Genomic DNA, 144179 nt, shown 5'->3' with positions numbered 1-144179 from the left:
CTCCGGTGCGTAGTGTCTACCAACCCTATGACCTGGACCTCCTTCCTCCCCTGGGACGAGTACGCCCATAACTCATTGGTGAGTTCGTTCACTGATGTCTCCCCATTCCAGGCCTCCCTCGGGTACCAGCCTCCACTATTTCTGTCGGAGGAGAAGGATCTGGAGGTTCCCTCTGTCCAGCACCACCTTCAGCGCTGCCGCAGGGTGTGGACGAAGACGAGGGCCACTCTCCTTCAGGCAGGCAGACGCATCAAGGCGGCAGCGGATCAGCGCCGCGTCCCAGCACCCGCATACCAACCCGGCCAAATGGTGTGGCTATTGTCCAAGACCATCCCCCTGAAAACTGATTCCCGCAAGCTGTCCCCCCGTTTTCTTGGTCCGTTCAAGATCACTAAGGTCATCAACCCGTCCAGTTGTCACTGCCCCCGTCTCTCCGTATCCACCCGACCTTCCACGTCTCTCAGGTCAAGCCCGTCCATACCAGTGACCTGTGCCCTCCGGCCGATCCCCCACCGCCTGTCCGGGTCATGGACGGTCACCCAGCCTTCACCGTCCGCCGCCTCATCGACGTCCGTCGTCGCGGAAGGGGCCTCCAATATCTGGTGGACTGGGAGGGGTACGGTCTGGAGGAGCGCTCATGGGTGCCAAGGGCACGTATCTTGGAAGCCCGACTTGGTGAGAGAATTGCACCGCGCCCATCCTGACAAGCCGGAGGGTCCACCAGGAGGTGGCCCTTAGGGAGGGGGTACTGTCATGAGGCACGTATTATCTGCCTCTCTTGTGTCTCCCTGTGTGTTCTCCCCCTCCCGCACCTGCCTGAGTCCGGAGCGGAGTTGCTGGCTCCTCCTGCGCGCACCTGGAGCACATCAGCGCAATCACCTCCACCTGCTGCGGAGCTTAAGATGGATGAGCTTCAGACACTCGGTGACCAGACCGTCTACGTGTCAACGTATATGCCTCAGTCTAGCTTTGTATTGGTGTTGCCTGTCCGCCCGTTACTTACCGGATTTCTGCTACCTTCCAGATTCCTGCTCTCGCTCGTCCCTGCTCCTGCCTCCGCGCTCCAGCCCCGTTACAGTCCTCCTCACTGCCTTCCTCCTGCCCCGCCTTGGTCTCCGGCTTGCTTCCCGTCTCCGGCCCTGTCTCCCGCTCTCTGGACTATCCCTGCTGGATCTTCCCTGGCCTGCTCCTGGTCCCGTCGTGCTCCGGCCCTGGCTGTCTTCGTGCCCGCTCTGGACATCTCTGCCTGGCGTGCTCTGGTATCACCCTGAACCTGTCCTCGTCTCGGTCCTGGTTTCACGTCCCTGCTCGGCACCACTCCCGTCTGGTTCGCCTCCCGCTCCCCGCTCCTTGTGTGTGTTACATGAACTATTAAGACTGAACCTTTCACTAACTGTAAATAAAACACTGTAAACCTGTCCCGAGTCCTGCACATCTTTGGTACGCTACACCACACGTTACGACATACAGATGCTTTTATTGCTACAATATGAATTCTCGCTGTGAGAATGTAATTTGGCATTGAGTGAGTTGTGTGACTTAAAGTTGCACTCCACTGAGAATGGAACTTGGCTTCACCTGCTTGTCCCTATGGAAATAGATAAGTTTAAAGTCATTTTGTGGAATAATTCCAGGTAAAGCAATAACATTTCTCTCGAGATAAGCAGGTTGCAGAACCTTTACCAGAAAAGTTACGCAGTGCACTTTTAAGTCATAAATCTCACTGACTCTTGTATATAATTTTTGAAAACATTTTTGTTGTCAGGATCTGAACCAGCCCAGAACCACCTGTATCCTCTATGACGTCACTCCTGGAACCTACAGCATCGAGGTACAATTCTCCCAGGCAACTCTACCAGAAAATTTTGTGCCACGATTATCATGGGCAAAATAATTGTAATTAATGACAATATCACAATATTTATCTATTGAATTGATTAAAATTTCTCACAGTTTAAAGTGTTATGGATATTAATTATTATCTGTTCATTATAGTTAAAAACTATTAGTAAAGAATTGTGCTTGTTGTTGTTTTGACTTATAACAATCTAAAGGGTAACATCAATCTGGTTTATTGTGCCAGTTATCTTTGTGGCCGATTATCACAACATAAAATGTATTGATGTATGATTATTTGTCTCATTCTAACCTCTACAGAGTGAACTGGGTTTAAAATAATATTCTGTTATTTTTATTTGCTTTAATTCATGTTCCTGGTTTTGTTTTTCAGCTCAGAGACGACAGCAATGTGACAAGGAGACAGACACAATTCCATGTCAGTCAAGGTAATTAAAAAATATGGTACTTCAGAGATGAGACCAACTGAAACATTAAATCTCCTCTATCTTTGTAAAACACCCAAAGCCTGGACATTTCACACTGTATTTTCCTCTTTTTTTTATTCATAATTTTTATTGCATTTTAACATTTTATTTAGCCCTCCCACCCCTCCTCCCTGGTTACCGGGTAAACACAGGAGCAGATGCACATACATCTCAATGTATATGTTTATGCATGTGTGTGTGTGTGTGTGTATATATATATATATATAAGTACCAAGTATGGTAACCATAATAAGTGATGCTACTAATGAAAATCAATATTACGGGCATAAAAGTTGACCAGAAAACAAAACACACCGAGTATGCAAAAAAGGATAGAATAAATAAATAAATAAGAAAATAAAATAAAACTAACAATAGAAAAAAATTTTAAGAAAATAATAATTGATTTGCATCCTTCCTTTGGTTCTCTGATGGTCACCATCTGCCCCCTCTCCAACATACAATCATCAATAATATTACCTGAAAGCAGGTCACATTCCAGCTCAATGCTATTTATGACTCTACTACCATTATAAACTTCTGTTCTAGTAGTTAATGATATATAGTTAATGATATATATTTTTATATATATATATATATATATATATATATATATATTATATATATATATATATATATATATATATATATATATATATAAAATAAGATAATAATTAATTATTATCAGTTTATAAAATGTATATATAATAATAATTGTTATGGTCTTCACATACATAACTTTAATATTACATTGATTTCTAGTCTGGAGTTTGACCTGTGGTAAACATTTGAAAGGTCAGCGGTCAATAAGGCACCCCTATAAATCATTGTATAGGTCTGTCCTATGTTTTAATGCATACGTTTGATACTCTAAATGAGAGATATCAAGTAGAAGCTGTCTAAATATTCCAAATGTAGGAGGATTTTCTGTATTCCAATTTAATAGAATACATTTTTTTGATAAGTATGATATGATACCCAGTTGTTTCTGTAGTATTGGATTCATTTCTATATCATATTCTACGCCAAACAGACTCCTAATAGGGGGATATCTTAAGGGATTTTTTAGCAATTTTAACAGTAAAGTCGTGTATTAAATTCCAGAACTCTCTTAAATGATTACACTCCCAAAACATGTGAAAATAAGAACCTGTATGAGATTTACATCTGTTACATTTAGGAGACAGGCTAGAATACATTTTACTCATCCTGAGTGGGGTCAGATATACTTTATTCAAAAATGTATAGTTTTGTTTTAATATTCTGTTGCTTGACATCTTCAGAAAGACACCATTAGTAATTTTACTCCACTGCTCGTCAACACCCAGATCTTTTGCCATATATATCTTAGAGAAGGAAGAGCTGACTCCTCTTGTTAGCTAGAAATGTATAGACCCTAGGTCCCTTCAAAGATTTGAAATTTAATAGCATATTCTCTAACTCTGAAACCTCCATTGCCAAACGTTTTGATTAATCAACGTAGTAATACAATGACACATTTGTAAAAACTTATAAAAATCATGCTTTAGTATTCCAAATTCTTCAGTTAAATCATAAACGTTTTTAAGAGTGTTATTTTAAATAACTGATGAACTGCATTAATCCAGATTTTCTCCAGTTTGCCAGCAACGATTTTCCAATCGAGCTTGGGAGGTCAGAGATTGAGGATAGTGGGGCTAACGTTGATATAAATGTTGAGAGTCCACAGTGTTTTTTAACGTCTTGCCAAGCACACAAAATGTCATACACAACATAAATTCTCCCTATAGGAGATAGCATTTTAATATTATTAATAAATGGTAATGACGCCAATGAAACAGGAGAGCAAAGTTCTCTCTCGATGAATGTCCAGTGGGGAGCACTTTGAGTATCAAGCCAGCCTAACATAGCTTTTACTTGACATGACCAGTAATACAGTTGGAAGTCTGGAAGCTCCAATCCCCTTTTATCTTTGGATTTGGATAGTGTTTTGTAAGCAATTCTAGGTGTACCTTTTTTCCAGATAAATTGAGTTATATGTTTATTCAGCGATTTAAAGAATGGTTTATCAATATACCGTAAATTTCGGATTATAAGCCGCTACTTTTTTTCCACGCTTTGAACCCTGCGGCTTTTACAGCAGTGCGGCTTATATATGGAATTTTACTGGATAACGGCCCCTGGGGGGCGCTCTCTAGCTGTAAACATAAAAGTGAGGACAGACGTGGGGAAAGATTCTGCTCTGAAGAATTCACTAGTTTTGATTTTGAACGATCATTTTGCGCATCATGAAATGGATATGATGCAGTTTTTAAGATAAAGAAACAGAAAGGAAACAGAGCAGGGGTCGGCCTTTAACACGCAAAGAGCCATTTGGACCCACTTTCCACGTAAAATAAAACACTGGGAGCCGCAAATACTTTTTGACATCTAAAATGAAGATAACACTGTATAATAACAATAATGTAACGGAATAATGTAGGTTTTACTTTCACGGACAAGCCTTCTACACGTGGCAGATAAATATGGCAAAAACAACTTAAGTGCATTAAAAAAATACAACTCACCAAACCGCTGCATCATGCATCGCGCTGATTATGTGATTATGTCTACTCTACTCCGCAGTTTCTTTAAAAAAACAACAACAAAAAAACTCGTAGCGTATCGTTTAATCCCAGGTGCTTATTCTCCATGTGCCAAAGCAGTTTTGAAGGTTTCATTGCCTTATTTGCTTTTCCCGTATGTTACGCAGAGCGGACTCTGTGCGTGAGAGTCACCTGTAGCGACAAACCCAGATTTTAAGTAGGCATTGTCTGTTAAATTTATCTTTCTTTTTCTTGGAGGTCGTAGTCTCCTCTTCTGGCTCCTCAGTTGTCCTTTTCCCCTTTGTTAAAAGCTCTCCAAAGACTTTTGTTTGGCTCATTTTCACTCGCTTGTGGCTCTACTTTTGTGCGTCGCGTCTGATGTGTTATACGTGATACGTCACCGCGGAGACAAGAGCAGATAATAAACTTATCACTACATCAAATAGATTTCTGTGGCGATTTCCAGCAGGATTTTCATGATACATCTACGGACGAGCTTATTAGTGTGTCATTAGGGACGGGCCAAAGTTGCTCCTGACCCCTGTGCGCACAACGTCTGAAAATCAGGGCTCTTTACGCAGGACTGTGAGCTGTGTCAGTGTCAGTTCCCAAGCCACGCAGAGCCGCAGTATAAGGCTGAAAGAGGCGCATACGGCTCCGGAGCCGCGAGTTGCCGACCCCTGAAATAGAGCCACTGCACGTAAGCTCGACATCAATGAATCCAACTTGGTCAATGTAAAAAGACGACAAAAGTTTTCAGAGGAAATAAAAGCAGATTTTCCGTGTTGGTGCAGCTTTATTTTCTAAACCTGCAGATGTGTTCATCCCGTGTTGTTGTCGTGTTGGTGCCAATTTTCAGGCACAGTTTAAAAAAAAGCGTGTCGGTGCAGCGTCTTTCTGTGTAAATATCTCATGTTACAATATGAAAACCTGCGGCTTTTATTCAGGTGCGGCTTATATATGTACAAAATTGATTTTCTCTTCAAATTTAGCTGGTGCGGCTTATATCAAGGTGCGCTCTGTAGTCCGAAATTTACGGTAGCATGGTAATGATTGATACAGGTACTGTATATAAAATGAGGTAATATATTCATCTTAATTACATCAATCCTACCAAGGAGTGAAATGGGAAGGAGTAGTGGCATGTAGTTTGTCTCAAAGAGTTCCTTTAGATTAGATGTTATATTTACCCCTAAGTATTTAAAGCCGTATGTGTCCAGGAAAAAGGGACAATTCTTTAAGTTGCCTTGTTAGATTTGTATTAAGAAGTAAAGCATGTGTTTTTTATGTTAACCCTGTAGCCTGACACAGCTCCAAAATTCTCAATAGCTTCTATTATTAACGGATAATTATGAATGGATTTTTGAGGTTCTGTAGCATATAGAACAATGTCGTCTGCGTATAATGAAATCTTATTTTCCACCTTTCAAACTGTGATTCTGGGAATCTCATTGTTATATCTTATCGACTCTGCGAAGGGTTCAATTGCCAGGTTAAACAAAATGGGAGACAAAGGGCATCCTTGGCGGCAACCCCTGGTCAGACCAAAACAGTCTGTGAGAGTTCCATTAATAGAGATTCTAGCTTTTGGCTCACTATATAATGATTTAATCCAGTTAATGCAATTATCCCCAAGGTTACATTTTTTTAATACTTGTAAAAGGTAGGACCATTCGACCCTATGAAACGCCTTTTCTGCATCTAAAGATAAAATTAATGCTTGTTTTTTTGATAGGGTTGAGTGGTCAATAATGTTTAGAAGTCTCCTGATATTGTCAGATGCATATGTAGCTTTAGTAAAACCTGATTGATCAGAGTTGATAAGTTTTTTAAATCTTTTTTGTAATCTTCCTGCAATAATTTTGAAATAATTTTAAACTCAACTGGTAATAAGGAGATTGGGCGGTAGGATGAGTACTCAGAAGAGTCTTTACCTTCTTTGTGAATAAGGGATAGAATTGCTGTGTCCATTGATCGGGAGAGTATACCTTTTTCACAGAAGTTATGGAGCATAGGCATGAACAGAGGGACTAATTCGGGACAGAAAGTTTTATAGAATTCAATTGTATATCCGTCTTTGCCTGGTGACTTTCCAGAAGGCAATAACAAAATGGCTTCCAGGACTTCATCTGCTGTAAATGGAGAATCTAATTGTTTTTTATCTTGGTCAGATAGAGTAGGGAGAGATATTTTTTCCAGATAATTAGTTATCTCAGTTTCTGGTGGATTTTCTGTTGAACATAATTGCATATAAAAGTTTTGAAAGTTATGTTTGATTGACTCAATGACATATTTGAGCTTTCCCTTGGAAGATCGTATGCATTTAATCATGCAATCACCTTGTTCTTTTTTCAGTTGGTATGCCAATAATCTGGTTGGTTTATTTCCAAATTCATAGTGTCTTTTTCGAGTGAAGAGTAGCATCTTCTTGATTTGTTCTGTTTGTATCTGATTGAGTTTGGTTTTTATTTAATTTCCTCATATTTTCTGGTGTTGGCGATTGTTTGTGATTATGCTCTGCAACTTGTAATTTTCCTGCAGCTCTTCTGCTTTTCTATTTGCTTCTTTTTTCCCTGCTGATGTATAGGAAATTAGATGATCTCTAATGACGGCTTTCGCTGCATCCCATATTGTGGCAGGGCTCACGGATGTGTCAACATTTTCTTTAGTATATTGTTGGATCCATTTCCTAATGTTGTCACAAGTTTCTGCACAGCTAAAAAATGAAAAATTAAATTTACAAAATTTATTTTGAGATCTGTGATTTGATAATGTAAGAGAAAGGTATAGAAATTAGAATTGGTCCAATTGTGCATGAAGTTACTGATGAGAGAAGGTTATAAGGTAAAAAGAAATAATCCAGTCTAGAGTAGCTATTGTGTCTTGCTGAATAAAAGTAATAAGTATAATCTTTTATTGTGGGGTTAAAGTGCCTCCACACATCAGTGAGGTCTGTCTTTTTGGTTGCCTCCTCTAAAGCTTGTAATGTTTTTGGATTGCCCAAGCCTGATGAGCTTCTGTCCAAATTGTTATCCATACAGCAGTTGAAGTCCCCACCAATAAGCCCTAATTTGTTGTTGTATTGACAATACAATGTTATAATTTCTATCATAAATTGTGGTCTATCTTCATTTTGGGCATAGATATTTAAAATAGTAATTCCATTTCCTGAAACTGTTCCTTTAATTATAATATATCTGCCCCCTGGGTCGTCCTGTTGTGATTTAAGTAAGAAGGGTGTATTTTTATTAATTAGAATAGCAACTCCCCATTTATTTTGGTTATAACTTGAATAATATACTTGTCCAACCCAATCTCTATGGAGTGCTTTGTGTTCCCCACTGGACAAATGAGTTTCCTGTTGTAATGCAATATCAACCTTTTGTTTTTTTCAAAAATGCCATGACTCGTTTACATTTAGTAGGGTGCCTTAGACCTCTGACATTAAACGTGACCACTTTTAATGCACTTGCCATATGATCTGTTAGTCACACAAGTAAGTAACATAGAGAAAATGAATTGTAAAACGCAAACTGAATATTTAATCCAATGCTCACCCGATGCCCCCTCCCCCCTCCCAAACCCACTTCATCTGTTACTCCCATACGTCCCTCCCCTTCCCGTTCATCCCCGCTCGTCTCCCCCTTACCTCCCTGCCACCCTTATGTCTAATCTCTACTTGATTAGACATCCCCCACCTACCTAATAGTGTCCCAGTCAAGTATGACTCCATAAGTGTTTCCTAGTTCACCACACACCTTTAAATACATCTACAGATAACAGATCCACTTGATACGAGCGGACTGTGAGCGTGGTCTCATTAAATTATCACAGTATTTTCCTCTGTGACCCTTGTATCTCTAAGGGTGGCCTTTGCGCTCCATATAAAACTCTGTTGACTTGTAGATTTGAGTCTGCAGGGTTTAGATATAATCAGGGCTAAAAAACTGAAACAGATGAGCTGCAGCAATTAATCAGGGTAGTAATGAATCGTTATTTGGAAAATACAGTAATCTTTTTTTTTTACACAAACACTGCAATATTATTAAATCAAAATACCCAAAACAAGTGATCTTCGTTAATAATACACTTCACTTACTAGGAAATATTTCCAAATAAGCTTAATTATGAAATAATGTGTACAACCAGAGACCTGCTAATCACACGTACTACAGTTTGAAAGCCAGTGGTGTGATATCTGTGATCCTAAATGTGTCTTTATTTTTCAGTCCACTCTCCGTGGGCCGGTCCAATCAGAGCCATGGCCATTACCGTCCCTCTGGTCATCCTCTCCGCCTTTGCCACCCTCTTCACTGTCATGTGCCGCAAGAAACAACAAGGTCTGAGTCTAATACATGCTCTTTGTTTATGAATTGAAATGGATTTAAAAGCAACAATTTGAATTTACACAAAAGCTGAAAAAAGTCTCTCAGAGCACCAATTACACTGATGTATATTTGGTTATCCTCTGTGTTTTCACAGAGGACATTCTAATTATACGAAAATATGAGCTTGTGAATTGGACATTATTCAATTGCTTTTAGTCATAATGAATTGAACAAAAAAAACAAAACACCAAAACAAGTTAATTCATATGAGACTGTAATTATGCTTTGTGGAAACACTAAAGGGGTATTTTTCTTTTCTTTTTCTTTTTTTTTTTAGCTCTTTCTACCATGTTATACTATTGTTCCCTCATGAAAAACATGCCGGAAGTGGTTTTAGATGTCATCCATACATGTTTGAGTATTTTAGTGATCTCGCCTGAGCCCTATTTGAACTCTCCTTGCCTTAAACTGTAAAATTATGTCCAGTGCTCCACCCACAAGCCTGTCATCCATGCTCCCACATAATAATTCTCTATAAATATACAAAAGCATGATACAAAACTGTACAGTACAACTTGATAAACCTGATGCAATGTGCTGTAGTTTCACTAGTGGGATGCACTCTGATTGTGTTGTGATAATACCTGATAGAAGTAAATTACCCCCTCTTTAAACTTGTGAATGCTGCATAACAACCAGATAAAAGGTCAAACTTATCTAAATTATTTCTCAATTATCCAGTGGAAATTAAAACATTAAGGGACATTCATGTGCAGTTTCTCATAAGACATGGAAATGCAATTTAACTTTAAAACTAGCAGCTTTTTTGCCGTGTTTGCTTTGTATGCTTTGAGATAAGAAAATTATCCCCTTTCTATCTTCCTTGCAGAAAACATCTACAGTCACCTGGATGAGGAGAGCAGTGAATCCTCCAATCAGAGCGCAGCATTGATCTCAGAGCGTCCTTGGCCCCGCCCCAAGGTGTTCCTGTGTTACTCAAACAGGGACTGTCCTAAACACAACAGTGTGGTGCAGGCCTTCGCTTACTTCCTGCAAGACTTCTGTGGATGTGAGGTACAGCGCTGAAAATCAACAAGAAATATTTATTTAAAAGCATTATGTAACTTTTCTGTTAGAAGTTATGTCACCTTCCCATCTCCATGTAGATATTAATGTTGCTTGGTCTGGAATATTCTACAGTATTGCATTAAAGCTATCTCTTTTGGTTTTTCATCATGTAAAGGTATTTTTTTTCTTTCCTAAAAAAAAGCAAAACAAAACAGCTCTCAGTTTACCTAGTGACACCACCATGGAGATACATAAGATTAAAGCCATACTGTGGAGCATTCCCGGAAACAATAACATCTTCATGCAGACGAGCAGAAAAGCTATATAGTGCACCTTTAACTACCAGTATTTTTAATGGAAGAGAAGGGAACAGATAGGAGGCTTTTGATGTCAGATGTGTACTAATTAAAATGACTTGGGCTGTTCAAATTAGGCCATACATAAAAATAGGCCTCTCCCAAACAGCAACACCATTGGTGTTGAGTTTGTAGAAACATTTGAACATGCATTGTTTTATCGTACTGTCCCTAAACACCTCATGTTGTGTTCAGGTTGTGTTGGACCTGTGGGAGCATTTGGATATGTGCAGAGAGGGACAGATGTCGTGGTTGAGTCGACAGTTGGATGAAGCAGATTTCATCATGACAATCTGCTCCAAAGGACTTCGGTGAGACTCAGAATTAAACTATCCATCCATCCATCCATCCATCCATTTTCTTCCGCTTATCCGGGGCCGGGTCGCGGGGGCAGCAGTCTAAGCAGGGACTCCCAGACTTCCCTCACCCCGGACACGTCCTCCAGCTCCTCCGGTGGGACCCCAAGGCGTTCCCAGGCCAGCCGAGAGACATAGTCCCTCCAGCGTGTCCTGGGTCTTCCCCGGGGCCTCCTCCTGGTGGGACATGCCCAGAACACCTCCCTAGGGAGGCGTCCAGGAAGCATCCTGAGCAGATGCCCGAGCCACCTCAACTGGTTCCTCTCAACGTGTAGGAGCAGCGGCTCTACTCTGAGCTCCTCCTGTGTGACCGAGCTCCTCACCTTATCCCTAAGGGTGCGCCCACTCTGCGGAGGAAACCCATTTCAGCCGCTTGTATCCGCGACCTTGTCCTTTCGGTCATTACTCAGAGCTCATGACCATAGGTGAGGGTAGGAACGTAGATTGACCGGTAAATCGAGAGCTTTGCCTTTGGGCTCAGCTCCTTCTTCACCACAACGGACCGATACAGCGACCGCATCACTGCAGACGCTGCATCGATCCGCCTGTCAATCTCACGCTCCATCCTTCCCTCACTCGTGAACAAGACCCCGAGATACTTGAACTCCTCCACTTGGGGCAGAGACTCACCACCCACCCGGAGAGGGCAAGCCACCTTTTTCCGGTCGAGAACCATGGCCTCGGATTTGGAGGAGCTGATTCTCATCCCAGCCGCTTCACACTTGGCTGCAAACCGCCCCAGTGCCTGCTGCAGGTCCTGGCTCGAAGAAGCCATCAGGACAACATCATCTGCAAACAGCAGAGATGAAATCCTGTGGTTCCCAAACCAGACCCCCTCCGGCCCCTGGCTGCACCTAGAAATTCTGTCCATAAATATAATGAACAGAACCGGTGACAAAGGGCAGCCCTGGCGGAGTCCAACATGCACCGGGAACAGGTCTGACTTACTGCCGGCAATGCGAACACAGCTCCTGCTCCGGTCATACAGGGACCGGACAGCCCTTAGCAAAGAGCCCCGGACCCCATACTCCCAGAGCACCCCCCCAAAGGACACCAGGAGGGACACGGTCGAATGCCTTCTCCAGATCCACAAAACACATGTGGACTGGTTGGGCATACTCCCATGAGCCCTCGAGGATCTGATGGAGAGTATAGAGCTGGTCCAGTGTTCCACGACCAGGTCGACTATCGGTCGGATTCTCCTCTCCAGTACCCTGGAATAGACCTTACCGGGAAGGCTGAGGAGTGTGATTCCCCTGTAATTGGAACACACCCTCCGGTCCCCCTTCTTATACAGAGGGACCACCACCCCGGTCTGCCATTCCACAGGTACTGTCCCCGACCGCCACGCGATGTTGCAGAGACGTGTCAGCCAAGACAGCCCCACAACATCCAGAGACTTGAGGTACTCAGGACGGATCTCGTCCACCCCCGGAGCCTTGCCACCGAGGAGCTTGCCAACCACCTCAGTGACTTCAGCCAGGGTGATGGACGAGTCCGCCTTTGGGTCCCCAGTTTCTGCTTCCTCCTTGGAAGACGTGACAGTGGGATTGAGGAGATCCTCAAAGTATTCCTTCCACCGCCCGACAACATCCCCAGTCGAGGTCAGCAGCTCTCCACCCGCACTGTAAACAGTGTTGGTGAAGCACTGCTTCCCCCTCCTGAGGTGTCGGACGGTTTGCCAGAATCTCTTTGAGGCCGTCCGATAGTCCTCCTCCATGGCCTCCCCGAACTCCTCCCAACCCCAAAATTTTGCCTCTGTGACTGCCCGAGCCGCGGCACGCTTGGCCCGCCGGTACTCATCAGCTGCCTCAGGAGTCCCATGAGCCAACAATGCTCGATAGGACTCCTTCAGCTGGACGGCATCCCTTACTTCCGGTGTCCACCACCGGGTTCGGGGATTGCCGCCACGACAAGCACCACAGACCTTACGACCACAGCTACGAGCAGCCGCATCGACAATAGAGGTGGAGAACATGGCCCACTCGGAGTCCATGTCTCCAACCTCCCCCGGGATCAGGGAGAAGCTCTCCCGGAGGTGGGAGTTGAAGATCCCCCTGACAGAGGGCTCCGCCAGACGTTCCCAGCAGACCCTCACAATGCGCTTGGGCCTGCCAGGTCTGTCCGGCTTCCTCCTCCGCCAGCGGATCCAACTCACCACCAGGTGGTGATCAGTTGACAGCTCAGCCCCTCTCTTCACCCGAGTGTCCAAGACATGCGGTCAGAGGTCAGATGACACAACAACAAAGTCGATCATCGACCTCCGACCTAGAGTGTCCTGGTGCCACGTGCACCGATGGACACCCTTGTGCTCGAACATGGTGTTCGTTATGGACAAACTGTGACTAGCACAGAAGTCCAATAACAAAACACCGCTCGGGTTCAGATCAGGGAGGGCCGTTCCTCCCAATCACGCCCCTCCAAGTGTCACTGTCGTTACCCACATGGGCGTTGAAGTCCCCCAGGAGACCAACGGAGTCCCCGGTTGGTGCACTGTCTAGTACCCCTCCCAGGGACTCCAAGAAAGCCGGGTACTCCGCACTGCTGCTTGGCCCGTAGGCCGACACAACAGTGAGAGACCTGTCCCTGACCCGTCTGACATTCCATGTCCCCAGAGCTAGTCGACATGGGTGAATTTAAATAAGTCTGCTGCATACTATCTGTTCCTAATTTGTAAGCATTTTATTGTCTGATAATCAGCAAATGCACATTAGCATAATAAGATGTTAGTTTTACCGTGATTTAAAAACTCCTCTCTAGTCTTTAAGTACTCTAGTTAATGTTTTGATCTAAAAAAACAAATATAAATAAGTATTATGACAGGTTTGCAGTACATGAAAACTCACAGCAGGTGTCAGTATTTTTAAATTTCAGTTTGTTGATTCAGGAGGATTCAGAGTGGCAACAATACTTTATAATGTATAACAGGAAAGTAATGTAATCTAATTGGCTATTTTTGTCAATTTAATTGATCTATTTCCAAATGTTGAGACAGTTATTTTGTTGAGAGGAAGAGTCGCCGTGGAAAAACTCCAATTGGACGCCGTGGCAACAGCAGCTCCTCCCCCAAAGACAGTGGGCCACTCAGCAGCAGTGAACGTGGCACCTCCAAGGACAGCGGACCAATCGGCAGCAGCAGTGGGGGTGACTTGTTCCTGGTTACTGTAGCGATGATCTCAGAGCAGCTGCGATTGGCCAAACAGAGTGAGAAAGAGCTGAGCCGCTTCATGGCTGTTTATTTTGATTACTCCACAGAGAATGACATCCCTACAGCGCTCACCCTGGCCCCAAGGTGAGTTTGATCTACTATTAAGACACTGTTTAATTCAAATGGTACTAATTTAGAAGAGGTTTTACAATTCTTTATAACAGGGCCATAACTGCATCCAAATAACATACTGTGATATCCACATCAAATTACTTAATTGCATATTAATCTATGTATGTTGTATCTGTCCCTATTCAAATAAACAATACATAAATAATTATTATTAATTACTGGTTGGGAACAGCTAAAATGAATATTGTTACATTTTATTTAAAAGTCCTTTATTATGCAAATTGCCTATTGTGAGGTTTAGGACATGTTTGAATGTTGTTACCTCCTCAAAAACATACCTGGAATTGTTTTGTTTCATTCACACATGTTTGAGTAATCCTTTATTATTAGTTTGTCAACATCGCCAAAGGTCAAAATACCCTGTTCACCTTGTGATGTCATGACGATTAAGCTTTCAAATTAACAGCTAGCTTTTACCTTTTGTTCAGCAGTGATAGGCAATTCCAGGGCTGAAATTATCCAAATGATTTTAATGGTGTATGGAGTTTAAAAACACAGTGGAGCACCTGTAGTACCACATGATACCACACGGTGCAACAGAGTGTTTTCTGTTTGAGAGAAGAACAGCCAAAATATGCATAGTTTGTGTATTAACAGGCCTGTCTACAGAAATTTAGGGGTCTGGGGCAAGAAGCCTCCTCCTCAAATATAAATTAATAGAAGGGTCCAGTTCTGGGGCCCAGAACAGCAGACACCTTTGTCCCCCCCTCGTTGACTCACCTGTGTGTTAAACATGTGTCATCGAAATGAAACAAAACCAGGTATCTTTTTGATGACGAAACAATGTTATAACATAGATCAGATTAAAAATGAATGGGTCTCGTCAGTAATAGAAATCCTCAGGTTAATCATTTGGGAATTTACCTTTAGGACATTTTATGTACTGAAGTGTAATCAATAGGGAAACCTGGAAACCATCAATACCAAAATTATTTTTAATTCTGGTCTTTGTTGGCTCTTAAACATGCAGTTGGAGTGACTCACAATAAGTGAGGATTTATGGACTTAAAGCTGGACCTATGGAACTTTTTAAGGAAAAAATAAATAAATAAATAAATAAAATGAAAGCATGTTTTTTTTTTCCATTTAGGTTATTATTGCACTAAAAATGAAATGTAAAACATGCATCTTTACTGTGAGTGCTTGTGTCTCCACAAACCTGACTCTTCTTTGGCCTGGGGGAGGGCCTCTTGCTTGTTTCCATGGAAATGTTTTTCTTTTGGCTATAATATTCTACTATATGGCAAAACTTATCCATCTCCATGGAGAATGTTCGGAGGTATGGTTTTACCTTTCTGTTTCCATGGATTCATGCATGTGAGATGTCACCTCCAGAAAGTTACACACTGTAAATTTAAAAACTAAACAGGAGATTTGTGTATTCAAATAGATGGCTATTTGGGGAAAATTGAAACTGAGTGCTTCCTGAGTTTGCATCAGATTGAGTAAATGCTCATAATTACGTGCCTTTTACTATTATAATTGAGTAGCAAAATAATTGTTAGGGGGAGCGCTAGTGTAGTACTTTGAGAAGCTTTTCAAATTAAGTCGTACAAAGACAGTATTATTATTACAAAAACTTAGGACTCATTATTAGTATAAGCTGAAGGTTTTTCTGCTCTAAAGAATATGTATTTTTATTTATTTATTTATTTATTTGACATAACACACAATAGAAGATTGGATTATTGCGCAAATATCATATTTTCAAACATATTTTTTTCTTTTTTCAGGCTGAAGTTGATGGACCAGTTGCCACAGCTCTTTTCTCGTCTGCACTCGTCGCACTCCTCCCTGTGGGATGGAGCACCCCCTAACATCTCACGGAGGAACTACTTCAGGAGCAAATCTGGTCGCTCTCTGTATGTCTCCATCTGTAACATGCACCAGTTCATCTCGCAGAACCCCGACTGGTTCGACCAACAACTGCATTCGCAAACAGGAAGTTCCGCCCCCAGCTCACTTCCTGTATCCTGCGAGGCCACACCCACATCAGCCCCACAGTCCAGTTTAGTCCTGAATGAAGTTGCAGTGAAAACTCTAGACTCAGCACCAAAGAGGAACCTGGTCTTGTTGGCGCCAGGATCCGGCCCGGGCTCAGTGACAAGTCTAAGTCCGAGTTATAGTCCTGGTTATGATCCGGGTCCACGTTGCTCTCAGTCCTTGCCTAGAGCCTCCTCCAGGTAAAACTCCAGTAAACTCAAAACATGTCCATACCTTTAGACCAGTGGTTCAAACTTTACACACAAAGTGTCACCTAAGAAAATATTTAGCATTCTGTGTACCACCAGATCTATAACAGGATTAAACTAGGGCTAAAGCCAGGTCTGAAACGGGACCAATTATAGTAATTATTGAAGACTACTACTGAAGAGGAGTCTGCATACCACCAGAACAAGTTTGCATACCACAGTTTTTAGACTATTGAGTATGTTGTCTATAATAAAGAACTATTTAAGACACAGTGAAAATTGCTGATTAAAAATGTATCAGACTTGAACCTCAACCAAGCCATTTACAGGTACATCTTTGCACATTCCTGATTGCTACAGTGTTGTCTTATAATTGTCTTGGAGAGTGACAAAAATGACAGTTGCAAGGGCTATTGAGTGATGAAAATCCATTGCAATAAACAAGTTCTCAAAAGAGACCCGTAAACAGAAAGTTGAGTATGTGGGTTACATGATATAGACCCTAGTATTGCATGTTTGAATGTCCCTGAATCAGAAAAAAATTCCATATTAATATTAGCGATGTGCCAAAGAGTGAATGAGGACTACGTAAGCAAGTTAGATACATTTAAAAAACTCTTCCTTCCGTGGTTTGAAAATTGGGTTACATTATGCAGCTCTAATTGTGGTATTTTGTTGCTTTCTTTTGGTCTCACAAACTTATCACTGTTTTATGTTGTGCAGGTGCAGCTCCAGTGTACCTGCCACCTCCTCCTCTGCTGTGTCCTCTGTAATTGTCCCATATGTGAAGACTCCACCAGCTGTGGACCAGCTGAGACCGGTTCAGGACCAAGACTCGGGCCCTGTCCAGGGTCTAGACCAGGGACCAGACCCTTCCCCCCCTGAACCTCCCCCACGGGATTCTGGAATATATGACTCCTCTATGCCATCATCTGAGCTTTCCATACCACTCATGGATGGGCTGTCACATGACCATGTAGACTCCTCCTCATTGGCTGACAGCGAGTCATCTTCCTCTGGACTTGGTACGAAATGCTACTTTTGAGATTAGGGCAGCAAGATTAATTGAATCAAAATCACAATTTGTGATTTGCTAATTGCGTCCATTCAGATTTCAAAGGCTGCAATTTTTGAAGTACCATAAATTCATCCACAAACAACAAAATGCCCTGTCCATGTACAAACATGTTCTGAAATACAATTCTTGTATTTTATTATTTATTTATGTATTTGAACAATGCAATAGTTACAAAACTACTAGTACTACTTTGTCAGTTCACATTTTAGTCTTTTTGACATGTGTAAAATGTGAACTTTGAACAGAACCCTATTATTAAACATTATGTATATGTATATATATATATATATATATATATATATATATATATATATATATATATATATATATATATATATATATATATATATATATATATGTGTGTGTGTGTGTGTGTGTGCATGAATATATACATACATACATATGTAAGTAATGTTAATTGTATCATAAGCATGTTTTAAATGCATTTTTTAAATGTAATTTCTAACAAAGCACCATGTCTCTCTGTTCAGGGGATGAGGAGCCGCCCACTGTTTCCTCTCTCCACTGCAGTGCCACCACTGTTTGTAAGGCAGAACTGCACCGACAGGACACCCCAGTGATGTCACTGTGAACAACCAATGAGAGCAAAGGACTCTAGTAACGTCATCAGACAGACTTTTTATGAATGGAAAAAAGGGAGTTACGGAACATTTGTAACCACTTATTTGAAGGACTCAATTGGACCATTTTGAGCCTTTTCTTGTTTTGACTTATTTTAACATAAATATTTACTGTTAATAAGATTACATGGCACTTTGACGCAGAAATACAGGAAGCCACACAACACAAATTGTTCAATCCTTACCGTTTCTCCAATCATATTGCAGCAGTTTGATCACATGGTACATGATAGACAGGCTTTATGCCTTATTTCTACTTGTATTTAGAGCTCAAAAGCTTAATGCAATAACTCAGTTTTATTTTACATTTTTATTCTGAAACTGCATTCGTTTTTACTCTTTATTTTTCAAATGTCTAATGGAAAAATGGAAGTTTTACTTCAGTACTTTATGAAGATGTGAGTCTGGTCACTGGTGAGTCTCGCTGAGTTCAAATGTGCATGATTGACAGGTGGATTAGTCAATCAGGGGCGTGCATGGTTCGACTGTATTAAAACAAAAATGAAAAAGGAAAAAAATATCAGAAGAGACTGAAAAACAGCATGGATTTCTGTCAACAGAGATGCAATTTGCTTGGGCATTTTTTATTTAAAAGTGTGTCTTTTTTATATATACCTTTTTAACAGTAAATGAAAAACTTTATTTCTGTGGAGAATCGGTTACATTTTACAAATCCTCTATAAAACCTGTACTTGTTTAACTATTTCACAATTCATCAAAGGGATGTTTTTTGTGTTAGGACTTTTATTCTGAAGGGAAAAGTCAGCATTTCCTGTTTGTACAGATTTTATTTTGGAAATGTCTGATGTTTTTAAATGTTTTTATTGCTGTTTATTAATAATAATTTCCATATTGTTCTACATTTTATAGAGTTGTACTGTTTTATAGTACTGTCCTGTAGGAATAAATCATTTAATATGATCTGTTATTATTTGATTGATTGAGTTTTTATAAAGGCAATATCAAAATGCCGGCAATGGTATTCAACAGTGACTGAGGACCTGTTTAATTTAACCCACAAGGGGGCAGTAAAGATCCTCCAAGTTTAGACCCAGGTGGTGATGTAATTGCAGGGCAAAAGATACAAAACTTTGAAACTTGCAATTAAAACAGATTTGTAGGCACATTGTTGCAGTTGTACCTCAAGTACTATAAACCTGAACAGATTCTCTCTGAACTGACTCTTCAATGGCTGTAATGGTCTATAATCAGTTTAGACAGGTAGTAATGCTTTGGTTCAGTCAGCTCTGGTGTAGTCCTTGTCCTGTTTTTTTAGAGAAGACAGCAGTTTGAAGAACATTTTATAAATTCTTCTGTACTTTATTTTGGTTTAAAAGGAGGGGTTTATTTGTTTAGGAGCAGAAGCTGAAAGATTTGAATGCATTTTTACAGTCATCATAAATCCATAGGCGTCTCCACTCCGATGATTCAGATAATGTTGTTTTTTTCATATAAAACATGTTGTTAAAGTTGATAAGAAGCTTAAACTGTCAGAGGCTTGTGTCTGGGAGAGATTTACAGCCGTGAAACTGGTTCAACAAAGTCAGTGAAGCAGAGACGAAAGGATTTAGGCTTAAAACAGCACAAAACGGACAGAAAAAGGGCCCTTCACAATAAAAGCACAGGATATAAAAGAGACTGAACAGAAATGAAAATGGTAGCACTCATTAAACAGACAGAACTGAGAGATGGAAAAATTTTACATTTTATTTTTAATTAATTGAAAAATAATTTAATTGATAAATTAATTAATTAAACATATATTATTAATCCCTCTACATTTTGATATACCTTTCCATGTACATTTGAAGTTTCCTGCATTTATCTGAATTCAGTCTGCACTTAAATATATATATATATATATATATATATATATATATATATATATATATATATATATATATATATATATATATATATATATATATATATATATATATATATATATATATATATATATATATATATATATATATATATATATATATCCATCCATCCATCCATCCATTTTCTTCTGCTTATCCAGGGCAGGGTCGCGGGGGCAGCAGTCTAAGCAGGGACTCCCAGACTTCCCTCACCCCAGACACGTCCTCCAGCTCCTCCGGTAGGATCCCAAGGCGTTCCCAGGCCAGTCGAGAGACATAGTCCCTCCAGCGTGTCCTGGGTCTTTCCCAGGGCCTCCTCCCGGTAGGACATGCCCAGAATACCTCCCTAGGGAGGCGTCCAGGAGGCATCCTGAGCAGATGCCCGAGCCACCTCAGCTAGCTCCTCTCAACGTGTAGGAGCAGCGGCTCTACTCCGAGCTCCTCCCATGTGACTGAGCTCCTCACCCTATCCCTAAGGGTGCGCCCGGCCACTCTGCGGAGGAAATCCATTTTGGCCGCTTGTATCCGCGATCTTGTCCTTTCGGTCATTACCCAGAGCTCATGACCATAGGTGAGGGTAGGAACGTAGATTGACCGGTAAATCGAGAGCTTTGCCTTTGGACTCAGCTCCTTCTTTACCACAACGGACCGATGCAGCGTCCGCATCACTGCAGACGCTGCGCCGATCCGCCTGTCAATCTCACACTCCATCCTTCCCTCACTCGTGAACAAGACTCCGAGATACTTGAACTCCTCCACTTGGGGCAGAGACTCACCACCCACCCAGAGAGGGCAAACCACCTTTTTCCGGTCGAGAACCATGGCCTCGGATTTAGAGGAGCTGATTCTCATCCCAGCTGCTTCACACTCGGCTGCAAACCGCCCCAGTGCCTGCTGCAGGTCCTGGCTTGATGAAGCCATCAGGACAACATCATCCGCAAACAGCAGAGATGAAATCCTGTGGTTCCCAAACCAGACCCCCTCCGGCCCCTGGCTGCGTCTAGAAATTCTGTCCATAAATATAATGAACAGAACCGGTGACAAAGGGCGGCCCTGGCGGAGTCCAACATGCACTGGGAACAGGTCTGACTTACTGCCGGCAATGTGAACACGACTCCTGCTCCAGTCATACAGGGACCGGACAGCCCTTAGCAAAGAGCCCCGGACCCCATACTCCCGGAGCACCCCCCAAAGGACACCACGAGGGGCACGGTCGAATGCCTTCTCCAGGTCCACAAAACACATGTGGACTGGTTGGGCAAACTCCCATGAACCCTCGAGGACCCGATGGAGAGTATAAAGCTGGTCCAGTGTTCCATGACCGGGACGAAAACCACACTGCTCCTCCTGAATCCGAGGTTCGACTATCGGTCGGATTCTCCTCTCCAGTACCCTGGAGTAGACCTTACCGGGAAGGCTGAGGAGTGTTATTCCCCTGTAATTGGAGCACACCCTCCGGTCCCCCTTCTTATACAGAGGGACCACCACCCCGGTTTGCCACTCCAGTGGTACTGTCCCCGACCGCCACGCGATGTTGCAGAGACGTGTCAGCCAAGACAGTCCCACAACATCCAGAGACTTGAGGTACTTGGGACGGATCTCGTCCACCCCCGGAGCCTTGCCAACGAGGAGCTTGCCAACCACCTCGGTAACTTCAGCCAGGGTGATGGACGAGTCCGCCTCCGGGTCCCCAGTCTCTGCTTCCTCCTCGGAAGACATGACGGGGGATTGAGGAGATCCTCAAAGTATTCCTTCCACAGCCCGACAACATCCCCAGTCTAGGTCAGCAGCTCTCCACCAGCACTGTAAACAGTGTTTACAGTGCGCCTGAGGCGTCTGACGGTTTGCCAGAATTTCTTTGAGGCCGTCCGATAGTCCTCCTCCATGGCCTCCCCGAACTCCTCCCAACCCCGGGTTTTTGCCTCTGTGACCGCACGAGCCGCGGCGTGCTTGGCCCGCCGGTACTCATCGGCTGCCTCAGGAGTCCCACGTGCCAACAAGGCTCGATAGGACTCCTTCTTCAGCTTGACGGCATCCCTTACTTCCGGTGTCCACCACCGGGTTCGGGGATTGCTGCCGCGACAAGCACCACAGACCTTACGACCACAGCTACGAGCGGCCGCATTGACAATAGAGGTGGAGAACATGGCCCACTCGGAGTCCATGTCTCCAACCTCCCCTGGGATCAGGGAGAAGTTCTCCTGGAGGTGTGAGTTGAAGACCCCTCTGACAGAGGGCTCTGCCAGGCGTTCCCAACAGACCCTTACAATACGCTTGGGCCTGCCAGGTCTGTCCGGCTTCCTCCTCCGCCAGCGGATCCAACTCACCACCAGGTGGTGATTGGTTGACAGCTCAGCCACTCTCTTCACCCGAGTGTCCAAGACACGTGGTCGGAGGTCAGATGACACGACAACAAAGTCGATCATCAACCTCCAACCTAGAGTGTCCTGGTGCCACGTGCACCGATGGACACCCTTGTGCTCGAACATGGTGTTTGTTATGGACAAACTGCGATTAGCACAGAAGTCCAATAACAAAACACCACTCGGGTTCAGATCAGGGAGGCCGTTCTTCCCAATCACGCCCCTCCAAGTGTCACTGTCGTTACCCACATGGGCGTTGAAGTCCCCCAGGAAACCAACGGAGTCCCCGGTTGGTGCACTGTCTAGTACCCCTCCCAGGGACTCCAAGAAGGCCGGGTACTCCGCACTGCTGTTTGGCCCGTAGGCCGACACAACAGTGAGAGACCTGTCCCTGACCCGAAGGCGCAGGGACGCGACCCTCTCGTTCACTGGAGTGAACCCCAACACGAAGCGGCTGAGCTGTGGGGCAATGAGCAAGCCCACACCAGCTCACCGCCTCTCCCCGCGGGCAACGCCAGAGAAATGGAGAGTCCAGCCCTTCTCAAGAAGTTGGGTTCCAGAGCCCAAACTGTGCGTGGAGGTGAGGCCGACTATATCTAGTCGGTTACGCTCAACCTCCCGCACAAGCTCCGGCTCCTTCCCCCCCAGCGAGGTGACATTCCATGTCCCCAGAGCCAGTCTCCATGTCCAGAGATCCGGTCGTCGAGGCCCCCGCCTTCGACCTCCGCCCAGATCTTCAAGCACCGGCCCCTTACGGATCTTCTTGCGGGTGGTGGGTCCACATGAGGACGGCCACACGTCACTCCTTCGGGCTGAGCCCGGCCGGGCCCCGTGGGGAAAGGCCCGGCCACCAGGCGCTCGCTGTCGAGCACCCACCCCAGGACTGGCTCCAGGGTGGGGTCCCGGTAACGCCGGTCCGGGTGACGTAAATGGCCTTGTTTTTGCACTTGTCATAAGAGGCTTCTGAACCACTCTTCGTCTGACCCGTCCCTCTGGACCTGTTTGCCATGGGTGACCCTACCAGGGGCATGAAGCCCCCGACAACATAGCTCCCAGGATCATTCGGGCACTCAAACCCCTCCACCACGTTAAGGTGGCGGTTCAGGGAGGGATGGAAAAATTTTAGATTTTATTTTTAATTAATTGAAAAATAATTTAATTGATAAATTAATTAATTAAACATATATTATTAATCCTTCTACATTTTGATACCTTTCCATGTACATTTGAAGTTTCCTGCATTTATCTGAATTCAGTCTGCACTTTATATATATATATATATATATATATATATATATATATATATATATATATATATATATATATATATATATATATATATCAAGTCCCTAAATCCCATTTTTTGTGATTGTGAAAAAGAAATTGCAAATGCCCAATCTACTGTCTGTAAATCCATCCCTCCCAACAGCAACTTTACTCCTATTTATATTATCTAATATCTAAATTACTTTGTCTGTCTTGCTCAGATGATGGAAAGGAGTAGAATAATATTTACCAAATAAAAAAAAAAATCTATTATCTTGAGGGGACAAGATATTATCTTGAGGGATTGACATAATTATCTTGAGAGGACGAGATATTATCTTGAAGGAACAACATAATTATCTTGAGAGGACGAGATATTATCTTGAGGGAACAAGATATTATCTAGAGGGAACGGCATAATTATCTTGAGGGAACGAGATATTATCTTTAGGGGACGAGATATAATCTTGAGGGAACAAAATATTATCTTGAAGGAACATAATAATTTCTATACAGATATTTTCATGACTGCACAAGATATTTAACTTAAAAAATAATATCTCGTTCCCTCGTGATAATTAAGCTGTTTCTTCAAGGTAATATCATGTGGGAATGTGATATTATCTTGTGGCCATGCATTAATATTATATTTTGCAAATGTCCTATGCCGGGCTCTGTAGAAAATCAAGTTACAATTTATTTAAATAAATGCTCCATTTTTAAGTCTTATAAAGTTTCAGAAAAGGGCATAGTGCTCTCACTGAAATTACATTTGTACAGCACTTGATGACAAACAAGATTGTGTAGCTTTGTTTTGTAGTGTATTAGATTTGATGTAATCGATGATCTTTTAATCAAAACCCAGGCAGTAGTAGCTGATGGGTTTATCTCAAATTTATTTAGCTTTAAGGAAAGGAGTGCCTCAAGGTTAAATTTTGGGCCAGCTACTTTTTACTATATGTACTAAATCCATTGGTTGCGATTTAAAAGAACACTTCATACATTTATATGCAGATAATGCTGTTTTGTTTGCAGGAGCTACCTCTGCTGATCAGAAAATTTTAAAACTGCTGCAAAATTTGAATTAAATCCAAAATTCCTCCCAAAATCTTAAATTATTATTGATTGGAAAAAAATATATATATTTATATGATTTTTTCTAAAAACATTTAAGTGTTGTACAAGCAACAAATCTTTATACACTAAATGGTAAATTTTACAGTTTAAAATTAAAATTATCATTTTATTATAGAAACAAATCCCATTGAATTACAGAAAATAAATTGTTTAAGCAACCTTTCTTTCTGTACTAGATTATGGAGATGTAATTTATCTGCAGCCTCTACTTTGAAACCTTTAAATAGAAAAAGTAATTCGAAAAAAAAAAAAAAAAAAAAAAAAAATCCAAATGTGATTTTCCTCTGTGCGTAGCCTGTTCCCACTTATATTTAGAGTATCAGATCAAAACTACAGAGCCTCAGCTTCACAAAGAGCCCAGACATTTTTCTATGCTCCAAAGGGTTCAGTTTGAATTGAGGGAAATTTTAGTTAGGATTTAAGATCAGTTGGATTGATAAGAGGTTTGAGAGAAAAAGCAGTGAAAATACTAGACAGGTTTTCAAGTCTGTTTGAATTTTAACACCACTGCAGACAGAGCGTTAAAAGGGAAGAATTGTGTTTAATTTATTTTTTTTTTAATGAGAGGAGAGTCCTAAAGAGCATTAGGGATCAAGTAAATTAAAACACAAAAGATGTTTTTGTAATTAATTATTAAGTAAAGCAGGTACAAAAACTAACACATTAAACTTAAGGTAATGAAACCCTTCACAATAAAATCACAAAGAAAACTAGATATAACATTTGAATACAGACAGCAAGGTAGGATAGGATCACAATACAATGAGTCCTTCATAATACAAGCAGAGAAAAATATATAAATGATAACAATGGTGCTGGTAGAAAACTGGCGATAAGTTAATGTGACTTTTCTGCATTAGCCTAGGTTCTGGTTTAGTTCTGCATTAGCTCTGGTATACTCTTGGTTTAGTTCAGGTTTAGTCCTGCATTAGTACTGGTTTAGTCTTGGTTTAGTCCTGGTTCAGCTGTGTTTTAGTTATGCGTTTATCCGGTTTAGTTCTGGTTTAGTTCTTCCTTAGTCTTGGTTTAGTTCTAGTTTAGCTGGTTTAGCTCTGGTTTAGCTCTGGTTTAGCTCAGGCTTAGTTCTGGTTTGGTCCTGGTTTAGTCCTAGTTTAGTCCTGGTTTAGCCTTGGTTTAGTTTTGGTTTAGTTCTGATTTAGTTCTGGTTTAGTCCTGATTTGGTTATGGTTTAGTCCTGCATTAGTCCTGGTTTAGTCCTGCATTAGTCTCGCATTAGTTCTATTTTAGTTCTGGTTTAGTCCTGCATTAGTCCTAGTTAAGTCATGGTGTAGCCTTGGCTTAGTTCTTGTTTAGTCCTGGTTTTGCTCTGATTTAACTCTGGTTTAGTTCTGATTTAGTCCTGGTTTAGTCCTGGTTTAGTCCTGGTTTAGTCCTGGTTTAGCTCTGGTTTAGTTCTGATTTAGTTCTAGTTTAGTCCTGATTTGGTTATGGTTTAGTCCTTCATTAGTCCTGTTTTAGTCCTGCATTAGTCTTGCATTAGTTCTAGTTTAGTTCCGGTTTAGTCCTGCATTAGTCTTGCATTAGTTCTAGTTTAGTTCTTGTTTAGTCCTGCATTAGTCCTAGTTAAGTCATGGTTTAGCCTTGGTTTAGGTCTTGTTTAGTTCTGTTTTAGACCTGTATAAATTTAGTCCTGCATTAGTCCTAGTTAAGTCATGGTTTAGCCTTGGTTTAGGTCTTGTTTAGTTCTGTTTTAGACCTGTATAAATTTAGTCCTGATTTAGCCCTGGCTTAGTTCTGATGTAATTCTGGTTTAGACCTGTATACATTTAATCCTGGTTTAGCCCTGGATTTGCCCTGGTTTAATCCTGGTTTAGGCCTGGTTTAGTCCTGATTTAGATCCTGCTTTTTAATACTGTGTCCTCTTATGTGTCTTGTGCTTTTATTTTGAAGGCAAGACTTGTTTGTCCAGGACCAGCCTTGCCACACAATCTCTGCTCCTGTGTCTTTTGGATCTGATCAAACCTGCTCCAACTTCATTCAAAAGGACTTTTATTTTTGTTTATATTTTCATGATTTTGTGGATTACTTTAAAATCAGATGCAGAAAAATGACAGCTGTCCGAAAATATCCAGGTAAGTTTTTTTTAGTGTAAAGCCTGAACAATTGTAGCTGAATTCTTTGTTGACAGTTTAATCTTGGTTATGTCTAGACTTGGTTTGGTCCTGCTTTGATGGGGTAGCATTGCTTGTTTACTCTTGGTTAAGTCCTAGTTTATCCCTGAGTTAGTTCTGGGGTGTTCCTACTAGTTTAGTCCTGTTTAATTGACCTATAGTTTAGCTGTGTTGTGGTCACTGGTCTTAGTTAAGTTCTAGATAAGATCTAGTTAAAGTTATAGAAAAGTGAGTTGCTTTGGACTACGTTTAGTCTTGGTTAAATCCTGGTTTAGTGCTAGTGTAAATCCTATTTTGGCCCTGATCCTGTGTTGGTAATGAACCACATTAGTGACAAAAAAGTAAAAATGAGACATGTTTTTAACTGTTTATGGTAAAATAGGAGTGGTTGTCTTTGGGAGCAGCAGCAGCAATGACTCAGAGGGAGCAGTAGAAACGCATGACTGTCTGCTTTCAATAAACTGATTTTTACAACTCAACTCTGCAAGAAAAAAATGAGAAAAACACATTCAGGGAAAAAAGAGAATAACCTTTGACCAACATACAACAGTTTGCTTAACATGCATGCAGTTAATTGATCATTTGAAAGTAGAAATTTGTAGCATTTTAATTTAAAGATTCACTATGCCACCTTTCTTAACATTTAAGTTTTATGGTATGGCTCCAAAGTATGCTGTTGGCCTCAAAAGCTTGTTTTAGTCATGCATGTTTGAGTAATATATCCACCTCTTTAGAACCCAAAACACTTGGTCCTGGTTTGGTCCTGGTTTAGTCCAGACCTCAAAACACTATGTCTCATCAAATTGTCAAAATATATTATATTCTGTTCTTTATGCAACTGTCCCTAACCAACTTTGCTGCTAGGAGCTAATTCTTTTTTGCCCAGTTTAACCTGCTTCTATTTTTAATGCCTCAACAGGTGGAAATGTGCACCCTCTGCTGGATGTTGTTCAACTTTTTACATAAACTTTTTTTTTCTTAGCTTACGCTTATATATACATATAAATACATGAATAGGTGATACATAAACTAATAACTTTAAATGATGTCAGCAACGTAAAGGAGACAACACTTTTGTTTACGTGGACAATTTTCTATCAGAGGTCTATTGTCTACAGTCTATTGTCAGAACAGGTCTAAGTCCAAACTGAGATCCAACACATACAATCTTATCCAAACCAACAAATCAATAATATCTCCATGGAGACAAGAAAGACATTGCATACTCCCCATCAGAAAAGTTACATAATGCACCTTTAATGCAATATGAGATTTTTACATTTTGGTTTATACCAAGACCTGTAAATGAGTAAACCTTGATCAAAATGACCAAACCTTAAAATAGCTTCTAAATGTTTTTACTAATTTATAATATTGATTCAGCGTGACAAAACTGTATCTGAAAAATGTATGTTAATGAAATAAGCAAATAATTAGTACATGTTAAAGAAGATTTTACATTTTCATTAGTTGGGAATAGAAATAATTACTTTGTTTAATTATAAAAGGTGCAGGTGCCAAACCAGAAGAGCCACATTTCTCTGGTACAATAGAAACAGTGTGGTTTGAATGGGTCAAATTAATGAATGGGTTTGGCTAAATTCCTATTCGCTGTCTGCACCTGTAGGTTTATATTTCCACTTAAAGGAACTGTATGTAAGATGTAGATTTAAAATTTTCTATATATGACCGATCTCTTGTCCCCTAGATAGAAGGCAACATGTTAAATGCTAAATGCTAAACTGGGCAGTATCTGGAGGACTAAAGGGGAGAGTGAGGGGATAGGAGGGGCCGGGTCTGGGGGCATGAGGAGCAGTGTGATTGGTCTAACAGGTATCCACATTTAAACTATGCCCCTGTAGCCAGTTGTTTGTAATCAGAAACACTAGGCTCTAATCAGGGCAGTCTTTTGTGTTGTTACCAACTACTGGAAATTGTAGAGGCCACAAAAGGCAGCACACATTAAAATGTTGGCGTTTTTGGCCAGAAAGCTGCAAATTTACTTAGTTTGCACTAAAGTTGGCAAAAAATGACTAGGAATAGTAGATAATGCTATTAAAACACCATTGTTTAATAGCAGAAAAAAGTGGATTTAATGTTTAGTTAGAGATTTAATTAAAAACATTGGATATGATTGCCAATCGTTCTCACAATTATCCAATCTGAAAGCAGAATGAGTTTGGAAATAGATTGCCAGTTCCAATCCAGTGGTTTAAACATGTTGTTTTTTCCAGGTGGAAGCTGCAGAAAAGGCCCTCGACTTCACTGCAGCCTGAAGGAGCCTGGCCTATCAGAGGGGTAAGAAGGAAGTTTTATTACTGAATGTCTCTCCAACGCTTGATCCCCATTTCACATTTTGCATGGAATCACTTTCAGAATGCATACATTTAAATGGAAACATATTTACTTTTCCTGAACTGTACTTGATACTTTTCACACTTTTTAAAGGAGTGTGTTCACACCCTGTTTGCTGTGGTTTAGTCCTGGTTTGAGTTCTAACTTTGGTTTAGTCCTGGTCTAGTTGGGGTCTAATTAAGGTTTAGTCTAAGTTCATTCACAATTTTGATATGCGCTATTGATGGGTTTCAGCCATAGTATGTATATATAAATGGACATACCTAATGTGCTAATGTGCATGTTCCAAATAAAAAAGTGATCATGAGTGCACTATCAGCTTCATCGACTCGGCTCCAATTCACTTTACATTAGAAAACTGTCGCCCTACCTCATCATTTTGGTAGTAAAATGTTCATATTAACCCGCTCTACATGATCCTGGGTTTTTTATTTTGCTATTGTGTTCGTAAATCAAGATATGAACATTAATAACAAACAAATCAGTGCCTTCTTTTCCCGAGGTCGCTCCTGCTAGCGTTAGCGACAGGTTTAATTGACGACAGCTTCGCTCCAGATTGGCCCATTGGTTGCCTAATAGGTAACTTATGACGTCACACTCATTTAGCCAAATTCTTTATACAGTGTATCGTTTCAGTTTTCTATTCTAAGAAACGTTTGATGACTTTTTCATTCAAAAGATATAATATTTCGTTTTAAAATATTATCGGCCCTAGTTTTTATCATTCTGAAACTGGTGTTTTGGAGCCAGCCCCTCGTGGTGGTCGGTAAAACTGCACTTGGCTCCAGTATGTTTTTCCCGTTGATGCTAATATTAACATCACTACGTATCCCCCGACAACCGTCACTTCCTGTTTGTCCAACGGGAACTGCCTCAAACAATGGCCTTGCTCCCCGTCAGTGGGTCCAGCTATAGTCCACTTAGAGACAAGTTCAGGGAGACCCACCAGAGCTCAGGAGGAGGACTGTGTTAGACTTGGGCTAGTTCTGATTTAGTCGTGTTCAGACCTGGCTGGTGTTGATGCTCTCTAGGATGTAAAAATGGGCTGCTGTCTCTTTGTCTACTACCGGCGGGTGAGTCCTCTTTTATATTTTGGTTCTCAAATTTATACATATAATTTATAGTAATGCACTTGCCAAAGCCTCTCAACGTGCTATTCTGTAGACATTATTTAATCACTCCACAGCTACATAAGCCACAGCTGCCCTGGAGGAAACTGAAGGAAGCATGGCTGCCAATCTGTGCCATCGGCCCCTCCTACCATCACTGATCACTCACACATACACAAACACACACACACACACACCACTTTCATACTAGGCAATGTGGGTGAAGTGTGTTGGCTATGGACACAACCAGAACCACTGTTCCAACCTGAATCACTGCCTCCCCTTATTCTCTCTATCATGAGCAAATTTGATCTTGATGCTCAACATGCTTCCAAATCCAAATACACATTGGAACTAAACTGGACTAAACCCAGCACTATGTGAATACATCCTAAAGTTGTACAGAAACCAAGACTAAACATGGACTGAGCCAACTCAAAGCCCCACTGTATAACATATTTGCCAAAAATAGCCTATAATAAAAGCATGCATACTCAGAGTCTGAAGAGGCTTGCATCTAAACAAACCTGACTCTTATCCTGGAGGAGAGCCTTCTCCTGCTTGTTTTCATGAAAATATTATTCCTATGGCTCTAATAGACTACAAATTCTACATCAGAACTAAACCAGAACCAAACCAGGACTAAACCAGGTCTGTCTCCATGGTAACATTGTTGTATTGTATTTGGCCCTTATGTAACGTCCGCTCGGTCTCGATCAGTTTCCTCTCTTTGTCTCTTTGAGTTTTTTGTTTAAGAAGCTGTCCATCACATAGAAGCACATGTTTATCTCTTCACTGGGTCCACTGTGGGGTCTGGGTCAAATGCATTTTACAAAGTTAACTATATTTTTTGTGACTTTTTATATAGCACACCATAGACTAAAGGGTTACTTATGATGAATTATATGAAAAAACAACACAAAAAAACCCAACAAATTATAGCTTGATCTTTCATATCAGCTATGACCAAGTTGTCAAAAAATTATACCTATATACTCAGCTCTGCCAACTAGAGAAAACTTTAAGAATGAAGACATTCTGCCGCTCATCCAAGTGGCTTCTTCTGTTCAAAACTGTTGAATTGATTTTTGCTTTTGCCATGGATCATACCTGGATGACTCAGGGATGGCACATATACCTATATATTAATCAAAACTAAAATATAGAAATATGGCATTGTTGTTTTTTTTTTACCACGTGTTATTGATTGGAGCATTATCTGTAATACTGATTACAATTTGATTCACTGTATAGCCCTTTAGGAGCTGAAATGTTGAGTCATTTTAATTAATTGCATAAATATTGTGACTTACAGAACCTTGTATCCTTGGTCTAATAAATAACAGGCCAATTCGCTCTTTTATCTCTATGGCCCATTGCACTGGCTTTACCCTATTAAAAGCCAGCACAGACTATAGGCTTAAATGTTATTCTAAGTAAGTTACTACACTTTTAAGACTTTTTGAGACGTTCACCATATTCTTCCTGAGTGGGTTTACTCCAGGCACACTGGTTTTCCCCATCATTCCCAAACATGGACAGTAGGTCAAATCCTCCAGCTAAGTTAGTCCTGACCAAGACTAGCTCAAGATCTAGATATGGGTCCCCAAGCATGGGGTGCAGAGGCTGAATGAACTGAACTTTTCTTCATGGGCACTGATACATAAATAATACATCAAATCAATTTTAAACATTTTCAGAACAGGCATTGTAAATACTTAAATTTAAGGATATTTTAATTGTTTTAGCAGAGTATCTCATTAAACTCACTGACCTGACCACGTGTAGCTTCCTGTTGTTTTCAGGGTAAAAACAGGAAGTACTTATTTGTCCATTGTTTAGCATCTGGAAAAATACGCACACACACACACAAACTGACATACACACACATATGAGCTGTAGACTGAAAAATGTTTTTAATTTTTTTATTTGGGTTCAGTCTTATATTTGTGGAAGACTAAACATGATGTATTTTTAAATAAAAGTTAAAAAAAAAAAAAAAAAATGATAAATGTAAACAAATAAACATTGACATGATGACCATGTTTTTTTTTTCTTTTTATGCAAAAAATGTATGGCTTTTTGTGTTCAATAAACTACATAATCGTTGTGGCAAAGGAAAATGTAATTGTATGTGCTAATCTAGTTTTGTGTTGATGTTACAGAAGAAGAGGAAGCAGGAGAGCAGAGATGTGGACAACCTCAGTCTGTGCAGCCTCGACCTCAACGTGAGTAACTACATATTGAGCTCATTCTATACAAAAGAATACAAACAATAAATATACAATGATAGACAAAGGTTTAGCTATACAATGAATTTGTTTCAGCTACTTCCCATTATGACAGGATACATTAGCTCCTCCTGGGGGAATGAGGATTACAACAACAACAACAACAAACACACACACACACACACACACACACACACACACACACACACACACACACACACACACAGTCATGCCCCCTGAGTCTCTCCACTACTCCATTAGGGATGTGCTTGGTGAAAACTTTATTTTTATAATCTATTGTTCATCGTATTCATATACACAATAATTACTCATATATTCATCACATTGTCTTTTGCATTTACCGTTCTAATAAATAGTGCTCATTCAATTTGGAGAGTAGCTTCAATTCACTCTTCTGTCGGCCACAGCTGCCTTGGGGCAACTGAAGGAGAGGGGCCAGACACTTTACCCTCCATGTGTGGATCAAAGCAGAAAAAATAATTTCTTGGTGGGTCCGGGGATAGACCAAATGAACGTCACTCGTTTTTTGACACTGTCTGACATGAAATCAGACTAAACTGTTCCTGTTTTAGAAACAGGGTCATCAGGTCAATTAGGATTATCAAAGTTATGTATTTTTGTTAAATGCCAGAATAATGAGAAGAATTTATTTCAAACAATTTCTTCAAGGTTAGAAGTTTACATACGTTTCAATAGTATTTGGTAGCATTGCCTACCAACTGTATGAATTGGGTCAAATGTTTTGGATCTCCTTCCACAAGCTTCTCACAATAGTTGGCAGAAATTTTGTCCCATTCCTCCTGACAGAACCGGTGTAGGTGAGCCAAATTTGTAGGCCGCCTTACTCAGAAATGCCTTTTCAGCAATGTTCCCTCTAATTTTTCATGAGTCTGAGCAAACACACAAACTCCCTGAGCGGTCCCATGGACCACTGTGAGCAACATCAGACGTGCACACTGTAGTCATGCTGCATCGCATCCATTCAAGTTAAATGGTTTATTAAAAGAATCAAATTACCGTATTTACATTTCTGTTATAAGACTTTTAATTAAGTGCTTTAGCCCAATTATACAATAAAAATTACAAAAATCTTGCTCATGACCTGTGTAGTATGTTAATGCTATTGGAAGTATAAATATTAAATTTTAACTATGGCAAAACATGAGCTTCCAACCAAACCAAGCCAACTGTAATGTTCCAAAGCTCTGACTTGTATTATGAGTATAAGCCATTGTGTGAAGCTTTTGCTGTGCACTGAGTGAGATTGTCCTACTGTGGTCTGGGAGACAGTCCAGTAACTCTTTTACAGTATATGACACGATCATTTAATGTTTACAACTCATAAATTAGTGACAGTATTCAATGACCAATACACACTGAGAGGAATCTGTATCTGCACACCCAGCTGCTCTATTACTGTACATTTACATAACATATCAAAACACATTATATAATGTTTATTTGTATATAAAATATATTCAAAACGAGTGGTATGGGTCAAAATAAATCTATATTTACAAACCACACACTGCAAACAGTAGAAAAAAACACACACACACACACACTTCAAAATGTAAACAAACACACACTGGAAACTAAGAACACACTGTACATGATTGTACAGTGTGACAGTCATTCTGAAACAGTGGCTCAGTGGTTAGAGGTTGGAGGATCGAGTCCCGCTCGGACCAATTTCTGTCATTGCGTCCTTAGCCGTCGGAAGATTAAGGGGTTAAGCACTTACCATCATTAGCGAGTTTTCACTCCACATTGGCCACATCGGCTAAAACACTGATGTGTCCCAATTCGCCAAACTGGCCTTAGGATCACGATTGAAGTGTGCGTCGAAGGGCAGTTACTTAATTTCTGGCACGACAAGGGCTGTCCCATTTCAACCCACCCCTACTGTATGCCGCCCACAACCTGCCCTCCCCTTTCCACCGTTTTCCATGGAGATCGGACATGGCCGAAGTGTGCATCCATGCACACTTCAACGCACTTCTATATCCCATCATGCACCGCAACTACGCTAAAAAGAGAAGAAAATTGGAGTCCGCTGCAATACACATTCAAATGTTCGTACTGGTTTACCTCATCTACAAACAGTGTGACATGAAACTGTTAAAGCTGAATAAAGATAAGTACAGGCCGTGTGTTTGATGATTAAAAAGGAGGGGAGTTACATGGAATAAAGGAATGTGCAGTTATTGCTAGACAATAAGAAGACATTTTTATCATGAGGAATTATTATTGCAATAAGAATAATGTAAGAATATTCATTTCTATTGTAAGCGTCAAAGACCAAGAGACTGAAACATAAAGTCAGAAGGTTTAATAAGTTCCACACAGGTAATGTGAACAATGAAGCAACAGACTCTCCAGAAAGGACAGAAGAAAATCTTCATGTGTTCCGGTACATTCCATACGTCTGCGCACCTCGTGGGCACGTGTCATTTACCTTAGTGTTAGTAAGTCAAGATACTAGTTTGATGTAGCGCTGCAATGCTAGAAAATACCTTATAATAATAATATGAAAAGAACTGGCACAGCATAGAAGGGAAACAGCGCCCTCTACTGTTATTAAAGTGGTGTAGCAACTGGCCAAAATACCAAATGTTAAACTGCAATATCCCACTATATGTACAACTAATCAGTGTTCTCTGGTTTATAGACTATGAATGTAAAAATGATATTGTTACCTCTGTCTCTGTTATTACGTTTTCACAAGGTATATTTTGTTAAAGTTATGAAGTAGCTACAATTGAGAAAAAAAATCACCTTGAAACTTATATTTGCCTATTGATATTCAATCTAAACAAAAAGAAACGGCTGTGACGACGACATCTTGACTTTTCTTCTATTAAATAATAAATCATTAAAAATAACGTACGTAATGTACGTATCGTACGTTCAAAGACAGCGGTGGAAGTGCGGTCCCTGGTTTAGGCCTGTCCCACTTCAGCAAGATGGCGGCTACACTGAGGAGGACACACTCTCTACCGGAAGCTCGAAACCACACTTTGAGGAGTACCTCGAAGGGTCCCTTCAAAAGGTGCATTTGGCGAATTGAGACACGGCCAGCGGCGCATGAGGACGCCTGTCAATGACGTTGATAAGCTGCGCAAATATGTATGTGAATTACATAATTGGCTCGAGCAGCTCGTCCCCGGTCACACTCACTGACTCACATTGAAAAATAGCGCAGAATGAATTGTTGTTTGTTTATTTTATTTTCAACTCTGGTTTGATTTTTTAGTGCGCAGCACAGATTTTCTGTGCGCAGAGACCGTGTCAGCAGTGCGCAATTGCGCACACACGCAGCTTAGAGGGAACAGTGCTTTTCAGGTCTGCTTATAAATTTTCAATAGGAATGAGATCAGGGCTTTGTGATGACCACTCCGAAAACATTGACTTTGTTATCCTTAAGCCACTTTGTACCCACTTTGGCAGTATTCTTCAGGTCATTGTCCATTTGGAAGACCCATTTCCGCTTAAGCTTTAATTTCTTGGTTGATATCTTGAAATGTTGCTTCATTATTTCCACATAATATTCTTCCCTCATGATGCCATCTATTTTGTGAAATGCAACAGTCCCTTCTGCAGCAAAACAACACCACAACATGATGCTGGCATCCCTGTGTTTCACAGTTGAGATGATGTTCTCAGGCTTGCAAGCTTCTTCTCCAAACATAACAATCTTCATTATGGCCAAACAGTTCAATTTTTGTTTTGTCAGACCTTAGCATATTTCTCAAAAAAATCTGGTCTTTGTCCCTGTGTGCATTTGCAAACTGTAATCTGTCTTTTTTTATGCTTCTTTTGGAGTAATGACTTCTTCCTAGCAGAGTGGCCTTTTAGCCCATGTACAGTACTTGTTTCAGTGTGGATAATGAGGCACTCCTACCAGCTTCAGTCAGCATCTTCACAAGGTCTTTTGCTTTTGACCAGAGCATGTTCATCTCTGGGACACAGAACGTCTCCTTCTTGAGTGGTATGATGACTGGACATTCCTATGGTGTTTTTACTTGCATATAATTGTTTGAACAGATGAATATGGCACGTTCAGGCATCTGGAAATTGCATCCAAGGACAAACTAGACTTGTTCAAGACCACAGTTCTCTTCCTGATCTTGGCTGATTTCTCTTAGCTTTCCCATGATGTTACATGGAGAAGCAATGTGTTTCAAATGCGCCTTCAAATACAGCCACAGGTGTGTTTTTAATTAACTCAGATGTTGTCAATAAACCTATTAGAAGATTCCAAAGACATGACATCATCATCATCTGCGTTTTTCCAAATTGTTTAAATGCATAGTAATCTTACTGTATATAAACTACTGACTTTGAAGAAAGTAATGAAAAAATTGATGAATAAATCTTTCTCTCATTATTGTGGCATTTAGCAAATAGAATAATTTCAGACATCCTAATTAACCTAAAACAGGAAAAAGTTTGGTCTGATTTCATGCCAGACAGTGAGAGAAAAAAAGTGTGTGGTCTTTTTATGTAGTGTATGTAAACTTCTGGTTTCAACTGTATGTACTGAGTCGGTCGTATAAGTGGCTGAATGGACAGTGATTCACAGTGAAGTGTTTCCTATCGACGCCTGTGTCAAACAGAATAATACATGGTGGCATAAAGCATAGGGCAAGTACTGGCCATTGTTCATTGTTGTATTGTACAGTTATAAGTATTTTTGTATCTTTGGCATTTACAGTCGTCATAGCGTTGATGTAATCCATCCCTGTTGAACCCTCAGACTGCAGTGATGTTTTCCAGTTATTTTTCACAGAAAAAGAAAAGTACATAAGGGCATGAGTCACATACTTTATTAGTAGTTTATGTACTATAACGTCACACCAGAGGACATTTTAAGATACTGAATACTACATTTAGTGGACATTCAAAGGTATTCTCACACTGTACAACAACAAACGTATTTATCAAGAGTGACCCACCGCTCTATAGTTTACTTTTATTTATCTCTCTGGACGTTATGCACTACTTGCAGAAAACATAGCAGATTTACGTTGGTAATGGTCATTTTTGGAGTTTTCATCCCAGCTCTTGTGACCGATACCAACATCGAGTTTTGACTTTAAGTTTTTTAAGTTTTGTGACGTTATAATACAAGTTAAATAATATGTATTGTTCTTAATTTTGTTTTAAGAAGTTTTGACCATTATGGATTTATTTAGATTGTAAAAATAAAAATAAATAAAGATTGTAATTTAATTGCTTAGTTAAAGCAACTTCTTCATCCATCCATCTTCATAAATTGAAAGCTATTTGAAATAAACAGAAAGTGAACATGTTTCACCCCTTCCTGAACCGCCACCTTAACGTGGTGGAGGGGTTTGAGTGCCCGAATGATCCTGGGAGCTATGTTGTCAGGGGCTTCATGCCCCTGGTAGGTCACCCATGGCAAACAGGTCCAGGGGGTCAGACTAAGAGCGGTTCAGAAGCCCCTTATGAAGAGAGTTAAATCAAGGCCAGCTACGTTGCCCGGACCAGCATTACCGGGGCCCCACCCTGGAGCCAGGCTTGGGATGGGTGCTCGACAGCGAGCGCCTGGTGGCTTGGCTTCACCTCACGGGGCCCAGCCGGGCTCAGCCCGAAGGAGTGACATGGGACCGTCCTCATGTGGACCCACCAACCTCAAGAGGGGCCAGGGCATGGAGATTTGGGCGGCAGTCGAAGGCGGGGGCCTCGATGACCGGATCTCTGGACATGGAGACTGGCTCTGGGGACATGGAATGTCACCTTGCTGGACTCTCCGCTCAACCGCTTTGTGCTGGGGTTCACCCCAGTGAATGAGAGGGTCGCGTCCCTTCAGGTTGGGGACAGGTCTCTCACTGTTGTGTTGGTCTACGGGCCAAAGAGCAGTGCAGAGTACCCGGCCTTCTTGGAGTCCCTGGGAGGGGTACTAGACAGTGCACTGACCGGGGACTCCGTTGTTCTCCTGGGAGACTTCAACGCCGATGTGGGTAACGACAGTGACACCTGGAGGGGCGTGATTGGGAAGAACGGCCTCCCTGATCTGAACTCGAGTGGTGTTCTGTTATTGGACTTCTGTGCTAATCACAGTTTGTCCATAACGAACACCATGTTCGAGCACAAGGGTGTCCATCAGTGCATGTGGCACCAGGACACCCTAGGTCGGAGGTCGATGATCGACTTTGTTGTCGTGTCATCTGACCTCCGCCCCCGTGTCTTGGACACTCGGGTGAAGAGAGGGGCTGAGCTGTCAACTGATCACCACCTGGTGGTGAGTTGGATCCGCTGGTGGAGGAGGAATCCGGACAGACCTGACAGGCCCAAGCGTATCGTAAGGTCTGTTGGGAACGCCCGGCAGAGCCTTCTATCAGGAGGGTCTTCAACTCACACCTTCCGGAGAACTTCTCCCTGATCCCGGGTGAGGCTGGGGACATGGAGTCCGAGTGGGCCATGTTCTCCACTTCTATTGTCGATGCGGCCTCTCGTAGCTGTGGTCGTAAGGTCTGCAGCTTGTTGCGGCAGCAATCCCTGAACCCAGTGCTGGACACCAGAAGTAGGGGATGCCGTCAAGCTGAAGAAGGAGTCCTATAGAGCCTTGTTGGCTCATGGAACTTCTGAGGCAGCCGATGAGCACAGGTGGGCCAAGCGTGCCGCGGCTCATGCGGTCACAGAGGCAAAAACTCGGGGTTGGGGGGAGTTTGGGGAGGCCATGGAGAAGGACTATCGGACTGCCTCAAAGAAATTCTGGCAAACCGTCCGACGCCTCAGGAGGGGGAAGCAGTGCTTCACCAACACTGTTTACAGTGCAGGTGGAGAGCTGCTGACCTCAACTGGGGATGTTGTCGGGCAGTGGAAGGAATACTTTGAGGATGTCCTCAATCCCCCCGTCTTTCGAGGAGGAAGCAGAGACTGGGGACTCGGAGGCGGACTCGACCATCACCCTGGCTGAAGTCACCGAGGTGGTTGGCAAGCTCCTCGGTGGCAAGGCTCCGGGGGTGGATGAGATCCATCCCAAGTACCTCAACTCTCTGGATGTTGTGGGACTGTCTTGGCTGACACGTCTCTGCAACATCGCGTGGAGGTCGGGGACAGTACCACTGGACTCGCAGACCGGGTGGTGGTCCCTCTGTATAAGAAGGGGGACCGGAGGGTGTGTTCCAATTACAGGGGAATCACACTCCTCAGCCTTCCCGGTAAGGTCTATTCCAGGGTACTGGAGAGGAGAATCCGACTAATAGTCAAACCTCGGATTCAGGAGGAGCAGTGTAGTTTTCGTCCCAGTTGTGGAACCCATCAGGTCCTTGAGGGTTCATGGGAGTTTGCCCAACCAGTCCACATGTGTTTTGTGGACCTGGAGAAGGCATTCGACCGTGTCCTTCGTGGTGTCCTTTGGGGGGTGCTCCGGGAGTATGGGATCCGGGGCTCTTTGCTAAGGGCTGTCCGCTCTCTGTATGACCGGAGCAGGAGCTGTGTTCGCATTGTCGGCAGTAAGTCAGACCTGTTCCCGGTGCATGTTGGACTCCGCCAGGGCTGCCCTTTGTCACCGGTTCTGTTCATTATATTTATGGACAGAATTTCTAGGCGCAGCCACGGGCCGGAGGGGGTCTGGTTCGGGAACCACAGGATCTCATCTCTGCTGTTTGTGGATGATGTTGTCCTCATGGCTTCTTTGAGCCAGGACCTGCAGCAGGCACTGGGGCGGTTTGCAGCCATGTGTGAAGCGGCTGGGATGAGAATCAGCTCCTCCAAATACGAGACCATGGTTCTCGACCGGAAAAAGGTGGCTTGCCCTCTCCGGGTGGGTGGAGAGTCTCTGCCTCAAGTGGAGGAGTTCAAGTATCTCGGGGTCTTGTTCACGAGTGAGGGAAGGATGGAGCGTGAGATTGACAGGCGGATCGGTGCAGCGTCTGCAGTAATGCGGTCGCTGTATCGGTCCGTTGTGGTGAAGAAGGAGCTGAGCCGGAAGGCGAAGCTCTCGATTTACAGGTCAGTCTATGTTCCTACACTCACCTATGGTCATGAGCTCTGGGTAATGACCAAAAGGACAAGATCGCAGATACAAGCGGCCGAAATGGGTTTCCTCCGCAGGGTGGCTGGGCGCACCCTTAGGGATAGGGTGAGGAGCTCAGTCACATGGGAGGAGCTCGGAGTAGAGCTGCTTCTCCTACACGTCGAGAGGAGCCAGTTGAGGTGGCTTGGGCATCTGCTCAGGATGCCTCCTGGCCTCCCTAGGGAGGTGTTCTGGGCATGTCCCACTAGGAGGAGGCCCCGGGGAAGACCCAGGACATGCTGGAGGGACTATGTCTCTCGGCTGGCCTGGGAACGCCTTGGGGTCCCACCGGTGGAGCTGGAGGACGTGTCTGGGGTGAGGGAAGTCTGGGAGTCCCTGCTTAGACTGCTGCCCCGGATAAGAAGAGAAGAAAATGGATGGATGGATGGTGAACATGTTTGGATGGATGGTGAACATGTTTCATCCACGTCAATGACAATGCTGTTGTGTCCCTTGGCAATACACTTTACCGGTTCACGCATTGAGAAGTATTTTTAGCGATAATAATAGCAATGATGAATGCGTCTCTGCTCAACTAGACTCATTTTCCGCTGTAAGAGAAAAAAAGTACATGGCTAAGGGCATTGTCCATGAGTCACATACTTACTATACTAGTTTATGAAGTACTCTGATAATGGACCTATTGTGCGGCACTGGGCGTGTGTAGCTTCTATTCAAATACAGTCAGACGCAATGATGTCACCGATCAGAGGTCAAGTTAGTCAACTAAAAATACACCCAAACTCAGATGGGAAGTGACTGCAGGCTGACAGAAGTGATGCGTGCAGACAGAGGGATCTCGGCTGTCACAGAAATTGAATGCATGGATTATCATAGGAGGCCTATACTGATGTGAAGCTTTTTGAGTTTAAATTATAGTGCAGATGGCTCACCACATCTTAGCTGCTTGTTGAAGGTGAATCGTGCAAAGATTATGCTTGAGATATCAGTGGACAAAGTAGTACCAAAATCAGCTTATAGTTTCTCCAAATTTAAGTATATAGAATGACTTTAATTAAACTAGAAATAATATAAAACTAGAAAAAAAATGAATAAATGACACTAGAGTTGTATCAAATAAAAGTAAACACAGCTTGACAGCTTGGACCCAGATTCCAGAGATCAATCATTTTGTTATGTCCTTAAGCAAGACACTTTACCCATCTCATCCTTAGTTTCTGAGTACATTGGCATGTGCAAGAATATGTGTGTGAATGGGTGGTTTTGAGATGCTAAGCGTTTTTGAGTGCCTTAAAAGTGCACTGCGTAACTTTTCTAGTGGACGGTCCGAGACACCTGCTTGTCCCCATGGAGATGTTATTGATTTCCTGGGTTAAATAGTACATCGTTAATAGGTCATGATAACACATTTTCCTGTACAATATATTGAAAAATCTAGACGATAAACAATAATATTTAAACTAAATTATGCTACACAATAATCCTTAAGTAGAATTATCACCAAAAATATTCTAAATAATATGTGTAATATGGTGAAAAAAATAAAAATAAAAAATGCAATAAATTAACAACAGAATTAAACACTTTAATAGGTAGCTTGTATCTGTAATGAGCCATACAAGTGAGTCCAAGAAAAATAGCAACAATTCCTCACTAGTACAAAGAAAAAGTACCCACGATAAATATCAATCCCCAAAAATTTGATGTTTTTGTTATCGTGACATGCAATGTTCCCTCTAATTTTTCACGAGTCTGAGCAAACACACAAACTCCCTGAGCGGTCCCATGGACCACTGTGAGTGACATCAGACGTGCGCACTGTGGTCATGCTGCATCACATCTGTCCAAGTTAAATGGTTTATTAAAAGAATCAAATTACCGCATTTACATTTCTGTTATAAGACTTTTAATTAAGTTCTTTAGCCACTTATACAATGAAAATGACAAAAATCTTGCTCCTGACCTGTGTAGTATGTTAATGCTATTGGAAGTATAAATATTAAATTTGAACTATGGCAAAACATGAGCTTCCAACCAAACCAAACTGTAAACTCCAATGTTGAAAACACACTTAACATTTTTATGATAAAGCTCTGACTTGTATTATGAGTATAAGCCATTGTGTGAAGCTTTTGCTTGATTTTTACAACTCATAAACTAGTGACAGTATTCAATGACCAATACACACCGAGAGGAATCTGTATCTGCACACCCAGCTGCTCTATTACTGTACATTTACATATCATATCAAAACACAATATATAATGTGTATTTGGATATAAAATATAGTCAAAATGAGTGGTATGGGTCAAAATAAATATAAATTTACAAACCACACACTGCAAACAGTGAACAAACACACACACACACATACTTCAAAATGTAAACAAACACACACTGGAAACTAAAAATACACTGTACATGATACGCATGATATATTTGACCCACAATTAAGTCAATAGCAGAATAAACCACGCTTACCGATCAGGAACAGCATCAAAACATAAGGTCCTCTACTCCTGAGTCCATCATGAGATCTTCACTCGGTTCCACCGCTCCGGCTCCAAGATCTAGTTTCACTTGTACAAACATCCACAGTGTCCTCGGTCGTGTACTTCCTTTGTTTTGTCCGTTTCGTCATGTTTAAAACGCAAAACTGCTACAAAACACCGCGTAACAGTGCGTCCGAGGGCGGGCCGTCGGAACGTTAAGGGGTTAAACACTTAGCATCATTAGGGAGTTTTCACTCCACGGCCGTGTCCCAATTCGCCAAATGCACCCTTTGAAGGGTCCCTTAAAAAGGAGTTACATGGAATAAAGGAATGTGGAGTTATTGCTAGGCAATAAGAAGACATTGCCTAGCAATAACTAAAACTCTGATAGCGGCCCATGAGGACGCCTGTCAATGACGTTGATAAGCTGCGCAAATACGTATACGTCACCGGTCACACTCACTGACTCACATTGAAAAATAGCGCAGAATGAATTGCTGTGTGTTTATTATTTTCAATTCCAGTTCGATTTTTTTTGTGCGCAGCACAGATTTTCTGTGCACGGAGACCGTGTCAGCAGTGCGCAATTGCGCACGCGCGCAGTTTAGAGGGAACAGTGGTGACATGCCTATACACATGTTTTTATTGCTCAAAAATACCTTGAGCCTAAGCTGTATCTTGGCCCAGTGGCAGCACCTGCTTGTATTCAAAAATGTGGAAAGTTCTAGGCATAATAATAATATATCCATGGAGACAAGCAGGTTATGCTTGCTCTGCACTAGAAAAGTTACACAGTGCATCTTTAAAAGCACTATATATATGTGACCTTTTACGATTTAGTATGTCTTATATATGCTGGTGGTTGATGGCGTACTGTACAGTGGATTATTCTGTATTTGAACCAATGGGACAATAGTGAATCCAGGACACGATCATCACCTCAGGGGTCCTCTCTGTAGTTTTTAATGAGGTTTAAATTAGTATTGATTTAAACAGTTCACACCATGATGTTTACAAGTAACACAACTGCACTGTTTGATTCAGAGCAGAGGACTGGGTTTCTACAATATTTACAGCAAAAACAAAACATACAACAATAAAGTACAGTGGTAACCACAGCTTTTAGTCAAGTAAGAGTACTGTTTCTTTAATAAAAATATTGCTTGAGTAGGAGTAAAAGTATGCTGCTAGAAAATTACTCGGAACGTAAATGTAACTGAGTTACACACCTCTGCAGATACTATATGTTTGAAAAAATTTTTCTGACAAGCACTGCAATTGTGATTTGATATTGATGTTTTAATAATAGGATTCAGTTCAAAGTTCACATATAATGCAACCAAAAACACTGAAATATGAACTGAGAAACTAATACAAGAATCACTTTTCAGAACATGTTTTATGCATAACATATAGTTATTGGGGAAAATTCAGATACTTAAAAAAAAAATACAGCCTTTGCGGTTTATCGAGTGCATTCAGGTAAATTGCTAAAACTAATATCAAAACTTGATACGGGCATTTGAACAAGTATCACTGAAACACTGAAACGATCACATAAGTTTGAAAAATGGTCCTTTCCTGAATAGTGTTAGAATGGTCTTGTTCTATATTGGGACTATTATAAAACCACATGGTAATATTAAAGGAACTGCTATTACACGTATTTTGTGTTGAAAACATCATTATATTGCCTAAAAATTGAAATGGTATCAAACTGGTGAGATTGAGTTTTTAGTATTGTGGCAACACTAGTTAAAAATTATTAAAAGTACTATTTTTTAAATGTATTTATTTATTTTAATATGGGGCAGTAGAATATTGAGGGAACAAACCATAATAAATCAAATTAGTAATGAAACTGTGTTGAAATGAAAACAATGAGGGCTCTGGCTCAGAGGAAGTGGTGACAGATGAGATATGCTAATAACTAAAGAATAAAGGGAAGAGAGAGAGAGGAGGGAGGAGAGAGAGAGAGAGAGAGAGAGAGAGAGGGGAAATGAGGAAGAAAAGGAGAAACTGAGATGAGGAGAGCGAGCTAGTTGGTAGAGGATAGAGGAAGAGGGAGGAAAAAGAGAGAGAGATGAAGAGAGAGAGAGTGCTGTGGTGGCCTACTCTGTGTTAGAACCATAAAGCGCCAGAGACACAGAAAGAGGCTGGATCTGACTGGGCCAGGACTGAACCAGGACTGAACCAAGACGAACTCAAATGGATTCAATCAAACTGGACCAAAATACTATTGCAATTCAGATACTGTTGTGAGGACTGGGATTAAAGAATTAAAAAACAACAACCTTGGATCTAAACGAAATAATGGAATATTTTTGGTTAGATTTGAGATTTTTTTTTTACAGTTTGAGCATCTATTCAACAACGTAAAATTCTTAATAGTTTTCAAGACACTTTTATGGGCCACAAATATATCAATACCTTGCGTATTTTAAACCAATTTTTCAATGTTTAAAATTACATTTTGTGTCACTAGAATAAAAAACTGTTCTGAAGAAAGTGGAAATAAACAAAGCTGAGCAGAAATTTGTGCAAGATGACATTTTGGACAACAAGCATTTCTGACCATTTTTGATGTTATTGGACTGTTTCTTTCTAGTTATACTGGAGCTAAATATTTTGTTTTGACCAAGGCTGTAAATAAATATATATATTTTTTAATTTTTTTTTTTATTTTTTTATTTTATTTTTTTAAATAGACTTTCAAAATGGTGGCAGGTGGAGAAAGCTCGGAGCTCAAAGTTGAGATTTTCAGGCCCAATGTGACAGAGGACACTATGAGAAAACACACTGAGGTAAGAAAGACATCTACAGTGTCTTAAAATATCAACATGGACAACCAATCAAAATGAAGATCTGTGTTGCTGAATTTTTTTTTTTTTTTTTTTGATAGAACAACAACTTTTAGTAACACTAAAAGGTGTCCTGCATAACTTTTCTGATTAATGGTATGCCACCTACTTGTCACTTGGATAAGGTATTGCTTTTACTACAATGTTCCACTGTACTTGGCATCAGTAGCTGTATCGATTGGAATGGAGAGAAGCAGGTCAGATCTGTGGAGAGGCAAGTTCTGCTCACAGTAAGAATTCATGTTTTTCAGTAGTAAAACACACTTAAATAGTTAAGTACTTCAGTTAAACAAGTGCTGGATATATTGTTTAATGCCATACTGTGAAACATTCTAGACAAAGCAATAACATTTTCAGGTAGCATACCATCCAGCAAAAAAAAAAAAAAAAAAAAAAAGTGTAAAAAGTCTGACAGCCCATTTTTATTTCCTAGTATACCTGGAGAAAATGGGTGTTAGAACCAAGTCTAAAGTCTAAACAAGGTCTGAACAGAATTAAACAAACACTAAATCTGGTCCAGCTAGCACTAAACTGAAGATGGGTTAGAACAAAGGCTAGGAAAAAAATTGAATAAAACCAGAACTAAGAACTAAACCAAAACTAACCCAGGACTAAAGAAGGGCATCTTAATTTGGTAAAATAGTATTGCAAACTTAATCCCAGCAGGTCTAAGCCACGCTCTCATTGGTTGATAGTTATTTAAAAGAAACAGCACATATTGATGTCTGTCACTGAGGATCATTTCTGCTTCACTTTACTTTGAACTAGTTGAAATCAGTCCAGTGGAAAATCCCACGTCATCTGAACTCACTGTTTTAATAGCAATGTGAATATGGGCTTATATAACTGTGGATATGTATTGGCAGGGTAAATCTGCTTGTGTAACTATATGTAGTCCATTAAAACATCTATGGTTGCGTTTTAAGGGACCAGTCACAAATGATAAGAACAAAGTAATCAATAGGTAAAACTGGCTCTCGTTCTCATTCTGAGAATATGACATAATCACATCCTATCTGAAAAATTATAATTTATGTTATCTACCTATGCCCAATATCATTAACTGATAATGATTGACAATAGCATTTATTTACACTTAACTTATTGCAAAATTTATCCAATTGTGTTATGTAACTGTAATGGTAACTGTAACTGTAATTGATTCTCCTTCTAACTATAGAAAAGCTTTATATAAATAGTCTTATTGCATACATTTATATAAAAAGACTCCTCAAGTCAATCATCATCTCCACTGTCTTCTGGGAGTTGAGCCTCAGGTTGTTGCCACAGTAACCTCCCAGCTGGTCCACCTCTGGTAGGAGACTCATGTCCGTCTGAGATGAGCCTGATGAGAATGGTGTCATCCACAAACTTGATCAGCTTCACGGAGTGGTGGCCGGGAGTGCAAAAGTTGGTATACAGGGAGAATAGCTGGGAAATACACAGCCGTGAAGAGATCCTGTGCTGAGTCCAAGACATTCTTCCCCAGCCACACTTGCTCTCTCTGGTTGGTAGAGAAATTGGTGATCCACTGACAGGTGTCGGGCAGAGCAGGGAGGATGTTCAGAGCAACAGGCCTGTAGTCATTAACCAGTGATCTGAGGCTTCTTGGGGACAGGAACAATGATGGACAACTTGAAACAGGCCGGGACATGGCTTGTCAAATGCCTGCCTCCTTGTCTCCTCTCTGTTTGTCTCCTTGTCCCTTACCTTCTTGTCTCCTAACTCCTCTGTCCTTGTTTTCTATAGGAGCCCAGTACGAAGCGCTCCAAACCAGTGTCCAGAGTCACGTCTTTGGTGAATCTTCTTCCTCCTGTGAAGACTGCACCACTGAAAAGGATCGGCCTCAGTCTACAGGTAAAACATGGACTAAAGCAGGACTAAAGCAGGACTAAAGCAGGACTAAAGCAGGACTAAAGCAGGACTAAAGCAGGACTAAAGCAGGACTAAACCAGGACTAAACCAGAAATAAAACAGAACTAAACCAGAACTAAACTAGGACTAAACCAGGACTAAATTAGGACTGAACTGGATGGGGACTACACCAAGACTAACCAACCTGTTTCTCCTCAGCGTTCCATCAGTTTACGCACAGACAGTCGGACTGACCATGCTCCAGTCTCTTCTTCTGCTCCCACGGTGAAAACTCGAGTTGTCGCGGCAACTGTATCCAGCCCCGGCTCCTCTGCAACCATCCCTCGTGTCTCCACGGGAGTAGCAGCATCATCGTCGTCAGGGTCTAAACGACGAGATAGCAAACTCTGGAGCGAGACTATTGATGTTAGGCTCTCACAAACTCTGAGTCCCAAAGAGATCAAGAGACAAGAGGTGAGACTAAACCAGGACTAAACCAGGACCAAACCAGGACTAAACCAGAACTAACAAAAGACTCACTGGAGTAAGCAGCACTAACACAGCACTAAACTTGGCCAATCAGAAGACTGAACCAGTCAACCAAGCCAACTAAATCAAGATCAGAAATAAAGCAGGACTAAATTAAACCAGTACTGAACTGAAACACGACTGACGCAGAAACTTAGGAGGGAATACACCTGGACCAGGACTAAATCAACAAGACGGATGCAGACTAAAGGTAGATAATAAAAAGAACAGCATCAGATAATGTGAGACAGATTCACTTTCATTTTGTTTCATTTTGTTAATTAAACTACATTAATTGATATGTTTGTGTCTGTTTAGGCAATTTTTGAGCTGCTCCAGGGAGAGCAGGACTTGGTGGAGGATCTGAAACTGGCCAAAAAGGTATGTATTATTTGGGTAATGTAATAAACTAAATATAAAATATAAATACACTTCTAATATGCAAATGATGAATCAAAACTGTTAGTCTATCATGTAATCTAATGTAATATCTTTTTACAAAGTCTTTTCACAAACATCTTACTCATAACTGGACTATTTGTGTAAAATATAGTCTAGTAATATAGTTTAATGTAATGTATGCTGTTGCTGTAGGCATACCACGATCCCATGAGAACTCTGTGCATAATGACCGAACAAGAACTCAACCAGATCTTTGGGACTCTGGACTCTCTCATCCCCCTGCATGAAGGTGGGTCCCAGTCAGACCTGAGATAGTCCTGGTTTAGTCCACCTGGTTTAGTCTCTTTCCTGCACCTGGGTCCTGGTTTAGTCTGTGTATACTAGGTTATGCAGATAACATCACAACATTACGAATTTTTAGAATGAGTGGCAACATTATAGGAGTGTCAATATAATGTTCAATTTGCCTTTTGCTATGGACCATAACTGGACGACTGAGGGATTACACACACTGGCAAGTAGTGACATTTTCTCCTGTAAGAGCTCAAAACACATCTAAAATGTGAAAAAGCTGCTACATTTTAATACAAAAATAAAAGTCTACAACTCTGCTAAATATTTAGTTTGTACTTGATATCTAAAACAAGAAAACCAAGTAAACTATAGTAGAAAACCAGTGAACAATAACAGGGGAACTGCGGACTACACACACACACACACACACACACACACACATTAATCACTGATACAGACTTTGGGATCACACAGATAAACTGAACCTTTCTAACCTTAAGTAAAATGTTTCTGAGTCCATGTGTTGAGGACATTAATTGTTGTGGGGCAAGTTGGAGTGTCCTTTATCTGCCCCAATCATTAGCTAACAATCTAGTTAAACTCTGCACACAGTAACAACATAGCAACAACTTTCGGTTTCTGTGTAATCCCTCAGTCGTCCAGGTCTGATCCATAGTAAAAGCCAAAACTACTTTTGGGTTTTGCTACTTTCAGTTTCCTTAGCTAATTTGAGCTATAAAAAGCTCCATGGTCAAAAATTAGGCCCAAAAAAATAAAGAAATACATTTTGTCTTTTGAGCTGCCCATAGTTTTGCCACTCAGTCTGAATGTTGAGGAGCATTTTTCAAATAAAATGATGTCAGTGCATAACCTCTATAAACTTTTACAAAACACTGGGTTTATTGTTAATTTAATTTCTAAATGTTTATCCTCAGACCTGTTGAATAGACTGAGAGATGAGAGGAAATCAGACGGATGCACTGAACACGTGGGGCACATCCTTACACAGTGGGTGAGTGACTGATTTAAAACAACTGTGATGGAGGCGACTTTTTTAGCCACATCTACCTTGGGCCAAACACAAATGTTTTGTTCATAACTGACACAATATTGGCTTGATCATGCAAACAGGTCAGTTGATTTATTATGATACAGGATTACTGAAACATACATGAGTCAATCAAAACCACATGGAAGTGAGCTCATGAAGAGGAAATACTGTTACAACATGGGTAAAAGCTCGTAAAAGTTGATTTTACATAATATGGCCCCTTCAAAAAGTCTGCTCTTGTTCATGAATCTAATTATTAAGTCATATATATTTGTTTTTCATAAGAAACCACAAATCAAATTGAAATTGGGATGGATAAATATGAGCAAAAGAATCTTGATCAACTTCTCCCAGCCCTACTATGCTTTTAAATGCCCCTCAACCTTAAGCATCTATCTTCTTTGTTTCATCCCTTTCACTCTATCCCTCTCCCCCTCCTTCTCTACCCCACCTTTCTCTTTCTTTCCCCTCCCTCCCCCCTCTCACTCTGTCTCTCTCCCTCTCTTTCCTCCCTCTCTTTCTCAGTTGCCCTGCCTGTCCGAGTACACCCCATACTGCAGTAACCAGGTGAAGGCCAAAGCACTGTTGGACCAGAAGAAGCAGGAGAGTCGGGTGCATGACTTTCTCCAGCGTTGCCTCCTCTCTCCCTTCAGCAGGAAACTGGAGCTCTGGAGCTTTCTGGACATTCCACGGAGCCGACTCGTAAAGTACCCACTGCTGCTGAGGGAGATCTTGCGGCACACGGACAACGAGCACCCTGACCGACAGCGGCTGGAGGAGGCTGTAAGTTAATACGGTAGTAGTGGTACAAGCCCGAGCTTACATTCATTGACAAGATTAAAGGTGTACTATGTAATTTTTCTAGTGGAGGATCTGCAACCTCCTCATGGTGATGTTATTACTGTTCCTGGGGTGTTTCATAATATAGGGTTAAACTTAATCTATCTCCATTGAAACAATTAGGAGTTACATAGTTGCATAGTAATGTGTAATGAGGATGCATGTTTTTCAGGTATTTTTGAACAATAAACAAAACTGTAATTTAATAAATGTAAAATGGCATCTTTATGAGAGTGGACAGTCTATCAGAAAAAGTTACATAGTACATCTTTAACAAACTTCTCAAAGCTATAGACTCGACCCATAATTAAAGGTAGGGTATGTACTATGTAGACATTTTATTTACAGTTGTGTAAACGGGACCCTTTTGTGTCCCCAAAATGCTGCAATGACGCACCACATTCATACATAACTTGCAGGTGAAGTGCCTTGCTCAAGGACAGAATAGTATGCACTGGTTGGAGCAGGGATAAAGCCTCTCATTCTCTGGACAATGCATAATGACCTGTTCATACTTATTCTGGAGAACCATCATAATAGTCTTAAGATATAATATAATGATACAAACATCCATGGACCATTTAACTTCATCACAGACCAGTGCTGGTTATGACTGTAAAAAATGTTGGGGGATTTTTTTCACCATCCCTCACTTTTTTCTGCAGATGGCAATGGTGCAGAGTGTGGTGGCAGACATTAACCGTCAGACCGGAGAGTCGGAGTGTGAGTTTTACAAAGAGAGACTGGTTTACACTGAGGAGGGACCGAGACATGAACTAATCGAACGCTCTCGAACTCTGAGTTGCCACGGAGAACTCAAGAACCACAGGGGCGTGGTGAGTTCATGATTTATACTACTAATACCACTACTACTACTGCTACTACTAATACCACTACTATTACTACTACTACTATTGCTAGTACTACTCCTACTACTACTGATAGTTACTACTACTGCGACTACTACTGCTACTGCTGCTGCTACTACTACCAGGCAAGGCAAGGCAAGTTTACTTGTATAGCACAATTCATAAACAAATTAATTCAAAGTGCTTTACAGAATAAGAAAGACATTCAAATCACAATACAATAAATCAAAACATAAATAATCACAAATAATAATCATAAAATAAACTAAATTAAAAGACCAGAGTGCAGACCTGTCAGTCATATGCACAGCAAAACAGAACAGTTTTGAGACTGGATTTAAACATTGCCAGGGTAGAGGCCTGTCTCACATCTTCAGGAAGACTCCAGGTTTTAGCTGCATTAAACTGAAACGCTGATTTCCCATGTGTAGTCCTGACTCTGGGCACCAGCAGGAGGCCGGTCCCTGAAGTCCTCAGAGTGTGAGATGGTTCGAATGGCACTAACATGTGGGAGATGTACTTTGGTGCTGGTTCATGGAGAGACTTATACACAAACACAGCTGCTTTTCTCTGAGTCACAGGAGCCAGTGCAGAGACCTGAGCACAGGACCGCTTGTACTTCCTAGTTCTAATCAGGATCCGAGCAGCAGCGTTCTGGATGTACTGCAGTCTTACAGTCACGTTTGGAGAGGCCAAGAGCAAGCCATTACCATAGTAATCTAACCTACTGAAGACAAAGGCATGGATACGTCTCCCCAAGTCTAGTTTTGACAGTATACCTTTCATTTTTCCTATGTTTTTAGATGGTTAAAAGATGCAAATGTTATTGATTGATGCGGCTGTTAAAGTTCAAGTCAGAGTCCATTATTACCCCTAGATTTTAGCATGATTTGAAGGTTTTAGAGAGAGATACTGGAGGTGACTGCTGACACTTTCTCTTTGTTTCTGTGGGCCAAAGACTATTACTTTAGTCTTGTCTGAGTTTAGTTGCAGAACGTTGTTTTACATCCACACACTGATCTGTTGGATGTAGTGCCAAGTGAATCCACTGGTCCATATTCACCTGCTCCCAGAGAGACTGAGATCTGTCATCTGCATAGTTGTGGTAGGACACATTGTTGCTGCGTATTAACTGGCCTAAGAGAAGCATGTAGAGATTGAACAACAGGGGTCCCAGGATTGACCCCTGGGACACCGCACAGGTCAGGGATTTTTTATTTGAGATATATTTTCCAATTTCAACAAAGCATTCCCTGTCTTCTAGATAGGACTTGAACCAGTTTAGTGCCGTACCAGAGATGCCCATTCAGTCCTCTAGTCTCTGTAAGAGGATCCCATTATCCCATGAAGGCAGCAGATCTAACAGGATCAAGACTGCTACTACTACTGCTACTGCTGCTACTACAACTACTTCTACTATTTCTACTACTACTAGTAGTACTACTACCACTACTGTTGCTATTTCTGCTACCCTAACGCAGAGTAACCCATTAATCCAGTGAGAAAAAAGTTGTGTTATTGGTCGAATAGGTGTAAATATTTCAAACTCCACCCCTACAGTTAGGTGTTTGTAACCAGAAACAACCGACTCTAATCAGGGCAGTCTTGTGTGATGCCATATAGTATTTGAAATTGCAGTGGCTACTGGAGACAGCACAGACTCAGACTGTTTCAAAGACAAAGGAACAGCACATAATATTATAACACCATGTACACAGTATAATCACAAAAAAGATTCACTTTTTAGTTCAACTTTAATCTCTTTTTTCTTCTCTTTCTTTTGTAGAAGCTACATGTTTTCCTCTTCCAGGATGTGTTGGTCATTACTCGCTCAGTGTCCACCTCTGAACAGCCAATCAGATACCAGCTCTGCCGTCAGCCAATTCCCATCGAACACCTGGAGCTGGAGGACCTATCAGATGGAGAGATGAGAGTGGGCGGGTCCATCCGAGGAGCCTTCAGCAACAACGAGAGAAGTCAGTACCAAATCAGTCACTAATATGTCAATATTTATAAACCGGCCAAAATGTCACATTGTCAGAAAATTTGAAATATTTTGGGCGTTATGAATGGTAATTTCTTGATTGTAGATGGAGAATCCAATATTGATCTCATAGCCAGTAATTTGCTAAATTAGAAAATAGAAATTTGAATTTTTCAGTTTTAGACCATACCTTGCCAGTACCAGACTGATAAAACTATAGCTCTCGGAACTAAGTTCTACACATCAATCTGAGATAAACGGTCATTAAAAGGCAGAAAGTCATGACAGACATTTAAAGCTGAACAAGCTGAGAAATTACCTTACCTTACACCAACCTGTCCACAAATGCACGAAGCTCTTCCCTCTGCATGTTTGACAAAAAATAGGTGTTGGCGGTCTGATTAATTGGGCACTTCACAAACTGTGTCTAATTGACCCATATTTTGTAGTAAAATAAATTAGAGAACTGAAGATGTATGGAAATTATATTATGTTTGGTAGAAATTTTCAGATTGCAAAGGCTGCAGTTATTTATGAAATATAATGGTTGCTGCACAAATCTAAAAGTAAATATACAGTGTTAAATATTTTCTTATCATTACTCAGTCTTTAAAATGTCTTCCGTTTATTTGCAGCCAAGAACTTCTTCAGAGTGTCGTGTAAAGTAGGAGGACAGAGCCACTGTTTTCAGGCCAGCGATGCCTTCAACAAACAACAATGGATCAACTGTATCCGACAAGCTAAAGCCACGCCCCTTCCTACGGCCACCCTGCCTCCAGAACCCGCCCGAGAAAAGACCGCGGACCAGGAGTTGGACAACGCACTGCTAAACGTCACCAAATTCAATGGACAAGATTTGGAAAAAGAAACTGCTAAAGATATGGAGGTAGAGGGAGATACAGAGGCTGGAATAGATGGGAAGACCATAACTGATGAAAGACTTGTGGAGAGTGGAGAGGAGGAGGAAAGATGTTTTGAGATTTCCACAGATGTACGAAACAAAATATTGGAAAACCAGGATGTAAACAGAGCAGAGATGGACTCTATACAAGAAACGGAGGAAGCAATGCAAGAGGAATCTTGACAACATATATATACATACACACACACACACACACACACGTATATATATGTTGATATGTTTACATGACATCACAACATTCAAGAATTTCTATAGTTTAAACTAAGCTGGAGGACAAGTCAGAATTCCATGGTAGAATTTGCTGTTTAACTGTCAGACTGCAGATTTATTAACCTGGTTTATGGTTAATATCTGTAATTACAGGGCCTACTCACATGGAACAAAAACTGTCATAAAGTTCAACATATTCTCAGTATAAATAAACAAGAACGATAGCCTCAGAAAGTGGTGCTCCTATTCAACTCCAAAAGTGTGACTGTTGTCAGTTGAAAGGACTTTAAGCCATAAGATTAATATGGCTAGTTTTTGGAGCCACTCCCAAACAAATAATGATCAGGTTCAACATTTGTGGATCATAAGTTTATATATTTCTTTCAAAAACAATGAAGAATTTTATAGGCCACTACTCACCATGTGGCATACCTTCCAACAGAAAAGTTACACAGTGCACCTTAAAGTAGTGCTGCCCAGAGAAAAAAAAATCTGTATTTGAGAAATGTGTTCAGAGGTATATTCAGAGGTGGGAAAAGTTACCAAAATGTGTACTCAAGTAAGGGTACTGTTAGTTCAAAACAAATAATAGGCCTATTCAAATAAAAATAGTGGTTTGATTTATAAATACAGTTTAGTAAATGGAAGGACATTTTCAAAGGATATACCACAACATTTTGAAAGTAAATTCATATCTGACAGGGCAACGGAAAGCATATATCATTTAATATTTTCAACATAAAGCATTTGTCACTTGTAGACTTACTCACAGGGGTAGAGTAACCGGCTTTTACTCAAATAAGTACTGTTAAACTGTAAAATAAATTAGTTGGACTGAAAGCCTTGAAATACAATTTTAGTCAAAAGTTTCTCAAGTTAATGTATTTGAATAATGCACTACCCAACTCATATTACATTGCATATTACACTAATTACATTAATACAAGAATGTATGTAAAAACATTTTATTTTACAACACATTTACATTTCATTGTTCTTCATGGCAAAAGACAGTTCAGTGTTTGGCTAACCTTTGGCCCACAAAGGTTATTAATGTACATGACCATTGTAATGTTATCTGAAACAGCTGTATGGCTCCTGTAAAAATGTGCAATATTTTAGGTGACTGTAAATCTAATAAGCAGGTCATAAATGTACATATAACGCACATATAGATAAATTGTTCAAATGTTTAAAATAAAATGCTGTTCATTATTTTCTTCAATCTTTTGTTCAAGTTTAATCTCATTCCTGCCACCTGTCCAGTCTGAGTTCGATGCTGGTTTTAGTACTTTGGCTCCCTCTAGTGTCTCAATACACATAAATACAAAATTACTTGCTGTATTGTAATTTATTATCGGGTAATTCTTAAAAAATCCACTGTCACTTTTTTGGTGAGAGGATGTGCTACCTTCTTGTCTCATTGGAGCTGTAGATGTTATTCATTTACCTGGAATGTACCCCAGTATGGCATTAAACCAATTTATCAATTTAATTACTGTACTTGCACTTTATTACCCTGGAAAACCATGAGCAGATTTGCCTCTCCACAGATCTGATTTGTAACTTGGCTTGCATGCGCCACTGGGTGAAGCAGACAAGCAGGTGGGCGACTCTCCACTGGAAAAGTTACATAGTGCACCTTTAAAGTCAAGTTAACGAAAAAAATGACACTCGAACTAATGTCATGCAAATCTGTTGCAACTACTAGAAATAAATGTACTGCTGAAACTATCCCTTTATTTAATATCTCCATAACAATGTTCAATTCTATTCATCAAAATCAATGCAGCTTTACTGATTCAAGACCTAAAAACCTTTGGCTCTTGAATCAAATGTCACTGTCATCCAAGTGCTCGTTTAACCTCATCAGTTTAACCACACAAGAGTGCATCCTCATATGTACTGTAAACGCTTGTATTGTGTCTGCTTTAGTTTTACAAATATGACAGTAAAACGCCCTTTTAATTTTGTGGCTTCTCACGTGCCACACGAAACTCTTCTTCTTATTAAACCCGAGTCCGCATTCTTTACAAATGAATGGTTTTGTTGCATTTTTAGGTGGATACCTATCCTCCTCTGTGTGCGAAGCAATGTGTCTTTTAACATTAGCATTTCTTGTGAACCTTTTGTAACAGATCGGACAGCTAAATGGTTTCTCTCCTGTGTGCGTTCTGACATGAAACCTTAGATTACTTCGATGCTTGAACTTTTTTTTGCAGACTGTACATTTGTAAGGTCTCTCTCCAGTATGGATTCTCACATGGGAATTGTATATTGACTGTTTTGAGAACCGCTTCTTGCAGATCTCACAGCAAAATGGCCGGTCAACATTGTGGATTTCCATGTGTCGATCTAACCACTCTTGTTCAGCGAAGTTGACTCCACACTCTTTGCACGAAAACGGTCTAGGTTTGACTCTTTTGTGATACTGCAAGTGAGCTCTCAAACTCTTCCTTGACGGTACTTCTTTTTGACAGAGCGGGCAACTGACTCCAGGCGTATCTGGTTTTGAAGAACTTGATTGTGTCTCTTCCCCAGTCTGTGTGTGAGTTTGTATGTGTCTTACATAGTCACTTTCATTGGCGTAATACTTTTCACACGTCGGACACCTGAATGGTTTTGTGCCAGTTAAAAGTGAGGGATCGATGTTCATTTGCGTATTTACACTAGAATTTTCTGCTGCATTCAGGTACTCAGTTTGAACCTCGGCTGGATTGTCAAAGTGTTTTCTACAGTGTAAGTCGTATGTATGTCTTGTATTAAACCCTCTTTTACAAACAGAACAGTAAAATGCTCTTTTAATCTTGTGAGTTCTCTCGTGATATGACAAACTTAGCTTTTTGGTGAATTCTGCTCCACAGACTCTACAACTAAACGGTTTTGACATTTCCTTGGACTGTATTTGACCCTCTTTTTTGTGTGTAGCAAAATGTCGACCTGCATTATTATTTGTAAATCTTTTATGACAGACTGGACAAGTAGTTAGTTTTGGAGTTCTGGCCTCTTTTTCGTGTGTGGCCAAATGTAATCTTAGGTTAGTGGCTCTTAAAAATGTTTTATAGCAGACTGGACAGCTGAAAGGTTTGACTCCCGTGTGCATTTTTTTGTGCCAGTATAAATTAGCTCTATGTTTAAACCCTTTGTGGCAGATTGCACATTTGTAAGGCCGCTCTTCAGTGTGGCTTCTCATGTGTGACCTTAATGTGTCTCTTGAGGTAAACCTTTTATTACAGAAACTGCAGCAGTGTGGCCTGTGTACACTATGAATTTCCATGTGCTGATCCAACCAGTGTTTTTCTCTAAATCTGGCACCACACTCTACACATTTAAATGGCATAGTTTGCACGTTCTTTGCATGATGACTCATATGATATGATAGATTTTTTTGAGTTGAAAATACTTTGTCACATAATGAACAGCCAAAAGTCTGCTTTTTTGGATAGTTCTGAATGACTTTTGATTTTGATCTGTTCTTTAGGGTGGAAGTCCGTTTCGTTTGGCTCTTTAAAAGTGAGGGATGACCCTTCATGTGTTTATTCAGATTTGTTTTTGATCTAAATGTGTTTTCACAAACTGAGCAACTGAATGGTTTCTCTCCTGTGTGTGTTCTTATATGATTATCTAAATTGTATTTTCGACCGAATTCCTTTTTACAATAAGGGCATACATGTGGTCCTTTAACGTCTTTCTCTCGCTTGACATCAGGTGTAATGGGAATACTGTCCTTAGGGGAATCCGAGGATTCAGAATTGTCATTCCAGTCTTCGGAATTGTCCGTTTCCGAAGAGTCCTCCTGTTTTTGTTCATGATTTGTGAAATGTGTCTGAGGAGCTAAGCTGCTGACAGGTTCTTCAGTTTCTTCAACTTTGCTGTGGTCTCCAATTTTCACAGCAACAATAGTGAACGGATAGTCCTCTTCCTCCTTTTTGATGGCGGTCCTTGGTCCTGGTTCATCTTTAATGACTAAATCATTTTCTGCATTTTCATCAATAATGACATAATCTGTAAGAAAGTGAAAATGTTGTAAATTCACAAATTAATGTTGATATGTAGCTTATAAACTCCACTTCTGACATTGCGCTGAAATAAAACTTTGTGGGAAAATAATCTTTGTTCAATACACCTTGATTTAAGAGGATGTAGTGTGCATGGTGAAAAATGGCAATTAAACAGTTAAAAAAGTATATTTTATAATTGTACAGATAACAAAAGCTTAATTACAAAAACATACATGGTGGACAAGTTAAAGTTATAATTTGAGGTTTTGGTTCTCCAGATGTTTATCCAATCACAAATCAGAATGAGTTTCACAAACACCTTACACTTGGGTTGCCAGTTCCTACAACTCAAACTAGTTGGAAATATTAAAACCTAAAAGGACCCTCTCTGATCTGAATCTTCACTACCTAAACCCCTGCACCTGCAGCTAATCATTAATGCTAGTGCAGCCTCTGCAGCTCAGTGAATGAATTCTGGAGGTTGTGAGCTGTCACAGGAGGCATGGCCTTTATTTAGTGAGAATACCTTGTACATGTCTTTCATACAGGTTAAGGCACAGGCAACCCATGTTTAGTTGTGACTGTAGTTACGTTTTAAAACAAGTAAAAGCGATTAAACATTCCGTACCTTCAAACTATAGTGGAGTTTGTTTAAAGCCTATCGTGTAAAGCTAGCTGCTAGCTCGCTGTAGATTGATTTCTATGGAGGAATGTAGCATGAGACTGATGGCTTACCCATATTTTCTTCTCCTCGGGATCCGTGCACTTCCCGAAAATCACATGTAATAAATAGACGTGTGCGTGTTTATTTCATAGGTAGAAAAGAACACAAAAAAAATCAAGGACCGTAGCATCCCAGCGCCTCTGCAGGGTATTGAGAGGGTCCTCCAACGTCAGAGCGTCTTGAAAACTGCCTGAACGTAAACGTCGCAGGCCGCTCAGTAACGTCATATGATCAACACTTAGAAATAAAAGAGGAAAGCGCTGTTTCCTAAATTTAATTCAAATGTAGTTAATTTTGGGGTACTTAACCCTAAAAGTGTTAAACTATGGCATAAGTACATCATGAATTTACAATTTGTATAAACTGAAACATTCATCTAAAACATCTTGATAACAGAAACGAGTCCACTGACTCCCGGTTTAAAATGAGATGCAATTGCAATAGTGGCACTTCACAATAGCAAGCAGATTTTTATTTACACATTTATATTGTTGAGAAAAGGCTATGTAAATTTTTAATATTTGAATTCAGTGCAAATCCATCTGCCTCAGTAGCAATTTATTAAATAGAACATATAGAGCAGTCATTCGACCGTGCATTCAGAGTATTTAATTACGGATGCAACAATCCAGCTTTTTCAGTTTCAATACTGATTTCGATACTATGGCTTTAAGTACCTGCTGATAATAGAGCAGAGACTAAAACAACATGCATTTCTTTTAAACTAAAATAAAATAAGACATAACTGATACAACCATGTTGTGTAGTCACAGTAACAGATACATAACAATTTTGTGTAAATAAAAATCCAAACATTATGAGACTTTCTAGGCAAACAGCGACCAGAAAATAGTTTTATTACATCAATTTATATGTCCAATCAGAATATCAGCTGAATCGATATTTGGAAGCTGATATCTGATCCAGCTAATTTTTCAGTATTGGTGCCGATATCTTATACCAGTATCGGATCGGTGCATCCCTATATCTAATTTCACTGTAGTCAGAGGTCTATGAAGCTCTACAGTTCCTCCCACCTTGGAATGTGCTCAGAATTCAAGTATTAAGAGTTTGGTTAATCAGATATGTAGTAACTATTGTTTCTGGTGTGATTATTTTAAGTCCAAAACAATAAAAATGTCAAATATGTTAGTTTTACAAAATTCCATATTGCTAATTAATCACTACGGCTCCTATATGGGTGGGTAAGCAAGGAAGTGGTGATGGGGGATGTGGTACTTATGAGAGGGCATCAGGACATCGCTGGCGTCAGACTTGACCCTTCACCTGACGTTTCTTCATCTTGAAACCTGGATGAAGTCTCACCTGTCTTTGTCCGATCCAAGTCTTCCAATTCGTACTTGTGTGGTCCCTGAACTAACCTATGTTTTTTGGGTTTGATGGGCATTTGGTTCACTGGTGATTCAGAGTTCATGTTCAAATCGTCTGAACAGTCTGTTTCCAAAGAGTTCACATTTTGTCCAGACTTCTTAAGGTGTCTTTGTGGATCCAAGGCCAAACTGAAGGCTGGTTCATCAGTTTCTTCAACCTCTCCATTTTCCCCAATTCTCACAGTGACAATGGTGCAGGGAAAGTCCTCTTCTTCTGATTTAATGAATCCTGCTTCCTCTTTGATGGGAATCTCATCTGGTTCATCTTTAATGCCAAATTCTGTAGAAAAATAAATGCATTAATGGGCATTATAACACAATATGTACTGTAGAACTACCTTCACTCCTATTATTGGTTTAACACAACACTACAGTTACTATTTAAAATAAAGACCAGTAATGAAGTCACAAACTACATTTACCAACTTCTTCTCATTGTTGACATGCCATAATCTTAGATCATTTGTAAGCTCAGAATGTATTAATTTTGCCAGTGTAAGATTTTTACATTTTTCAAATAGTTTTAGGATCTGCCAACCCAAAATGTGGCATGCATGCAGCTTTATGAGCTCAAAAGCTAAGCAAGGTTGGGCCTGGTCTGTACTTTGATGGTAGACCGCTAGGAATACCAGGTGCCCAGTGGGGCATCAGATGTTCTGGTGAATACTGTTGTTATATCTTTAGACAAAACACTGGAGCTAGTTAAAATCACCAAAATGGCATCATGGTGGTTGAAGTGTTTTGCCTAAAATAGATTTAAATTATTGAATTGAATAAAAGGAGCCTGATTATCCTCTAAAGATAGTTTTGAGACAGGAAATAATGTTCAGGAAATTTTTCTTACCATTATAAATCCAGCCTTAATGATTCAATTTTACAAGAAAAATATGTACATCCAGTTATATAAATTTAGTGTAAAACTGTTTCTGGACCATCTTATGTCTACATTTATATCTTAAATCCACCTTTAAGTTCAGATGTGTGTGATGTTTATGTTTATGAAACTAAACATTACACTACAAATTCCACTTATTCCCACCTTCAGCACTGTCAGCCTCTTCTGAAGTCACCTCTTTGACTTGGGACAGGTGCAATTTAGTGTAGTCTATGCTGGAACCATCGTCCACCTTCAAATAGAAAATCATTTAACACCTTAAAATTATATTATTTTACATAATTATGTTTAATCTAGTAGTGTTATTCCTAATTGCTTTATGCAATGTTTATATATGGATATTATATTTATGACTTATGATCTACACTGTAATCTTGACTCTTACAGTGCTGTGAAAAAGTTTCGCCCCCTTACCGATTTCTTACTTTTTCTGCCCCTTTGTCAGTGTTAGCCATTTCAGAGCAAGCAAACTTAAATATTAGACAAACATAACTCACAAGTAAACACGAAATGCAGTTTAAAGTGCTGATTTGATTTATTAAGGGAAAAAAGCCATCTGAACCTACATGGAGCATGTGAAAAAGTAATTGCCCCCTAAACCTAATAACTGGTTGAACCACTCTTATCAGCAACAACTACAGTCAAGCATTTGCGATAACTGGCAATGAGTCTTTCACATCGCTGTGGAGGAATTTTGGCCCATGCTTCTTTGCAGAATTATTTTTAAATCAGCCACATTGGAGGTTTTGTTATGTTCTTTTTTTTGTCAGCAGTGACTTTGGAACTCTGCCATGCATGCAATTTTTGCCTAGTCTCTTTCTTATGGTTGACTCATGAACACTAACCTTTACTGAGGCAAGTGCGGCCTGCAGTTGTTTAGATGTTCTGGGGTCCTTTGTGACCTCTTGGATCACTCGTTGCTGTGCTCTTGGGGTAATTTTTGTAGGCCGGCCACTCCTGGGAAGGTTCACCACTGTACCGTGCTTTTTCCATTTGTGGATAATGGCTCTCACCGTGGTTCGTTGGAGTCCCAAAGATTTAGAAATGGCTTTGTAGCCTTTTCCAGACTGAGACATGTCAATTACTTTTCTTCTTATCTGCTCCTGAATTTCTTTGGATCGCGGCATGATGTCTTGGGTTCAGTATGGCCTACTTCACCTTGTCAGACAGGTTCTATTTAAGTGATCTCTTGATTTGAAAGGTCTGGCAGCAATCAGACCTGGGAGTGGCTGTGAAACTGAACTCAGCTTTCCACAATAATATGATTAATCACAGTTACCTCATCATTTAATAGGGGGGGGATTACTTTTCACACAGGATCATGTAGGTTTGGATAGTATTTTTCTCCTAACAAATAAAATCATCACAGAAAAAAAAACTGTAAAAGCGATTAATAGATTCAAACTATAGTGGAGTTTGTTTAAAGCCTATGGTGTGAAGCTAGCTGCTAGCTCGCTGTAGATTGATTTCTATGGAGGAATGTAGCATGAGACTGATGTCTTACCCATATTTTCTTCTCCTCGGGATCCGTGCACTTCCCGAAAATCACATGTAATAAACAGACGTGTGCGTGTTTATTTGATAGGTAGAAAAGAAAACTGTGAAAAAAATCAAGGACCGTAGCATCCCAGCGCCTCTGCAGGGTATCGAGAGGGTCCTCCAACGTCAGAGCGTTCTGAAAACTGCCTGAACGTAAACGTCGCAGGCCGCTCAGTAACGTCATATGATCAACACTTAGAAATAAAAGAGGAAAGCGCTGTTTCCTAAATTTAATTCAAATGTAGTTAATTTTGGGGTACTTAACCCTAAAAGACTAAAACAATTCTAACTATATTTTTGGGACTAAAGCAGACAACATAATGCTTTCTCTCAATTATGTAGTATTAAACTATGGCATAAGTACATCATGAATTTACAATTTGTATAAACTGAGGCATTCATCTAAAACATCTTGATAATAGAAACAAGTCCACTGACTTTAAAATTGCTGAAATGAGACGCAATTGCAATAGTGGCATTTCACAGTAGCAAGCAGTAGTTTTTTATTTACACATTTATATTGTTGAGAAAAGGCTATGTAAATTTTACACATTTTAATTCAGTGCAAATCCATCTGCTTCAGTAACAATTTATTACATAAAGCATATAAATATAGAGCAGTCATCCGACTGTGCATTTAGGGTATTTAATGAGGGATGCAGTGATCCAGCTTTTTCAGTTTCAATACCGATTTTGATACTATGGCTTTAATTATCTGCTGATACCTGATATCAACTGATACCAGAGCAGAGACTAAAACAGCATTTATTATTTTTAAACTAAACTAAAATAAGACAAAACTGATACAAATATGTTCTGTAGTCACAGTAACAGATACATAACAATTTTGTGTAAATAAAAATCCAAACATTATGAGACTTTCTGGGCAAACAGCGACCAGTAAACAGTCTTATTACATCAATTTATATGCCCAATCAGAATATCAGCTGAATCGAAGCTGATATCTGACCCAGCAAATTTTTCAGTATTGAAGCCAATATTCCATACCAGTATCGGATCGGTGTATCCTTAAATCTACTTTCACTGCAGTCAGAGGTCTATGAAGCTCTACAGTTCCTCCCACCTTGGAATGGACTCAGAATTCAAGTATTAAGAGTTTGGTTAATCAGATATGTAGTAACTATTGTTTCTTTGTTTTTTTATATTTAGTCCAAAACAAAAAAATTTCAACAAATTAGTTTTGCAAAGTTCCATATTGCTAATTAATCACTACGGCGATCAGCCTCCTCCTCAAAAATAACAGTTATAAATGTTTACAAAAAGTGTATGGTACAGATGTGGGAATTTTACTCCCGAAACCTGAGAGGCGGGTGGGACTGTTGAGCTCCTATATGGGTGGGTAAGCAAGGAAGTGGTGATAGGGGATGTGATACTTATGAGAGGGCATCAGGACATCGCTGGCATCAGACTTGACCCTTCACCTGACGTTTCTCCATCTTGAAACCTGAATGAAGTCTCACCTGTCTTTGTCTGATCCAAGTCTTCCAATTCGTACTTGTGTGGTCCCTGAACTAACCTATGTTTTTTGGGTTTGATGGGCATTTGGTTCACTGGTGATTCAGAGTTCATGTTCAAATCGTCTAAACAGTCTGTTTCCAAAGAGTTCACATTTTGTCCAGACTTCTTAAGGTGTCTTTGTGGATCCAAGGCCAAACTGAAGGTTGGTACATCAGTTTCTTCAACCTCTCCATTTTCCCCAATTCTCACAGTGACAATAGTGCACGGAAAGTCCTCTTCTTCTGATTTAATGAATCCTGCTTCCTCTTTGATGTGAATCTCATCAGGTTCATCTTTAATGCCAAATTCTGTAGAAAAATAAATGCATTAATGGGCATTATAACACAATATGTACTGTAGAGCTACCTTCACTCCTATTATTGGTTCAAACACAACACTACAGTTACTATTTAAAAGAAAGACCAGTAATGAGGTCACAAACTACATTTACCAACTTCCTCTCATTGTTGACATGCCATAATCGTAGATCATTTGTAAGCTCAGAATGTATTAATTTTGACAGTATAAGATTTTTACATTTTTCAAATAGTTTTAGGATCTGTCAACCCAAAATATGGCATGCATGCAGCTTTATGAGCTCAAAAGCTAAGCAAGGTTGGGCCTGGTTTGTACTTTGATGGTAGACCGCTAGGAATACCAGGTGCCCAGTGGGGCATCAGATGTTCTGGTGAATACTGTTGTTGTCCCTTTAGACAAAACACTTGAAGTGTTAGTTCCAGGGTTTTGTCTAAAATAGTTTTAAATTGTTTAATTGAATAAAAGGGGCCTGGTCATCCTCTAAGGACAATTTAGAGACAGGAGATAATGTTCAGGGGATTATTCTTACCATTATAAATCCTGCCTTAATGACTCAATTTTACAAGAAAAATATGTACATCCAGTTATTTAATTTAGCATAAAACTGTTTCTGGGCCATCTTATATCTGCACTTATATCTTAAATCCACCTGTAAGTTCGGATATGTGTGATGTTTGTGTTTATGAAACTAAACATCAAGTTAAAAATTCCACTTATTCCCACCTTCAGCACTGTCAGTCTCTTCTGAAGACACCTCTTTGACTTGGGACAAGTGTGGTTTGGTGTAGTCTATGCTGGAACCATCGTCCACCTTCAAATAGAAAATCTCATTTAACACCTTAAAATTATATTATTTTACATAATTATGTTTAATTTAGCAGTGTTATTCCTAATTAATTTATCTAGTGTTTATATATGTCGTTATATGTGTTTATACAGTCATTATATTTATGACTTGACTCTTATGTCAAAGACACTACACGCTTTATGATTAACGTTAATTAATAGCAGCTCTGCTTGTGTATAAGTCTCTCCATGGCCGAGATCCAAAGTATATCTCCGACATGTTAGTGCCATATGAACCATCTTGCAATTTGAGGACTTCAGGGACCGGCCTCCTGCTGGTGCCCAGAGTCAGGACTAAACATGGGGAATCAGCGTTTCAGTTTTATGCAGCTTAAACTTGGAACAGTCTTCCTGAAGATGTGAGACAGGCCTCTACTTTGACAATATTTAAATCCAGGCTCAAAACGGTTCTGTTTAGCTGTGCATACGACTGAAAGGTTTTTATTCTGCACTCTTCTCCTTTAATGGTAATTTTATGATGACAAAAGAAACATGGACTGACGGACTTTTATTAGACATAGTAAAGTGACAGGAAAGTATTTGAGAAGTGACAGGAAAGTTTTTTGTAAAGTAATGAGAAAGTTCTTAAACTGAGCAAGACAGTGTTTAAAGAGTGCGAGAGAGAGTTTTTAAAGGGTGCAAACGAGTGGGTGAGAGAGTTGCAGATTGGGTGATTATTTATGTTTTGATTTGTGTGATTTTAATGTCTTTCTCATTCTGTAAAGCACTTTGAATTACCTTGTGTACGAATTGTGCTATACAAATAAACTTGCCTTGCCTTAATAAACCATTTAGATAGGACAACAATAGTTGATCGATTATGATATGTATGATATGATAATTTACTTGTCCAAATTTTTAAAAACTCACTTTGACTCCTTTTATGGCCATCATCTTTTTGATTTTCCTCCTCATAGCTGAAACACAGACATATCAGTTCAGTAAGACATCACATCTCAATGCCCTTCAATTTACTATGAACAGGCCACTTGGACTATAATCATTCAGAATTCTTCATCATTAGTCCCAAATCTCCCCTTCTCTTCTTCATCCTCTCCATACACAGCCACACAGCCACAAGCTACTCTTGCTAAGAGGAAGCTGAAGGCTGTCAGCTCCTGTCTGCAGTGTCTGGTCTCCTACTGTGAGACTCACCTCCAGCCACATCGTGATGTGGTGGTACTACAGAAACACCATGTGGTGGTCCCCTCTGACAAACTCCAGGAAAATCTTTCCTCTCAACACAATGAGGTGAAGAAGTTATTCTGCCGCACAGATCAGCAAATCATCTGCTTCCTCTGCTCTGTGGACCTAACAAGAGGCACAACACAGTGTCCTCTGCAGCAGAGAGGGCTCAGAAGGAGGCACAGCTGCATGCCAAAAAGTCCCTCCTGCCCCAGAGTCTCCAGCACAAAGAGAATGACCTGAAGAAGCTCCAACAGGATGCCCAGGACATCTGCTGCTTTGCCCAGACTGCAGTGCAGCAAAGTGGAGACATGTTTACTCAAATGGTCCTTCTCCTGGAGGAAAGGCGCTCTGAAGTGGAGCAGCAGATCCAGACAGAGCATGAGACCCAACTGAGCAGAGTCCAAAAGTGCCAAGTCCAACTGCAGCAGCAAATCTGTGAGCTGAAGAGGACCATCTCTGAGCTGGACACACTGTCCCTAATTCCAGATCACAACCAGTTTATACTGCACTGTTTCCCAGGGTCCACATTCAAAAAGGGGACAGAGTCCAGGCTCCGGACCAGACTGAAGGGGGACTTTGAGGACATGACCAGAGCTGTGTCAGAGCTGAGGAACAAACTGCAGCTCACTCTGAATGAGTTTAAAATGCCTAAACCTGAGCCATGCACCAGAGAGGACTTCATAATATATGCACAAGACATTACGATGGACCCAAACACCGCACACAAAAAACTGTCTCAGTCTCATGAAAACAGAAGAGTCATAGTTTGGATAAAGATCATGGATATCCTGATCACCCGGAGAGGTTTGTTGGGTGGTGGCAGGTCATGAGCAGAGAGAGTCTGACAGGCTGCTGTTACTGGGAGGTGGAGTCGAGTGGGGACTGTGATGTTCGTATATCAGTGTCCTTCAGGGACATTAAAAGACAAGGCACCTTCACTGAATGTGTATTTGGGAACAATATAAATAAAGATAAATCCTAGGCCTTACACTGCGAGAAAAGCAGATACATGTTTTTGTTCAATAAAGTTAAGTCTAAGGTCTCAGGTCCATTTTCCTCCAGAATTGGGGTTTACCTGGACCACAGTGCAGGGGCTCTATCCTTTTACAGTGTTAAAGGTCAGCGCATGAGCCTCCTCCACAAAGGCCACCTTCACCCAGCCTCTGTTTGCTGGACTCCGGTCCAATCATTTTGGAGACACTGTCTATTTCATTAAACTCAAATAAAATGTTTCTGTCTGTTCTGCTAAAGTTTGAGGTATATAGATATGTTTTTGAAGATAAATTAAAATTTTAAATATTATGTTTAATGATTATCATTTCTATCAAGTCTAATTCATCATGTCTTTACTTTTGAATGATTATTAACTACCACTGCTACTGTTAGCACAATATAATACTATAAATTGAGGAACAATATCTACAGTAGTTGTTTAGATTTCTGTGTTTTGACCAAGTTCCTCTGACTTGGCTCACCTGATCAGACTTTTGAACTACAGGAACATTCTCTGTCATAGAAACCATTATCAAAATGTTGAAGGATCCCGCTATCCGCCAGCGGAGGCCGCCAAAGGGTGCGTGAACGTGATATCACATTGTTTAATAATGCTTAAAGTAGCTAAAATGTTGTGCAGTAGATTGAATGCAAATTTATTTGCTAAACTTACTACTTGTTTATTTGCCAGATATTCATATCTGTCATCTTGATGATTTTACTTTCATTTTATATTTGATTTGCTTATGATGTTGCTGATTTGCTTATGATGCTACAGTAGTTAAAATACCATTAGGTAGTAGCTACAAAAGACTGATTTGCTGAATAAGATTGCTAAGTTAGTTAACTTGCTAAGGATACTTATTATTATTATTATTACTGTGATAGAAATTTAAGTATAGTCATGTTGTGTATTTAAAAAGCATTTGATCTGTGTCAGTCTGCCAGACCCAGACCAGACATTAACATGTGTGAAGCTCTGTCTCCATCCCACAGGAAACTCGCTGTTGTTCTACCTGTCTAAGTGTAAAAGTTCATTATCATATGGGTGTGAAACAAAAGTCACTCTGCTTTGAAATATATGTAGCATTGTCATTCTGGTAGAAAATAGTCAGAGCTCAGATGCTCAGGGTGGGTGGTTGGTTGGTTGAGACTTGGACTTAGAGGGAGAGGGGAAATGGGGGAGAGGCCGGGAGGGTACCAGTCTGTGGCCAGGGCAGGCCAGGGCCCTGTCCTGTCTGTATCTGCTGTAACAAACAATAAACCTTTTTTTCTGTATTTCAAAACTCACCAAGCTTCGCAAATGGATTCGTTTTCAACTAGAACTGTAATTTTTCCAAAACAATAATGGTGTCAGAAGTGGGATCCACGAGTGGTCGTGGGATTTTGTCTTCCTTTTGGTTTCTGTCCTGATGCACAGATCTTTCAAAGAAGAACATGGATGGACATTGGTTTCTGTCCTGGATCACCACCGCTGGATTCGAACAAGGTCTACTTGGTGAACTTTCCCAATACAGACTTCTTTCCATTTGAAAAGGAAATCTTCATCTACAAAGAGTGGTAAATCAAAGGAGAACGTATTTTGGAAATGCAAAATGCTTAACTAAACATACCCAGCAGCCATAGTTCTGATCCTATACCATTTTTAATTAATCTCACAACTTTTCAGTCTTTTTGGCTCCAAACTCTCATGTGTGTACCACCATGCTGCCCTAACAACGTGCTGCTAATACAATCCAAGCAACAATGGCCCTCCACCACTCCTGATTTCCTCACTTTTGGGACTACTGGAAGTTACGAGTGCTAAAACATCTAAAATGGGGAGCAAAACTTCAAAGGAGTATTCCCCTCCAGGACGCCCCATCGTTGATTTTATTAGAAGAAAACATGGAGATAAGAAGTCTTCAGAATTTGGTGCATTCAGTTTAAAAAATGTTCATGCATTGGAAAACAAATTATGTGAAATTGAAGTCGAAATGAGAGAAAAAATAACATTTTTGATTAAAAAAATTAGAAAACATTGAAAATTACAAGGAATGTTTAAAAATGTGGAAAGACGAAGCTGAAATCAAAATCAGAAAAACTATGCACAAGCCTCTTCTCTTTGAAGATGCAACTGAAATGCGTGAGCTGAAACTGCCCCACTCGCAGAACTCTTTGTCTCAACAGTTGACTGTACTAAAGTTTGACCCAGATCTGAACAACCCCCATCCAACCTGTCTGTCTGATCCTTCACCAAATAACTCTACAACGCAGGACAGTAATGGACACGTGAAAATACAGATGGAAACAAGCAAAGTGAGCCGAGCTGAAGAAGACACAATGTACACATTGCCAATGGTTGAAGTCTCTGGTCCACAAGGTTCAACATTAGTTTTCCGTCCATGGATTTCTTCTGAAATATCTGCAGCATCTCAACATCTCCCCAATCCTACAGCATCAGGTCAGACTTTTGCTAAAGAACTTATCACTTTTTGTCAAGATTTCAAACCTACTACGAGTGAACTAAGGAGAGTATATAACACCCACAGTGGATTTACAAGACCTGATCACATAGGTGTGACTCGTGATGTTTGGGAAACATATTTGTGTAATTATTTCATTAATGGACTAAAAACAGACATTTCTTCAGCTGTGAAGAAAACCTGCATTGGCTGGAAAGCTGCTCGCCTAACTGAACTAAAAAGACACGCCACACATGCATATAAACAGCTAAACAGAAAGAAAATAATGAAGCAAGAAAGAATTCAGAAAGAACTGCATATGGCAGCAGTGACTATGTACAATAAGACCCAAAAACATGAAAATCACCGAGTGAATTCATAATTACATAGACAACTACAGACTCATCAGCCAACACATAAGCAGAGCAAATATGGGAGGAGAACCCATCGAAAGAACAAGAGAAGATTTTCCAATGAACCTTGTTTCATCTGTCGTCAAGCTGGACATTGGAGACGGGAGTGCCCTCTACGCCATAAGCTCTCTGCATTTTAAAGGTGCACGGGCTTAGCTGTGCTACTTTTTGCTCTGTATAATATCTAGTATTGGGACATACTTGAATGTATTCTCCAGAGTGAGGTTTAGGAGTCATTACAGTTAACTATCAAACAGTCATGGGTGAAATTCCCCTCTAGTTGTAACTAGCTAATAAACAGTCAAACGGGTGAAAGTACCTGCTATTTAGAGAACAGTCACTAGGTGAAACTCCTATCTAGGGTTAGTAACTGGTAAAAGGCAAAAGGGTGAGAATCCCTGTGTAGTTGAGTGTGAGGACAGATGAACTTTTTTCATGAGGGAGAGTAAATTCAGAAGAATGAAGATATTAACTGTGATAACTGTGTGGTGTGAATTATGCGACATCAGAAAATATGTGTGCAACAGCTAAACCATTGTAAACCGTGTCAACAAAATGACAGGATGCAGTTTCAACTGATCCACTCATTTTCTACATTTCTTTATTTCTTTATATTTCCTTTTTGAAAAATGTTGTATTTATTTTGTGTTTTTTGCCTCATCATTGCAGTGAGTTTAATGACATGCATGTCCTAAGAAAAGTCCAGCTGATACCAAAAAACCCTCCTCAATTGTAATTAGAAAGAAGAAACCGAATTCTTCCACGAATTCCCAAAAATGTTAAAGAGCTCTCTTAAAACCAAAATGAAGGCCTAATCAAAGCAGGTAGTGATCACAAATCCAAACTGACTTGACTGACTTGACCATCCTTGACGACTAAGCGCCTGCGATTTCGTTAACTTTTTTTTTTTTGTTACAGGAAATGCGGATGCTGCATAATTTCTATTCTTTTTTTCTTTACATGTTCCTATGAACTAATCACACACTAACAACTAACCAATAACAGTTTTGGGCTTCACAAAATGTTTATTTCAGCAACAGTAATTTGACTGTTCTCTTGCAGCAGAAGACAACTAAGCCAAAATTGACACATGTATATATAGATATATAAATGTGTCAAAGGGGGGATATTACAAATTTAATTTTAGTTTTCAAAACTGGATTGTATGAAAAAAGGTGTTATCATTTAGAGAATGTTCCATTAACTATAAGACCTGTAACCTGACAACATCAGAAGCCAGGGATACGTTTCCACCTGGACCTGAAACAAAAACATCTCTTGAGGTAGAGGACACATGGTCTTCTCTTGAGCAGGAGGACACATGGTCTTCTCCTGGACTGAATCAGACCTACATTATTAAAACCATTCTTCTGTTTCAATGTCACCGGAGAAAAACTTCAGAAAAATTCAGCTATTCACTTCTTTTCATGTGACTCAGAAGAACTCGACTTGTTCCTCGTGTCCCCAACCACAGCCCTGAAATCGACACATGGGCTGAAGGACAACTTCAGAGACGAGCTGTGGCCAGAGAGACGCCAAGCTGCGTGCGGACGGACAGTACTGTTATGTGTGGTCAGAGGGAGGACAAAGGGACAGAGGACAGGTGATGGGAAAGATTTAACTGAACACCGCCACCATCATGTTAAAACAGCATTCACTGTCTGACTACAAATCATATTGGATAAGGACAGACTGAACTGAACACAACAATGAACTGTTGAATTTCCTTCCATCTCAGTCAACAATAATGGAACTGAATTCATCTCCAACAATGAATGTTTCTGTGCAATGATTGTTTTGTGAAGTATGATTAATGAATAATCAAAAGGGAGAAAGTGTGATAGAAATTTAAGTATAGTCATGTTGTGTATTTAAAAAGCATTTGATCTGTGTCAGTCTGCCAGACACAGACCAGACATTAACATGTGTGAAGCTCTGTCTCCATCCCACAGGAAACTCGCTGTTGTTCTACCTGTTTAAGTGTAAAAGTTCATTATCATATGGGCGTGAAACAAAAGTCACTCTGCTTTGAAATGTATGTAGCATTGTCATTCTGGTATAAAATAGTCAGAGCTCAGATGCTCAGGGTGGGTGGTTGGTTGGTTGAGACTTGGACTTAGAGGGAGAGGGGAAATGGGGGAGAGGCCGGGAGGGTACCAGTCTGTGGCCAGGGCAGGCCAGGGCCCTGTCCTGTCTGTATCTGCTGTAACAAACAATAAACCTTTTTTTTTCTGTATTTCAAAACTCACCAAGCTTCGCAAATGGATTACTTTTCAACTAGAACTGTAATTTTTCCACAACAATTATTATTTTGATGAATTTACCTTATTGTACCTTTAATTTTGCATTTATAGTTTGCCTTTGATTTAACAATGCTTATAGAAGCTAACTGAGTAAAGATTTAATTGCATATATATATACATGCATATTATCATATATTCATATTTGTCATTTCAATGACTTAGATGGTTTTAATTTCATATTTTATTTTCTCTACTTATGCTTGTAATAACAAGGAGACAATTGCAATACCACTATTTCATGTTTTATATCGTTCTAGTTGAGTTGCCTAAGTTCGAATTATATTAAATTGCATAAACAGGAACTGACCATATTTGGAAATCTGGAAAGTACCTGAAACCATATTTGCAATTGAGGGAGGTACTTTGTGATCATGCGATGACCATATTTGTAATTTGGAATGTCCCTTGAATTGAGAGAGTCCCTTGTAACTGTATATAAGCTGTGCCCTTTTAAGAGCAGCAGGAGATCTTTTTTGATGAGGGACGATAGCTACTCTCTCATTCACTGATATCTTCTGTTTTGCTTCAACCAGGGCTTGCAGGGCGCTCAATCTTTGACTAGCGGTATTGCATGACTGTCGGTCTCAAGTGTTCTGCTAGTCCCAGCGTGTGTACGGCCGGCAAATAGGAGCTTCCGTGCAACCTATATCTCGGTTAGGGAGTAAATTGCGGGTATTGCACTGGTGTCGCTTTGACGAGCAAACTTGGCAATTCATTCATGGTGCCTGCCTTTACACGCTAGCGCTTGGGCAAGGGTGTGAGATTTCTTTCATGTCGTGTCACTAGTTAAATTGACACTCCTGCATCGTAGTCCACGAGAGCAATAAACACCCAAAAAAGACATACTGACTGCATCTCATTTTTGTCCCATTACTTGATCTCCTAATCCTTAGTTATTTGCTAAAGCATTAATAGTTAATAGAACAACTCAGCAAAGGTCCGTCTTTGTAAGGTAAGTCCTCACACTTTCTTGCACTTTTGCAGCTGATCGTCATCGAACCTTTTGGGGAAAAAGGGTTTTTATAGGTTGGTATTACGGGTCAATTGGTGTCTCTCTCTCAGGTAAATCGCTGTGGCAATTCGACACTAAACTAAACTGAATAATAGTAGGAGCTCTCAGTATGTTGGATCTGTCGTTGCTGCTCTGATCTTCATTATCATATCACCCTCTCTTTTTTAGTTTTTTTACTTTTGGATTTTTTCCTCACCTTTATTTATGTGCCTGTCAAAGGACAACATTTTGTAAACTCTAAAAGCATTGGATCCTCTCTTAATTGTCTTGTTCTTCACCTCCACGATGTCCGGTAAACTGTTGAGGGCGCAACGGAAATTACTCTTCCACACTCTTGGGTTGGGACGCTCCTCTCCGGGACGATATTTACCTGGGCAATAGAAAAGATGACACAGGGACCATTATCTTACTGGAGGTCAATTAGTGTTTTGGAATTGTCAACAATCAGACACCTGCCCCTGGGACCCATTCGGAGTGCCATCTCCAGATTGTATCCAGGTAGCCCAACATCACCTATGGCTCTCTCCTATCCATAGTGCCTAAAAACTGTCACCCATATGCTAGAAGATTAATTTCCCATCTGGGACAATAAAGTCAAACCTAACCTACTGTCTGCTCCTCCAAGAAATCTCAAACATGCTGAGATTGACCAGTAAAATGCTAGCACCCAACTTCAAAGACAATCCGTCACACTTGTGAACTGGAAATTTATTATCACTTCTTGTTGTAATTAGCCTGTATTAGCCTGGCTCTGTATAGAATCATACCTGTGTGAATGGCCCATCTCATGAACAGGAGAGTGTCTTTCTCTAAATCCCAGTGTTGATGAGACCCATGAAGCCACGGAATCTGGAATATTCGCTCCTCCTAAAGAATACAAATAATAAATGAAGTGAAAGGTTACTTCATTTTGCTCACAGTGCATTTGATCCATCCTTCAATTCTTTTTCCAATTAATCAACAAGTTTAAGGATTATTTCAATTGTATATGTTTTTTAAAAATGCATATAACAGATAAAAATAAAAAATATAAAAATAAAACCTAAAAACTAAAAGTTGCCATGTTTCGAATATTTACAAATAAAATGCATAATTCATTGAAATCATTTTTTTTTTACATTTCGATTTAATATTGTAGCAGTCATCATTATAAAACTTCTTTTGCCAAGCATTTGAGTGCGTGTATAAACCAGATAACAACTAACGATTATTAAAATATTATTATTTATTATAAATTAGTTCTGATTATTTTGATGAATTGTTGTAGTCCTAAATAAAATTGAGAAAAATGTGTGACTGGAGCCTACAGATCTAGTGAAATCTATTTGTTTTGTTTAAACTGACTTTATTGACCCATTTGAGTCCAGGAATTTCACAGGAGTCAATCTGTTCTTCCAGCCATGGCCTCATCCGCAATCGGTCCATTGGCATTGTGTCCTGGCCAGAGACAAAACAGAAACACATAACATAAACAAAATCAAATAAACAAAATAAGTCTGATTAATTTAACTGACGGGTGCATACAAGGTCTAGGGCTGTACGGATTATTCAATTTTATTTGAAATAGTAAACAATTTGCTTAGTTTTTTTTTTTTTTTTTTATCAAGACGTCCACAGCGAATCCTCTGTCAGTAAAATCATGTGGTTTAGAGCAGGGTTCAGGCTTTGGAAGCATCATTTTCTAGTGTTAAGTGCCACTGATTAAAGGTCCTTTTGGTTTATGTTTAAAAAAAATGAAATAATGAAAGAAATAAAATTGATCAGTAGGGGGAAAATAATAATTGTGATATAATTTTTGTCATAAAGCCTAACCTAAGAGAGCGATATAATTAGTGGCTTTTAAGACACAAATTGCAAACCACTACAAATAAGGATGTAATGCTAATTTGAACTGCGTTTGTCTCCTCCATTGTTGTGTCACTGTCCCCTGTTGTGTTTTCACCTCCTCCGATATCGTGTCCGCTGGGTCATCATCAGCAGCTGCAAAGGATGTGTCCAGCAGCATGGCCCGTTTTCTGTGGTTATTGGAGCAGTTTTCACTAGTTACTCCCAGGTTTCCAGGTTCTGTGGGTGAAAATATTGTGGGCACAGCGCCACTTTTTAGCCTTCTTTTATATGAAGCCCCCGTGAGGTCTTTGAGGAGCTGTTGACGATATGAATCCTCAAATGAATCCTTGGCGAAATGAATGAATCCTTAGGCAGCTGTTATCTTCCACATGCGCTTTCCCAAACTTTTCTCAACTCTCCATCATAAGGAAAACTGTGCAGGCTCACGTCGCTTCCTTTGTTCCCTTTTGATTGGAAGTTGCATCCTATAGCTACGCAGTGTGGCATTTTTGACTTATTATTGATGAAAACTTCAGCTGTAAGGTAGTTTGCTTTGCTCTCAACTAGACTGCAACCATTTGACGTAATACTCCCAGTATGCACTGCACATCCTAAAACAACAGCTAAAATATGGCGACCCCAGTGTGTAGAAAACGTAGTAAACATCAACATACACCACGAACAGAAACTAAACTAACCCCTCAATCTGGGTACACTACGAAGTACGTAGGGTGGCTAAACTCGAATAATAAAACCCAGTATTTTCTGTATCACTTTTCAGCGTGGTTATATCACTATAGTAACAAAGATAGAGCTAACCTGTTCTAGAGAAAGAGTCAAAATGTCGATTTTATGCTTCGATTAGTTCTGCCGACAAAACTGCACGGTATTTGTCCGCGCTATATTTTAAGTGTTTGTGCAGTGGTTGTACGTTGCAATAAACCTTCTCAAATACATAATAACTTAGAAATACGAGCGTGTAGGCGAAGATTTGGACTCACCGATGCTCAAAGGTGCCGCTTTAACCAGAGTGGGGCGCACTTACACAGCTCTTCGGATGCAGTGTAAATACAGCTAAAGAATACTTGTATACCGCGGTTTGCTTTTCTTTTTCATGTTCCCATTAACGTTTTCGAAAGACCTCAAATCAGCATCTGAAGACACCTAAAAGGTGGCTTCTGAAGAAATATCAAGTTTGTCTGTTTCATGAGACTAAACCAACCAAAACAATCCATGTGCTAACACACTAGCCTCAAGGCTAAACGGGTCCTGCGGCGGCTTTCTACACCACTGCCTGAATAAAGTTTCAAAACCAATGCAAAATACAAACAGCACAGATTTAATAGAATCCACTATTAGCGATTTTCAAATAAACCTGAATAGTTATATGTAAATTTTTAGTTTGGTTTCATTTAACAATATTTATTTTATGTACGTACGTACGCACGTGCATATGTATGTATGTATATATGTATGTATGTATGTATGTATGTATGTATGTATGTATGTATGTATGTATGTATGTATGTATGTATGTATGTATGTATGTATTATTATTATTATTATTATTATTATTATTATTATTATTATTATTATTATTATTATTATTATTGTTGTTGTTGTTGTTGTTATTGTTATTGTTGTTGTTGTTGCTGTTGTTTTTGCTGTTATTGTTGTCATACTTTTATTACACTTGACACTAGGTACAGTACAAAATAAAATGTGTTGTGTTTTTTTTCTGTTTTTTTTTTTTTTTTCTTTTTTAGTACAAAGTGAAATGTACATATCATTTACTAATATTGCTCATTTGACTGTCTGGAAACTGCACGTAACCATAGAGACAGGACAGTTACCTTTTTTAGAATTCCACTGCTAGGCATAAAATTACAATATCAGCTATCTTTAATTCTTCGTTTTTCCTGTCATAGTTTATCATTTCTTTGTCTTAACTTTATCCATTTTGTTTTTGCAGATGTATTTTCCGTTCCACGTGATGGCGGTAACGTTACAGCAGTGGTTAAGTTTGTACCCGCCGCAGTCTAGACCATAAAAGAAGACTGTCCCACACGGAAGAGCCGCTGCAGGCGTGATGTTTTCCCCTAGATGATGTTTTTGTCAATTTTTATACATTTCAGCGGGAGCTACAACCGGCAGTGAACGTGCGGGCCGCGTAATTGCACGAGAAACATCCGGGAAACACTCCATCTTTGTCGGTCAGTGCAGTTAGCGGGCGATGGGGGACAGTCTAGCCCCGAGAGAAGCAGCCCGTCCGCGGAGAGAGTCCTACGGTGGTGGGGCTCAGTATAGCGGTCAAAACCAGCAGAGACATGACGAGGACTTGCAGTGGATTCGGACTTACCGGGAGAACCACGGAGCTCCGGAGAGGTTGGACGGAGAGGGTGCGAGGGTTGCGGAAAGGAGACTTTCCGTGCCTCCGCAGGTCGTCCACCAGCGCCACATGCCTGTAGGAACCCAGAAATTTCACATTCCGAGGAAAACTAAAGAGAAACTAGGTGAGTAGGTGACATACATCCTTCACATGTAATCTACTGTGTCTATTTTGTGTAGACATGTCCTGGGCTTTATGGTGTACTTACTGTGGAACATTTCGTATATATCGTTCAGTATACGAAAGCTGGAACAATATAGTTTGGAGCTCAACATTTATCGAGTGGGGAGATTTGGGGTATTTTTGTTGTAACACAATAACATTTGAGCTGCAGAAGTTTGAATAAGTGACTTCTGTGGCTAATTATTGCTTCATTCTGCTTTTTATTTCTTGAAGCTCAGGCCTCCTAATGATACTATCTATTTAAAAATGGGTTTAATGGGATTATCTTGCATTATTGTGGTGACAGTATATCTTATTATTATTATTATTATTATTATTATTATTATTATTATTATTATTAATATTATTAAGACAGGCCTAGTAGTAAACTTTTAAATTGTGAACAGAACAGTGACAATAAGAATTCCTACCCATGATTAGTTTTCCAGATAAATGTTTATGTTCACATTCACACCAAAATCAGATTATTACCTCATTATTACCACATTAGATTATCTCTTGATCAGAAAGAAATTTGATTATTTTTGCTGTTTATTAGAGCTGTAGTCATGGCAAAAGCTCTCAAATCTATTTCGTATATCTATATATATAAGAAAAAAACTATTTATGCAGAAAGAAGTACTAGAAAACAATGTGCTTATAGGCATGCAGGTTAAACTTGTAAATCATGAGTTTAATCTGCTTTTTTAAATATAAATACAAAAAAACAAAAAAACTACAGCCCTATTGTTTACATGTCATTTTAATAACATAGTAATTATAATTTAAAAAAATCTTATAATAATCAGATTTTGAGTGCACATGCAACCACAGCCAGTGTTTTAAAGGATAGTTTAAAAAATGCACTGACAAAACATCCAAATCCAATTTGTAGCCCTCTGATTGACAAATCATGTATCATATTTAATTAATTAGATTTAACATACACTACTTTTTACTTTAACCAGTAATTTGTATATGTGCCTTTTATAAAGCTCATGCACTTATTTGTTGATTCTTCTATTCTTGTGGTGCAGGTGTCGTGAAACGAGTCAAAAACTTGAATAACTTTGCAACAAGAATCTATCAGAGGGGACATTGTGTATTTGTAGGCCTGTTACGATAATTGCTAAATCAAACTTACTGCTCAATAAATGACAAATGGAACAATCGTTTTTGGGGGTTAATATTTATTGTGAGTATTTTTCTTTGCCCTAGTGCTAGTCCTAGTGTTTTCTGTTCTACAATAAGTTTTGAGCTGTTGATTAAATAACTTCTATGAATCATTAGAGATGCAACTTCTTTTTTTTTTATTTATTTATTTATTTTTATTCTGCTATTTATTAAATGAGACTCATGTTTTTAACAAAATTGCACATTTATTTTTTGGGGAGAATAGGGTTATTGTGTCAATTACATAGATTTGTTTTAATATCATTGTTTATCATTATTTTCTTCACCAAAATATTACACTTAATATGTGTTATTTTGACAGGTATTGGAATATCATTTTGAGAGGGTTAGTTTGACTCAGTATTGAACCCCCGAAAATTAGAGATATATGCTTTTGTTCACATATTGGCTATTGGCCTTAAAGCTCCAGCATATATTATATATGTACTTTGAGTCAAAAAACCTGACTAAAGGAGACCCATGGTGCTTTGTTTGAACAAAGATAGCACTGCACGAAATGTGATAACGGCTATCTTGAAAGTTTGTGGTGAGAAGGCTGTAGAGGTTTAAAAATCATCACTATAGAAATATATTTGTTTATTGTACTTTTATTACGTAGAGCAGCACATAACAGTAATGTAATTTAATTTATAGTTAGTTACTATATATCATGTAATTTTGGGGAAATGAGAAAGATCTGCCCTAAATATCAGCCTCAATATATTGGCAGAGCTTGACAGGCACTGGCTGTTTTTGATTCAAAAACATTGGTATCATCAATCACTACTGGAAATATTCTTTTGAGAGTTGAAATCTGTCTGTTCTTAACTTCAACTTTCCTCCAGAGGATAGATCCACCTGTAGTAGTTGCTCTCCTCCAGGCCCAGGGGACGAGGTTCATACAACACCCACAAAACCAAACCCTAAGATGGGACACTTAGTCCAAGGATAAGTTCAGTTTACAGGCCCACACAGGGGAAGAACGGAGAGATCAGCATTCCCATCTACACTGTGACAGAAAAAAAAAAATATTGATTGCTATTAAATAATATAAATGCTGGGGCTGCAACTAACAGTTATTTTAGTAGCCAACTAGCTGACTAACATTTATTTTTATTGTGCCTTAACTTTTTAAATACATTATCAACTAAATAAAAGTTGAAATATGCTTACTGGAAGTTTGTAGAAAATATTTGTAAATATTCTCTACAATTCCTAATGTATAATATTGATGAAAATCTGAAAATCACAATTGCGTCAAACATTTTTGCAAAGTCTTGCAAGCCTATTTCATTTCATTGGTCTCTGGTTATAGTGTCAAGAGTATTCATGATAACTGAAATTTAAGTTGTGATTGATTCTGTTAGAATATTTTGTGTTTTGTTTGTCCAGCCCTGTTTCAGCCACTGTCACATGAGTCCAGAGAGTATGAGGACATGCTCACGGTTCTGACCTCTGGGTACCTGGACTCTGCCTCTGCTGGCTCCTTCAACTACAGCCAACCGCGCCTAGTCCACAGCGAGACTCTGGAGAAGGAGGTACAGTCACCAGGCCAAGATAATTACTATATCTACTTGCACTTCAATGTGAAAGCTGGAACAATATATTTTGGGGCTCAATATTTATCATGTGTACAATTTCTTTGCAAAAGTGGGGAGATTTTTTACTATTTTTATGTAATAGGGTAAGATTTGCATTCTAGACAAGAGAATAAATAGATTCTATGGTTTATTATTGGTTAATTCTGCCATTTATTACAGGCTCAGGCTTTTTAGTGATACTAGGATTATCTTGCATTATTGTTATTGTGTCAATGTCTTAAAGTAGTTTCAATATTATATTTTATCACAGCACAGTTCTGTTTTCTTCATTTTTGGATTGGTTCTTCACATGCACTGCACATCATTCACCCCAAATGCTGCACTATGAGCCATGCGAGAGACCATCAGCTGACCGCCAAACGTATTTCCAGGACAATGAGCTCCAAGCAAACAGCAACAGAGAAAAGGCACACTCAGACAGACCCAGGCTTACCTGCACAGACAGAGGTAGCATGAGAAGTGTCACTGATATTATGGTTCAAGTGCTTTTTGATCATCCAATTCCAAGCACTTCTATTTTCACCATGGACTGTGCAGTGAAGACTTTATCCTTTGAACTAAACAATAATTCTCCTGTTGGACTGGAACTATTTAGGAAAACCATTACCAACTGCAGACATCATTCCACTATGAGAGGCTCAGATTAGGGCCATTGATTCTGCAAATATGTACATTTTTGTTTTAAATTTCTCTCTATTTCTTATTGTATCAGTTTGTGGAGAAGCGAAAAGAACTGAAGGCTGATGGTAGGACAGAGAAGGAGCTGGAGGAGAGCTACTGCTTCTTGCTGTGTGACTCCTTTAAGGTAAAACAACCAAGGACCTGTGTTGAAATGTCTTACAAGTGTGAAAAACAAGAGGCCACTATGTTCTGTACAGTGTGGTGAACTGAAGGTAATCATATATATATATATATATATATATATATATATATATATATATATAAATATTTTATATATAATATTTTATTTATATATATATATAAAATATTTTATTTATATATATAAAATATATATATATAAAATATTTTATTTATATATATATAAAATATATATATATAATATTATATATATATATATATATATATATATATATAAGTACAGTGATTCAGATTATTTTGGTCCCTATTGATCCAAGTCATTTTTTTTAAAGCATGAAATATTAAGATAGGATAAATGTTTATTTGTCCCAAAATGGGGAAATTACAGTGTTACAAAGCAGAGGTTAAGGACAGCAAAAAAAATGGGACCATTCAATCAAGATCAAGGTAAATTATACTATAGAGATTTACAATAGACATAAAAACTAAGAACACTGTGTTAGCAGAGTAAAGAATTCTCCCAAGTGTGATGTCATCAATTTGTTTTAGAACGCTCTACTTCCTGTAATTTGCTTGATTGGTGTAAAACTGTAATTTATATTTACAACACGTATTATCTTACCAACTTAGGTTTTGACGATTCTGCAATTTTTTACTTCTCATATACACATTAAAATTTCCTCTTATCTCTCAACGTGAAAGTTATGATTTAAAGGATTATTTGATATGTTTTAATATGAATCTACAGTTTTCAATTTCTCAACTGTATGTAGTATCTCTGTATGTATGTTAACCCTGTAAATGTCTTTTTTGTAGCTGCAGAGGCTGTGTGAGAAAGGCCTGTTTGTGGGTCAGAGCAAGATAACAGTCCTCGGAAACCCACAAAAAGGTACAATCTTCAAGAAATGATTTTTAAAGAAAACTGCTTATTAGGGCTAAATGATATGGGGATGTTTCATTGTGAAATTATGTTACTTGAATAATTGCAGCCTTTGCAGTTAAAATTATGCAGCTCTACTGTTTATCCTGAAGAGAAGAATTATTTCATGTCTTATTATTGGGATATATATCAAACTTTTCCCTATTCAATTCATAGTTACTTAAGATGGTTTATGTTTTAGTTATTCTACCATAAATTGAATAGCTTTGTGTATCGTTGGTCAGGAGTTTACCTATCCAGATGTTCAGACCTGCTGCAGCTCAGCCCATTCACCCCTGGAGCCAGTGGAGAAATACTCATCTTCAAAGTCATCAAGGTAAAGTCTCATAACATGCAGACATAATATCAAGTTCAGTATTTTATTTTTATTTTATATATTTCATATTCTTACCTTCTTTTACTTGCCAGGGACAAGTATGTTCCACGAGCTGGTGTCAACATTTTAGTTCGGACAAATTCTCAGTGTCCGTGCCTAGTTAGTTTTTTACATAAAACAAAACATTAGCAGAACACCATAAAAAGACAGAAACTGACAATACAATATGACACAAATGCATAGTAAATTTAAAACCAGGTTGGAAATGGTCACATTTTATCTGCAGTGTCTTGGTGTTAAACGGTGAATGGTGTATTTTCTCAGGGGAAGGTGAAGAGCATATATGAAAACATGAAGAACCTTCTGGACCCCACGCCACGTTTCGACTCCCATCTGTCCAAAAACATCAGTAAAATCACCTCTGTCATGTCGTACCGAGCCTTTGAACTAACACAGGTGAGTGTTTCCTCTGCTCTTACATCTGATCTTACATTTAGGTTTTATAGTTTAGGATAATGGATTGGGACCATATTAAATAGTACACTGGCCTTCTCTTTGTTATGGTTTAATTAGGCCCGAGCCTGGGACAACGTCCCGACGAGGGACTCATTAAAACCGCGTCCGGAGCATGGAAAATGGCAAAAATCAAGTAGTAAACACGCCCCGATATGGCAGTGAGTGGTGTCAAAAATTAGAACTCAACGAGCTCACAAAAGATCGCGAGAAAAAATAACGACAGACGACTCGGTAGCGCCACCTCAAACTTTGATTTTCATGGGGCCAATGGGAGCCCGACTCGGAAAAAAGTCAACGTAAAAATCCGAAACTCTCATCAAAAAATAGAACATGTCAGGACATGACAAAAATGATATTATGGCCCCCTCCTGAAATGTACAGGAAGTCGGCCATATTGGATCAAACCCGGGAATGACAAAAGTGCACACCCTCGCATTCAGGACATTTTCTCACACAGTTTTAATCACAAACACTTCAAATTTGGTCAAATCCCACTAAACCCGTGATTAAAGATTATCAATTACATTTTGCATATGACTTTGGGTGTGGTCAGGGTGAATTTTCAACAAAATCACAACTTTTTGAATAATAAAAAAAAATATTTCTCTTTCACACATTTTTTGTTGGGAAAACGCTAATACAGCGTTTATGCACATTTGTGAGCTGAACGCAATGATATGAAAATCGTGTCACTATTTCACAAAATGGCTCTCTAGCGCCCTCTTCAAATGTCATTTTCAAAAATTCGTAGCAGACAATCGATTTGTGGTAGACTTGTGAAAAAATTCACGGGCGCTTATTTGTGATGAGGCACAATGTGAGAAAGTCACATGACTTTAGCTGTTATGGTTTAGGAGAAAAATAATGGGTGGAAAATGTGTTTCCATTATTAGGCCCGAGCCTGGGACTACGTCCCGGCGAGGGACTCATTAAAACCGCGTCCGGAGCATGGAAAATGGCAAAAATCAAGTAGTAAACACGCCCCGACATGGCAGTGAGTGGTGTCAAAAATTAGAACTCGACGACCTGTAATTGTCACAAAAGACCCCGAGAAAAAAATAACGAAAGACGACTCGGTAGCGCCCCCTCAAACTTTGATTTTCATGAGGCCAATGGGAGCCCGACTCGGAAAAAAGTCAACGTAAAAATCTGAAACTCATATATTATGGCCCCACCCTAAAATGTACAGGAAGTCGGCCATATTGGATCAAACCCGGGAATGACAAAAGTGCACACCCTCGCATTCAGGACATTTTCTCCCACAGTTTTCATCACAAACACTTAAAATTTGGCCAAATCCCACTAAACCCATGTGTGCTTTAAGATTATCAATTACATTTTGATTATGACTTTGGGTGTGGTCAGGGTGAATTTTCAACAAAATCGCAATTTTTTGAATTTCAATAAAATATTTCTCTTTTACACATTTTTTGTTGGGAAAACGCTAATACAGCGTTTATGCACATTTGTGAGCTGAACGCAATGATATGCAAATCAAGGCACTCTCTCACAAAATGGCTCTCTAGCGCCCTCTTCAAATTTCATTTTCAAAAATTCGTAGAAGACAATCGATTTGCCGTGGACTTCAGGAAAAATTCACAGGAGCCTTATTTGTGATGGGCCACAATGTGAGAAAGTCACATGACTGTAGCTGTTATGATGCTAAGGAGAAAAATAATGGGTGAAAAATGCGTTTCCACTATTCTTCTTCTTCTTCTTATTTTGGTGGCCGCTTTAAAGCCACTTTTGACCCCCTGAACGTTAACGAAAAGTCAATTTTATTGGACCCAAAATTCAAGGTTGGTGAAAGATTTATTATTTTGATATTCAAAAAAATTAATGTTTCAAAAATAACTCAATAGCGCCACCTCAAAATTTGAAATACATTGCGGCAATGAGAGACCTTTTTCATCGTAGACAAATGACATTTGGTACAAACATAGAACATGCCAAGACAAGTAAAAAATTATATTATGACCCCACCCTAAACCCTACAGGAAGTCGGCCATTGTGGGCGGAACCCTATTTTTTCCAAGATTTTACCTCTCACATTTGGATTTTTTACACCATGGATTTTCATTCAAGAATCTTGCAAATTGGTCAAAATGAACTAGACACATGTGGGATTATAGGGAACTGTCTTGGATTTTTCTACATCATAAATTGTGGGTGTGGCCAGCAATCAAAGAAAAAAACAATATTTTGAAGTGTTAAAGTGCACATAACTCAAACATGCAGTGTCCTATTTCCCGGCATTAATATACATTTTTTCCGAAATGTGGATCTGAACACATACATATAGAATTTGCATATGCCAGACATTATATTGCTCCACAGGGCCCCCTTGAACTTTTGAATTGGACAAAAAATTACTTTGAAATAAACATTTGAAATTGAGCATGGACATTTGGCTTGGCAAACTGAACAAAAAAGTCAATAAGAACATACCTCTATTTGAAACCATGTAACCGTGGTAACATAATAAATGTGTCATTGAAATGAATGGGGTTCAGAGTACTGGACTTTGTTGTAGACTAAATAGATGCTCTACACTCATCAAACTATGGCCTAAAATTCAAGATCGGCAAAAAATGTGGTATTTTGATGTTCAAAAAAATTAACGTATCAAAATGACTCAATAGTGCCACCTCAAAATTTGAAATACATTACGGCAATGAGAGACCTTTTTCATCGTAGACAAATTAAATTTGGTATAGACATAGAACATGTCAAGACAAGTAAAAAATTATATTATGACCCCACCCTAAACCCTACAGGAAGTCGGCCATTGTGGGCGGAACCCTATTTTTTCCAAAATTTTACCTCTCACAATTGGATTTTTTGTGCCTAGGATTTTCATTCAAGAAACTTGCAAATTGGTCAAAATGAACTAGACACATGTGGGATTATAGGGAACTGTCTTGGATTTTTCTACATCATAAAATGTGGGTGTGGCCACCAATCAAAGAAAAAAGCAATATTTTGACGTGTTAAAGTGAGCATAACACACAGATGCAGTATTTTATTTCCCGGCATTAATATACATTTTGTTCAAAATCTTGATCTGAGTGAATAGATATGCAATTTACACATATCAAATATTACATTGCTCCACAGCGCCCCCTTGAAAATTTTAAATGGCATGTAAAAAAATTACTTTGTCACAAACAGTTGAAATTTGGCATGAACATCCCTATTCCTATACTGAACAAAAAAGTCAATAACACCATACCTCTATTTTGAAAGGTGTTGCCATGGCAACGTCTGACATTTCTCATTGAAATACATGGGCTGTGGTTAACTGATGAAAAATAATTACTTTGTCATAGACCATTGAAATTTGGTACACATATTCCGCTCATCATACTGAACAAAAAAGCCAATGAAGACATACCTCTATTTCCAACCATTCAGGCGTGACAATGTCATAAATGCTCTCATTGGAATGAATGGAGTAGTATTACTCAGTCGCTGATTTTGGGGGGAGGGGCGATGTAAGCGGGAACGAAAGGCAGGATCTTCACTGTGGCATGTACCCCCCGGTCGCAAGGGGTGGCGAGGGCCTTCATCACTGCTTGCAGTTTTAATTATTATTATTATTTTGGTGGCCGCTTTGAAGCCACTTTTGACCCCCTGAACGTTAACGAAAAGTCAATTTTATTGGACCAAAAATTCAAGGTTGGTGAAAAATTTATTATTTTGATGTTCAAAAAAATTAATGGGCGGAACCCCATTTTTTCAAAATTTTAACTGTAACATTTCGATTTTTTTATGCCGTGGATTTTCATTCAAGAAACTTGCAAAATGGTCACAATTTACTAGACCCATGTGGGATTATAGGGAACTCTTTTGGAATTTTCTAAGTTATAAAATATGGGTGTGGCCAGCCTGCAAAGAAAAAATAAGTTTTTTGAAGTTTTAAATGGCGCGTAGCTCAAACATGCATTTTCCTTTTTTCCGGCATTAATATACATTTTGTTCAAAATCTTCATCTGAGTGCATAGATATGCAATTTACACATATCAAATATTACATTGCTCCACAGCGCCCCCTTGAAATTTTTAAATGGCATGTAAAAAAATTACTTTGTCACAAACATTTGAAATTTGGCATGGACATCCCTATTCCAATACTGAACAAAAAAATCTATGACAACATACCTCTATTTTCAAAGGTTTTGCCATGGCAACGTCTGACATTTCTCTTTGAAATACATGGGTTTTGGTTAACTAGGATGAAAAATAAGTACTGTGTCATAGACCATTAAAATTTGGTACACAGAATCCTCTCATGATATTGAACAAAAAAGCCAATGAAGACATACCTCTATTTCCAACCGTGCAGGCGTGACAACATCATAAATGATCTCATTGGAATGAATGGAGTAGTATTACTCAGTCGCTGATTTTGGGGGGAGGGGCAATGTAAGTGGGAACTAAAGGTAGGATCTCCGCGGTGGCATTTACCCCGTGGTCGCAAGGGGTGGCGAGGGCCTTTATCACTGCTTGCAGTTTTAATTCTGTTTATTGTCATACATACTTGTCAAAGCCCGATTTAGTTAAATCTGTGAAACTAAGCAAGGCCTGGTTAGTACTTGGATGGGAGACCATTGGGAATATCAAGTGCTACCGTGGGGTACACGTGGCTCTAGTGGAAACTGTTGTGTCCTTAGGCAAGACACTTCACAACCTTGCCCAGTGTGAATATGATGTGTGTGGGAGAGTTGGTGGTAGTCAGATGTGCTGATAGTGTACATTGGCAGCCTCACTTCGGTCTGTCTGCCCCAGGTCAACAAGACAGTGTGCTATATAGGGTAAATGTAATGCTTTGAAAAGCACTTTTATTTATAAAGACTTTTTTTGGTCTCCATTAACATTACCATTACCAAGTATGGTGTGTATAAATGCTGACTTATCTACACCATAACAAAGAGAAGGCCAGTGTGCTTTTTAATTTAGAAAAGGTTACTGCTGATGTTTTTTGTTTTTAGCAATTAGCATTTTAATGTTCTTTTATTGTAGCACTCTGGGATTTTGTTTAATGAAGAGTGCATTATAAATAAAATTTATTATTATTTATTATTATTATTATTATTATTATTATTATTTTACATTATGGTATGTTTCTGACTGGTATTCGAAAATATCAAAAATCCATTATTAAAATTGCACACAAAGAACCCTGACAATTTCCACATTTTAATATTGGCTCTTAATACAATATTTATTTAACAGGCCGAGTGTTTATATTTTGTATGAAATTCAGATTAAATTTATTTTTCCTGTTTCAGCATTATTTCTACGAGTACTCCTTTGATGAGCTGCGGGAACGTCCTCGGCAGGTCTGTCCCTATGCTGTGGTCTCCTTCCAGTTCAAAGGCAAAGACACGCCCCTCACCAGCAAACCCATGGCTCCACTCAGGTATAAACGATTACACAAACATTTAAGTAATGCTGACATCAATTATAAAGACTGATGTAAGTTAGCTTGTTGTGATTAAAACCTATTTTTTTATTAAAACCCCTATTTTTCACAGGTTGAACAGCCAATCGTCAGACAAAAGCCAAGGTAAGCGTTTGTATGTGTATACTGTATTTACATTTTTATGAATATTAGAGATTGGTGATATATCGAAAAATAGATGGTATCGAAATTGATGTTTTGAAGATAAGCAAAATTAGAATATTGGGCAAATTCTATAATTATAGAAAATTAAAAAAAATTATAAAAAAGGCTGCCAAAATACATTTTCTCACAAAAAGGGTATACAGTGACATTTCTGGACTTACACACTTACATTTATTCACTTCCATCCTTTAATTTTCTTCCGCTTGTCCGGGGCCGGGTCATGGGGGCAGCAGTCTAAGCAGTGTAAGCTTGTCTCACCCCAGACACGTCCTCCAGCTCCTACGGTGGGACCTCAAGGCGTTCCCAGGCCAGCCGAGAGGCATAGTCCCTCCAGCATGTCCTGGGTCTTCCCTGGGGCCTCCCTCCGGTGGGACATGCCCGGAACACCTCCCTAGGGAGGCATCCAGAAGGCATCTGGAACAGATGCCCAAGCCATTTCAGCAGGCTTCTCTTGATGTGAAGGAGCAGTGGCTCTACTGCGAGCTCCTCCTATGTGACCGAGCTCCTCAGCTCCTCCTCTCTAAAGGGAGTGCCCAGCCACCCTGCGGGGAAACTCATTTCGGCCGCTAAAACAAAGTCTTGTCCTTTCGGTCATTATCAAAGGCTCCCAGCAACTACAGGACTGCTTCAATACAACAAATTGGGATATATTTGAACAACAGGACCTGGAAATGTTCACAGACAGTGTGCTGTGCTACATTAAGAACTGTATTGACATTGTCACAGTGGACAAATACATCCGGGTCTATCCCAACCAGAAGCCCTGGATGACCCGGGAGGTCCAGCGGCTGCTTAGGGACAGGAACATCGCTTTCAGGTCTGGCGATCGGACTTACTACAGCATAGCCCGAGCAAACCTGAAGAGAGGCATCAGAGAGGCCAAGTCGGATTACAGGAAGAGGATTGAAGACCACCTGGACAGTAATAACAGCAGGCTGGTGTGGCGGGGTGTTCAGGATCTCACTAATTTTAAGATCAATCAGAGAGCGGCCGATGGCGATGCCATGCTAGCAGAGGAGCTCAACATCTTCTTTGCACGCTTTGAAGTGGAGCCACCAGAGACAGCCAGGCAACGACCCCCGGCACACAGTATCCCAACTCTTACTTTTGAGGAGGGTGAGGTCAGGCGCACGCTGAAGTCCATCAACCCGAGGAAGGCTGCTGGACCTGACGGTATTCCTGGGCGGGTACTGAAAGAGTGTGCGGATCAGCTGGCTGGAATTTTTACCAAGATTTTCAACCAGTCCCTGGCCCTGTCCACTGTACCATCATGTCTGAAATCTTCCACTATAGTCCCCATTCCAAAGAAACCCCACATCTCCAGCTTGAGTGACTACCGACCTGTTGCACTCACACCAGTGGTGATGAAGTGTTTTGAAAAACTCGTACGGGGCTATATAACATCATTTTTGCCACCAAGTTTTGACCCCCACCAGTTTGCTTTCAGGGAAAATAGACCCACTGAGGATGCTGTGGCCATAGCTCTGCATGCCGCACTGTCCCACTTGGAGCAAGGGGAGAGTTACGCCCGTTTGCTCTTTGTGGATTTCACCTCGGCCTTTAACACCATCCTTCCTTATAAACTGGGAGAGAAATTGGAGTTTTTGGGGTTCCCACACTCCATCTGCATGTGGATAAACAGCTTCCTGGCAGACAGCAGCCAGAGGGTCAAAATAGGCCAACATACATCTAGGGCCCTCAGTCTCAGCACTGGCAACCCACAGGGCTGCGTGCTGAGTCCTCTGCTCTATACCCTATATACGTATGACTGTGTCCCTGCCCATGACAGTAACACCTTTGTGAAGTATGCGGATGACACCACAGTGGTGGGACTCATCACCGGGGGGGATGAATCAGCATACAGGGATGAGGTGCAGCGACTGTTGGGGTGGTGTAAGGAGAATAACCTGCTCCTTAACACCAAAAAAACAAAGGAGCTGATTATAGAAAACTGACATTTCTCCACTCTCCATCAGTGGGGACTGGGTGGAGAGGGTCACTGATTTCAGGTTTCTGGGAGTCCAGATCGAGGAAGGCCTGGCCTGGAGGAAAAACACCTCTGAGCTCCTGAAGAAGGCCCAGCAGAGACTCTTTTCCCTCAGGGTGCTGAGGAAAAATAACATTACACAGAGACTTATGTTGTCTTTCTACCGCTGCTGCATAGAGAGTATTTTGACCTATTGCATCGGCGTGTGGTTTACCAGCTGCACGGCGGCTCAGAGGAAAGCTGTCCAGAGGGTCATAAATGCAGCTCAGAAGACTATTGGCTGCCCTCTCAGGACACTGGCTGACTTACACACTTTCCACTGTCTTAAAAAGGGCCAACACATTCTCGGGGACACCTCACACCCCGGACACTCTCTGTTTGAACTATTACCATCGGGTCGGAGATATAGAGCAATCAGAGCAAAGACAAATAGGCTGAAGAATAGTTTTTATTCTACAATCATAACTATACTAAATAAACATTCCCGCGCTTACTAAATATATGTATATTTTTTATATATTTATTATTTGTATGTGATTGTGAAATGGGTGGGATGTATGTATGATGTATGTGTGAGGGGTTTTTGTTTCCTAAGCACCTTAAACTGCTCGACACTTTTAAATTTCGTTGTACATGTGGCATGTTGCAATGACAATAAAGATCTATTCTATTCTCATGACCATAGGTGAGTGTAGGAACATAAATTGATTGGTAACTCGAGAGCTTTCGACTCAGCTCCTTCTTTAACAGTCCAATAAAGCAATGGCATCACTGCGGACGCTGCACCGATCCGCCTGTCAGTCTCATGCTCCATTTTTTTCTTCACTCGTGAACAAGACCCCAAGATACATGAACTCTTCCACTTGAGGAGCCTGACAGCGCCTAGAAATTCTGTCCATAAATACAATGAACAGAACCGGTGACAAAGGGCAGCCCTGGCGGAGTCCATCATGCACTGGGAACAGGTCTGAACTACTGCTGGCAATGTGAACACAGCTCCTGCTCCGATCATAAAGGGACCAGACAGACCTGGACCCCATACTTCCGGAGCACCCCCCCAAAGGGCACCAAGAAGGACACGGTCGAATGGCTCCTGAAGATCCACAAAACGCATGCGGACTGGTTGGGCAAAGTCTCATGAACCCTCGAAGAACCGGTTCAGAGTATAGAGTTGGGCCGGAACGAAAACCGCACTTCCTCTCCTGAATCCGAGGATTGTCTATCGGTCAGATTCTCCCCTCCAGTACCCTGGAAAAGACCTTACCGGGAAGGCTGAGGAGTGTGATTCTCCTGTAATTGGAACACACCCTCCCCAGCCCCCCTTCTTAAATAGAGGGACCACCACCCCAGTCTGCCAGTTCAGCGGTACTGTCCCCGACTGCCACGCGCTGTTGCAGAGACTGACCCTCTCTTCACGTGAGTGTCGAAGACACGCAGCTGGAGGTCAGATGGCAGAACAACAAAGTCGATCATCAACCTCCGACCTAAGGTGTCCTGGTGCCACGTGCACTGGTGGACACCCTTGTGCTCGAACATGATGTTTGTTATGGACAAACTGTGGCTTGCGCAGAAGTCCAATAACAGAACACCGCTCAAGTTCAGATCAGGGAGGCCGTTCTTCCCATCACCCCCCTCCAGGTGTCACTGCCATTGCCCACATGGATGTTGAAGTCCCCCAGTAATACAACAGAGTCCCCAGTCGGCGCAATGTCCAAAAAGGCCGAGTACTCTGCACTGCTGCTGTTTGGCCTGTAGGCTAACACAACAGTGAGAGACCTGTCCCCAACCGGAAGACACAGGGATGCGACCCTCTCGTTCACTGGGGTGAACAACAACACGTAGTGGCTGAGCGGTGGGGCAATAAGCAAACACACACTAGCTCGTAACCTCTCCCTGCAGACTGCGCCAGAGAAATGGGCCCTGGAACCCAACTCCTTGAGAGGGGCTGGACTCTCCAAGCTGTGTGTGGAGGTGAGGCTGAATATATCTAGTTGGTAATGCTCAACCCCCCGCACAAGCTCAGGCTCCTTCCCTCCCAACGAGGTGACATGATTCCATGTCCCCAGAGCCAGTTTACATGTCCAGAGATCCTGTTGTCGAGGCCCCTGCCTTTAACTGCAGCCCAAATCTCTCTGCACCGGCCCCACACGGATATTCCCAGCCAGGCGACGTAGGTGGCCTTGTTTGTATGCTCATCATGAAGGCTTTTGAACTGCTCTTGGTCTGACCCATTCCCCAGGACCTGTTTGCCATGGGTGACCCTATCAGGGGCATGAAGTCCCAGACAACATAGCTCCCAGGATCATTCGGGTGCTCAAACCCCTCCTGTTAAGGTGGCGGTTCAAGGAGGGGCATTTAGTTAGTTGCATGGTCTATTCATGTTTTGCGCAGTCTCTTTAGAGACATATTCCTAATCCATTGTTGAAATGTCTGAATATTGTTATCAAGATAATGCAAAAAGGAAAAAAAGATTGATTTTTGTTAATATCGACGAACCATACTACCTACGTTTCTATTTAGATTTTATCATGATTCTTAGTAGAATTGCATTAAACAGAAAAGCACTTAATCACAATACAACAATCTCCTCACACTGACAGATTATCTCTGTGTCATTTAGAACCACATGGCAGAAAGACATTACAGTCATATTATATTATCGATGTCATCTTCACATCCTAAGCCTGTTGTGTCCTCTCTCACAGAGCACGCTCAGTTCACCGTTTGGAGCGGGGACCTGGTCAAAGACGACAAAGTGCTCTTCCAGATTTCACTGCAATCTTCGTCTCCTCCTTTTCTTCCTCATAAACTGTAAGTAAAGAAACCTTAACAACAATGGGAAAACTGTTCAGAAATACAAACCAACTGTAAAAGTCCAATTTTAAATGTAGTTGATGAAAATATTGCTTGTGTTCTTTGCTTTTTCTTTTATATATATATAAATATATATTTATATTCTATAGAGATGGTCCAATATGGATTTTTTTTTTGAGACGATATCAATATCTGATATTTGACTCGCTGAAAACAGAAATTTGTTAATACCAATATTAAGAGGCCCACAAATGTTTATTGAGTTCACAAATTTTCTTTTTAGGTTCTTTTTTTTTTCTCCTTTTATACAAATAAAAAAGTTTATATGGCAGATACATTTACATGAGCATTTGAACATACCATATTTTTGCCTGTTTGCTTGTTTATTTCCATTTTTACTGATGAGTCTGTACAAAAAGAAACTTGATGCACTAAGGACACACTCAGACTGGGGCAGTACAGAAAAATAATGGGGCCAAATATCTGCAAAATTTTAATGAGACAATTTTATCAGACTGATACTGATCACTTCGATATCACTGATAACTAATGACCAACATTTTTTTGTCCCAGACCTGAGCGGCTAGAGATGAAGTGGGCAATGAGATGGGACCAGGCCACAAGGCGTCTTCCTCAAAGTTTATTTTCCTACAACCTTTACAGCAGTGGTCAGGAAGGTGAGAGGAATTCTAACTATTGTCTGCGGAAAATATACAATCCATAGTGTTCTGCATATTGATCAATTGCAGTTTTTGATTTGATTTGGAGTTTATTTTAAATTATTTTATTTAAAATAAGTAAAAATGCAGTCACGCTGGAGGGGCTTGGAGTAGAGCCGCTGCTCCTCCACATCGAGAGGAGCCAGCTAAGGCGGCTCGGACAAATGCATTTCAATATTAATTTCATGAGCATAAACTAGACAGACTTACAATCATTGCTGTTTAACACTAAAGATGGTATGAACTCTGCTCCAAAATCGCTTTTTTGACATTGGTTGTAGAGTTCTCCATTAACCCCTTAGCATTCCGGGTGATTTTGGTGAAATTTTGTTCTGACCTCTCCAAATTAAAATAATCACCATTATTGAACCCTCAGTAGTAAATGCACAAGTTTGGGGTCTTTGTAAAGGTAACACCCTATAGTTTTACCCACAGGTGTCAGAATCACTGTAAGTTTGTCTGCTGAGCATTTGTACACTTTGGAACACACATAAAAAAAAAATTTTCTCATCCTCGCCAAAAAAAATGTGTTAAAATGAAGGTGTAGAAAGCTGCAGTAGGTAGCTGGGGACAAAAATACACAATACCTCAACTGACAAGATTGTTGACCACTTACATTTCAAATTTGAGGTCAATACCTATAAAAATGAGAGTTTTACAATCATTTTATCATGAGTAAGTCCAGGCCTCTCCAAACCTATCCGAATGAAGACATTTGGAGAATGTTTGGAAAAAGTGCAATAACTTTTGAATGTTTCAACCCACAGACATCAGTGAGGGCTCTACTGAAAACTCACACTGAGAGGAATCTGTATCTGCACACCCAGCTGCTCTATTACTGTACATTTATATATCATATTAAAACACAATATAAAATGTATATTTTTATATAAAATACAGTCAAAACAAGTGCTATGGGTCAAAATAAATATATATTTACAAACCACACACTGCAAACAATCAACAAACACACACACACACTTCAAAATGTAAACAAACACACACTGGAAACTAAGAACACACTGTACATGATTGTACAGTGAAACATTCTGCAACAGTGGCTCAGTGGTTAGAGCAGTTAGAGAAGGTTGGAGGATCGAGTCCCACTCAGACCAATTTCTGTCATTGTGTCCTTAGTTCTGTCATTGTGTCCTTAGGCAAGACACTTCACCCAAGTGGTGTGTGCGTGATGATTGGTGGTGGTCGGGGGGCGCAGATTGGCATTAGCTAATGCTAATGATTACACATGATACACATTTGACCCACAATTAAGTCAACAGCAGAATAAACCACGCTTACCGATCAGGAACAGCATCCAGTCCATCAAAACATAAGGTCCCTCTACTCCTGAGTCCACCATGAGATCTTCACTCGGTTCCACGAACCGCTCCGGGTCCGAGATGCCTCTAGTTTAACTTGTACAAACATCCACAATGTCCTCGGTCGCGCACTTCCTTTGTTTTGTCCGTTTCGTCATGTTTAAAATGCAAAACTGCTGCGTAAAATTACGCAACACGCGCGCGTAATTTTACGCGCGGATCTTTATATCCAGTCTTGCCTTTTTACGCGTGCAGCAAACTCTGTCTGTTTACAGTAAACCACTGCATGTCACGCATCAGCGTGTTCCGCAGTTCATGGGCTTTAAGAGGAAAACATCACTAAACGTGTGTAATGTAACAGCTTGATTCTACAAGGGGGAGAGTGGGGCGTACTCTTTCAGACATCTGTAGCAGTCATTCACTGTCCGCAGCTCCAGTAACCCACAGCCGTCAGAAGTTTATTATGCCTGAAACTGACAAGAAATGCAGAGAAGTGATGGAACAGATTTCACTTTCCTGCAGCAGATTGGACATGGAGGCTCTAACTTCCTTTGTGGACATAATTTCTTGACTGGATTATATTCTCTGGACCTTTTATGGAACGAATGAGACCAACTTTGTGTGAATATGTTGATGTTTGACAGAACCAGAGCGCTCAATGGTAAGTGAAGTCCAAATCCACATTTCTGACTTCTCTGTAAAAACGGCTTTCCTGTCAACACTGTGGTGATTAGAGGTGTAAATGGTTTACATATTCAGAAAGATGAATGTCGTAGCTTTCATTTGATGTGTAGATTGTTTGTGTGGGTGACGCAGAAATACACATACATTGCTGTAAATTTGTAACGTAAAAGCGCTAAGTGGTATTAAAAATTCAAATTGAAATGATTGGATATTTGTACAATTTGTTCTTTTAATTGCTTAGCCTACTTTACTACAATACGAGATTCACTCTTCACTCTTCATTCATTCACATTTTTCTTTGTCATTTAGAAGTGGAAGATATATCGAAAGGTGAAATAGCTGTTTTGGAGAAATGCAAAAATTGAAATGTCAGACGTCAGAAAGGGAAGGGAATGTGTTATTCCTTTGTTGCCAAACAAGGGTCTAGTGATATTTCTGCCTTTTTGTAGTTAATTTTATGGTCCATTTGCATTTTGTGCAAGACTTGAACTTCAACCTAGACATTTACCAGCACATGTACCGTATTTTTCGGACTATACGTCGCTCCGGAGTTTAAGTCGAATTAGCCAAAAAATGCATAATAAAGAAGAAAAAAACATGCATAAGTTGCACTGGACTATAAGTCGCATGTTTGGGGGAAATGTATTTAATAAAAATCAGGACCAAGAACAAACATTTCATCTTAAAACGGCAATTCATAATAAAAGCAATACAATAGAGAACAGGCGTATGGTATGCTAATGTAACACATTGATGGTAAACTGAATACGTGTCTGATATGTTAACGTAACATACCGTATGAACAGTCATTTAGATAACTATAGCATAAAGAACATGCTAACAGGTTTACCAGACTCTCCATCTCACTCCAAATCACTAAATCCATTGAACTCGTCATCCTCCGTGTCACTTCTGAACAACTCTGCTAACTCCGGAGGTAGACGAAGTGCCACTTCCTCTTCTGCATGACTGACGTCAGACTCTGCATCAGTTTCAATTATTCCGGCCTGAATCCCGCCAGGATGGTCTCTGTTGTCATTTTTGTTCAGTCCTTCTCAGTTGTCTTTATGTTGAAATTTTACATTTTCAGTGGTACAGGGGTAGCAGGTGCTGATTGACACGCATACAGTTCCCTCTTGCGGTTGTCAGTGTGAAAATAACAAACGTGAAATTATGTTCGTTATTATTATAACGAATATAAATATTATGTGTAAAAATTTCACATATAAGTCGATCTGGAGTATTAGTCGCCCCCCTGGCCAAACTATGAAAAAAAGTGCGACTTATAGTCGGGAAAATACGGTAATCTAAATATCGAAATATTTATTTTTGTCACTCCTCTCTATTCAATATTTATTCTATCTATATCTAATTTGTGTTTTGTTTCTGTCTCTGCAGTGGTAAAGGATGGATTTTACTGCAGTCTCTTGGAGGTGGTGGACAGGAATCGCTCGATGACCAGTATCACCAAACTGCTGCTGGAGCTGGAGACCAAAGCTGTGGTCTGTGATCAGTATAATGTCTCTGTGATAAATATAATGACGCACTAAAATATGTAATGAACCATAGATTAACTGTTCTAATGTGTATTTTATATTATTTAGGCTTTGGTGACTCCACTGACAGAGAGGGGCTTTCTATTCATACTCTCAAGTGTTCAGATGGCCACGGCTCACGGTATGACTCTAACATGCACTTCTTTTTTATCACAATATCAAGAACTGTCTGTAAAATATATTAAATATATGAATAAATATAATATATTTAAAATATTAAATATATCGTGCAATGACTAGAAAGTGAGATTTCAGTTGTACTATGTTCTAGATTTGTGCCCCACATAGTCTCAAATTACAGCTGGTTCTTTGCTTAGCCTTTGTTAAGGCTTTTAGCTTGTCACATAGTTTGAAATGGGTCCACTCAAAACTAGAACAAACACTACAGCTCTATCCATGGGTTCAGAGTTAGAAAAATTAGGACCCTTGCCATAGTGATTGACAACAAACAAAATGCTATGTCCGGTTTTTGTAATCAACTGTGCTTAATGTTTTTGCGTCAGAAACCCAACTAACAAACCATTCTGGCTTTCTCTCACACTTTAGCTTTGATTTTTAGATGTTTTTGAAGTAGACTCAATCCAAAAACATAACGTTTTTACTAATATTGATTGAATAAGCAGCATATATTAAATGTAATCAAGCTAAGAAATTCATTCCATTACTAAAATACAAATGGTGTTTCAATAAGTCCTCCTATTGAAATAACAAGAACATATGGAACACACTTATATATTATATAAGAAATACAGAAAATATTAAGTGAATTTAAATTGGACACTCACTATTCACATATTATAGTTTATAATGTTGTTATGTTTCAGAACGAGGGGAGAACTGGAAGAGGAGTCTGCAGGCGCTGTTTGTGTTTCCTGAGACGAGATGCTCCAAATCCAGTGAGAACATTACACTTTCATTTAGTCCTGGTTTAATTCCTGTGTAGTACTGACGAGTCACAATTTAGGATTTTTCGGTCCTAGTTTTTACCAAAATATATTAAAAAGTCAATGTATTCTTGCTTTGGCCCTGGTTTAGTCCTGGTCTAGTTCAGATTTTGTTCAGATTATAGATTATAGATTATAGTCCAGATTACAGATTTTAGTCCCAATTTTAATATTTTAATTAATATTTATGCATATATAATATTTGACTTTCTTAGGCCTGCTTTGATCTTTGCTTTAGTCCTGACCTACAACTGTTATACTTGAAACCTATTTTGTTTATTTTATACTAATTTTCTTTAAACAACGTAATATATTATATATATATTATACGTCAGTAACGTTGATATACGTGATGTTTACCATGACATGCCTATTGTTGAATGATTAGCTGGAACAATTTTTGGCAGTCAGTATTTATTGTGGGTACTTTTTGTTTTCACTTATGGGGATTTTTTTGTAATTTTTTACATAGTGATAAGACTTGAGCCTTGCAGGATTAAATAAACAACTATATATATATATATATATATATATATATATATATATATATATATATATATATATATATATATATATATATATATATATATATATATATATATATATATATATATATATATATATATATATATATATATATATATATATATATATAATCTTCTTCTCACTCTTCGCGGGTGGTCTCAACCCCTCTCTTTGCCATGCTCGGGAGGCCTGGGAGCTTGAGGGTTCTGCGCAGTATCTTTGCTGTTCCTAGTACTGCACCTTTCTGGACTGAGATGTCTGATGTTTTTCCTGGGATCTGTTGTAGTCACTCCTCCAGTTTGGGGGTCACTGCCCCGAGTGCTCCGATGACCACGGGCACCACTGATACCTTCACCTTCCAGGCTTTCTCCAGCTCTTCTTTGAGCCCCTGGTATTTCTCTAGTTTCTCATGTTCCTTTTTCCTGATGTTCCCATCACTTGGTACTGCGATGTCCACCACAACAGCTTTGCTCTGTTGTTTATCCACCACTACAGTGTCCCAATGTCCGGTTGGTTCGCCATCACCATTCTGTCAGTCTGTATCTGGAACTCCCACAGGATCTTGGCTCGATCATTCTCCACTACCTTTGGCCTCTATGGCTCTGGTGCTCAAGGCCTGCTCCTGTCAGCCAGGATGAGTGCCTCTGTACTGTCCTTCAGTCCAGCTTTCTCAAGCCACTGTTAGCATTTCTTGATATCAGCCACTTCAGTTATGCTCCAGTGGTACAGCCCATGCGGAAGCTTGTCCTCCCATGATGGTAGGCAGCACATGATGGTAGGCAGCACATGATGGTAGGCAGCACATGATGGTAGGCAGCACATGATGGTAGGCAGCACATGATGGTAGGAAGTGCAGTGGAAGCCTCTTCCTCTGCACTCCACTGTCTGAGACAATTGCTGAGCACGTCATCTGTTGGGGCCTTGTCCTTGATGTGCTCATGGATCGTGGATGTTTTCATCCTGGATGTGTGTGTGTGGGGGTGGGTGTGTGTGTGTGTGTGTGTATATGTATATATATATATATATATATATATATATATATATATATATATATATATATATATATATATATATATATATATATATATATATATATATATATATATATATATATATATATATATATATATATATATATATATATATATATAATGCTTTTTAGTTATTGTGTTAGTGGAATATTGTAGCTTCAATGTTATCATTTATCATCTATATTTACTTCAGCAATATATCACAAATTTCCTATTTGTGTTTTAGTTTTTGAAAGTCAAATGTCCAAAACCACTTTAGTTTGTATCATGTTTAATTATGGCATAGACTTATCTGTCTTCATGGACAGAAGCATGTGATTAAAAAGCTGTTTTTACTTACCAGTGCTAATCATAAGTACTTTCTGTCCTCCTCATTCACTCTCTAGCTCCTCAGTGTGCCTCCGAACCCTCTCCAGACCTGGTCACTGCTGACTCGGTGATGCCTGGTATGAACCACTTTGTGCCCGCTCTCCACTTTGCCCTAGGAAAATCCCGAACCAACCCACCTCCAGAGCTGTCGACAGGAGTGGAGCAACAGGCCCGGGAATACCTCAGCGGGATCAAGGAAGGAGTGGTAATGAAAACTAAAATCAATCTGTTTTGTGAGCCAGTACTCTTTACCTGTTTGTACCAGACAGAAGGCAATTATTACACATTGCTACACTGCCTGGCCAAAAAAAAGTCACCACCAAAAAAAAGGTCACACACTGTAATATTTTGTTGGACCACCTTTAGCTTTGATTATGGCACGCATGCGCTGTGGCATTGTTTTGATAAGCTTCTGCAATGTCACAAGATTTATTTCCATCCAGTGTTGCATAAACACATGCTCCTTGAACCACTCTTTCACAATTTGAGCCCGATGAATCTTGGCATCTTGGAATCTTGGAATATGCCCGTGCCATCAGGGAAGAAAAAACTGATGAAAACCTGGTCATTCAGTATATTCAAGTAGTCAGCTGAACTGTTGCTGAACCTAGACCTGACCAACCGCAGCAACCCCAACCTCTTTGCTTAGTTAAATCCAGGTGGCAGTTATTTTTTTAGGCCAGGCAGTGTATTTACTGTATCTAAACATGCCAACAGTAGCACAAATATACAGTTATTGTAGACGTTAATATCCATATTGACATTGCATAAAAACGGTACATATTTTACTGCTGTGTAAAGTTTGATTAGATAAAAGGCTTTAGAGTGCCATTTCAGTTATGCTACCTTGAATGTTCAAGGTTTGTGCCCATTGCAGTCCCTAAAATTACAGCTGGTTTAGTCCTTTTTAAACTTGGTTTTCAATGTTTGTTCTAGTTTTCTCTGTTTTCCCTCAGTTCATTAGTTCAGAAAAGATTAAGACCATTGCCAAGGTGATTATCGATGTTTTAATAAACAAAATATTAGTATATCTTTTCAATGGGTAAAAGTCCTCAAAATGTTATTAATGCATACTTTACAGCAAGCTAAATCTCATGACTATTGTGATGTCAACTGAAACCCAGTGTTTATAGTTTCTCCTGTTATTTATCAGTTGCTCCCGTACCCAGTGGGGCAGTATGATGCAGAGCTGGAGCAGACTGGGCGCCAGTACCCGGTGCCCATAATGCACAGACTGAGGCTGGACTCGTGTCTGCAGCCTTACCTCCGTGGACCTGCCCAGTACCTGCTGCTTCTGTCCCGAGTCAGAGCCATGGTCCAACAGCTGTGTGCCTGCCCTCAGAGACCACTGCTCCAGCGCAGAGTGCAGCACTCTCAGGGCGACCAGAAGGTAAAGAGCTGTATTCTTTGCTGTCGGACATGGAGATCAATACAGGGGTTTTGCAGTTTGAGTGTGGAGATTCCTAACTAAGCCAAATTTTGTATGTTTGTCTATATATACACACAAATACATGCTAAAATGTTTTCAAATAAAATTAATCTTACAGTTTTGAAATGTCAACTGTAGGAAAACTTTCCAAATTGTTAATCTGTTATCTTATTTTTTTTTTTTTCAATTCCAAAGTTAGATAGTTGTATCAGATCAATGTGCTCCATTAACTAAAACGGCGAAAGAGTTGTTTTGTTAAGAGACACATTGACACAGATTTATTACAAAAGTATAATCCTTTACTGTAATATCTAGCATTTCTCAAACGCATCTGTCGGTTACTAACCAGGTGCCAGCTTCTCTTAAAGAAAAAAGCCAAAACAGAGAGAGGTACAATGGAGAGCTCAGGGCGAAACCAGGACTCAAATATTCCCCATAAACTGTTTTTGAATGGTCTCTAAATGTGTATTATTGTGGCTCAGATGCAACAGCTCATAGATCTGGTTCTGTCGTGTAAGAGGAACGCTGAGAGGGAGGTACAGAGCGAGATGAAGAGCGGAGCAAGGAAGAGGAAGATGGTGGAGCAGGAGATGGCACAGAGGACCATAAAGCACCTGAAGGCATCGCAAGAGCTACAGCACCTGAATGTGCAAGAAAATACAGGTCAGACTCTAGGCTTACTACTACTACCATTACTACTAGGGCTGCAATATAATGCTGCAGAAAATATGATGGCTGATTGCCTTGAATTAGTGCTGGGTGATTTTACACAAATGTTAAATGTCTATATGTCCACTGTTTGCATGAAGTAGGACAAAACCTGGTTTAAACCAAATAATGGTGAAAGGACCTAAGAGGGACCTAAAGCAGGACTCACCTATGTTCAGACTAGAAGTATACAATTAATTTTAAACATACCTATTAAAACTGAACGATTTGGGAAGAATATCTAATAGCAATTTTTCAGGCATTGCAATTAGATTTGCAATTAATGTTTTAACCATAAGATTCTATTCAAAGTTTAGATTTTAAGCGTGCACAGAAGAATTGAAAAAAATACAGAAATATGAACTCACAAACTAATACAAAAATCACATTTCAAAACATGTTTGTACATATCTAATCTACAAGTGAGCCATATAAAAAAAAAAAAAAAATGTAAATCTTTTTTGTCAACTAGGCAAAAATTTTAAGAGCCAAGACATTTCACCACTCATCCAAGTGGCTTCTTCAGTTCTGGTCAGGTTGCTGATGAGACACTGCCTTATACAGGATTAGCCATTGAAGAAGATATCAAGTAATAAAGCTTCTTGGGTGTACCACCCATTCATATCAAAACACTGAATTCATATATTTGTTTGAATACTGTTTTAATGAAGTCACACTGAAGTCACACATTGAGTTGAACACTATTTTAATGCTTAACCACTGAAATCATATATCTGCTATAGTGGCTTTAAGGCAATATTGTGTTCTGAATAATGGGAGGCAGTTGTGTACTTTGCAGCAATTCCTTTACAGAGATAAGGCAGTCGGAGATGTCTCAGGTCGGAGTTATCTGTGGAAAAACAGACCAGTGCAGTCGGAGATGCCTCGGGTTAGAATTATCTGAAACTTTCATCTACTTACAGAGAGCAGTGAAAGATGCTTGAAGGAGGAACCAACCAAGGCGTGATCTTGCTCAACATATTATTTGCATATTCATATTGTTTCGTATCTCTGGGTTTAGGGAGAGGCAGGCAGTCAGACAGCCTGGCTTAAGCCCTGCATACGTAGACTGTTAGGGATAATGATCTGACTCAGAGCTCTCTATTAGTTAAAATCACAAGAGGTGACTCCCTTTTCGATACAATTCTGATATATTCCTGCCATCATTTTGATAGAACACACCTAACACCATTTTTGTGCACAATTGGACAGGATATTTTGGCATCTAAGGAGGAAATAATGATACTTTAAAAGTTGCAGCCTTGCGATTTGCTAATTGTGTCCATTCAAATTGCCATTTTGATTAAATTTTGATAAATCCTGCAGCCCTAGTGCCTGAGTTCCACAACTTGAGAAGCATTCGTCTTCTGGAACAATTGAAACATTATTTTTCAATTTTTTTTTCATTTTGTTTCTGCAGAAGTTGCCTCCTCCTCTCCCGGCTCCCTCACCTCTCTGATTGGTTCGGTTGGTTTGAAGGACACAGATTTAAGGGATGAGGGATCTGAACTGGCCGCAAAACTCCTCTCTCTTCTCACAAGTACAATCTGCTGTCTTTAACCTTGGCTTTTCTCCCTTTTCCAACAAAAAATTGACTTTTTTCTACTGTTACACTTTTACCAAGGTCTGAACCAAACCGCAACCAATCAAAACACTTCTGACCCACGGGAGGCGGGACCAAAGGAATCGTCACCATTTGATAGGCTGGCTCTCAAACTGGGGCTGCCCACGAACTGTGATATTGACCTGCGCAAACATGACGACTTTGAGGTAAAAAAAATTTGACAATATTTGGTAAAATTTTGTGCTTATTAAAATTTTTGAGAAAGGAGCCTTGCAATTCCATTGTTTATACAGATATTATTGCATATAGTTGTAACTTAAACATTTTACTCGTATATTGTTGAGTAGGCTACAGAGTGATGGAGATTTAAGACTGTTGCTATAGCAGTTAACAATTAAAAGTCCTCAAAAATCCTTATTAAAGCTCATTAACTGTTAGATTTCTATGCATCTTACAGATTTATGGTTAGATGTCTTCTCTATGCTTTTTTTGGTTTGATATCACCTGTTATGTTTTAATTATATGAAGGAAAATAGGCAGCATCCATGAGGTTTAAATAGTCCTGGGTGTTGTCATGATAACAAAGAAGGCCAGTGCAGAGCTAACGCTATTATGACAAGCTTACCAAGAAAAACTGATAAAAGTGAAGCAAGTATGTAACATAAAAATAAAACTTTGCCAATCATAGCTACAAGGAAATGTAGGTGGCCTTGGTGGGGCGATGAGAATTGCAAATTATCCCAGACCTACAAAACTCCTCTCCAAAACATCAAGCTATGTAGTGGAGGGCGTTGGTCTCATTGGCATTGGCCCTGTTTCAAGAAGCAGGTTTGTCCCAAACTCTGACTTTGTGAAACTGAAAACTCTGAGTTGACCTCTTTTCAGGATTAACACAGATGATCAACCTAAACTCTCAGTCGGTAAGTCAGCCTGTGAATCTGGTACAGAACAGGTTTTATTACTGTAACTTTGGCTTTTTCCAAATTCATCAAATTGACTACAAAGCTCCTAGCTCCTTAAGCCAAAACCGGATGTGTATCAACATCTGCTATGATAAGGACTGTCCAAATAGTCTGCTGAGTTTGGAAGGAGTTAGGAAAAGGAGTCTATATGCTTACTTTCATAGCTCCTTTAGTATAAGAACCTCAAGAGCTTCCTAACCAGCGGTAAGGAGCTATGAGACATCCCACAATACAGTGCACTTTTCTCATAGGTTTCCGAACACGGCTGATCTCTGCGTGGAGAGTTTGTAATGCAGGAAAAAATTTATTGGCTCATTAATACATCTGTCTGGACAAACCCAACTTTATATCAGGGTGAAAATGAAAGCTTTTAGGGTCATCACAGCTTTGCATACTTTATTTTTAGACTACATAATGATGTAAGGGAAGATCTGTGCACATTGTTTATGTTTATAGAAACGAAACTTAAAGCCACATGGCTAATTTAGATATACTCTGCTTATGGAGCCCTGTGCACTGCTCCACTGCAGATGGACTATAGAACAGGATTTGGTGGAATATTTGCTGTGACAGAGCAGAGACTGCAGTCACAGATCGTAAGTCTTGGAGTTTATTGCAAAGCTTTTTTTTTCCAACAGCAGCAGCATTTCTCAGGCAAACAGTCAGGTCATTTAAATACACTGTCATGTTGAAATTTTCATTAAAATCAGAGCAGTAGAGGAGACTGAGGAGTACTTTGTAGTCAATTTTGTGGGTGTTGTTGTTTTTTATTAAACAGCTGTAGGGTCATGTGTCTTCTCTGTTATTCCTGCCGCTGGTTTGGATGCTGGGATTCACCAAATGCAGCTGAAGCTCCTTCTGCTATTTGCCTAGGACTCTTATCGCTGACCTGGTGATGTATATTCAAAGTTAAAGGAGTTATGGGCTAGGAGCTATGATCTGAACAATTCGGAACAAGCCCCCGAATTTATTCAGTCGGACCTCTGTCATCAGGAGCAGACTCTGTCCAATCAGTCACTGCTCCTTAAGGAGCGCTCTGATTGGCCAGTTACAGATGGACCAGGTGCACTTAATTAGGCTTAACAAGTGTTTAATGATTTCACTAGGATTAATTTATACCTTACACTTTTACTCAAATGACCTTATGCAAAGTTTGCTGGGAAGTGCAAATCATTAGATTCATGGAACATACTTTGTTCAATTTAATGCACACTTCATGCACACTTTTAAATTTTAAATGATGTATGGTACATTTAAAAACTTGAGCTATACGGCTCATCAAGAACAATAGCAGGGTCGTTAAGGGCTGAATAGGGTAGTTTTAGCTGAAACTGGAGACAAAAGATGTTTACAGTTCCAGTGCAGTTAGCCCCTCTATTCAGATAGACATAAGGCAGTGGCCACCAGCAATCTGACCATTACTAAAGAAGCGGCTTGGAGACAGCGAAACGTCTTCACTTTTACAATGTTTTGTCCAGTTGACAGATTTAAACTTTGTCTTTTGCTATGGATCAGACCTGAACGACTGAGGGTTTACAGAGACATAATGGTAATAGTAACTACAACTAGCATGGTAACGCACACTTTGATTATTGGACAATAAAATGGTTTCTAATTAGATGCAGACAATAAACAGTGAACTTATTTTGACCTCTGGTTATACAATATATCTGTACTGGGACAAAACTAATTTTGCTCATATACATGGAAAGAAATCAGGAAACCAGGACGTCCCATTGAGATTTGTTCAGAACTCCCTTGAAAATGATCAACAACTCATTCCATAGACGAAATGTTTCATATAAAACCAACAATATTAAATGATGGGGCACAATTAGAAACAGTGACATTTGTCTGTTCTGTGTTGTTGAAGGGGGGCAGTGTGAGCAGTCAGGAGGGGTTTAGTCCAGTCAGCTCTTTCAGCGGAGACCCCAGAACTGCCCACAGAGACCAGGACAACTACCGAGACCAGGACTGGGGTCTAGAACAGAACCCGAGGAGAGCCAGGACAGCGCCACCTGCTGTCTGTGAAAAGGAGGACCCCCTACAGCCAGAGATACCCTGGATCCTCATCCCCATCACAGGTCTGGATGCACTGGGGTAGTTTTACAAGATTTGAGATGAGGCTCTGCCATTTGACAAAAATGATAATCACAATATTTGATTGTTGTTGCCATATTAAAAAGAAAATACTAACTGCTTTAAATATTAATTATCTGACCATAAACAAGACAGACTTTTAATCAGTGCCTTTCACCCAAAATATAGTTCTTCCAATGTCTGAACTTACCAAACCACATGCTTTTACTAACAAATGACTAACTGTGGGCCTCACAGTTTTTTAAATGGACCCAAGCTGATAATTGGTGACTAGAAATGACTCCATCTTAATTCAATTGTAATAATCACCTCAAGTTAGGGCCGTGCAATTAATCAAATTTTAAGTTAATTTAGGTTCTCAGTTGAATTGCATTGTCTATTTAGTTTATTCTTGCTTGTTTAAGTCCATTTTATAGTCCCTTTTCTTGTTATGTTTTGGTCCTACTTTAAACCCACTTTTGATGTAAACTTTCTTTGGTCTTTGGTTTTAGGTTTAGTTCTTGGTCTAATCCAAGTTTAGTGGCAGGTTTGGTCACAGTTAAGTCCTAGTTCTGATTTTATATGTGTGGTAAGTGTGAATGAACTTGGTTTATTTATTTTTCAATCTTGGTTCAGCCTTGAATTAGTCCTAGTTCAGTGTTTATTTCAGTGCTGGTTTACTCCTGTTTTTTTTAACTTTATTTTACTTAACTTTATTTACTTACCTTGACTTTGACACTGAGTTTTTTCTTTAGGCCTTCCCCTGAAGCACTGCACCCGCAAAGACACAGATCTCCCTCGGGACCCACGTGTCCATCAACTAGTCCCTACGGCGCTCCCCATGGAGATGATCACCACAGCGACCACCACCTGCAGCCCCGCCCCTTTTGTGCCCTCTGCCCCCTCCTCTCCAGACCCCAGCCCACCCGCCTCTCCGTCCCTGTGCCCCTCTCCCGATCCCAGCCTGCCTCCGTCACGCTGCCCCTCCCCTGAACTAGAACAACAAACCTCCTCCCCAAATCCAAGTCCAAGGTCCTCCCCTGGTCCTGTTCTAGAGCCATGTTCTGCCCCAGAGCATGAGGTGATGTTCAATGACCCCCGGGAGAGTGAGGAACTCTTAGTCTCTGGGGACACAGCAGCAGGTAACTACCGTCTGCTCACACTTGAAACATAATACGGATAATGACACACCTTTAATTAGGGAGCAGACCTCATGGAGCCAAAACAAACACAGGGAAAGTTTGAAAATAACACAAATCTAAAAAAAACTTACAAATGAGGCTACTCAATTAAAAAGCATTAATGAAGTCTTAACTGAAATCACAATTATTTGAAACGGTTATTCACATAAACCAACAGTTGTGAAGGAAGACTAGACTTACCAGTTTATGTGACTGAAGAATTGCTAAAGCTTTCAGATTTGAATTTTGATTACTTTTTTTCCTTTGTAGTTGACTGGTGCAGTAATAAATCATATCATAATAATTATGATTAATATGATCATTTATACTGTTTTAAAATATTTACAATTCAAATCTGTTCAGATATTTCTTTTTCTTTTATAATGTTATGCCAACTCAAGGCATCTAAGTTCTGAACAAGAGTATAGGGACATAAGAGACAGTGTATTTAATGTAAGGCAAAATGTTTGCTCAAAATGGTTACCTACAATCCTTTTGTTGCAGTCAATCTTAACATTGCCTTACATTGTATGCTGTGTCTGTATTGTCCTTTTTGTGTGTTCTGCAGATGTCAACACTTTGCCCAAGATAAATTTCCCTATGAGGCAATAAACTATATATGATTGAACTCTGTATTTGGCATTGAAAAAAGTGCCTTCTCATCTAGCAGAGGCACCATTGTAGATCTTAAAGGTGCAATTTAACTTTTCTGGTGGTGTTCATTACCAGCTCATCTTGATGACAATATTATTGCCTGGAATGTTCCACAGTATTACATGAATTTGATCTGTTACTATTGAGACAAGCAGCTGACAACACGAGACCAAGTTACAGATTAGGTTTGTGGAGAGGCAGACTCGTTCACTGAGTAAGACGATGTATTTTTATGGGTATTTGTTCAACATTTAATCCCATACTGTGGAAATTCAAGGCACCACAATAACACCTACACAAGGCAGGTGGCAAAACCACCTAGAAAAGTAACATAGTACATAGTATTTGAATTTCTGGACATGTATATTGGATTCTCAAACTTTTTGAACTTTACTTGTTTGTTCTTCTTTAACAGAACCACCTCCAGAAACCCCAATCGCCCTCTCCCCAGTTGCCTGCACCTCTACAGATCAGCTCAGCCCGAGACCTCCCACGCCCACAAAAACAATAGATTTAAAAGAAGAGAAAATGCGCGACGCTGAAACTCTGTATCGTATATCTCCCCTTCTTCCACTTCAGGACATTGACTCCATTGTAAACCGCCATCAGGACTCCTTTAGCTTTGATGTACAGAGCATTTTACAAAACCAACACGTCACCTACACTTTCCCCCAATCTCCTCACTCTACATCTCAACCTCAACACACAGCTAGCACTGCGTCCATCGCGCGATTTTCACAATACGTTTCCTTTTACCATCCATGTCCGCCTGTCCAACGCTACGTCAGCTCACTACAAAGACAAATCACTGGTGTTTTAAATGATTATGAAAACAATTGGACCCCTAACATACCTGATACCACTACAGCAACTATTGCTACTACAGATGCTACTTCTACCCCAGACCTAGCTAGCAGGATTAGTGAGTTTGTGGCTAGCATAAGAGCAGCTAACAATGATGACAATGAGGGAGATGTACTTCCTCAATCTAGGAATTGGCAAACTGACTCTGAACAGGAAGTTGCTACCTCTTCAATGGACTGTGACAAAGACTTTATTGAAAAAACTATACAAAAAAATGATGTTCGTTGTAGTGATATTGAAACTGACCTTGATATAAGCAATAATGGAAGGAGACAAGTCCAGTTTGGAAGTAACCATATTGAAATTTGCATAAGGAATGAACCAGTGGCCCACAGCAGTCACAGCAGAAGAGACATTGAGGATGTTGAGGATTTGACTCCTGAATCGCCACCAGGGAATTCAGACCAAAATGCATTGAATTCTCTGATAAACCAGTTACAACCTGAGGTTTTCACGACTTTGGTGGAAATCATCAAGGATATAAAGAGGAACGCACAGCACTACTACATCCACTGCCCCGAAGAGGATGACTACACCATTCAGCAGATCAGGGTAAGATACTAGATATACAATATCATCAATCTCTGGCAAATTGCCAAATAAATCACAATAAAATTACAATGATCTCAGCTTTCTGTATTGATATGGGTGTTTTCACCAACTATTTCGATACTTAGGTGAAATAGGCTTGAAACTCAAAACCAATATCGGTACCACAATCTTATGTTTTGGACAGTGTAACTTTTCATGCATGAAGGTGCTGTTTATTTCTGGGTACATAGTTGAATTTGCACATGGTCCTAATAATTTTGAGTGCTTTTACCGGCGCCGTGTCATGTCCCCCTCTTTAAGATTTTCTGCCGACTCCAGCCCTTGTTCATTATGAATTAGCTACATTTATGTCATGCAGTTCATTTGTTCTATTATACCCCTACTGACCACCAAAGACCATTGCTGAAAGCCCTCTGGCTGTCATCCTGGATTCTTAGTAACAACCAAATTACAAATGTAACTACGATTCTAAGTTATGGCTGTTCAAATTGCTGTAATTTTCCTCTATATTCAAGTCTTTTTAGTCATATTTTACAGGAGTTTTAGTCCTGGTGTCACTTCTGTGCTATAGGCTCAGTTGTCGCAGCAGTCCTACATTGAGCAGAGTCCAGTTGTGTTTTTGAATCAAGAGGAAAGCTCCAACAGGAAACTGCTGGTGATCATCAAAAACCAGGACATTGCAGCCCACATCCACCAGGTACAGCAAATCCAGTGATTGTAATGCCACTTTTTTGACTGCAATAATTCTTTTACTAATCAATACATCTATGGATTCTTTTTTGAGGAATTGATTAGTCATTAGATCACAAAAAGGAATGAGATTTTGACTAAAGCTGATGGGCAAATAGGGTCATTACATTAACATGATACACATAACATGCCATTAGAATTAGATTTTTCATCAAAAATATGCATGTTTGTAACAATTATTGATTATTTACAATCTACACCATACTATTAAAATACTGGATCAATAAGCAGTATAAATTACACCAGTGATATTGATAAATCCTTAAAGTAACTGAATGAAGGATTTTGATTGCAGGTTAAGGCACTGGCAACCCAGGTTCAGTTGTGATTGTGCTACTGTTTTTTTTTATTTTACTTTACTGTCCGCTTCAGCATATTCTTAAAATATAAATCTAAATGACTATGATAAAGAACAAATGACTAGTCCTCTCACAGTGGGGAAATAACCTCTGATATTGGTGGTGTTTTGCTTTAATCAGATGTTCTTTTGTCTTTGCGCTGCTCAGATCCCGGAGCTGCTGTCCCTGAAGAAGAGTCCCTCAGTGCAGTTTTTGGGCGTGGACAAAGCTGACGACCTGAGGAACCACAGCTGCCACGAGCTGTTTGCCTCTGGGGGGCAGGTGCTGTCTGATGAGATGGTGCTCAACCCGGACTTTGTTTCACACGGTACAGATAATATTAATATAATATAGTTAATATGTTGGATTTTAAATGGAACAAAATGTATCAAACTAACACTGGCATCTGCACCTAGTAGTCACTGAGTGACTCTTTATGCATAGAATAAATAGCGTCTCATATGCCTGTTTGAAAAAATCAGCATTCACCATCTTAGATTCTTGTATACTTGAAAGAAATTACCGGCCATGTAACTTGTTTGATGTCAGTGTTACTAACAAATCTAATCCCCAGGCTTCAAATTGATCCTGGTCAAAATCAAATAAGCCCTTAAGAGTCGGGCCTGTTTGATATTCAAAACATCAAGACAAGGAAGGGACTGGGAAGTAGACATATGAATGTACGTGAAATCACATCTAAATTAGATTACATTAAAGTCTGGGCAAATCAGACAGATCCAGATATATTTGTATCTTATGAAACCTAGCTATCATACAAACGGAGTGATAAGGAAATCAAAGTTTTTCATTGTGATAGGCAATCTAAAGGAGGTGATGTTGCCATTTAGGTTAAAGATCACCTGTTTCTGGATCTTCTATTCTCTTACTCAAAGCCTAAATGTTTTGAATATCTGTCTGTCTGTTACCTATGTACAGTTGAAACCATACTTTTACATACACTATATAAAAAAAATCCAAAAAAATCCATCTCTCATTATTCTGGCACACAAAGTCAGAAGTTTACATACAGTAAGATTACTAGGCATTTAAACAATTTGGGAAAACCCAGATGATGATGATGTCATGTCTTTGAAAACTTCTGATAGGGTTATTGACAATATTTGAGTCAATTGGAGACACATTTGTGGATATATTTGAAGGCACACTTGAAACACACTTCTTCTTCGTGTAACATCATGGGAAAGTCAAAAGAAATCAGCCAAGATCAGGAAGAGAATTGTGGACATGCACAAATCTGGTTCTTCCTTGGGTGTAATTCCCAGATGCTGGGAATTGTATGCAAACAATTGTATGCAAGTTCAAACAATTGTATGCAAGTATAAAGACCATGGGAATGTCCAGCCATCATCCTGCTCAGGAAGGAGATGGGTTCTGTGTCGCAGAGATGAATGGGCTAGAACAAAAGTAAAAGACCTTGTGAAGATGCTGACTGAAGCTGGTAGGAGTGTCTCATTATCCACAGTGAAACAAGTGCTGTACTGACATGGGCTGAAAAGTAACTTTTTATATAGTTTCTTCAAAAGAAACATAAAAAAACAGATTTGCAAATGCACACAGGGACACGTTCTGGCTTAATGTCCTCAGGTATGACAAAACTAAAACTGAACCATTTGGACATAATGAGCATTGTTACGCTTGGAGGAAATAGGGGAAACATGCAAGCCTGAGAACACCATTCTAAACTGAAATACAGGGGTAGCAGCATCATGTTGTGCACTTGTTTTACTGCAGGAGGGACTGTTGCACTTCACACAATAGATCGCATCATGAGGAAAGAACATTATGCGGAAATACTGAAACAACATGTCAAGACATCCAGGAAATTAAAACTTGAGTGCAAATGGGTCTTCCAAATGGACAGTCACCCAAAGCATACTGCCAAAAAGTGTTACAAAGTGGCTTAAGGAAGTGGCCATCACAAAGCCCTGATCTCCTATTGAAAAGGCATGAACAAGCAAGGTGTCCTACAAACTTTGCTCAGTCACACCAGTTTTGTCAGGAGGAATGGGTGAAAATTCCTGCCAGCTATTGTGTGAATCTTGTGGAAGGATATCCAAAAAGTTTGACCCAAGTCATACAGTTTAAAGTCAACTAAATACTACCAAGGTACCAAATACTAATGAAATGTATGTAAACTTCAGTCTTTGAAGAAGGTAATGAAAAATTGTTTTTAAAAATCCTCTCATTATTCTGGCATTTAGCAAATAGAAATAATTTTGGTAATCCTAATTGACCTAAAACAGGAACAATTTAGTCTGACTTCATGTCAGAGGAAAAAAGAGCGCATGAGTCTTTTTATATAGTTTATGTAAGCTTCTGGGTTTAACTGTAGATGATTATGATTTTTAAAAATGGTTATTGCTGGTATTTACCTTCAGCACCCAAAAATGCTCTTAGTGATCTATTCATCATGCTTTCTAAACTGGAAAATTACGAGGTCCTAATAATGGGTGATATACATTTTTGAAAAACTTTGAAAGACCTATGCAACGGCCTGAATCTCACACAACTCATTTATATTCCGACCAGACCTGACCCTAGAAAATTAAATAAAGGCACGCTCATTGATATAATCTTAGCAAACAAACCCCATAATTGTAAGGCAAATGTGTCTTCCCGCTGGATTTTAGTGACCACTTTGTCCAATTGGGTATTTTGATGTAACTGGTACAGTGAGGCAAATAAGTATTTGAACACCCTATGATTTGATAAGTTTTCCCACTTAGAAACCATGGAGGGGTCTGAAATTTTCATCTTAGGTGCATGTCCACTGTGAGAGACATAATCTAAAAAAAAAATCTGGAAATCACATTGTATGATTTTTAAAAAAATAATTTATTTGTATGTCACTGCTGCAAATAAGTATTTGAACACCTGTCTATCAGCTAGAATTCTGCCCCTCAAAGACCTGTTAGTCCACCTTTAAAAAGTTCACCTCCACTCCACTTATTATCCTAAATTAGAAGCACCTGTTTGAGGTCATTAGCTGCATAAAGACACCTGTCCACCCCATAGAATCAGGAAGACTCCAACTACTAACATGGCCAAGACCTAAGAACTGTCAATATGCACAAGAGACAAAATTGTAAAAATTGCAAACTCCGAGATTCTCAGCGACAGCCCAGAAACCTGATTGATCTAGAGAAGATCTGTGCGGAGGAGTGGGCCAAAATCCCTCCTGCAGTGTATGCAAACCTGGTGAAAAACTACAGCAAACGTTTGGCCTCTGTAATTGCAAAGAAAGGCTACTGTACCAGATATTAACACTGATTTGGTGTGGTGTTCAAATACTTATTTGCAGCAGTAACCTACAAATAAATTATTTAAAAAAATCATACAATGTGATTTCCAGATTTTTTTTTAGATTATGTCTCTCACAGTGGACATGCATCTAAGATGAAAATTTGAGACCCCTCCATTATTTCTAAGTGGGAGAACTTGCAAAATCACAGGGTGTTCAAATACTTATTTGCCTCACTGTATTTGATGTACAAATGTTAAAAAGACGCATCTGTGAGAAGACCATGTAAACATCTCAAGGAGCAGGCCTTTATCTCTGACCTGTATTGCAATGATATGAGCGTTTTTACTTCTATTACTAGCTGCCCCATTTTTAATTCAATACTTATTATGTATTTTTTGATTTATCAATTCAAATGGCACTTACCAGAATTATGGAAAACAGCACATGTTTTGCTTTTAAATAAAGGTTTGACAACTAAAAATGTAAATAATTTCCAGCCAATCTCTAAATTACCATGTTGCAAGTTAGTTGCAAGTGCACTTACAATTTATTTAAATAAATGCTGCATTTTGACGTTTTATTTCAGGTTTCAGAAAGTGCATAATACTGTTACTGCAACCACAAAAGTTTTAAATGACATTTTCCCTGCACTTGATGACAAACAAGACTGTGCAGCACTTTTTATTGATTTTAATTAAAATGTTTGATTCAGTAGATCATAAAATCCTCTTGAACCACCTGAACGTATTGGATTTGACAGTGCTACATGTAATTGGTTCCAGAATCATCTTTCAAACAGAACCCAGGCAGTAGTAGCCAATGGGTTTAAATATTTTATTTATTTTTTATTTGCAAGTGCTCCCTCTGCTGATTAGGGCATTTTGGATTTCATTAAAATCTTGCTGCAGTTTTAAAATCTCAAACAAATCTCAACCATTTTTTTTCTTGCATTCAATTGTCTTAGAGGTTTTACTGTGTCTTACAAAGTTAAACTCAAATCTTATTCTTTTGTATTACAGAGAAACTGTCCGCCCTGCTGTCTGTCTTGGAGAAGCACAGTTCTCCAGAAAACCTGTGGAGATGGAAGGTTCACGGCAAAACGCACAAGAAACTCAAAGAACAATCTAGGTACTGACTGAGGAGGAATCTGATGCATCTACAGCAGTGGTCTTCTCATACTTAATGCATTTAATAATCTTCATGTGGGGTATGTGGCATCCCTGAATGTTCCATTTGCAAAGGAGCACTTTGGTCATGTGTCACAGGTTTGACTGTGTTTATAAGCTTACTCAATCATACCTTTCCATCATCTGTTTTTGCCAAAATCTGGTGCATGAACAAAACTTTTGCATGAAAGACTGCAACGGTAAATTCATATAAATGTAGTTCATTTTAAGGATGCACCCATCCAGCTTTTTTCTATTCTGATACCAATGTCCATACTTTGGCTTTAACTATCTACCGATACCCTATATCAGGGGTGTCCAAACTTTTTTCATGAAGGGCCGCATATAAAATCGCAGACAAAGCCGAGGGCCGACTGAGGGCCATAGACTGGTCGCCAATACAGTGAATACTTCAAATGTGTGTTATTATTACAAGTTAGACTGAACCGCTAGACCTTTATTCATGCTTACATCCTCAATGGGACACATTAAATATTTGATAAGGGCTTGTTAAAGCAGATTTTCAGAAATATACAGTAAAAAGTATTGTTTAAAGAAATACAGGCTAATTCACCTGGAAGCTTGAGGGCCAAGAAAAATTGGTCTGAGGGCCGCATTTGGCCCCCGGGCCGCAGTTTGGACATGCCTGCCCTATATTAACTAATACTAGGGCAGAGACTGAAAATATTATTTATTTACTTTAAACACAAACAGCGTACATGGTAAAAAAAAAAAAAAAAAAAGATCCAAATGTGTTCTGCAACTGTTATTTATTATTTAAATTAAGTACACAACAGCTTTGTAAAAAATACATGTTAAATATTATAAGACGTTTTGGGTCAATATTGGCCAGTACACTGTCTTATTACTCCAATTTGTAAACCAAAATGGAATATATGCGGTACTGACATCCAATTCACCAAAAATTTCAATATCAGTGCCAGTATCCAATACCAGTACTCTATCCATGCATCCCTAGCTATTTTGTACCTGTTTTGGGGCTGTACTCTAAATATAACACCTTTCTGATCTTTTCTGGAGAATAATTTAATCAAGTGACTTCTGACATCATATCCATCCAAGTGAGGTGTGTTACCTACAACACAACCTAAATAAACATTGCCACCCACGCTCTGTCTCCCCTACAGGTTCCGCCGGGATGCTGCAAGCCTTTTGGAGGTGCTGATGTCATTCCAGAAGCATCAGATCGTGGAGTTTCTGCCGTTTCATGAATGTGACATGTCCCATGGCCCTGAACTGTTGGACTGTGCTGTGGAGCTGCAGAGAATGTACACCAGCTTTAGACACACACTACTGCTTACAGGTGAGGAAAACAACTAACACTCATCACAATTAAATCATATTTTCACATTGAAAAGTTTCAGCAGACAGCAGCAATAATATCCTAACTTGCCAGCAAAATGGATTCTTGCAAAATTTGTGAGTTCAGACTCCACGAGAATCCATCTTTGCATGCCCCTGCTGGTGGGCGGAGGACTGGACCAGTCACAGAGCAGGATGGTGATTTGGGCGAGGTGAAGGACCCAGTGAACCAAAACAAGCTTGGTGATGCCAACTGATGTTCTTTGGCCTATTTTAGCAGAAACTCACGATTTTGTCATTGGAAAAATGTCAACTGGATTTAACAGCTGCATTTTTCAGCTTGTTCTGCTGTTGTGATGCTTTGACCAATCAGCTTGGAGAATTTGTATTTTGTATTTACTCCACAGACAACTTCTGAAATATTTTCAAGTTTGGAGTATTCGTATCCTGTTAGGTCCCGATTGCTTTCAGTGAGGGCCATCCCAGATTAAAAATATGTAAATAAAATAAATTGTAAATCAAATGTTTATCCAAATATTTATCCAAAATTCAGTGCCATTTCAATCCTGTGCCTTTGGTCTAATCATTGAGGAGAGGAGAATGGAAACCCACACCGTTTATAAACTCAACATCCAAGGAACATGCCTGGTGCTGTGTCCGTGTGGGACAAGGTCCATGAATTGTACTTCACTTGTCTTTCATTCAGAAAACTGTCTGGTGAACAGTTCTGGTGGAGGAGTCATCGTGTGTCGGATCGACGAGTTCCTTCAAGATTTCAGGAAGCTGGTTGGTTATCATGACGATGATATCCAGGAGCCAATCAGAGATGAGTCTCAGTCTACTGAAGGTACAAGCCACTTCACTCTGTAATTCAATTTAGACTGGTTAAAGGAGCACTACCTAATTTTTCTGGTGAAGGTTCCACCATCCACTTGTCTTCGTGGAGATATTATTGCTTTACCTGGAAATTTCCACAGTATGGCATTAAACAAACAAGAAGACAACCAGTTTTTAGACTTTCTTCGACCCAGTGATTGTCATTCTTTTTCTTTTTTTTTTTTTTTTTGGACAGTAAACAGCATTACATTGAAATCATTAGTCCTGGTTTAGTTCTTGTTTAGTCAATATTATTGTTATTTAGGTCTAAAAATATAATGCTCCAGTTTGTATAAATAAAAACATTTTAAATTTTCCTAAATGCTTTTCTCTGTTTGTGCTTAGACCCATCTCAGTCTGGCCCTGTCCCGTCTGAAGATCTGGTTTCTGGGTATGGTCTGGGTTCCATCCCTCTGCACTCGGAGCAGGACTTCGAAGTTCTGCACCGTGCCATCTCACAGCTCCGAGCCGAGAGACAGCAGCAGCTCAGAAACAACCAGAGTGATACCACTAGCGAAGGACAGGGGGCAGTGTCTACTACTGATGAATCTGCAACTGATCTGACAGCATCTGTGACCACCACAGAGCAGAAGCCCGGTACAACACCAACAGGTACATCCCCATTACTACAGGAATAATTCAGTTCACAATACATTTTAAACTTGTCCAGGGGCATTAAAGGTGCACTATGCATTAGGGCTGTCAAAAGTATTGTAAATTAATGTCAAAACTAGATACTCATTTCAGCAAGTATCGACACTAAATAAAGTCACATCAACAGGAGGAAATGAACCATTCCTGAATAGCTTTAGAATGATCTTAAGCTGATCTTAAGACTAATAGTAATTTCTTTTATATAGTAATATAAAAGAAAGTACTATAATTTCATTCTAATTCGTAAATAAAGAGTGTTTTTATTATCATCGTTGAATCTGTATAGAGTATTGAGTCTATTCCTTTGTATAAAAAATTGAGTTTGAAATTTTAACATTGTGACACTACTTGTGTCTATCCTACATTTATTTAACTCCATGTTTGTTTATTGCTAAAAAACTGAGATGGATAAGCTAAATGCCATACTGTGGAATATTCGCAGCTGTGAATATCAGTGAATATATCTATGGCTTTCAGGGCACTGTTGCCATAGCAATTATTTTGCACAGAGGTTCTCAGTACTCAATTACATTTACTTACGTTTTTTAGGACATTTTACTTTTCAGAGTGGTTTTCTGATGCGTTTACTTTTCCTTGACTAAAAGTAAAAGCCTTGTTTTCGGATGATTGGAAGTAAGGATATCATGCCAGCCCAAAGCAACAATTGAAGACATACATAAACACAACATTATCAACTTTATTCAGCCAACTTCAGCTCTGCCAATATGAACATTCCTCATTTTAAGCCCTTTTGCCTGCTCAGGTAAGAGAAAAGGTCACAGTTATTTCATGTCAACAGTCAGACAGATTGAATAGTTCTGAGCATGAAGGCAACAGGCACCCAGGTATGATCCATAGTAAAAGTACACTATAACACAGGGCTCAAGTGGTTCCTACAAACACAGAGAGAAAAGTGAAAGAGAAACAACACGTGGAGAAATCCATCTCTGCTTGTGGATATCTAAAATGGGCCCTCAATAGACTTAAGAGAGCTAAAAAAAAAACAGGATAACAGCTGGTGTGTCTGAAAAGCTTCAGGGAATTTTCAGACAGTATGAAATTCCGGCCTGTTTCAAACATACAACCACTTTAAAACTGAAACTGGTTCACCCAAAGGATAAAACCCCAAGTCATAAACAAAGCAATGTGGTCTACTCCATTCAGTGTAGTGAAGAGTAGACTGCAGTGAGCGTTACACTGGAGAAATTAAACAGCCACTCCACAAGAGAATGTACCAACATCATCACGAGAGCTCCTCCAGGACCCCAATTTTCTGTGAATCTCCATCTCAAAGCCACTAACCACTCCTTTGAAGATTGTGAGGTACAGATCTTAGCCAAGGAAAAAGATGGTTTGAGAGGGGGGTAAAACAAGCAATTTTTGTTAGGAAAGATAATCCATCTTTGAACAGGAATGGGGGCCTTAGACATTATCTATCTCCTATTTATAACTCCTCAGACCCAAATCAAAACAAAGAAAACAATAGGGCTAGCCAGGATGCTAATACAGTTGTCCCTCACTATAACTCAGTTCACCTTTCGCGTCCTCGCTATTTCACAGATTTTTTTTGTGCAATCTTGCATGCTTTTTTTTTTTTTTTAACAGCCTATGAACGAGCATTGTGTTCTGCGTCCTGGTTGGCTAAGGGACGGTAGACCATTGTCAATCAATCTCAGGAGGGGTCTCCTATACAGTACAGAATGTATTCAGCTTGCCAAATTTACATAAATGTTCGATTGCAAGCAGTGTGACTCTGAAGTGCTGTATATTTGCAAGTTTTCTCCCTGACAAAACCCACAATGTCGATGAAACATTCTGCACCAACAGTATTTCTAAAAGCTATCATTTTTATTTACAGTAAAGGAAAACGTTTATATTTTTATTTCTCAAACAAATGTTTGGGCCTGAAAACGGGTCTTGACCTTCAGATAGATATAAGGCAGTGTCCACCAGTAATCTGACAAGGACTGAAGAAGCAGCTTGGATGAACAGTGAAACATCTTCATTCCTACAATTTTTTTGTCCAGTTGACAGATTTGAATTTTTCTTTTACTATGCAACAGACCGATGTACTTGTCCAGATAGTTATGTAATGTCAGCTCAAATTCAGATGACAGTGATCAAATGGATGAAAATCTCTTGTGTAAAAGTAAAGGAACTACAGTAAGGGCAGACGTTAGCTGTTTGTTGTGCCACAGCTGACTTGGAAATACCTCCTGTATGGAGGGCAGGACTACAAGAATTAGTGACCTGATTTTCCATCTTGAGGAATATTATGAAAGCCTGATATGAGGATGAGACAGAGATGTAATCTATAAAGAAAAGTTAAGAATCACGGCTGACTTGTATCACTGGAAGAATCATACATGTCTGCCAAAAGGGAAGCAAGGAAGCACTTCACCTGCCCACATGAGAGGTACAGTACACAGTCATCGGGCCCTGACACAAGGTATGGAACATGGATGATTGTTCTATCCACATTTGACCTCCAGTTTTCCTCATCACCAGTGGGCATATAAACCTAGAGTGGCATCAGTGTGGATCCTGGGGCCCTATACATGTACACTGTGCTGAGTGGAGGGTTACTGACCCTGTAGCCAGCCCTAGTGGATGACCGTACAAAATACCATGGTAACATCTACCAGGCAGCTGCACCTGAAACGCATTATCTTACTACTGAAATGACCTTTACGGACTTGGGAAAGAACTTAAGTTTCCCCTGTTTCTTCATATTATTAAAGAAGAAGCCAGAGTTATATAAAAAGGCGTTGGAAAGGCATCTGTCATCTGGAATAATGCCACATTCCCAATATTAACCCAATATAAATCCAGAATTCTTGATTATGGAGGCTGTGTTTTTTATAATCTCAGTAGCAGTGTGAACCTGTTTGCAATAGGACATGTCAGCGTGGGAGCCTGTACGATGCAGTTGAAAGCCGATCATAACTGATACAAGTGCCGCTGCTCATGCTTTGACCACTCACTGTTTCAGCAGCCACGATGAAAGACTCGACTGAGGCATTAAATGGTACAGTGAAGGTTCTGAACCCCAGTAAACCACTGGTCCTGGTAAGTTGGTTCTTGTAATGTTATGCTATTGCGAGTGCTGTCCTGGTTTACGGAATCTCTTGCCAGACATTATTTGACTACACTTCCACCTGTGTCTGCAACTATAAACTACATTTTCCTAAATTGTCCTTCCTGTTCATGGTCTGTTGTGGTGGTTTGTGGTTTCCTCTGCTTTTGTTGTCTGTGGTCTTTTGCATCATGAGTCCAATCTCTGTGGTAACTGGATATGTTTTTGTAGCTTCTGGAGGGTGGGGACGAACAGAATGCTCCCAAATGTCCTCTCCAGATTCCTCTACCTGAGGTACCACTAGTACCCTAATCCCAGACAAATACTACAGGCACCACATGACAGACAGTACTATGAAACAATTATTCATATTAAACCCAAGTGTGTCTCCAGAGTCAAAAGATCACCCAGACCCCTGTAACCTATCTTCCTGTCGACTCAATGCAATGAACGTACAGAATTTTAGCACACTTTTTGTTTACAAGGAGCCTTTGATTTTCTCATTCCAGGTACCTCTCCCTGCTCCGGGATTGGATCACAAACACCCACCTTTCAGTACGGATCCGGATAACGTGATGGTGCACCCACGCACCAAATTCTTTGCGTATATCAATAAACGCCTTGTTAAAATGCATGAAGGAGCTCTGAGATCCTCAAAAAAATGGCCATTGATAACTCATGTACAGTTTTCTCTGAGATGCCCTGTTACAAATGTATTGCACATGACCAAATGCGAGTATGATAGCTTGAGAGCCTGTAGTATATTAGTGGAAACATACAGCCACGATGTGCCTGGGACGAATTCTCGAACCCCCGTCACAGTGGAGATGATGCAGGGTTACCACGCAGGAAGCACTTTCTCCTGGTGCCGAGTCGCTTCAGTCAAAGGAGATGACTTCAGGGTGATCACTGAGATGACGTCACTCAAACACATTGAAGAGATTTGTGCAGAGGAGGACATATGTGCCCATTAGTCGGCAGAAGAGGAGAGTGAGTCAGTGGCTATGTTTTCGCTCAAAATCAGATTTTTTCAATAGCAAAATCATCTGATTGATGTGAGTAATCAGAAGGACCATGATCAAAAAGCAGATTGTGCACTTTGCATGTCCTTGCCCTAACCACAGCCAATGATGCAGCCTCTCACTACACAGTAGAAAGAAGGAAATGTGCACCATTATATTAAACAGATCTGTGCTTGGATGAGGAAGGAGCGCAGGATTGGTACCTCCCCTCAAATGAGTTTACAAAAGTGCATGAGCAGAACTGAACAGCGGCTCTGCTGCACTAAGCATGTGCTGTAACTCCTTTTGTGTGTTCTCCGAAGGACCTTCCTGTGTCTGCAGACTCTTGTAAGTCCAGGTGTGAGGGACTGCCTTATATGCACTCATCATATCTGTGTTTACTGTAAATTGTAACTCAAGAGGACATAGACGTTATATTGTGATTGTCAGAAAATATAACCTGTTGTAACTTAAATACGAAAAAATAAATCTGAGGTTGATGCCTCAATTAGATAACCGACTCGCCCTCCATCTTTTGCTGCATTGAGGGTTCACCAGGAGCACTCACAGGTAAGAGTCCTCACAAACCTGATCTACAATCAAATGATTATGAAAGGTTTGTGTCATATTTAGAGGGAACATTTTTCAAGGTCTTTTGAAGGATGAAGGAAATGTTACTGGCTAATCCAATACAAGAACCACATGGTTTTCAGGACATGTTGGTGGTTTAAACTACACGGTTTGCATTATATTGCCAATTTCAGATTTTGTGACAGTAACTTAGAGCTAATGGCACACTCCAGGAATATTGCATAATGCTTTTTTGCCCAAGGTCTCCTTTGATAATAAGAAAAGTTCCTTAATTGCATAATCATTTCCCTGTTCTATTTTCCAGACAAAGTTTCCAATAGTGATGGTGCACAGCTGACACCAGGACGAAAAGCAGTTGCTGCTACTTTAGACCTGATCCATTCAACGCTGCACCTGACCAACGAAGACCGGACTAAAGACCAGACCAGAATTCAGACCACAGACTCTATACAAGATAGGAGAAGTCCAGCTATTCAAATTTGTGCTATAGAAGAGGATACAAACATGACAACAGTCCCCATAAACCAGAACAGATATTCAGAGACCCAAGTCACTATAGGCCAGGATAAGAATCTGGAAGTACGAAGTCCACGCTCAGTTGAAACCCAGTTATCCATAGACTGCAAGAAAAGTCCAGAGACCCAAGTTCAAAAAGCCGTAGAAACAAATGGAAGAGAAGAGCCCACAACCAGCAGTGGAAGTCAGGGGAGCTCCGTGCCTTCAGAGTTCCAGAGAGGGGTCACTGTTTCTGGGAAGTCTGAACCAGTGACTGCCACTCTACATCCACCAGCTTCGAACAAGAGTCTGAGCCAAAGCAAAGTCGAACAGGAGAAAACTACGACTCCCAACAGCACTCCAGAGAGAAGGTGAGTTTATGTTCTAATACGGTACAGTGTCTATACATGTAACCACAATAGATTATAGTGCTCAAAAATGTATTTCATATAGTAATTTATGGCCAGATTAAATTGGTTTACCCTATTGTTATATGAATTTATTTATGTTAGTACCTTCCATTAATAATGACCCATTTGGCAAGTGTGATTATTTATGTCAACATATATATTTTTCATAATCATGAGAATTTTAGACGCAAAAGTAAGTTAAATTTCAATTCGGTTCATACACCAAAATATAAATAGCAGTTTTATGACTGTTTTTGTCACATTGGGCCTTATTCATGAATGTTTTCTTAAAAAATGTTTGCAACTTCTATTTTTAGAAGATGCTGAGAGAATTCCAGATTTATGACATGTTCTTAAGCAGCCAAATGTCTTCTTAAATGACATCCATTTTTCCATCCATTTTCTTCCGCTTATCCGGGGCCGGGTCGCGGGGGGAGCAGTCTAAGCAGAGACTCCCAGACTTCCCTCACCCTAGACGCATCCTCCAGCTCCTCCGATGGGACCCCAAGGCGTTCCCAGGCCAGCCGAGGGACATAGTCCCTCCAGCGTGTCCTGGGTCTTCCCTGGGGCCTCCTCCCGGTGGGACATGCCCAGAACACCTCCCTAGGGAGGCGTCCAGGAGGCATCCTAAGCAGATGCCCGAGCAACCTCAACTGGTTGCTCTCGACGTGTAGGAGCAGTGGCTCTACTCTGAGCTCCTCCCGTGTGACCGAGCTCCTCACCCTATCCCTAAGGGTGCGCCCAGCCACCCTGCGGAGAAAACCCATTTCAGCCGCTTGTATCCACGACCTTGTCCTTTCAGTCATTACCCAGAGCTCATGACCATAGGTGAGGGTAGGAATGTAGATTGACCGGTAAATCGAGAGCTTTGCCTTTGGGCTCAGCTCCTTCTTTACCACAACGGACCGATACAGCGACTGCATCACTGCAGACGCTGCACCGCCCTGCCTGTCAATCTCACGCTCCATCCTTCCCTCACTCGTGAACAAGACCCCGTGATACTTGAACTCCTCCACTTGAGGCAGAGACTCACCACCCACCCGGAGAGGGCAAACCACCTTTTTCCGGTCGAGAACCATGGCCTCGGATTTGGAGGTGCTGATTCTCATCCCAGCCGCTTCACACTCGGCTGCAAACCGCCCCAGTGCCTGCTGCAGGTCCTGGCTTGAAGAAGCCACAGGACAACATCATCCGCAAACAGCAGAGATGAAATCCTGTGGTTCCCAAACCAGACCCCCTCCGGCCCCTGGCTGCGCCTAGACATTCTGTCCATAAATATAATGAACAGAACCGGTGAAAAAAGGCAGCCCTGGCGGAGTCCAACATGCACCGGGAACAGGTCTGACTTACTGCCGGTAATGCGAACACAGCTCCTGCTCCGGTCATACAGGGACCGGACAGCCCTTAGCAAAGAGCCCCGGACCCCATACTCCCAGAGCACCCCCCAAAGGACACCACGAGGGACACGGTCGAATGCCTTCTCCAGATCCACAAAACACATGTGGACTGGTTAGGCAAACTCCCATGAACCCTCAAGGACCCGATGGAGAATATAGAGCTGGTCCAGTGTTCCGCGACCGGGACAAAAACCACACTGCTCCTCCTGAATCCGAGGTTCTACTATCGGTCGGATTCTCCTCTCCAGTACCCTGGAATAGACCTTACCAGGAAGGCTGAGGAGTGTGATTCCCCTGTAACTGGAACACACCCTCCGGTCCCCCTTCTTATACAGAGGGGCCACCACCCCGGTCTGCCATTCCACAGGTACTGTCCCCGACTGCCACGCGATGTTGCAGAGACGTGTCAGCCAAGACAGCCCCACAACATCCAGAGACTTGAGGTACTCAGGATGGATCTCATCCACCCCCGGAGCCTTGCCACCGAGGAGCTTGCCAAGCACCCCAGTGACTTCAGCCAGGGTGATGGACGAGTCCGCCTCCGGGTCCCCAGTTTCTGCTTCGTCCTCGGAAGACGTGACAGTGGGATTGAGGAGATCCTCAAAGTATTCCTTCCACCGCCCGACAACATCCCCAGTCAAGGTCAGCAGCCCTCCACCTGCACTGTAAACAGTGTTGGTGAAGCACTGCTTCCCCCTCCTGAGGCGTCGGACGGTTTGCCAGAATCTCTTTGAGGCCGTCCGATAGTCCTCCTCCATGGCCTCCCCGAACTTCTCCCAACCCCGAGTTTTTGCCTCTGTGACTGCCCGAGCCGCGGCACGCTTGGCCCGCCGGTACTCATCAGCTGCCTCAGGAGTCCCACGAGCCAACAAGGCTCGATAGGACTCCTTCTTCAGCTTGACGGCATCCCTTACTTCCGGTGTCCACCACCGGGTTCGGGGATTGCCGCCGCGACAAGCACCACAGACCTTACGACCACAACTACGAGCAGCCGCATCGACAATAGAGGTGGAGAGTCACTCAGAGTCCATGTCCTCAGCCTCACCCGGGATCAGGGAGAAGCTCTCCCGGAGGTGGGAGTTGAAGACCCCTCTGACAGAGGGCTCCGCCAGACGTTCCCAGCAGACCCTCACGACGCGCTTGGGCCTGCCAGGTCTGTCCGGCTTCCTCCTCCGCCAGCGGATCCAACTCACCACCAGGTGGTGATCAGTTGACAGCTCAGCCCCTCTCTTCACCCGAGTGTCCAAGACACGCGGTCGGAGGACAGATGATATGACAACAAAGTCGAACATCGACCTCCGACCTAGAGTGTCCTGGTGCCACGTGCACCGATGGACACCCTTGTGCTTGAACATGGTGTTCATTATGGACAAACTGTGACTAGCACAGAAGTCCAATAACAAAACACCACTCGGGTTCAGATCGGGGAGGCCATTCCTCCCAATCATGCCCCTCCAAGTGTCACTGTCATTAACCACATGTGCATTGAAGTCCCCCAGGAGAACAACGGAGTCCCCGGTTGGTGCACTGTCTAGTACCCCTCCCAGGGACTCCAAGAAGGCTGGGTACTCCGCACTGCTGTTTGGCCCGTAGGCCGACACAACAGTGAGAGACCTGTCCCCGACCTGAAGGCGCAGGGACGCGACCCTCTCGTTGACCGGAGTGAACTCCAACACGTGGCGGCTGAGCTGTGGGGCAATGAGCAAGCCCACACCAGCTCACCGCCGCTCCCCGCGGGCAACGGCAGAGAAATGGAGAGTCCAACCCCTCTCAAGGAGTTGGGTTCCAGAGCCCAAGCTGTGCGTGGAGGTGAGGCCGACTATATCTAGCCGGTAACGCTCAACCTCCCGCACAAGCTCAGGCTCCTTCCCCCCCAGCGAGGTGACATTCCATGTCCCCAGAGCTAGTCTCCATGTCCAGAGATCCGGTCGTCGAGGTCCCCGCCTTCGACTGCCACCCAGATCTCTCTGCACCCGCCCCTCATGGCTCCTCTCGCAGGTGGTGGGTCCACGGGAGGACGGCCTCACGTAGCTCCTTCGGGCTGGGCCCAGCCAGGCCCCGTGGGGAAAGGCCCGGCCACCAGGCGCTCGCTGCTGAGCACCCACCCCAGGCCTGGCTCCAGGGTGGGGCCCCGGTAACGCCAGTCTGGGTGACGTAACTGGCCTTGTTGGGTTTTTCTTCATGTTGGGCTTCTGAACCACCCTTAGTCAGACCCGTCTCCCAGGACCTGTTTGCCATGGGTGACCCTACCAGGGGCATGAAGCCCCCGACAACATAGCTCCCAGGATCATTCGGGTGCTCAAACCTCTCCACCACGTTAAGGTGGCGGTTCGGGGAGGGGTCTTAAATGACAATTACGCCTAATTCACCATCCAGTTACCAATGCCGCAACACTCATTTACATTTCATTAAAAAATTGTATGTATTTACTAATAAACTTCCACACATGGCCAGTATGGGCGATTAAATGTCCAAACACACTCAGTAGGGGTATGTTTAAGGCACCAACAGAGTGAGTGTAAAAGTGGCTTATATGTATTATTGGATCACATGGTACTATTTTTAGAAGAAATCATCAAGAAAATGTATAACTTACTGTAGAGGCTAAGCTTAGATTTTGTTTGCTCCTTGTAACTAGTCTTTCTTTTGTGAAACTGTTAAAATAAAGAAAGACTAATGAGCCTGTTTTACACGTTTTCAACTTATGCTGTTGCAGAATGGTAAAATGGCTATTCTATCGATCTATATATCTATATATATATCTATATATATATATATCTATATATATATATATATATATATATATATATATCTCTATATATATATATATATATATATGTGTGTGTGTGTGTATATATATATATATATATGTGTGTGTGTATGTATGTATATATATATAACGTAAATTTTGGACTATAAGCCGCTACTTTTTTTCCACGCTTTGAACCCTGCGGCTTATACAGCAGTGCGGCTTATTTATGGAATTTTTACTGGATAACGGCCCCTGGGGGGCGCTCTCTAGCTGTAAATGTAAAAGTGAGACAGATGTGGGGAAAGATTCTGCTCTGAAGAATTCACTAGTTTTTGAACGATCATTTTGCGCATCATGAAATGGATATGATGCAGTTTTTAAGATAAAGAAGGAAATAGAGCAGGGGTCGGCCTTTAACACGCTAAGAGCTATTTGGACCCACTTTCCACGTAAAATAAGACACTGGGAGCCGCAAATACTTTTTGACATCTAAAATGAAGATAACACTGTGTATAATAACAATAATGTAACGGAATAATGTGGGTTTTATTTTCACAGACAAGCCTTCTACACGTGGCAGATAAATATGGCAAAAATAACTTAAGTGCATAAAAAAATACAACTCACCAAACCGCTGCATCAGTGGGAGCCCTGCGCTGATTATGTGATTATGTCTACTCTGCTCCGCAGTTTCTTTAAAAAAAAAAAAAAAACTCTAAAGGCGTATCGTTTAATCCCAGGTGCTTATTCTCCATGTCCCAAAGCAGTTGTGAAGGTTTCATTGCCTTATTTGCTTTTCCCGCATGTTACGCAGAGCGGACTGTGCGTGAGTCACCTGTAGCGACAAACCCAGATTTTAAGTAGGCATTGTCTGTTAAATTTATCTTTCTTTTTCTTGGAGATCGTAGTCTCCTCTTCTGGCTCCTCAGTTGTCCTTTTCCCCTTTGTTAAAAGCTCTCCAAAGACTTTTGTTTTGGCTCATTTTCACTCGCTTGTGGCTCTACTTTTGTGCGTCGTGTCTGATGTGTTATACGTGATACGTCATCGCGGAGACAAGAGCAGATAATAAACTTGCTACTACATCAATTAGATTTCTGTGGCGATTTCCAGCAGGATTTTCATGATACATCTATGGACGAGCTTATTAGTGTGTCATTAGGGACGGGCGAAAGTTGCTCCTGACCCCTGTGCGCACAGTGTCTGAAAATCAGGGCTCTTTACGCAGGACTGTGAGCTGTGTCAGTGTCAGTTCCCAAGCCACGCAGAGCCGCAGTATAAGGCTGAAAGAGGCGCATGCGGCTCCGGAGCCGCGGGTTGCCGACCCCTGAAATAGAGCCACTGCACGTAAGCTCGGCATCAATGAATCCAACTTGGTCAATGTAAAAAGACGACAAAAGTTTTCAGAGGAAATAAAAGCAGATTTTCCGTGTTGGTGCAGCTTTATTTTCTAAACCTACAGATGTATTCATCCCGTGTTGATGTCGTGTTGGTGCCAATTTTCAGTCAATTTTCACAGTTTAAAAAAAAGCGTGTCGGTGCACCATCTTTCTGTGTAAATATCTCATCTTACAATATGAAAACCTGTGGCTTATATTCAGGTGCGGCTTATATATGGACAAAATTGATTTTCTTTTCAAATTTAGCTGGTGCGGCTTATATTGAGGTGCGCTCTGTAGTCCGAAATTTACGGTATATGGATGGATATGTTTTCTGTAAGTCTCCACAAGGTTTTCACACACTGTTGTTGGCAGTTTGGCCCATTCCTCCTTATTAATTTATTTATTTGACTGGCACAATGCATGTTAATGAACAAACATGATTCAACATGAATGTAAACATACCAGTTCATAGCCAAAGGCTAATTTCTGTCTGTTGTCCCAGGGGCTGTAGTCACAAAAGAGTCAAGTTAAAATTGACTGCATTGACTGCATTCACTGCACAGTTCCCATAGTTGCACATTCCACACAATTGCACATTCCACACAATTGCACATTACACTCATTGCAAATCACACTCATTACACATTACACTCATTGCACATTACACTCATTGCGCAGTTCTCATTATTGCACCATACAAAATATTGCACATTCTAGTCATTACACAGCCCCATTGTTTCAGTCAGTTTGGCCACCCATTCAAGACAGTTGCATTCTACATCCACCCCCTTCATTTTTTGCTCATACATGCAAATATGTCTCTATGGAACAGTTAAAATCACATTGCTACTATAGGTGAGTGCATGTTTGGTTTGACCAAAACCAGTTTTTCATTTGAGCTTTATAAGAATTGTACTTGGGGCATTCTCTCAGGGTTACCAGGAGACTAATCCACAGGTTCCCCCCTTGGACAGATGATACATTCTGACCAAAGGTGGTGTGTCTGTGGGGGATCAGCAGGTCACCTTTGGTGGTAGCTTGCGTAGTCCTGGCTAAATTGTCTTTATATTCAATGTACTTTTTTAAAGGCAGTGGTGTGTGGGAGTCTAGGACCTTATAAATTAGACAAGCTCTTTTAAGTTGACCATGTTGTTAAAGTCCAATAGACTATGCTTTTTTCAGAACGTGACAGTGAGACAGAGTGGGAAATGTTTTTTGTATCAAGTATTTTTAGGCCTCTTTTATAGAGGTTTTCAATGGTTTTAAGTGTTGTGGGGCAGACAAGAGGCCAAGTAGTCAAACAATAGTCTATGTGGGAGATGATCATAGAGTAGAAGTAGGTTTTAGCAGCACTCATGTTTAAGTTATTCTGGATATGTCGAAAATTCTGATTATTAATTTAATTACAGGGGACACTTTTTTACGTGACTTTTAAAGGACAATGTTGGGTCTAGGATGACTCCAAGGTATTTAAATTCTGAGACCAGATTAAGTTCTACACCATTAAGACAGACATTGGATTGCTTTAGTTCAGTGTGACATTTTGAAAAGTACATACAGACCGTTTTTGTCGTGTTTAACAGGAGGCACGAGTCCTTAAGCCAGTTATGCACAGACGATAAGGCAGCTGTGAGGTCATCAGCAGCTTGCTTAATGTTTTTGGCTTGAGTGTATATGACTGCATCATCCGCATACATCTGTGAGAATACATTTGGACATGCATTTGGTAAGTTATTGATAAAGAGGGAGAATAAAACCGGCCCAAGTATCGACCCCTGCGGGACACCAACATCACTGTTTAATAATGAAGATTTTACATAATCAACTATCACATACTGTTTCCTGTGGGACAGTAAACCATTGAAGAGCTTGACTGGAGATGAGATCTGGTGGTTTAGAGTTGAAGGCTTTCTTCAAGTCTAAGAAGACAGCTCCAACAGAGTAACTTCTATCCGGCAAGCTCTTTATGTTTTCCGTTAAAACACACAGGGCAGCGTCTGTGGAGTGATGGGTACAAAAGCCAAACTGTAGTGGATGTAATGAGGGTTTGGTGTTTTCTAAGTGAACAGTGAGAAGTTTGAGAATCCTTAAATTCTTAAAAAAAAAATTGTATTTAGACAAGTTGCATCAAGTGCCTTTGAGTTTTTTAAACCTGTGATTACTTTGGCGACTTCATGGTCTGAAATATCAGTGGTCCTGAACATAGCCTGATCAGGGTCCCTGATATTATCAGTGCAAGCAGGTGGAGTGAAGTGTTGGGTGTTCTCCTTTACAGAGGTTATGAAAAAGTAGTTTAAATGAGTAGCTAAATAAATAGGTTATTTAATAATGAAGTTATTTACATGTAGCTCCATTGTCTTGTTATTTTTGTTTGACTGACGGCCAAGCAGTTTAAGTGTTGCCAAATTATTTTTCCATTACCTTTTGCATTTTCGATTACATTTATAAAGAACTTAGCTTTGGGCTATCTTAGACTTACAGTTACTTTATTATGCAAATTACAGTTTGTCTTTTATTTACGCTTTCCCCTAGTGGAGAAGGTTGAAATTACATCTTTAACAGTTTTGTTGAGTTGACTGCTACAGAGTTGAGGATCATCTCTGGACAGGATTAATTCCCAGTCTACAGATAATGCTTCAGCTACATTTTGTCGTTGATTCCTGGGTATAAATTCATTTAGAGATTACTACTGTACTTACTTGACTACTAGTAAAATCATTACTGATCCTTGACCTGATGAGTTTCCTAGAAAATAATATAAAATTGTGGTCTGAAATACCAGTCAGAAAGTTATACGACTTGATTGTCCACTCAGGTTTGTTAGTAAAGAGCAAATCTATTGTTTTTTGAATGTCTTGTGATTCGTGTAGGTTGCTCAATGAGCTGAGAGAAATTTAGACTGTCCATGGTACGCTTATGCAATTAAGGATGGTGGTAAGTGTTTTTCTGTCCTTCTTACAGTCTCAGTTTACATTAAAATCACCAATTACAATTATTTCGTTGGACCTGTTTTGTAAAGTGGTGCTTAATTAGTGCCTGCAGTTGCTCATAGTAGTTACTTTTGCTGAGAGAGGATACACACAAATCAGAATAAAAATCATCTCCGGAGAGAGAGAGATTTTTACTGAGACGTTCTCTATTTCGACCTCCTTTGGTACACTAAATTGAGAGCATTCTAAGTGATTTTTTACATAAAGCAAAACGTCCCCTCCTTTTCCCCGGATTCTGTCCCTTCTAAACACCTTGCAGTTTGCGGAAATAATGCCAGAATCAGGAGCCAGGTCTCTGATAATCCTAAAATATCGATGTTAGAGTCACTTAATATGTGATCCAGTTGCTCACGCTTGGACAGCATACTGCGTATGTTTATATGAGCACACTGAAGGCCCCTTCAGTTTATTTCCATGGTCCCAGATTGATTTAGCCTGATTAAGTGACTCTTTGTCTCCCTGTGCCTTCTCATTACAGGCTTTCTAGTCTTTTTATTTGGACAATGATTTAATGCAGGCTGTGTTTGCAACACAAACCCATTTAGGTCCTCCTCAGGCGTTGTCGGGTCCACTGTCACGTGTCCTCCAGTGCATCTTGCTGTTTTTAGCCTATAAGCTGCTCTGCTAGGTACGCTAGCCACAGCCGACACAATGTGCTCCCGGTCCTCAACGTATGTCCTCACGGACCCGCTGGAGAACGATGGTAAAAAGGCAGTTGAGGTGGTTGTATCCATGGAAAGTGGCGTCATGATCGTTGCTCCATGTGTCCCACTCAGCAACAGGCACCCCGGCCACTCGCCAAACCCGCTACTGCTGTGGAGGAGTCACACAGGCCGGTCGATGCGGGCAACACCAGGCCCGCTGGGCAAAGAGTCCGCACCGGCTCACCACGGCCCACAGGCGAGTCTTCACCGGCATCGTAGTGGAAAGGGAGGGTGTTTTCGGCTGCCCTGGTGGTGATGACAGGAGGCTCAGATTCAGTTAGTCTTTTGGGAGACCCCGGGTGGAGGTGGATGTGTCCCGATAAAAGTAGGCGATTAAAAGCATGTGACTTTGTGGTATTTTCAATGTCCTGGTGCTGCTTTTACTGCTTTTGGTGTAGCAGTAAAATTATGATTGGAGCTTTTTAGTCACACACTCTGTTGTTATTTTTTAGCTCCATTGTAGTTGTTGCAGTGTAGTAATATGAGACTGGTGTCGTTTAGACTGAATTTTAAAGTGTCCAGAAGTAAAACATACACAAGGAGTGCCACAACAACTCCTGTCATACCTGCTGCTGCCACCTTAGTCCTCCTTGCAGATCTCCTCTAGAGCAGTGTAAAAAAATATTTAGTCAGTCACCAATTGTGCAAGTTCTCCCACTTAAAAAGATGAGAGAGGCCTGTAATTTTCATCATAGGTACACCTCAACTATGAGAGACAGAATGGGCATTGTAGGATTTTTAATGAATGAATTGGTCAATTCCTCTGTAAAATAAGTATTTGGTCACCTACAAACACACAAGATTTCTGGCTCTCACAGACCTGTAACTTCCTCTTTAAGAGGCTCCTCTGTCCTCCACTCATTACTTGGATTAATGGTACCTGTTTGAACTCATTATCATTATAAAAGACACCTGTCCACAACCTCAAACAGTCAGACTTCAAACTCCACTATGGCCAAGGCCAAAGAGCTGTCAAAGGACACCAGAAATAAAATTGTAGACCTTCACCAGGCTGGGAAGACTGAATCTGCAATAGGTAAGCAGCTTGGTATAAAGAAATCAACTGTGGGAGCAATTATTAGAAAATGGAAGACTTACAAGGTCTTCCTCGATCTGGGGCTCCACGCAAGATCTCACCAAAAACAGTGAGCTGGGACCAAAGTAACAACAGCATCAGTAACACACTATGCCGCCAGGGACTCAAATTCTGCAGTGCCAGATGTGTCCCCCTGCTTAAGTCAGTACATGTCCAGGCCCATCTGAAGTTTGCTAGATAGCATTTGGATGATCCAGAAGACGATTGGGAGAATGTCATATGGTCAGATGAAACCAAAATAGAACTTTTAAAACTCAACTTGTCATGTTCAGAGGAGAAAGAACGCTGAATTGCATCCAAAGAACACCATACCTATATTGAAGCATGAGGGTGGAAACCTCATACTTTGTGGCTGATTTCTGCAAAGGGACCAGGGCGACTGCCTGGGCAACGTAGGAGTGGCTTTGTAAGAAGCATTTCAAGGTCCTGGAGTGGCCTAGACGTTCTCCAGATCTCAACCCCATAGAAAATCTTTGAAGGGAGTTTAAAGCCCGTGTTGCTCAGCGACAGCCCCAAAACATCACTGCTCTAGAGGAGATCTGCATGGATGAATAGGTCAAACTACCAGCAACAGTGTTTGAAAACCTTGTGGAGACTTGCATAACACATTTGACCTCTGTTATATACCCTTTGTTGGCCATGACAAAGTATTGAGATGAACTTTTGTTATTAAACCAAATACTTATTTTCCCCCATAATTTGCAAATAATTTCTTTAAAAATCAGACAATGTGATTTTCTGGATTTTTTCATTTTGTATCTCATAGTTGAAGTGTACCTATAATGAAAATTACAGGCCTCTCATTTTTTTAAGTGGGAGAACTTGCACAATTGGTGGCTGGCTAAATTATTTTTTTGCCGTACTGTACCTGCGCAGATGTAGTCAAAACATTGGGCTATTGTAAAATGGCCTTCTATGTGCCCTGACCTAAATCCTATTGAGCGTTTTTGGAAGGAGCTGAAACACACCCTTCAAACCTGAGGCAACTGGAGGAGTTTGCTCATGAGGAGTGGGCCAAAATACCTGCTGAGAGGTGCAGAAGTCTCACTGACAATTACAGGAATCGTTTGATTGCAGTGATTGCCTCAAAAGGTTGTGCAACAAAATAAAAAAAAGTTAAGGGTACCATCATTTTTGTCCGGGCCTGTTTCTTGAGGTTTTTTTTTTTTTTAAATAATTATATTGAAGCATGGTTGAAAAGCAATGTCTGACGTTCATTGGTTAAATTTCATAGAATGTTTTATTTATTATTACTTTGTCAGATTTAAATTATTTCTGTGACCATTGTGAGTTTTTCTTTCATTAACCTATGGGTACCAACAGTTTTGTCCACGTGTGTATAAGGTAACTTGGAAACTATGACTCCAGGGTTAGTTGGGTTGTCTAGTTCCACAAGGTGATTAATGTCCTGCATTGTAAAAAACAGTGAGAGAGTAGCTATGAAGAGTTTTGCTTTAACCTGAGACCAGTTTACAACTCTGTTCAGGTAAGCTGTTGCAATTTTGATCTCGTTGCCATTAGGGCTGTCGTGGTTAAAGAATTTTGGTAACTGTGGTAAAACCACTGAGTTGCTCCTACCATGTTTTTATTTATTTTAAAGTTCAAGAACAACATTTCTTCACATGTTATTACATGAGAATACAACAGTTGTAGGTAGACGGTAGTACACCATCAAATGTACAAATCATGTATCAAATTCCTTTTTCTTTTTTAAATCAACATTAAATTGCATATATTTACTTTTTTACATTGCTTTTTAAACCAAAATATAAATGAATTATTATGAATTGTTAATCATTTATGTAGATGTGTAGACTTAATGAAATGGCGCTTACACTTACAATCATGGAGGAACTAGAATTTTTTTTAATTTTATTTTTTTTTTTGCATTATCAGAGTAGTAATGTCATAAAACAGTAGATTTTTTGTTCTTATGAGTGCTCTTGACTATTCATAGAATTTGTTCTTTTAGAAGAACATTATCAATTAAGAAAACAATGCAAAAATTGTCTGTAAGAAGGCCTCAAGGTCACATTTATTCATAAGAATGCTTCATGAATGAGGCTCATCGACTTTATCATTCAGAAAGTTTCATTTCATAAATGTGGTCACATAGAGGAGGAACAGTGATCTATTACATGATTTCGTTTAAATTGTATAAAGGATTTCACTGTATGTACAAATGGTTCAGTTTGATAATGTTAAAATACAGTTTGTTTTATGCTCCTGTAATCTGGAATAGGATCCATTCACCCGCCATCACAGCATTCTAGAATCCTCATAATGTCTTAACATTTTCTGTTTTTTGTTTTTTTTTCTTTTGACCATCCTTTATCAAAGTAATTTGACTTTTTCCTTACTTTTAACCAACTGATCAGCTGTAGTGCCAGCAGCCATTGTTTTTAAGTATACTCCCATTGCTTCATGCTGCTGTGTGCCTGTCCTTGCGTCCTCAGCTGGGTTTTGTGGACAGAAATTTCATTTTATTTGATTCTCAACCTGGTAATCACAGGTCATCAGAACTGGCCACAGTTCCTGACATAGTGCGTTGGGCCCTGAATGGCGTAACAAAACATTTAAGCCTCTTGGGCTCAATGGCCATCTCAGACTCCTTCTTATGCTTCTGTGGTATTCAAACATTGTCAATAAGGCTTTACATACGCCAAGGACACTGTCACAAAGTCTGATCTTTCAGGAGCTGCCCTCAATCTCAAACCAGGATGTTGGTGAAGGATTGGGCAGTTGTATACTGGATACTGCACAGGATAAAACTCACTCAGACTCAAACCCCACAATGGAAGCTCTTCTTTTGGTCCAGGGCTTAAACCGACAACTTTCCATTACCATGACACAGGGCTTCTATTATATAGCAGCATTTTCTTAATTTTTGGGGAAAATTGTCAGCAGTCAATGAACTTAAATATATGTATGAACCAAATACATGATTCATACATGTATTTAAAAGCACTGTAGCTGGTAATTGTGTTTTTATGTGAAAAACAAAACTACCGTAGTTCATTTTAAATGTTTTGTAGTGGTTATTCCTCACTTACTCATTGCGGAGAATAATTAGGATCAGGGTGCTCAGGGTGAGTTCTTAGTTTTCACAACATTCAGAGGCCAGAGAGGAGTTTGCAGTCATTGTAAAGCTAACAATATCAAGCATGCTAATCATGCACTTTCTGACACTCACTTTATACACTTATGCACTTAATAATTAGATATACAGTGTGGAGCTGACATATTTTGACCTCAAAACTGTGAGGACAATGATGAGGGAACATAACATAGCATGTGTGTGTATGTTATTGCATGATTTTGAAGCTTTTAAAAATGTATTTAAAATAATATGTCCGCTTCAATATTCTGCTATGTGTATCTTTTCAATTTCAGTTTGAAATGTTCTTGCAACTTGATCCTAGGTTACTTGCTACTAAAATCATAGCTCGCGGGTGGTGGCAAATCTTGCTAATGGCTATGCTACATACTAACGCTTTGCCGCTGCTAAATCTCCCCAGTAATTCCCTTACTCTTTTCCTGCTAATTTAATGTTGTGGTTTCTGTCGTTGCAGAACCAAGAGAAAGAGAAAACGAAGGGGAAACGCGCAGCAAGATGACCCCAATAAAATAAACATTTCAAAGAACCCAGGTGTTCTACAGCTGGCCACTGCTACTAGATGTAAACTAAATCACTGGACACTGAATAATCCGAATCTTTGGGATACTATTGGATTGGTTCGAGAAGGTGGTATTCCATTGCGACCCCCATTTCAACCCTATAATGAAGAGAAATTCAAGGATTTAGTCTTGCAAAGTACATTGAGGAAGGTGGTGCAGTCTGCACCCAGAGCCCCCCTCTTAGACTGGTGTCCAGCAAGGGTCGTGATTTATGACATGCGCGAGGGACCATGGGCTGTAGTGGAGAAGGTGCATGGTTCCACTCTGACGCCTATGGTTTTTCTGTTCGGACAATACAGCATTCCCATAAACCGGCGCACGTTTGTTCCTCAAATGTCCTATCAGCCCTTTTATGAAGATGGAAGTGATATGATGATGTATTTCTAATTTGATACATTTCTCTCAAATATCAGAGAAAGTGGTCCAACAAGTCAGTGTGGCAAGCTAACATTTGTTTTGCAGTATATATGTTTTAAAGTGGGTCTATATGCTTAAAATGCAAATGACAGCTTTTCATGTTTTTTCTAATTATTGCTTGGTTGGTTGGGATCAGTTAAGTGGCAGTTTGATGGCATAGGTAGAGGTATTCTGTTGATCTTTTATTCACAAAGTGTAGGGACAATTTACATGCAAGGAAGGCATTTTTCAAATTTAAACCTTCATTACAAAATAAATGTGTTGTCATTTTATTAGGCTAGTCTTATTGTAATCTAGGTAGGTTTTGGCTCATTATGGTTGCTAGGTAACAGTTATGGAATTACTTCAGTCACATCTGTTGCCCATGTCCAACCAGGAAGTAAAATTATAAACTTACTTTTTTTTTTTTTTTAAATACAAGAAACTAATTTGTCATATACACTTTAAACTGGCCCACAGCCAGAGACCAATTAAGCTTGACTGTGGCTGTGGACGGAGGACTAAAGGAGGGAGGAGAGACGGGGCCTGGACCCAAGAGGTGATTGATCAGACACATAAACACTTCAAGCTCTGCCCCTGCAAGTGTTTCTGATGAAGAGCAGAAGCTGTGATGTCACAGGCCTCTAGAATTAGATTGATCACTGGAGGCAGCATACACTCAGTTTTAGACCCTTTTAGACCACAAATCTATAAATTAACCTATTTGCAAGTCCCACTTAAAGATAGAGGTGGCATGACATTTTTAACAATTTTTCACAATTGAAAAAAAAAAGCCTCGAAGTGTGTTTGTTTATTGATCCTAGTTGAATAAATATGACTTTTCAATAGAGCTTATATTTTCATAATCAAAATCATACCCTGCGTTCCAAATTATTATGCAAATTTTGTTTATGTGTCATAAAGGTAAATGTTTTAGTTTTTTCAGTAAAACTCATGGATAGTATTGTGTTTCAGGGCTCTCGGTCAGTGAAATCAATCTCAGACACCTGTGCCAATTTCTTTGCCAGGTATGTCCAATTAAAGGAAAAACTACTTAAGGAGGACATTATTAAGCAGACCACCATTTTCAAACAATATGGGAAAGAAAAAGGATCTCTTTAGTGCCAATAAGCATGAAATAGTTAAATACCTTGGAGAAGGTATGAAAACCTTAGATATTTAACGAAAATTTGATCATCATACTATTAAGAGATTTGTAGCTGATTCAGAGCACACATGGATTTGTGCAGATAAAGGCACAATAAGGAAGGTTTCTGTCAGACAAACAGGTATTTGAAGGTGCTGGTACCCCTGGAGTCCTGCGAACATCAAGGTGTAGCACCCTCCAGAGTTGCAGTTATGTATAAACATTCTATTCGACCACCCTTAACCAATGCTCACAAACTGAAACTGTTCCAATGGGCCCAGAAATACATGAAGACTACAGTCTTCTTCATTGATGAGTGCTGTGCAACCCTGGATGGTCCAGGTGGATGGTTGGTGAACGACCACCATGTCCCAACAAGGCTGCGACATCAGCAAGGAGGTGGCGAAGTCATATTTTGGGCTGGAATCATGGGGAGAGAGCTGGTTGGCCTCTTTAAGGTCCCTGAAGGTGTGAAAATGACCTATGTAAAGTATGTGGAGTTTATTTTTTAAACAGTCACTTTCTACAACTGGTCCCATGTGTGTATATATATATATATAATATATATTTTTTTTTTTCTAAGGTCATGGCTACAGTATTTCAAGAAATCTATATGTTTAACAAAAAAGTATATAGGACAAAATTTGACAAAACATTTTTAGTTGAGTTTCAATAAAAATAGCTCCAAATGTTTAGTGAGGTTACATTGTTAAGTTACATTACATTATTTTAACTAAAAATTAACACATTTTGGTGATTTAGTTTAAAAAAAAAAAAAAAAGCCATGGGAAAGCAGGTGTCCAAGGTCTAAAAGTGCTCAAACTAAAATTGGACCATACCAAATTACAATTGGTTTACATGAGTTTGCTCCATGGGGTGGCTGGGTGCTCCTTTAGAAGTAGGGGGAAAAGCCAGGAATTCCTTGTGATTCCTGGAAGGAAGTCAGAAAATGGAAATCTGGGAATCTCTCTCAAACTAAGGTTTTGAGAAGAAATTGGTACAGCAGTGCTAATCAATACTAAAACTAGGTTAGGAATATTAATCCTGTCTTAATATATTAAGTTTAACGTTTGTTCATCTATATCAGACAAATATAGGTAACATTATCTCTTACGTACATTTGTCATACAAAACTATTAACTTATTGAAACTAGATACTCAAATAACAAATGGGACAACATATGACCTTTCTTGAATAATTTTAGAAATGTTTTGATCTTTAACAGAATTGATATAGGACCACATGGTGATCAGACAAAATCGGTAAAAAGTCGGTATCAAGAATTGGGTCTTTTTCCTCAGAAATGAAATCAAGTTTGAAAATGTTAATTTGTGACAACACAAGCCCCTCAAAACATTTAAAACATTTAGAAGTACCACTATTAGTTGCTATACCACTAGAGCTCAAATAATTATTTCTCATTTTTGTCATAGATTTTATTTTCAGTTTAATGGCAAAATGGAGGGTAAGGTACCGGTAGTATACTTTATTAATCCCTTGTGATGGAAATTCTTTTCACCCATCCTTTAATGCCACTGGGTACAGGCTACATTTATTTTTCTGAACTACTTATCTACTTTAAAATCATCATCTTATTGATAACCGATTTCCCCATTTGTTCCTTGTTATATTTTCAGATCGTTCTCCAAGCACTCTACAGTCGCCCCTCCTCCCCCTCCTTTCTCTTCTCGCCTCACCTCTTTTTCGGACACTTCACTCCTGTCTGCCCCTCAGTCGCTACCCCACCACCTCCTGCACCCCCACTCTCTCTCATTCCCCTTTACTGGACACTTCCTCAGGCCACACCATCCAATGTTCTGGGGCCCTGGGCTGTTTCAGGGGGGGCGCGTCAGAGCCCCACCCCACCGACGAGGCTTCAGAGGCGGGTACAATGGCATGTGAGGAGCCCCTAAAGATTGGAGGAGACATGGGGCAGGCGACGAAGTAACTACTTCTGATCTACGCACTTTGAAAACTCATGAATGTAGGGTTTTAGCACAGGTTTTTAGCCTTTACAAGTTGTCAGAACTGAACCAAGACTAAACTAGGACTGAAATACGACTTAAGTAGGACTTAATTGACTAAAATAATCCAGGGTTAAACCAGGATTTAAACCAGGTCTCAATGAGGACTGAGCTTGGACTTAACTTGGCCTAAAACTGGTATAAACCAGGACTTCATTGGGTCTGAAACAAGATTAAACCAGGTCTATATTTATCGTTTAAATTAGAAAAAAATAATTTTACATGTGCAGAAAAAATACAATTGAAGCTTTTCTAAATCTATTCTTTGACTTTTTTGTAAAATCTCCAAACTAAGAGTTGAGACCCATTTAATTTTAATCAAAATTTATGTACAAAAGTTTTGTACATTTGTGTGTGCATGTGTGTGTTTAATTATTTTGATATGTAGTGTAAGATTTTAATTGCTTCAAGTTTTAGATTGTTTTGAATAGAAACCAAAAAGGAAAAAAAAAAAAAATTCTTAATATTCTCAATGAACTTTTGGGTTCACCTCACCTGAGATGCTAAAATCTCAGTCTTCCTTGTAATTTCACAGACCTGTTTATAAATCCTATCAAAAGTACTGTATGTATATTTGACTGACAAAGGCACAAAGAGAGACCAGGTTAGTTCAAATGCACTGAAGTAACATTTAACCCGCAAAGTCACATTGTTGTATTGTAACAAGTAAAAACAAAAAAACAAAAAAACAAACTTAAGACAATCTTTATATCAAAAGTTAACAACAAATAA

At 40.1% G+C, this 144179-nt stretch overlaps 5 protein-coding genes across 14 annotated transcripts in view; 3 read left to right on the top strand and 2 right to left on the bottom strand.

Annotated features, from left to right (window-relative positions):
- Positions 1–19165, top strand: part of LOC117378073 (interleukin-17 receptor D-like) — a 23973-nt gene extending 4808 nt beyond the window's left edge. The window contains exons 3-11 of the mRNA XM_055224740.1: positions 1766–1831; positions 2231–2285; positions 9118–9228; positions 10106–10290; positions 10836–10951; positions 13992–14288; positions 16070–16519; positions 17252–17553; positions 18098–19165. Coding sequence (XP_055080715.1) covers positions 1766–1831; positions 2231–2285; positions 9118–9228; positions 10106–10290; positions 10836–10951; positions 13992–14288; positions 16070–16519; positions 17252–17553; positions 18098–18198 — 1683 coding nt within the window. The 3' untranslated portion in view covers positions 18199–19165. The remainder of the gene's footprint in view (positions 1–1765; positions 1832–2230; positions 2286–9117; positions 9229–10105; positions 10291–10835; positions 10952–13991; positions 14289–16069; positions 16520–17251; positions 17554–18097) is intronic.
- Positions 19166–26822: 7657 nt separating this feature from the next.
- Positions 26823–54996, top strand: arhgef3 (Rho guanine nucleotide exchange factor (GEF) 3). Of its 3 annotated transcripts, XM_033974376.2 has the most exons (12): positions 26823–26971; positions 29245–29308; positions 32640–32702; positions 47837–47944; positions 48161–48415; positions 48788–48850; positions 49064–49160; positions 50101–50177; positions 50742–50999; positions 51722–51892; positions 53712–53901; positions 54545–54996. In XM_033974376.2, the coding sequence occupies exons 1-12, from the start codon at positions 26937–26939 to the stop codon at positions 54991–54993; spliced, it is 1830 nt and encodes a 609-aa protein (XP_033830267.1). In that variant the 5' UTR covers positions 26823–26936; the 3' UTR covers positions 54994–54996. The 3 variants fall into 3 exon arrangements, with proteins under 3 accessions (XP_033830267.1, XP_033830268.1, XP_055080713.1); XM_033974377.2 differs by lacking the exons at positions 26823–26971; positions 29245–29308 and adding an exon at positions 30289–30438; XM_055224738.1 differs by lacking the exons at positions 26823–26971; positions 29245–29308; positions 32640–32702 and adding an exon at positions 45941–46030.
- A 1805-nt stretch (positions 54997–56801) lies between these two features.
- On the bottom strand, positions 56802–59868 carry LOC129456577 (zinc finger protein 260-like). Its single transcript, XM_055224736.1, has 2 exons — positions 59778–59868; positions 56802–59046 (listed from the first exon to the last, which is right to left on the bottom strand). The coding sequence occupies exons 1-2, from the start codon at positions 59779–59781 to the stop codon at positions 56873–56875; spliced, it is 2178 nt and encodes a 725-aa protein (XP_055080711.1). The 5' UTR covers positions 59782–59868; the 3' UTR covers positions 56802–56872.
- An 846-nt stretch (positions 59869–60714) lies between these two features.
- LOC117377657 (uncharacterized) lies at positions 60715–77724 on the bottom strand. 4 transcript variants are annotated; one of them, XM_055224741.1, is made up of 8 exons: positions 77455–77724; positions 76569–76690; positions 75971–76063; positions 75394–75493; positions 74823–74996; positions 67144–67190; positions 66151–66238; positions 64071–65417 (listed from the first exon to the last, which is right to left on the bottom strand). In XM_055224741.1, exons 2-8 carry the CDS (start codon positions 76629–76631, stop codon positions 64999–65001), a joined length of 984 nt encoding a protein of 327 aa, XP_055080716.1. In that variant the 5' UTR covers positions 76632–76690; positions 77455–77724; the 3' UTR covers positions 64071–64998. The 4 variants fall into 4 exon arrangements, with proteins under 4 accessions (XP_055080718.1, XP_055080716.1, XP_033830018.2 ...); XM_055224743.1 differs by lacking the exons at positions 64071–65417; positions 77455–77724 and adding an exon at positions 60715–61437 and having other exon boundaries at positions 76569–77166; XM_033974127.2 differs by lacking the exon at positions 76569–76690 and having other exon boundaries at positions 77455–77704.
- A 765-nt stretch (positions 77725–78489) lies between these two features.
- Positions 78490–143749, top strand: tasora (transcription activation suppressor a). 5 transcript variants are annotated; one of them, XR_008648848.1, is made up of 30 exons: positions 78507–78966; positions 81570–81715; positions 82491–82583; positions 83414–83486; positions 83762–83853; positions 84178–84309; positions 89660–89790; positions 89906–89937; positions 94690–94795; positions 95372–95475; positions 98919–99022; positions 99125–99197; positions 99901–99972; positions 101963–102150; positions 103099–103335; positions 103857–104037; positions 105503–105622; positions 105707–105852; positions 108482–108692; positions 109443–109829; positions 110938–111938; positions 112510–112635; positions 113195–113354; positions 117311–117419; positions 118606–118781; positions 119487–119627; positions 120002–120268; positions 123303–123379; positions 123896–124735; positions 125283–125349. XR_008648848.1 is itself a non-coding variant. In XM_055224728.1 (29 exons), exons 1-29 carry the CDS (start codon positions 78687–78689, stop codon positions 140264–140266), a joined length of 5943 nt encoding a protein of 1980 aa, XP_055080703.1. In that variant the 5' UTR covers positions 78490–78686; the 3' UTR covers positions 140267–141352. The 5 variants fall into 5 exon arrangements, 4 of the variants coding, with proteins under 4 accessions (XP_055080703.1, XP_055080704.1, XP_055080705.1 ...); XM_055224728.1 differs by lacking the exons at positions 123303–123379; positions 123896–124735 and adding an exon at positions 139774–141352 and having other exon boundaries at positions 78490–78966; positions 125283–125844; XM_055224729.1 differs by lacking the exons at positions 123303–123379; positions 123896–124735 and adding an exon at positions 143061–143749 and having other exon boundaries at positions 125283–125844.
- Positions 143750–144179: the final 430 nt, after the last annotated feature.

The sequence above is a fragment of the Periophthalmus magnuspinnatus genome, chromosome 10, assembly GCF_009829125.3.
Source record: "Periophthalmus magnuspinnatus isolate fPerMag1 chromosome 10, fPerMag1.2.pri, whole genome shotgun sequence".
Lineage (NCBI taxonomy): Eukaryota > Metazoa > Chordata > Actinopteri > Gobiiformes > Gobiidae > Periophthalmus > Periophthalmus magnuspinnatus.
The sequence above is the reverse complement of the archived record's forward strand: the minus strand, read 5'-3'. Positions and strand labels throughout refer to the sequence as shown.

Excerpts from the sequence above, each read along its gene's own strand:
- LOC117377657 (XM_055224741.1), bottom strand. The coding sequence starts at position 76,631 with ATGCTGCTGGACACATCCTTTGCAGCTGCTGATGATGACCCAGCGGAC. Across the intron at positions 75,494-75,970 it reads GACTCAAATGGGTCAATAAA|GAGGAGCGAATATTCCAGAT; the intron begins GTCAGTTTAAAC and ends TGTATTCTTTAG. Across the intron at positions 74,997-75,393 it reads GAGATGGGCCATTCACACAG|GTAAATATCGTCCCGGAGAG; the intron begins GTATGATTCTAT and ends TCTATTGCCCAG.
- arhgef3 (XM_033974376.2), top strand. The coding sequence starts at position 26,937 with ATGCAGAAAAATGACAGCTGTCCGAAAATATCCAG. Across the intron at positions 47,945-48,160 it reads GGATCGGCCTCAGTCTACAG|CGTTCCATCAGTTTACGCAC; the intron begins GTAAAACATGGA and ends GTTTCTCCTCAG. Across the intron at positions 50,178-50,741 it reads GGCACATCCTTACACAGTGG|TTGCCCTGCCTGTCCGAGTA; the intron begins GTGAGTGACTGA and ends TCTCTTTCTCAG.
- tasora (XM_055224728.1), top strand. The coding sequence starts at position 78,687 with ATGGGGGACAGTCTAGCCCCGAGAGAAGCAGCCCGTCCGCGGAGAGAG. Across the intron at positions 83,487-83,761 it reads CCTCGGAAACCCACAAAAAG|GAGTTTACCTATCCAGATGT; the intron begins GTACAATCTTCA and ends ATCGTTGGTCAG. Across the intron at positions 103,336-103,856 it reads ACTCTCAGGGCGACCAGAAG|ATGCAACAGCTCATAGATCT; the intron begins GTAAAGAGCTGT and ends ATTGTGGCTCAG.